Genomic DNA, 118,926 nt, shown 5'->3' with positions numbered 1-118,926 from the left:
TTTTTTCTAATATGGCATTTATTCTCTCTATTCAAACAATCAGTCTTTCAACTACTAAACGGAATTTCACCACAGACTCAGGGTTCAGATAAAGTACAAGAGTAAAGAAAAGTGTAAATAAAAAGAGAATAATAAACATATGCAAAAGCACAATAACAAAACATATTTTTAACCTTTTAATGACTAGAGTGCTTTAGTTTGTGTTTCAGACACATGTGAATCACAAGAATTTCCCTCTCAAATGCAGCCTGATGCATGCATTTGACTGTTACACTTCACCCTAAGCTTTGACAAGGGTTAGTATTACACTTGATCCATGTGATATAGCTTAGGTTGCATTTCAACACGGTATACACACACTGTAAGACCGGATAAGTTGAGTTTACTTTAAAAATCTCAGGTAACTCGTTGCCTTAAAAAAATGAAGTAATGAGTAATGAAAACTTGAGTGTATTAAACTTAAATGCTTGATTTGAATGGAATTGCTGTTTTAAGTACAACACACTAAATGCCAAGTTAATTTAACTTAAAATTTGTTGCAGTGTCAGTTGCTTTGTACAATTATTAGACTTAATATCATCAGTTCATTTTACTGATTTCCAAGTTGATTTGACTTAAAATGTTTTGCAATGTAAACAGCTTTATTCAGCTTTATATTTTTTTAAGCATGGTTGAAAGATGGGCAGGTAGTTAGCTCAATATAATTTACCAGTACAAGAAATACTTTTAACATGGCACAACATAAAAATTTACATCATACAAAAACAATTTGAGATGAACTGGAAACCTATTGTTGGTCCTCTGGCTCTGACTCATGGTGCAGCTCTACAAAAATACAAAAACAAACACAAAAAAGCCAATAAACACTGCCATACACACATTCAGTCCAAATTAACACTAACACCAACAACCCCGCTGAACCCCTGCACAGAAAAAGAACACATTTACAACAATATGCCCAATACCCACAATGCAATGCAGAGATAAAAAGGTGTGGTCATGACTAAAACTGAGTGATTTAAATCTATTCAGCTGAAACTTTTTCATACTTTCAACTATGTCTACAAATTAGTAGAATATACTGAACATTTTATAGTAATGGAATAAAACTGAAATCATTTAAGTACATTTTAATTAAATACAAAAATACAAATTACAGTGCACACCGTCTTATACTTTTTCAAACCCTAATAATAAAATGTGCCAATTATTTTAAAGAATATAAACCAACATTCTACAAAAACACCATAACAGTACCTCCAAAACAGCAGTAAACATTATACTCAACAAGAGACTTTAAACTGACAAATACACTGATACATGGAATTTATTAGAACAGCAATATTGCTTAACAATATTAAACTGTCTGTCTGTATTATATGTCAGATAATATAATTGCATCACAGCTTAAGACGTCCAGTGTAAGAGCAGGTATAAATCCACCACTGCTGAATCAGGACTCTGTATTAACTGATGGCTTTGTGGTTCCATTCTATGACCGTCACGTAATCTGTTCACACTCAGCATTTCTTAAAGTGCTGCTTCAGAGAAAGAGGGTAGCGGAGAAGGGAGGAAGTCACCTCCCGCCAGCTTGTCTGTGGTCTGTTTGTCAGTTGATTTGAAGCTGCAACATGCTCTGACAGGAAAGGAATTAACTCAGAGAGGAGACCAAATTAAAAAACAAAAAAACAAAAAAATCCACAAAAGGGAGACGACATTAAAAACAAAACAAAAAACAACCAAAAAAACCAACAACTATTAAACCTGTGTTGCACTGATGCATGAATTTAACTCTAGTACACACTTTTGTAACAAGACTCACAAGCTGGGAGAACATGTGACATGCCCTGGAAGTGTTTCGAACGGATGAGGTGTCATTATAATTTGAGCTTTTGTTTCCTTCTGAATAGAATAGACTTTATTTGCCATTTGCACAGACACAGAGCAGTACAGGTACACTGGAATTCTTGTGCGTTTCCCTGAGTCAGAAAAGGAGTTAGAAAAAAGGTAAAGATATGACAAAAAATGACAGATACAAAACATAAACACAGCTAAAACATGTAAGAAACAGTTATTGCACATACACGCTCAAATAGAGTATTATAAAAAGAGTAATAATAATATAATAATAAGAGTACTGAGAGGTAACAAGTTATTGCACATTTGAATTAAAAGTACTGGGATGTGGAGCAGGTTATTGCACATTCAATTAAAGTACTGGACACTGTTTCTTTGAGGGGTTTTTTAGATGGTTTGATGGGCAGAAATGGTGAATATAGCATTAGAAGATTTTCCACTGAGGCATTTTTAAAAAGTAAAAGCAAAAAAATAACATTTCTAATTCAATTGTTACCATGTTAAGTCATGATATCTGTCGTAAGTTATGGAACTATGACATTTTTGTATGCTTTTCAGCTTTAGATGTAGTAGTTTTCATTTATTTGGCTTTAAATAAATGTTGTAATCATTAAATAATGAGTAAATATTGTAGTGTATTGAACTGTACTGTTTTGCAGTGTATTGCACTGTACTGCACTTATTGCACTGTTTTGTTTTGTTTTGTTTTTTGTTTTGCACGGATCTCTGTTATTTATTAAGTGGGGACTGCGGATGAAAATTAGCATTGGCGCTAACTCCAGCATATTTACATGTTTATACTGAAATAGAGTGTATAAATGTGTTCCTTAATGTGCACTGTCCCGCCTAAATAAAGATACATACGAGTAAATGCTGTTAAGGAAGATTATTGTAGAAAACTAATTCTACACACACACGCACACGCACACGCACACACACTCCCATCCACTAATCTTTCACACAGTGTGATGTTTGTGCAGGATTTGATAAACTTTTCACGTCAAATATAAGGAGTCTAAAGTATGTACACATATATTTTGGGGCCGATTGTGATCTTTTTTTTATGCATCTGTGCCTGAAGCCGTCAGCGCTCACTGTAAAATGACTTCAGCAGATCAGGAAATAGTTTGTGTGCGTGTTTTGAAATGAACAATATTTGCAAATTCAGAAATATTGTTGAAATAACTTTAGTGAAGTCACTGAATTAAGTTCTTTATGTATCTATTTGTTTGTTTATTACGTTTGGATAAAAAATATATTTGAGTTATTTCAGAACCCCTGTGCTGAGTCAAATATGCAACCTAGGTTATTATGAACCAGCAGGTTTGGTTTTGTTTCCTACCTTAAAAAAGTATAAACCATAAAGCATTCTTTACACCAGAATTTGAGTTATTCAACAACTCAGCATTTTTTTTATGTGTACATCTAAAATGACTGGGTTGCTAAGGTAGTGAGAAATATGAAATTACATCCAGCAAATTGAGCATAATTAACCCTTTCATGCATGAATTATGAGAACCTTAATGGGTCAAAAAACATTAATAACCTGTCAGAGAGTGAAATTTAATTGATTGCCATTCCAACATTTATTTCAATATAAAGTAGTTCCTTGTTTTGGATAATCCCTTATGGACCAACTAAAGCAAAAATGATTTTAAAAGTAAAAATGTGGGTCAAATTGTCTCTAAAATGTCCCTTCAGAGAGATTTTGAACACCATTTTTTGACCCTAATCAAGATATTTTTCCTGAGTGTTTTTATTCCTCTTTAGGCATGAAAAAAACAATGCAATTGAAAAAAATTTATGAACCTTTTTTTCATGGAGTTGCAAAAATATTCACTCAGCTGGACATCATGCATTTGAAAGTATGTGGAAAGTATGAAATACATTTTTTAATGCTGCTAATCTGATGTTTTGTCACATTTTAACATACTCTAATATTAGTTATTATTCACTTTATGGAGATAATATGCAAAAAAAAACACCTTTCTGTTTAACCCTTTCATGCACAGTGGTCGCTCCAGTGAACAGTTCTTCTGCAGCTGTTCTCTTGTATATTCATGGGTTTTGTTGTTTTAGTTCCATATCAGCCAACACAGTGGACACTAATGCATCATCCCATACACTGACATTCAGACCAGTACTGTAACTTTGCTGTTCTTGATAAACCTGATCTGCACTAACATGTTTTAGTGTAAATCAGTTGGTAATTGTTATTAGACTGTAATTAACAGTTTTCTGGAACAAAAAGGTTTTTTTTTTTTGCTTTTTGGGATATCCTCCTGAGACCCAGCAATGCATTTTGTCCTCTATAGGGGACAAAAGTTTGACAGTTTAACTAAAATGCTGTCCATTGCAAAGAACATTCCATTAAAAAAAAATCAATCAATCAATAAAAATTATTTTAAAAATGTATCTGAAAAAACTTGCGTTATGCAGTTTCCAATCAAAAATTTTTTTAGTGTACAAACATTAAAATTGTTAATTTCCTGGGTCTTGTCGGATATTATCTCCATGAAATGAGTAATAACTAGTGTTTGAGTAGAATAAAATGAGAGAAAACATCAGATTAGTGGCATTAAAAATGTTTTTATTTCATAGTTTTCACACGGTACATCACTTTCTGATGATGAGTTTTAAATACATGTTTCTTTGCTTCAAAAATTAAACGCATGGTGCCCAGCTGAGTGGACATTTTTGTAACTCCACGAAAAATAGGTTCATTAAAAAAATGTTCATTGTTTTGCATTGTTTTTTTCACGTCTATAGAGGAATAAAAACACTCAAGAAAAAAATATTGACTAAGGTTCTCATAATTCATGCATGAAAGGGTAAAAAAAAATGCTTAATTACAGTCTATTGACAATAACAAGCAATTGATTGACACTCAAACATGTTAGTGCAGATCAGGTTTATCAAGAACAGCAAAGTTACAGTAATGGTCTGAATGTCAGTGTATGGGATGGTGCATAGGCGTCCACTGTGTTGGCTGATATGGAACTAAAACAACAAAATCCATGAATATATAAGAGAACAGCTGGAGAATAACTGTCTACTGTAGTGACCACTATGCATGAAAGGGTTAAATATATTTTATATACATCTGGAAAACTGTTGAGGTCAAGATATAATTGGTTTAACAGAAGTGGACCGAGCAAACATGACGTCTCCCACTGGTTTTTGAAGAACAGTGTTGAAGCCAGGAGTTTGTGTTGAGTTTGGATTCCGAAGTGACCATATTTGAATAAAATCATGGGTACGTAGTGGTCATTTCCATCTCTTCCATGTGTCAGGCGGCAGTATAAGGCATGAATCCCACTCATGTTACTCACTAAGACAAAAACAGAAATTCAAACTAAACATCCAACATATTTTTTTCAAATGTGATTCATAACTCCGGCTCTTATACACACACACGTGCCTTACACAACAAATATTAAAGCCTCTACTAACCTGAGATGTAATTAATGGAGCAATCATTTAGATCAGGGGTGTCGAACTCATTTTAGTTCAGTTCCACATTCACCCCAGTTTGATCTGCAGTGGGCCCGACCAGTAAAAAAAACAACAGTGAAAAAAGTGAAATTATATTACGATCAGGTTTACATCTACAAAGTTTCCTTAAAAATCTGAATAACATGAACAACTTGAATCGTCTTAAGAAAAACAAATGCAATTTTAACAATATTACGCCTTGGTTGTATCAGTTTATCATTGACACATGTGCATTACAATCGTACAAAACATTTAATAACAGGCAGAATATTAATATTAATATAAAATTGCATTTACTTTTCTTAAGACATTTCCGTTTATTCATATTTGTTCAGGTTTTTCACATTTTTTGTAAAAGTTTTGTTTGGTAATGTAAACATTTTCATGTAATTTTACTTTTTTTACACCAAAAAAAACAAAGAGAAAATTTGGGGTTGTCATTATTTAAAGGTTATAATGATAATATTTTACTGGTTCTGACCCACTTGAAATCTAATTGGACTGTATGTGTCTGTATGTGGAACCTGAATTAAAATTATTTTGACACCATAGATTGTTAATATCTTCAGTGTAATTTTTGCATTTCACAAATTCATCCCACGGGCCAGATTGGACCCTTTGGTGCAAGGTTATTATCGTTAACGACAACTAACGAAAGGATGAAAACTAGAATTGAAAAAACATTTTTGTTAACTGAAATAAATAAAAACTGTAATTAAAAGAAAAAAAACGATAACTAACCAAAACTGTACAGTATTGTGTGCTTACAAAACTAACTAAAACGTCTAAAAATTATTGATAAAATTCCCTTTGTTTTCATCTTTGTCAACGTCGGATTGATAAGAAAACGATTTATTTCGCCCTAGCAGTTTTAGCTAGCGGCACCATACAGTACTTCACGGTCCGTCACTTGTCGTCACTTGTGGTTTCCAGTCGTCTTCTGGTCCCCACTCTACCTGGAAACATGGAGACTAAAGTTGGGAGAAAGCAGCAGAGTCCTGTCTGGGATTTATTTGAATACGACGACAGAGAAGAAGAGAAAAGATATGAAAGAAACTAAAACTAAACTAAAACTAAGCGTTTAGAAAATAACGAAAACTACTGGGATTTATTTGAATATGACGGCAAAGAAGATAAAAGATACAAACAAACTAAAATTAATACTAAAACTAAACTAAAACTAAGCATTTAGAAAAAAATAAACAAAAACTAATAAAAACTAGCAAACCTGCTCTAAAAATGACTTAAAACTAACTCAATTAGAGAGAAAAAAAAAAGCTAAAACTAAATAAAACTAAACTAGAATGAAAAATCCAAAACTATTATATCCTTGCTTGGTGGGCCAGATTTGGCCCCTGGGCCACATGTTGGACACCTGTGATGTAGATGGACCGGATTACAAACACTGGGTTACAAAAAAATGTTTTTTGCAAGTTGTCTAGGTTTTTTCAACTGAATTCGGACCATTTTGCACCGCTAAATCCAAAAATGACATCTGTTTTTCTCAATCAGGTCAGGTTTTTTTGCTAATTTGATTTTGAAAAATTTGATCTTCTCACAAAATATAATAATTAATACCAAAATAAGATTGGTAAGCACACTTTATGAAACTTGTGACTTGATTCCTGTGAGGTACAATGGTGTATTCACTGCAGATGTAGCAGAATACGTCAGGCTTATTTTTGCAAGATCTTCTAGTCGAAGCCATTTCATTCACCTGTAATATTAAAAAAAAACATTCATCATAAATTGGCAAAAGTAAAATCTTCAGAACTCGTTTATTGCAAGAAATATGAAAGAATTTTGTATCATATGATGTGAAAATGCCCATAAATGTAAGCAAAAATGTTCAAAAGCCAATATGTAGCATAGTTCAGAAAGTTGACCTGATTGAGCAAAATTAATGTGATTTTTGGATTCAGCACACCAACATTATCCTAAATCAGCAAAAAAAACTTAAACAATAAATGTGTTGTTGACCAGTGTAGTTAGAGGTTCCAAATAAAATGGTTGAGACTAGAATGACTCCTGGAAAAAAAAGGATGGACATTTTAGAGAGTATTTTTACAGAGGTTTACAGGGGTCTATGGCAGACCACTGCAGTGACTGTCAGTGGAATCACTGTTTTAAGACACTTATGCTTTGGCTTAATTATGGAGCCAAGGTCCTTCCACCCTGAATAGATTTCACGGTTCAAATAATCATCGTTCTACGCAGTGTGTTTTAAATAAGTCAATTAATTGCAGTCCTGAATACAACAGAAGGAAACCAGTCAGATGGCTGCTGGTGCACATGGCGTCCCTGTTGTCTCTATTATACAGTCAGTAATGCAATGTGAGTGGGACTGTAAGAAAATATCAGGTCTGCAACGTATCGCGATATTTCATTTCACAATACTGTATCGATATTAAAAAGTACTGTATTGATATTTTTAGGTATTTATTCAAATGCAGATATTGTGGAGGTTCATTTTTGTTTTTCTTTTTTGTTTATATTTTATTTATTATTATTTAACACTCTTTTATTAAATAATGTTAGTTCCTTTGTTGGGATTGCACAAAAATACTGTTCTGATGTTAGTTCTGAACTAATAGAATATGAACATTTCAGCAGGATCTTAAACTGTAATGTCTGAAAAACAGAATTTCAGTTTAAACACAGGAACATTTTGTGATATAGCATTAGATCCTGCTCTGATTAAATAAAAATGTGTTTAGTATTTGTGCAGATTTCTGGTGTAATTCAATTCTTCAAGGAAATAATCATTTAAAATTAAAAAAAAGAAACAAACAAAAAATTGCCCTTTTAACAGTATCATGATATATCATATCGCGATCCTAGTATTGTGATTTGTATCGTCTCACCAGATTCTTGCCGATACACACCCCTAAATGTGAGTGCAGGATATCAGCTGCATTTTAACAGGAAACTCTGTCGTCTTTTATACAGTCAGGGGGGTAAACTGACAGACTGAGTATTTGCATAAACACACAACATGACATATCACAGTTATTATTATAGTATTACATATTACTATCAGAACTGTGCTTGTATCAGCATTTTATAAATGTTCATAATCTGTAAATTCATGATGTATTTTTGTCTGGGTCCCAGGAAGCTAAAAAAAAAAACTCCAAAAACCCATTACTACTACTACTACTACTACTACTATTACTATTACTACTATTACTATTACTACTATTACTTTTACTTTCGGCTGCTCCCTTTAGGGCAGTGGTTCCCAACCTTTTTTGGCTCATGACCCCATTTTAACATCACAAATTTCTGGTGACCCCAGACATTCAAAACAGAGACTTTTTTTTTTTGCTGAAATTAATTTGTTTTTGATCATGTAATTGTTTGCTATACTAATTTACAAATAAACGTTAATTTTAGAGGACATTTAGTCTATATAATGTATATTATTGTGGACAGAGGCAGTAAATCCAGGTGTAGATTACTGCACAAAGGGAGAATTGGATTTTCCTTGGTCAGGATATGTACAGTCAGTCCAGCTTTTATTTACAAGGAGGACAATTAATACTGAACAAACAAGAACTGAAACTATGAATTATGAAAGAGCTGCAGCATCTGAAACTGACCACAATGAACATCTGACAGATAAACAGAACCGCAGTGCTGCAGTTTCACAGTTTGTCATGTTTTTTAGATATTGTGATTGTCTCTCTCAATTCACCATATATTTATTATGAGTAACTAATTTTTATTTTATTTTTTTATTTTTATCAATTGCTAGAAATTTCAGGTGACCCCATTTGCATTCCAGGCGACCCCATGTGGGGTCCCGACCCCAAGGTTGAATAACACTGCTTTAGGGGTTGCCACCGCAAATCATCTGCATCTATCTGTCTCTCTCTCTTCAACCAACAGTAGGTCAACATTTGACACCTCATCAAAAACAGAAGTCATGTTTGTGATTTGCATGGTTAGTCTGGCAGACGTTTTACACTGGGTGTCCTTTCCTGACACAACCCCCTGTATTTATCTGGGCTTGGGACTGGCACTAGAAAGCAGAACCAGGACTAAGGCCTAAAAATCTGAAAACTCGCTCTTTACATAAAAACATTTGTAAAAGTATCTACTGATTCATAAAAAAAAAATCAATCAATAAATTGTTTAAAGCTCAAAAATTCCTGGAGGACAACCCCTCCTGACCCTCCAACAGGCCTACACACAGAAAACCTATGAGCCTATGGGGGGAACAACAACCAGAAACATCAGCCTTCAGAAACATGACAAATGCTTTAGTGCAAACTCATTTTCTTTCAGGTTCCACATTCAGCCTGATTTAATCTCAAGTGGACCAGACCAGTAAAACACTAGCATAATAACCTATAAATAATGACAACTCCAAATTTTTGTCTTTGTTTTATTGCAAAAAACCCATTAAATTATGAAAATACTTACTTTTAAAAACTATCCAAACAAAAAAGATGTGAATAACCTGAAAAAAATGAAATTTCTTTAGAAAAATAAGTGCAATTTTAACACTATTCTGCCTCAACTTATCATTTCTACATGTGCATTATGGATTGGATCTACAAAGACACTAAACACTGAGGAACAGGCAGAAAAGAGTTAAAACTGTGCTTAATTTTCTTTAGACATTTCAGGTTGTTCATTTTTGTTCAGGTTATTCACATTTTATTGTTTCAGGGTAGTTTGTAAATTTAAATAGTTTCATAATTTAATGTTATTTTTTGCACTAAAACAAAGACAAAAAATTGAAATTGTCAATATTTATAGGCATAGTGTAATATTATTTTTTTCACATCAAATCGAGAAGAAAATCTGGAGTCATTCTTTTTTGTGGGTTCTTCTGCTGTTATTATTTGACTGTAGATCATATTGGTCTGTATGTGGAACCACAACTAAAATGAGTTCCACAGCCTTGACTGTGGAATTTTTGCACTTTGCAAATTCATCCCACAGGCCAGATCGGAACCTTTGGCGGGACGCATTTGGCCCCCGGGCCACATGTTTGAGACCCCTGCTTTTGTGGGACCTGTGGAGATCCTGCAGACCACACTTTGTGCACTGCTGCAGAATTCAACTGCAACGACTAGCACTAATGGACGAAGAGTCGACGGCAAAATTAATCAACGACTAATTTAGTAGTCAACAGGTCATTAGTGACGTCAGGCACTTTTTTCTGGTAAATAATGTTTCTTTGATCGAGCTGAGAGCAACTCTTACTGTTGAATATGTAAGTGTTTGTTTGGCTGTGGAATTTTATTATAATAACTGCTGAAAACTGAACTGAATATTAGTTTTACAAACCCTGTTATGCATTGGTTTCCAACCTTTTTTGGCTCGTGACCCCATTTTAACATCGCAAATTTCTGGTGACCCCAGACATTCAAAACGGAGACTTTTTTTTTTTGCTGAAATTAATTTGTTTTTGATCATGTAATAGTTTGCTATACTATGTTGCAAATAAACATTAATTTTAGACACATTTAGTCTATATAATGTATATTATTATGGACGGAGGCAGTAAATCCAGGTGTAGATTACTGCACAAAGGGAGAATTTTATTTTCCTTGGTCAGGATATGTACAGTCAGTCCAGCTGTGATTTACAAGGAGGACAATTAATACTGAACAAACAAGAACTCAAACTATGAATTATGAAAGAGCTGCAGCATCTGAAACTGACCACAACGAACATTTGACAGATAAACAGAACCACAGTGCTGCAGTTTCACACTCATAGTTTGTCATGTCTTTTATGGATTGGGATTGTCTCTGTAAACTCACCATAATTTTGTATAAGTAAGTTTTTTTTAATTTTTATCAATTACCAGAAATTTCAGGTGACCCCCACGTGGGGTCCCGACCCCAAGGTTGAAAAACACTGCTTCAGTGGGACCTGTGGAGATCCTGCAGACCACACTTTGTGCACTGCTGCAAAATTCAACTACAATGACTAGTACTAGTTGACGAATAGTCAACGGCAATATTAGTCAACGACTAATTTTTATTTTTTTTTAACAACTTTATTAACAACATTTGAGCATACAGTACAAAATTTTAAACAAACATCAAGATGTCAAAACAGAAAAAGCATTTGAACATGTAAGTTTAAGAAAATAATGCATAGATTTAAAAATACAAAGCATAAAATACAAATTATATATATAAAAAAAAAGTAAATAAGTAAATAATAAATCTGACAAATATAAATAAATAAATGCAACAGAGAGTTCAGTCAGTATTGAAAAATTGTTTATAAATAGCCAACGTGTTAGTGCTTTTTTTATTATTATTATTATTATTATTATGTATGAATTCTAAAGATTTAATATAATTTTCAAATTCTTTTTTTTTTTAACAAAATTTTATTCATATTTATATTTCAAGCTTTACAATATGTACAATCTTTACATATTGTTAATGTAGAAAGCTACATATCTTTTATAACATAAAAAGAACAAAATAAATAAACAAATAAACATAACTTCTCGGCAAACTGGTACCTCAAATCAGTGTACTGTTACAAGGTCTTATTTGCATACCTAATATATCTGCCTACAATTATTTTAATAATTACATAAAAATACAAATAATATCCCCCCAGCGTCAGACTCTCAAATGCTACAATATCAAATCCAAATGGATTATCAGAGGATTCCACCTCTTCTTGAACAAATCAGTGGTAAGGTTTAGGTTTGCTGTTATTTTTTTCCATTGTATAGACCCTCACAATTCTTTCCTTCCACTGATTTACTGTTGGAGGAAGTGGTTTATACCAGGATATAGTTATAATTTTTTTTTGCTACCAAGACAAGAATTTTCAAAAGATATTCTTTATCCTTATTTTAAAAAACTAGAAGCACTCGGAGAGCGCAGACCTCCGCCAAGGCTGATCAGTGCCCCCACCCCCGTGGGCCCCCCCACGCCAAGGAGGTTATGTTTTTGCCAGGGTTTGTTTGTTTGTTTGTTTGTCTGTCTGTCTGTCTGTTTGTCTGTCCGTTAGTGTGCAACATAACTCAAAAAGTTATGGACAGATTGTGATGAAATTTTCAGGGTTTGTTGGAAATGGGCCCCCCCGTGGGCCCCCCCACCCCTGATCACCACCAAAATTTAATCATTTCTTCCTTATCCCATTTCCAACAAACCCTGAAAATTTCATCCAAATCTGTCCATAACTTTTTGAGTTATGTTGCACACTAACGGACAGACAAACAGACAAACAAACGAACAAACAAACAAACAGAAAAACAAACCCTGGCAAAAACATAACCTCCTTGGCGGAGGTAATTAGCAGGGAGCACTCCAAAGATAAAAATCAGTGGGTCAAATTCAATGTAAGTGTGTAGTATTTTAGAAAGTTTCCCCCTAATTCCCTCCCAGAAAGATTCAAGTTTTGGACAATCCCAAAAAATGTGTGTGTGATCTCCAATTTGTCCACAATGTCTCCAGCATAAATTTGTTTTAGTTTTGATAATTTTCAAATTCTAATAGGAAGATTTTAAAATTTGGGTGTGTTTTAGTATATTTGTTTTTATGTATATGAAATTTTCCAATTAATATGAATAAATTTACAATAAATTCTAGACTGTTAGTATCATGTTTAAAATAAGTAAGTACATTTTGGGATGTTATATTTATTTTATTGTTACTTTTAGATATGATGTATAGTCAGCGACTAATTTAATAGTGGACAGGTCATTAGTGACGTCAGGCACTTTTTTTTCTGGGAAATAAGGTTTCTTTGATGTAGCTGAGAGCAACTCTTACTGCTGAATATGTAACTGTTTGTTAGGCTGTGGAATTTATTCTAATAACCGCTGAAAACTGAACTGAATATTAGTTACAAACCCTGTTGTGCATACTAACCACAGCCCCCCCCCCCACGGTCGGGAAGGGCCCATAGGTGGGGGGCGGAGCTTAGAGTAGCTCAAGACGCACAGCCATCCCACAGTTTGTCAGTGCAGTGAACGTGAACGCAGCTTACCTGTCCGAAGACACGCACAGGTCAGCTCACCTGGAAGAGTCTGACATGGAGACAGTCTGATGAAACAGAGGATGAGGACTTTATTTTTCTGTGCGCGTTTTTCGACGAACGGAAGAGTTGAGAGTTTGTCCAAACCAGGTGCATTTATTACACAAACAAACTCCCATCAACAGCTGCTCTGAGGACAAACAGGTAACTGAGGAATTTAAAGAGCCATGGTCTGCTGTGTGTGTCCTTAACTCAAATGAATTATGGATCCAACAGGATTATGTGAAATATGAAACAAATGACTGGGTTTGGGCTGAGACAGGGAGGAGTGGACGGAAAATAAACACAACAACATAGAAATAATATCAGTGAGTGTCATAGGGAAACTACTGGTACAAGAATAGGCCTAAATGTTTGTTAAAATCATCTGAATATTTACATCTGGCACTGATAGGTAAGCCTGCTGAAATTCACATGATTTACTGACACAACACATAACCTTTCCACCACAGAGAGCATAGAAGTGGAGTTCAGAAATATAGCAACTAAAGAATGTTCATTTATATAGATAAGATGAGATAAGATATGTGAGTTTATCAGGTAGAATATGATCAAAGTTTGCATTTTAAAATTTTCTCTTAATGTGTAAAATTTAAGTTTAAAAAATAACTCATAGCTCTATCTGGAATTTCCCTCGGGGTCAATAAAGTATCTATCTATCTATCTATCTATCTATCTATCTATCTATCTATCTATCTATCTATCTATCTATCTATCTATCATAAAATGCCTACATGATGAAATATTGTTAGTTTTTTTACAACATAATTTTAAATGGCCTTTCAAACAGAGGCAAATAATTAACAAGTAATTTTGTGTAGTTCACTGTTTGAAAATGTAAAAGATTCAGAAGATTGTTTTTTTTTTTTGCATACTATGATAGTCTAAGTTTTTTTGTACCTGCTTTTAACTTAAAGCTCACTAATATATTATGGATTTAACCCTTTCATGCATAGTGGTCACTCCAGTGGACAGCTATTCTAAAGCTGTTCTCTTGTATATTCATGGGTTTTGTTGTTTTAGTTCATATCAGCCAACACAGTGGACGCTTATACATCATCCCATTACTGTAACTTTGCTGTTCTTGATAAACCTGATCTGCACTAACATGTTTTAGTGTAAATCAATTGTTATTTGTTAGACAGAAAGTTTATTTATTTATTTTGCATATTACCTCCATGAAGTGAGTAATAACTAGCAGTAGAATATGTTAAAATATGAGAAAACATCAGATTAGTAGGATTAAAATCTTTTCATTTGTTTTTATCTCACTTTCTGATATTGGGTTTTAAACACAATTCTTTACTTCAAAAATTAAACGCATGGACATTTTTGTAACTTCCTTAAAAAAAACTCAGTTGCTTTTTTTCATGTCTAAGGGGGGATAAAAACAAGAAGAAAGAAAAAAATCTTGACTATGGTTGTCATAATTCGTGCATGAAAGGGTTAAACTGCTGCATAAATGTAATGCATTATTCAATAAAAGCTGAAAAATCAAGTTAAATACTCTGTAAAAGGTTGGAAATTACATTTGCAAATAGCAGTTGGTTATTTCTGTTGTATACATTTAAAAATTAAAATCTACACAAAGGGAAATAATAACGCTTAAATTCGTGTTTATTATTCTGCACTGTATGCAATCATGTATTATTAAATTAGATGTTAATAGATTTATGCCAAACAGCTTAATATCAGCTGATCAACATTTTAAATTTAAGGCTTAATATATGTTGACAATCTGATATTTATTGAAATGATCTGTATGAAACTAGTGGAGCAGATTGTCAATAGATACGTTCCAAATCAAATCCTTGTAACAGATGTAACACTGGGCAAAAACATAAAATCCCATAAACTGTATCCACAGAAATGACATTACATTAAGAAAAAATTAAATTGCCATTTTCGACGGGTTTTACTTTGAAGTCAAATAGAAGTGGCAGAGGATTCAGCTTTTAGACTGGATGGTGTTGACTTACTGAAGAGGTAGAAACATGAATATTAATATTGCATTTAAATGTCACAGAAAATACATTTTACACATTTCAGCACATTTTCCTATCAATCAGACAGAGACTTTGTTGAATCAGTAAGGATGTAAAGATCATATCTAAACGACCTGCGCTCCATTCTAGAGTTTCAGATCTCTAAATGAGTGCATATCCTAACCTCCACTTACTGGAGGAGATAAAACTGTTGCTTAACACACAGTACTTTTCAAACTAAAGTGTACATTATATGACCGTCCACAGTTTCAGGTTTTGGACTCAGTTGTCATTAAAATGGATTTTGGGTGCGTGTGTTTTCAACGTTTCTGTTTGTCTGTTTAAACATTTGACATTTTCATTGGAAAGTGACTGCAGTGATTTCTTGTATACTGATTAGATTTAAGGGTTTTGACATTTCTGCTGTATTCCAACTGTGAATACTGAAAATGATAAAGGAATCACATGCAGCAAAGAGGTACAAGCCCAGGAGTTGAGCTTGGGCCGTGGAAGATCTAAAATGGAGAGTAAAATAAAGACTAGGTGTGTGTATTGGCAAGAATCCGATGATATGATACAAATCCCAACACTAGGATCACAATACCATATATCACAATATATCATGATACAGTTAAAAAGGCAATTTTTTTGTTTTTTTTCTTTTATTTTTTAAAGATTATCTCCTGGAAAGATTGAATTACACCAGAAATATGTACAAATACTAAACATATTTTTATTTCAGAACAGGATCTAATGCTATATCACAACATTTTTCTAATTCTCCTAGTTTCCAAAGAAACTACCATCTGCCTCTCAGACAGTAAAAAGTGCTTTTAGGATGCTTCAAATAACCATTATTTAATAGAATAGTGTTAAATAATAATAAATGAGATTAGAAACAATAAAGAAAACCCAAAAACAAAAATAAACCTCCGCCATATCTGCATTTGAATAAATCCCTAAAAAATATCGGTACAGTATGTTTTGATATCGATACAGTACTGTGAAATGAAATATCCTGATATATAGCAGAACTGATATTTTCTAACACCACTAATAAAGACGCCCCAAATCCTTCATTGAGAAGTCTCTAACGACTGTTGAATTCCAACTTGGCCGAAAACAAAGTACAATTTCTTGTAAATGCCATTTGAGCCAAACTGATATGATCATGGACTCATAAAACTGTTTTTCTGCTTAAATGGGTGAAATTAAATGAATGACTAATTGACTGTTAACGTGTTGATTATTTATCAAAAATCTGGCTCCAAAAAGTTCCCAGATCAGAAAAACGGATGTACTGCTGCAAAGGCGAACAACAGTTTAAAACTTGGTTCTGTGGCTGGCTTCTGTGTGTCTGGTTTTTCACTTTTAAAATGACAGTGCCTTTTCTCCATGCAGACTTGTAAACCAGAGGCTGTGCTGGGTCTTGGTCGGGCAGGTTTTATGACCACAGCTTTGTCATTGCTCTGTACCATCCTCCTCCTCCTCCTCTTCTTCCTCCTCCTCTCGGGCTGCCGTACCCCCCCTCAGGGGCCCCCCATGCCAGCTGTTTCCCTCAGGAGCTTGGAGTGCTCCTAGTACTTTGGTGAATAAAAGAGGATGCTGCTGTCTTGGTTTGTTTACGGTTGTGTCAGTAAGAGCTGAGTCTGAGGAGCATTCCCTAAAAATTACAGAGCAGTAGCTGTGGCTCCAGGCCGCCATGAAATAAATCAGCTTGACCTTTAACATCACACCTTTCATTAGGGAATTCCAAACTAATTGCTTTACGATTTCATTGCAACTAAAAAGCATCTCTGAGTGGGTTTGACTGAGCCTCTAAAAGGACATGTAATGCATCACTTGTAATCCTCGCGGTCTGGCCATATTGACTCAACAAATTGAGATCTACACAGAAGATCCTTCACTGTCAGTCTGAGCAACACAGCCATATGCATGGAACTAGGGATGGAACCATTACCGGTATAACGATCAACCGCGGTAAAATTGCAGACGGTTAGTATTACCGTTTAAATTCTAATTATCATGATAACCGTGTTTGATTACCGCACTTTTAGGGGAAAAAACCCTGTGTAAAGCTATGCTTTTATGTCAAATATTTGAGTATAGTTTTAATTTATTACAATTTTGATTTTCTATACCTAATATTTGGAACCAATATTCACTTTTAAAGTCTTTTAAAAGGTTCTTTAAGCATCTGTGTTATTTATGCAATAAAGTAAATACATTTTTCAAACCGGATTATATATTTTTTTTGTGTTTTCTGGCCTTTTATGTTTTTATAGTAGGTTAAAGTGAAAAAAAATAATAGACAGATGATGTAGATGAAGTTGGGCTAAAAAAGACACCAAACATGGGTATAGTAAACATTTCTGTATATAGTATATAAAGGCAAAATCAAAAATACTGAAAAAACGGCCAAAATAGACTCAGACCACTAAGGGTTAATATTTAAATGTTTCTGCAACAGAAAGTACATTGTGCCAATTATTTTATTTTATTTTATTTTTTTTTTCAAAAATACAACTTGGTTACATTATTTCAGTGTGTGTATAAGTACTTTTTGAACATTTTCTTCCTTGTGTCAGTATCAACATTTCCTGAAAATTTCATGAAAATCCCTCCATAACTTTTTGAGTTATCTTGCTGACAAACAAACAAACAAACACGTACGCACCCACGCACACAAAGCAAAGTGATCACAATACCTCCTGGCAGAGGTAATAATACCACGATAATAATGATAACCGTAATAATTTTGATCACAGTAACCGTGATATGAAATTTTCATATCGTTACTTCCCTACATGGAACCATGTGCAAGACCTGCTTTCCCTTGACTAAACTTAGACATTTTCCAGGACACATAGGGTGTCTTCCACAGCCAACTTTGAGATGAGCTTAATTTTTCATAAGAGCATTAAATGTGGTACACTCTTACAGCGCAGAGCCCACAAAAAATTGCATTGTGATGACCATTTTACTTTCTTCTATAAGTGAATTCTGTGTTTTGTGTCTTATCTCCTGAACCTTACACGATAAGACAGAAAATGCAGCGTCTATCCCCTGGTTTTCATGGTCATGGATAACAATGGTACCATATACAATATCACAAACTCTTCAGGTGAACAGTTAAGGGTGAGTACTGTGACAGTGTGAGACTGCTAAATCATTAGCCGTGTTTCCATGAAATGTCGAGTGAATTTTTGAAAAGTCCAAAAACATTTGGATTAAGTTTCCAGTGGCTTTCATGTGAGTAAATCGGGTTATGCAGTGTTGCCAGAAGGTGGCACTATAACAAACAGAGTAGAAAAAGCTGAGTCTTCTGTTGTTGTTTTAGATCTAAGATGATTGTAATGGCTTTTTTTGGTCTCCTCATTAGTAACTGTTCCTGTTGCGTCTTTGCTACTACCAACCATATTTGATGCTTTATGGGAATATCAGAATATCCAGGCTGTTGGGATCAGTCAGCTGAATTGTCATGTGAGTTAAATATTTGTTACATCAGAACATATTCCATCTATGCACTCTTTTTCAAAAAAGTAAAAAAAAAAAAAAGGCCTTTTATTTGTACAATTGAGGTTTCACAAATTTATATTTCCATAAACCAGATACTCAGATATTGTGATTTTACTTCTTATGTCACTGAATGAATCATTAATGATTCACCAGATCAGTTTATGAAGAAATCACTGATCATTAAAATAGAGACATCACCTGTTATGTGTCGTCAGGTTTGACTCAGGAGATATGATGCAAAACATATCATCCTGTTACGGAGAGGAAATCCAATACCCTCCATGATGCATCTTGTGATGGCTCTGCTACTAAAACAACATAAAAAAATGGGAAACCGTGAACATGATTTTGGCGTTTCACCTGGACTACCGCTGGACACTTTCTTCCTGGGCGGCCTCCTGCAGTTTGTTTTGTCAGATATCATATCACACCAAGTCATCTCAAAATCAGCACACAAGCTTCAGACGAGTTTACTGTTTCCTGCCGTAAAGATAATTGTAGATGTTGGGGAATGGGCGTGTGGTGGAAGTCAACAGGATTGTTTGGGGCTCAGACATGTTTGGAGCCAAGCACAAGTCGTGCAGGCTGGTAACTTGTCATAAATTTCCACAGAACTTTAACAAGCTCTGTGTCACCATTGAAAATCAAGCTCCTCCTGCTGCGGAGGAAGGCTGAGTGACAGTGTGGAGGTGTTGAGAACTATACATACCTGGAGTGTGTTAGGAACAGGATGCCGTTTCAAAACGTGTGCCTGTAATTATATACATAAAGTAATTGTTCTTGTGTTATTGTTGGACTTCCATTCTCAGGCTTCTGAATGCCGTCAGTCTGCAACTGTTGATGCTTTCTGCCGCCAGTGTGTAAGAGGCGGGGCATTTTATGGGCCTCCTTTTGTAACTTGCCTGGAGGGCTGTTGTTGTAAATCATGTGTGATTCATAAAAAACAGGTTCTCCTGTCTTCCAGATTTCATTTCTACAAACCTCAGAGACGTACAAATAGACTTTGGCCTACAGCCATACCTCCCTGGAACTTCTTCTTTACCAAACTGCTCTGCTGTCAACACTCCCCTTCGCTCTCCTCTCTCCCCCCATCTTCCTTTGCCTCTGCACAGGGCCGATGATGTTGTTTTCTTTGCTCTTGTCTTTGACTGTCCTCCATGGGAAGTACCTGGCAGCGGATGCATGTGGCAGGCCTCTGTCTGGACACGTCTGTCTCCCCCTCTCTTCTCTCTCCATGGCCACTCAGCGTGAGAACTGCAGTATCCATGGCAATGAAGGGGCTGTGCTTGGGGTTGGTTATTTAAATGTTGTAGACAGAAGGATTTAGGCTGGATGTCTGCACATGTGAAGTTCAGAGAAATGGGGAGAATTATGTAACTGAATGTGATACAACTGTAACTGAGGTCTTTACAGTCTGCAGAGAAGGTAGCCTTCCACTGGGCCAGAACAGAGCTTTCTGGACAGATATAATATATATATAATATAATGAGATTGTTAATGTGCATGGTGTGTTTCTCCCTGTGAACACATATTTGAAGTGTGTGGAAATGTAAGTTTTCACTTTTTGTGATAAGTTCTGCTTGCATACCACTGAATGTAGCAAATGAAAAACCTTAATCCTTGATCTTTGAACAAGTAAATTTTCACTGTGAATGATTTTTAGTGGATGCGCCATATGTTACATTCTGACTATGCATGGTATTATAATAACATATTGGTTGTGATACATATATATATATATATAATAGAGAAATGGATGCTGCATCATATGATGTATGGTTTTGACCACATCACAAATCACACTCTTAACAGTGTTGTTTTTTTATCATTCTTTTCACTTTGCATAGCACATACTGTTTGTGGGCAGAAAATTTTCAGCAACACTAAATATGACACACACATGGTAATTCTGGACAGGAAAATAAAATGAATAAATGACCAAACCGGATGAAATACTTGAGAGATGTTTGAACCTTTTCCTACCTGGATGTTTGGAACATTTACTGTATTGTGATGCATAATGTTACTGTCATGTAAAATGACAAATATTGTACAAGTAGATTTTGACCCTGTCACCCACACCTATTGGCAAATAAGTGGAAAAGACTGTAGCTGTAGATGGTGGCTCAAACTAGTCCATTAACGCTGAACCCTGAGTTTTGAGTCTATTTTCAGTCACGTCTTCACCATACTTCTGACCTTGTGTTTTACAGTATTAAGCTGAGTTGATGCCAGTTGTTAAGACAGTTTTTATTTTCTCTCCTTCTGCAGGTTTTTAATTCATCTCTGTCCCATCATGTGGTAGTCTTTTTGGTCTTAGCCAAAAGACTGAGATCAACACTTTGAGCCACTGACCTCATTACCGACCCCTCACGTACACAGCTCTCATGGCTCACCCATATGAGCCCTGGTTACGGACAGCACCACCTAGTGGCAGCTCAGAAGACATGAACATCCCTTCCTGGTGGGACCTGCACAGGGATGTCCAACCAGGGAGCTGGATAGATCTGCAGACAGGCCAGGGTGTTGGCTTGCCCTCAGTGAGTCCAGGAGGTTCCATGGGGTTGCAGTCTTCTGTAGGACCTTACGGCTCAGACCCACAGCTGTGTGTCCTCCCTCCTGCACAGCATGTCGCCCCCTCACATTCATCCCACCTCTTCCCCCAGGACGGTTTCAAAATGGAACCCCTGGCCCCTGAAATGCTGCCACAGGAACCATTCTCTTTGGAGGAACCGCAGGAGAGCTCTGTCTCAGCCCGGCCCAAGCCCCAGCGACGCTCATCTTCCAGAGGCGCGGGTCAGGCCGTGTGTCGCTGCCCCAACTGCGTCCACGCTGAACAGCTGGGCCAGAGCGCTGACGACAGCAGGAGGAAGCACATGCACAACTGCCACATCCCAGGCTGTGGCAAAGCTTACGCCAAAACGTCTCATCTGAAGGCTCATCTACGGTGGCACAGCGGTGACCGTCCTTTTGTCTGCAACTGGCTCTTCTGCGGCAAGAGATTCACACGGTCAGATGAACTGCAGCGCCACCTACAGACGCACACTGGCGCCAAGAAGTTCAGCTGCGCATTATGTCCTAGAGTGTTTATGCGTAATGACCACCTGGCCAAGCACATGCGCACGCACGAATCCCCATCAGGACACGGCGAGGAGAGGGTAAACGGAGATACTAGGATGGAGAAGGGTTTTGATGCACCGACACCACCTCAGTCATCCTCAAATGTGTCTGCGTCGGAGGCCACAGAGCCTTCTCTGAAGCTGAAATGTGAGACAGATCCCTCCGTCTCCAGTGTAACAGGGCAGTCTGGCTAACTTCCCAGAAGAGCAAAAGTTTGCATTTGCAAGGTTAAGCATCTGCTCCTCTTTCAGTCTTAGAGATGCCATATTTTTCAGATAGAATAGAGAATAGAAAATAGAAGAGTGGTTTGAACAAAAGGTTTTCTGATCAGTGCTGGATGAAACACAAAGTGTTTTCCTGTGGTCCTTTGAAACTGTCAGCGGGGCTAATAATGTGATCATCTGCATGTTCTAACACAGAGGGACAGAGGATTTTTTTCTGGTTTGGTGCATACATTTTCTGCGTTTGCTACAAGTGCAGAGTAGCAGAGGAGGTAACCAAAGTTGAAGCTGCAGCTTATTGCAGGACTTCCATCGCTGCTAGAGGTACTATTATTATTGAGACTGGGAAGCGCTCAACTGAAGGTGGCTTGCCAACTTGTTTACAGTGAATATCAATCAGAAAAACTCAGGGAGGTGTTCATCTCCAAAGCAGTTTTCATGTTCCATGAAAGTGAACTTTCAAAGGCAACACCACACCTTTGAAGAGAGAAAGAAGAAAGTGATTACTTTGTTTTATGTGTGTAGTTTATTGCAAGTTGTATAAGACACTGGAATATAAAGCAACATTTCTTAATTTTAAAAGCCCAGAAGCCATTTGGATGGTGCATACCACAAAGATGGGTGTGCATAGGGTTGTATGTGAGTAATTTAAATGAAACATACATGATGTACAAGAGATGCTGCATAATGCACTCTACTTTGATAATATAATATGACATAACATAATATAATATAAAAAATAGTGTTACAAAAACACACAGGAAACAAGTTTCATGATCTCTGAAACTGAGCATGCAGAGAAACTTGTGCTTGGTCAAATGAGCCATGGTTTCTGTTGAAACTCACTGATGACAGGGATCTGGCGCATGAACAGCCTGCAGATCCACACTGTCAACACTTAAGTCTGCTCGTGCTGAAATGAAGCAGTTCAGCCTTTCTTAAGCACATCATAATGCTATTGTACTCCAGTCTACTGCTGAGTCTACTTGCTTTGTCATCAAGCAAAATGTTTAGATCATTGATCATTTTGAAATGTGTATTTTTTCCAACTGGAATATACAAAAATTTAACTCCAAAATTGTAGCAACTTTGATTTTGCATGTTTTAACACCAATATTGTATCCAAAATATCACCAGCCTTTTGCAATTAGAGTTGCACAGACTGACATTTTGACTGGATTAATTGTGCATCTTTACCATAAATTGATGGGAATTGAAACTGAAATTCTTACCAATGCCTGCAGTTCCCCTCAGCTTTACAGAATGTTTACACCTAGTGTTTGACTTTGCTGTTTGGGTCTGTCTCTCTGCAGTCCATGTAGCCTCAGTTCCAGGTGTTTTCAGAAGAATACCTCTGATGAGTGCTACCTGCCCAAACAACACCGAGACAAAGTTACAAACTGGCTGGAATTTATGTTGCATGTAAAGAAGCAGACATTTAGCTTGTGTTTGCTGCATGTCTTACTTTGTAACAGTTGATGTCCGGCCTGGGGATATTGTACAGTAACGTTAATGTTGTGTTTTTCACTTGTTCACTGCCACCAAGTGGCCAAAAAGACTACTAGCAAGATGTAATAAGGTAAAGCGTGATATTTACAATGTTAAAGGTCTAGTGTGTAAGATTTAGGGAGATTTAAGAGGATCACATAAATTGAATATAATATTCATATTTATACATGTCATGTATATATGCACTGTTTATATTACAGTGGGAGTCATGTTGCACCACCTTTTTTCTACAATAGTTCTGAACTGACTTCTTGGTTTTTTCATTTTAAAATAAATGGCACCCAGTGTCAAGGTGCACTATTGTCACCTGCTATATATAAATGTTACATATAACACTGACTCCAAGGAGGGACTTGTGTATTTTTTTACAGCCATTGTAGGTGAGGGCTGGGGCGTGGGGGATCATTTGGTTGTAATCTGAAATTTCACCACTAGATATCCCTAAATATCACACACTGAAACTTTAATGTGTAACAATGAACAGACTTTACAGTCGTGCCTCAGGATGTTCAGACTGTTACAGTCTAGTGTAGACTGTGTGTCTATACTATGCAGGGTGCACTTGATGACTATATTACACCAAACCCATATGCAAGTTAGATCAAGCAAGTCCCATTCATCAGCAAAGAATGTGTACGGGGCTGATGTGTCTCTCAACACATTTTATTAAAAGCTTTTGGTTCATCTGGTTTCCTCAAGACACATCATCAAATCATTCAGACGAGTCATTCAGAACAACTTGTGGAAATGGGACGACAGTTATCAACTTTTCTAGAGTTAGCATTCTCAGAGATATTGTGTTGGCAGTTTAGTAAATATGATGCAGTGCATAATAGAACATGCTCATTGTAGACATGCACAACACTAGCAACACTAGTTTCAGATCAATTATAAACTTCCATAATCAACACTGTGTGATCTATAGTTCAGTAGAGAGCAATATAAACAGTTAAAACACTACCAGGATTTCAGTAGGATGTAAATCATCAGAAACATTAGATTTTCATATACTAGAGAGCTTACATTGTTGCAGGCTCATAAGTTACTCTACTGGTGTAAAGATACATGGAAGACCATCAATTATTGTATATTGACTTATTAGGGACCGAGCCCGCAGGATGAGGACCTCTCACTCACTCAGAGTGAGAGGGCCTTGCCTGCAGGGCAAAAGCCCTATTATTATTTTACTATTGTTGTTATAGATAGGCTCATGATGTTTTCTTTTTTGTTGGTCAGTAGAGTGAGATGGAGAATGTTTTCATTGTAATCAATATTTGTGTTGTGGAAACTATAACAAAATCGTTCCTGAAATTAAATAAATTAAGTATCATGGTGTAATAACATGTATTTAATCTATGTTCTGTATCTATTATGTTGTTCTGTATTAAATAAAAAGCTATATTCTATGTCTCTGTCAAACCTTTATTTAGTGGAAATATTATTATTACATCTGTTAATATTAGTAGTAGGACGAAGTTAAGGGATGGTTAACATCTGGTCAAAAAAATTAAATTAGAATAATCTACACCAAACTTATATTTTTGGGTTGGCAATTACTTATATTTTCATGAAAATGTATTTTGAAATGAGAAAAAAATCTCTGAAAAAAAAAATTTGAGGAGTTTTATGAGTGTGAATGTTTGGAAAGTGACAGTTTCCTGCCATCATTCTGGGTTCATTTTATAAACTCTCATAAATAAACTGCATTTTTTCCAAATACATTGATATTTGACTATTATATTATGTACGTCATATTCTAAACACACTGTTAAAAATTTTTGAAAAAATTTCTTTTAATGTGGTTTTTGATCATCCAAATATGTTGCAGACTGCTTGAAATGCTGTCCATTCGTGTTGCTCAAAAGAGTGATTTTTTTTAGTTGACAGATATAAATATGCAACATAAAATCTTCAAATATTGAGAAAGAAAGCCTAATACATCATATTTTTATGTTGTAACTTAATTTTTTTTTTTTTTACTTTAAATTGAAGAATAGACTTTAATCTGAGATTAAAGTTTGTCCACCCATGACATTCGGCACTGATGACAGTGCACAGCCCAGTCTATGTTTCAGCTAAATGACAACTTTTTCTTTTCTAATAATACATATTGTTCAATATAAATTTATATTGTTATTGGATATAAATGAAAAATTAAGTCTTATATATTTATCTTATCTTTTAAGTTATAAAAAACATGGATCAAAGCTATAAATCAAAGCTTTGAAGTTCTTATTAGCTGTCAACACTTCAGTGGTGTAAACTCCGATGTCTGATCCCATGGTACTGTAGTTTACACCTATCATGATATGGACGGTGACGAGTAGAGATTCAACTTCCTGAAACAGTCCGGCAGGAGCAACCGCTTCCATGTAGTTGAGGATATGGAGTCCATTCCATGTGACTGCATCCTGTATGAGGTTGAAGCACCGGTACCCACCTCATCTACCAGGTTTATCATTGTCAAACTAAACTCCAGAGACTTGAGGCCATCCCAACCTTGTACAGCAACAGGCGATGAAGATAACAACTGCATCAAAGACTTTATTATGCTTAATCAATGCATATATGCAAAATACATTTGAATATAATGTTGATATTATTTGTATGTTGCAAATATTGTACCAAAAAACAATAAAATAATGTATGTAATATTGATAATTGAAATAAAAAATGTTTGATATTTACTTTTGTTGTCCATCCGTGACGCTGCCATTTGTCAAAACTCTTGCTATTTAGGTATGATAAAATATATTTTTCCTCTAACCAGTTATTAGGTTGTACAATAGAGTGTTTAAGGTATACACTGAATACATTTGAGGATGAGAATGTCAGAGGAACTTCACTTTTGAGAACTTTGTAATTCTTGTAAAAAATAGATGTTAATTTTTTGTCCGTCTGTGATGCAGTCGATTTTGATATTTTTCATTTAAAAATATTTGAAACTAAATTTTGCCCTTTGAGTATTTTTAAGATGGCATTTAGACCTTTCCAATTATGTGAAATATTTGCCTCAAACTTGTCTGGTTCAAAAGTTATCAATCAAAAAGTAATGGGCTGTCCATCTGTGACGCCCTTGACCTCGCCCCTAGTAGTAGTAGTAGTTATCAGTAAATCACACCAGGTAAGACCAGCCTGGTACAGTGTTTTTTTCTCCCCTCAAATATCAGTGTTTCAGAGATATTTTGTTGCAGAAGTGCACAGGCGTGAACTGTAGTTACCCAGTTTGACAGCTAAACAGTTCACAAACTGTTGCCTTCACGGACAAAAGTATTGCTTTTAGTTTTTGTTGGAATTATATTGGATGGCAAAATTATAAAGGACTAATGGATGAAAATGATGTAGGCTACAACAGACCAAAGTACAACAGACTAAACAGTAAAAGCCTTATCCATGGTGAAACCTCATGGCATTATTCAGGGGTGGGAGCTAAATAAAACCACATTTTATTTTAGTACGTGAAGGCATCACCGGGGGAACCGGAAATTATTTACACATAACAGGAAGTACGTAAACACATCCATAATGTTCCCGGCTCCATTTTCTAGCTAACGTTAGAACTTTCGTTGTATTAATTCTGTATAGAAAAAGGACTTTTTTCTTCATTTTCCGGTTCAGTTGGAGTGAAACGACAAATCATTCAAGATGGGGGGCGGAGACCTGGTAAATATGAGCTTCTTTAAACAACTGACGTCTTTTCCAATGTGAAGAGACTGCTAATGGGCTATTTCCATGTCGAAATATTGAACAGTTTGTGCTTATACCTCTACCATTACCTCTACGGTTGGCACAGCACAGGTTATAACATTCTGGGAGTTTCACAAGCCAGTTTTTAGTTCAGTTGAGCTATGGTGATATCGGTAACTCCCCTATTTTTGACATTTTAATTACTACATTTACGGTTGACTGAGACAGCTAAATTCTATTACATATTGCTTATGATGGCTAATGCCTGTAAGGATTATTAGTAATGTTCTATTGTAAATTAATATCAATTTTAAGTATTTTCGTCATAGCTTAAGCACACTAATATGAAATTGTTCTACGATAATGTACTGTTATTGATATAGCATAATAGAGCTGAGCGCTATGGCTGGAATTTCCTATAACGGTGCAGGTCATTTCATATAAATATAACACTACATTTCACGGTAGAACACGTTTTGTCAAAACGCAATGAATAAATAGTTTACAGAAAATGACGACACTGGAAGGCGTGTTTCTTACATGCTATATACAGTATCTCACAAAAGCGAGTACACCCCTCACATTTCTGCAAATATGTAATTATATCTTTTCATGGGACAACACTGAAGTGACATTTTGATGCAATGTAGAGTAGAGCTTGTACAGCTTGTATAACAGTGCAAATTTACTGTTCCCTCAAAATAACAACACACAGCCATTAATGTCTAAACCACTGGCAACAAAAGTGAGTACACCACTAAGTGTAAATGTCCAAATTGGGCCCAAAGTGTCAATATTTTGTGTGGCCACCATTATTTTCCAGCACTCTCTTAACCCTCTCGGGCATGGAGTTAAACAGAGGTTCACAGGTTGCCACTGGAATCCTCCTCCACTCCTCCATAATGACATCACGGAGCTGGTGGATGTTTAAGACCTTGTGTGCCTCCACCTTCCATTTGAGGACGCCCCACAGATGCTCAGTAGGGTTTAGGTCTGGAGACAGGCTTGGCCACTCCATCACCTTTACCCTCAGCATCTTTAGCAAGAAAGTGGTCCTCTTGAAGGTGTGTTTGGGGTCGTTCTCATGTTGGAATACTGCTCTAGGGCTCAGTTTCCAAAGAGAGGGGCTCATGCTCTGCTTCAGTATGTCACAGTACATGTTGGCGTTCATGGGTCCCTCAGTGAACTGTAGTTCCCTAGTGCTGGCAGAACTCATTCAGCCCCAGACCATGACACCCCCACCACCGTGCTTGACTGTAGGCAAGACACACTTGTCCTTGGACTCCTCACCTGGTTGCCGCCATACACGCTTGACACCATCTGAACCAAATAAGTTTATTTTGGACACATCAGACCACAGGACATGGTTCCAGTAATCCATGTCCTTAGTCTGCTTGACTTTAGAAAACTGGTTGGCTTTCTTGTGCATCATCTTTGGTTCAGATGGTGTCAAGCTTACAAATCAAGGTTACAAATCAGATGTAAAGAGTCTGAAATGTAACCTGATCAAACATACAGAAACCATGTGCTCTCACCAGTGCCTGAGAAGTCATTTTTGTGTTGGTAGTATTTATAGTTTAGTCAATGTGAATATAAAACTAAACAACATTTACCTAATGGAAAAGGATACTGGGTGATCTTATAATAATTAACCCCTCAGTTAATACTACTAACTAATGTGCACTTGGAAAGTATATCATTGACCCTTGTAGAGTCATGGGAAAGTTTCTTAATTTTTCTGTATAATTTCTATTGTTAATTATATTACAATTTTTCATGTTCATTATTAATGTATATAATTCCTTCATTTGTCTACTATATATTCTTGACAAATTTTTAAAAAAAATTGTGTACAAAGACAGTTGCAACACAGTTTTTTTTTCTATAGTCACACAATGTCTATCATCGTATGACAGCTCCATTGCCTCAATATACATTAATCTGATCACTTGGTTTGAGCAGTCAGTTGAGTTGAGCAGTGTTGTTAAACTTGTTCTTATATGTCATGAATTTCAGCTCTAAAAGTTGTCTCCGATAGATTGTAGTTATGAGTAACTTCATGTCATTTTTTCCCTTCGGCAGAACTTGAAGAAGAGCTGGCATCCCCAGACTATGAAAAACATTGAACGTGTTTGGAAAGCTGAGCAGAAATATGAGGCTGAACGCAAGAAGATTGAGGAACTGCAGAAAGAGCTGAAAGATGAAAGAGCTCGAGAAGAAATGACTCGATACGCAGAGGAAACGGGTGCCATAAAGTGAGTACTGTCACATTTTATCTACAAAAATATTTGTGTAAAGGAAAAGAAAATGTGTTTAAGTAACATTTAGAAAATAGAGCTTGTTGGTGTCGGCAGGAAGAAGGATGATCGTTTGGACTGGATGTACCAGGGCCCTGCTGGCCAGGTGTCCAGAGACGAGTACCTGCTGGGTCGTCCCATTGACAAACAGATCACTGACCAGTACGAGGAGCCTGAGAGTGGACCATCAGCTGAGACTGGTCTCCTGCCTGGCTCCATCTTTAACCCTGCCACCCCAGCTTCTGGCCTGGACCTCGCTGCTAAAATCAGGGAAGACCCCCTGTTTGAGATCAGGTTGATACTTTTACTCAGACTTACGTTTTCTCTTTTCTCTTCATAAGTTGGAAGGCATTTCATTCCTGTGTTTCTTGTCTTCATAAGAAAACGGGAAGAGGAAAAGAAGAGAGAGGTCCTGACAAATCCAGTGAAGATGAAGAAAATCAAAGAAATGGTAAAATATAATGCATTTTATCACGTTTAATAGATAAGATAAGCATAAGCAGTGTTTACAGCAGCAAAGTGCAAAAGACAGGCAGAACATATAAGAGTGAAATGGGAAAATCTGCAATTAAAATTAATTACTTTTACTTTTAAGGCTTTTATTTACAGAAAAGTAATTTATTTTAATAGCAGATAGTCTTTTATATTTACATATATTTAATGTGTTTTGACTTAAGTCACCGTCTCCATTATATCTGACATGAATTGCCATTTTCAGAATCTTGGGCTAATGTTTCCATTTCCGTCCTATTATGGAAAAACATATGTGATCTTCATAGAAAAGTGTTGTCATTAGAGTGATTTTGGTTTTGACTTTGGCTGAAGACCTTAGACATGGTCAGTATTTTTCAACCTGACTGAAATTGTTATGATTAGATGCTTAGACACACTGATATGATAGCACAAGGTGATGGAACGACAGAGGCTGTGGGTCTCAGCTTGCTGCAAAACTCTCAAATGATGCTAGAATAATGTCAGCATATCCCATGTTTTGACAGGAAAATGCTTCTTTCAGACGATCTCATTCAGAATATCCAAACACATTATATTGTTTAGAAGACAGAATATTGCCTAATTGTCGACACATAGTGGACTGGTAATGTGAAAGTAAATTCACTCTATTTTTGGAGCCTTTGGACCATTAACATGTTCAGTAATCCTTAAGTCTTTTAAAGTCACTAGCAAAAGAGTTGTAAACCACAGTTTTACTTTTCTACCACCATGTGTCTGTCCCTCCCAGAGCCTCTACATGGCATCCAGTGTTGGGCATAACATGTTCTAATATTTTTTCTCTTTATATTTGCTTAAAAACTCCACAGCTGGCAGTGGCATTTTTAAATCTGATTGTTAAAATGGGTTATCTGCCTTCTAGCTGCGTCAGAATCTGGACAAGAAGAAGAAGAGGAAGAAGGAAAAGAAGGAGAAGAGAGATAAAAACCGAAGAAAAGAGAAGAAGCATAAAAGAAGAAGCACAAGTTCAAGTTCTGAGGAAGACTATGAGAAAAAGCACAGGTAAGGAATGAGCTCACATGATGGTAAATATTGTTTGTATGATGGAATTTACACAAAGGATGTTTATTCAAAGACTTAAATTCAGTGAAATACCTAGTGTTGTTTTTTTTTAGGTCACATTCACGAGATGAATCCTCTTCAGATAGAAAGTCTCATTCCCATCATCTTCCAGGCTATGGCCTCCAGGTCAGAAGTACAACACTTACTGTATCTATGCAGTTTCAGCTGCTCATCTCCCACCTTTTACTGGACCAGGAGCCATATGAGTCTCAACAGTTGTCTTGTCCCTCTCAGCTTCCTGCTAACAGACATCAGCAGTCCTCCGCCGCCTCCGGTCACTCAGGACACCACGAGAGGAGCCGCTCCCGGTCACCTCACAGGAACAACAGGGATCATCACTCGTCATCATCACACAGGACGGATAGGAAGGTCCAGCCCAGAGCTCCCAGTCCTCCAAAAGAGCGATACCAGAGACAGAGGAACCATGTCTCCAAGTAAGATGCAACAGGGCTTCACAAAGTACTGCCAGTCAATATTTGTACTAATTAAACAGGGGGGGCTGACAGTGATAAGTATAAGGAAAACCCTTATACTTATCATTGTCTATCTGGATCAAACCGACCACGATAGCCCAATAGAGACCTTAAAATAGCAGTCTGGAGACAGTAACTTTTAATTGTTAAACCTGCAGGAGACTTTCGTGACCAATTTTTCATCAAATCTGTAAAACTCCAGTCGTAGCCTAAGTATCATGAATCTGTAAGTCTTTCTGTGATTCCTCACCTGAATCTCTTGCATTACGGTGAACAGTTTCTTAGTGCCATCCACCAGAAACAAACCATGTGTTTACAATCAGAGCCGGGAGGTAACTCGGGCATCTTTGGAATTTTGTCGCAACGTGCATTGTGGGAAGTGAAGGCTCGCGCAGCTGCCTGGCAGCAGCAGCTGGAACAGACACGACGCGGAAACGACAGGAGCTCCCTTTCCTCTATGCATATCCCTCCAGCTGTTTCCGCGTTTCAGCCGTTTCCGCGTTGTGTTTGTTTCATCCATATAATATCATATGGTTGCGCTGCTGCTGTCAGGCGGCTGCGCGAACCTCCCTTTCCCACAATGCACACGTAGCGACAAAATTCCAAAGATGGACGAGTTACCTCCTGGCTTTGTTTGTAAACACATGGTTTGTTTCTGGTGGATGGCACTAAGAAATTGTTCACTGTAATGCAAGAGATTCAGGTGAGGAGTCACAGAAAGACTTACAGATTCATGATACTGAGAATATGACTGAGGTTTTACAAATCTGATGAAAAATTGGTCACGAAAGTCTCCCGCACCTTTAAGAAACGAAGAAGAAAAGAAAAAAGAAGAGAAGAAAAAAGAGAGAGAGCTCCGCCCTATCTATCGCTGAAAAAGAAATTAAAACAACTCAAACTTGATGTGGAAAATGGTCAAACAATGGCCGTAAGGTGACATGTTTAATGCACGTTTGTATGTTTGATGTTTACATGTTAATATGTGAATGTTTCTGCCAACAGAAAGACATTGGGCCTATTATTATTATTATTTTTTCCAAAATACAACTTTGTTAACTTGTTTCAGTGTGTGTAGAAGTACTTTTTGGACATTTTGAACACAGTTTCAACAATACTGCGATAACAATGATAACCATGATAATTTTGGTCACAATAACCGTGATATGAAATTTTCATATCTTTACATCCCTACTAGTGACTGGTGACAGTGGCAAGGACATGGATTGCACTCCTTCCTGCGCTGATTTCTGAGTTTTGTTTTCTGTCTGATGTAGGAAGCTTTCTGCAGAAGAGCTGGAGCGTAAGAGGAGGGAGATGATGGACGATGCCAAACAGAGAGAGGAGGATCGGGAGAATAATATTAAAAGATACAAAAGGCAAGACGAGAGGGATAAGCAGCAGGAACAAAATGCCAAGCAAGAGCGCCGGGCTGGCTTTATCCAGTAAGTGCTTTTTTGAGAACATGCACTTTGGTTTAAAATAACATCTACTATCACACACTTCATTTTCTGTTCCATTTACCTTGATCCTGTTGCAGCAACATGAAGCTGGAGAGTGCTGCCAGCTCTTCTTTAGAAGACAGAGTGAAGAGGAATATCCACTCCATCCAAAGAACACCTGCCTCCCTGGACAACTTCATGAAGAGATAAAGATGAAAAGGATGAAGTCTTAGCCCTGACTCACTTTGCAAGAATCATGCCATCCGCCCTTCAATGTGTCCAGTTTATCTACTACGACAAAAGGATGGATGGTGTGTTGGAACAGTGAATCATGTGGCTCAATCTCCACACAAGGCTTTTATTCTGAAAAGCAGATTTAATACTGGAAATAATTAGTTTCCAATGGATTCAAAAGGATTTGCATGGTCTGTCTGTAATTTTAGGAAATCATTTATGGTTTAAAGTTTATATGACCGAACTCTGTACATAACATTGTTTTTTGTTTTTATACTGTGTACAGGACCTACTTTTATGTAATTGTTTTGGCTATGTTTGTGTCTGGACTGGATGTTCTTCTACAAGAAAACTTCTATAAAAAAGTCTCCAGTATATTTTCAGTAACAGCATATTTATATGCGACTCGGTGCTTGTTTTTTTTTTTTCTTTTTCTATGACAAAGTAATCAATGAATAGATAAAAATTTACAAAGTTAAAATTAATGGAAAAGAAAAGACATAGGGCAAAAATACATGAATTTGAAACTACAAGCCTGAAGATTGAGCAACTGAAACAAACTGAGATGAAGACAGTATTGCATAATTTTGCAAATATTAGTCCAAAAGAAAAATTTTGAGTGCGTGATACACAGATGAAATTAATGTTAAAAGCTGAGATGGGAGAACAAAGCCTATATCCAATGAAAAAAGCATGGAGGTAAAGAGATAAACTCAAGCTCCTTTTGTTTCCCCTCAACTTTATTGAAAATATTCAGGTTATACAAAACATAAATTTTGAACAAACATCAAGATGTCAAAAAGAAAAAAGCATTTGAACAAAGAAAAAAAAATGCATAGATTTTAAGACACAAGGCAGAATAGACAAATAATAGTATAATATTCATTTATTTATATATCCAACAAATGCATCAGAGTTCAGTCTATTTTAAAGAATTCTTTATAAATTGTCAAGGTGCTAGTGCGTTTTTTGTTAAAGATAAATTCTAAAGATTTAATATTTTCAAATTCCATCAGGAAGATTTTAGAATTTGGGTGTGTTTTGGTATATTTTTATTTTTGTGTATATGAAATTTTCCAAATAAAATGATCAAATTTACAACAAATTCTAAATTACGAATGTCATATTCAAAATAAGTAATTACATTTTGAGAGGTTATAGTTATTTTTTCATTACTTTTAGATATGATATATTTTTTCAGTTTTAGACCAGAAGTTAGAAGAGTGTTCACACAGAAAGAATAAATGTATAGTAGTTTCAGGACAAGAATGACAAAAATTCCACATTTCTTCCACGTCAGAAAATCGAGACAAAATAGCATTGGAGGGATATACGTTGTGTAAAATCTTGAGATGTATAATTCTAATTTTGTTTGTAATACTGTATTTATATGGTAATGTCCATGCTTTTGGCCACTCAGTTTCAGAGAAAGTTGAGTTCCAGAATGCTTTACCTCTTTTTTTCTCTTTCCATGCAGTGCATTGCGTACATGCATGTTATTACAGCTCGAGCTAAAAATATTAATGCCATTAATCAATAAATAAGGCTTTTCTGTCTGTAATGTTTGATAATTTAGATGACTTTTCACAAGTAAGAAAATATCAAGTTCCTTTTTTAACCAAAGCATTTTGTAAAACATGACGGAGTTGTATCTTTGCCTGTGCTGCTCCTTTGGACCCAAACAAGTGAATGTACAGTGAATTTACTTTATAGCCATAGAGTCCAGTCAGTTTCTGTGGATTTGATGCTGCTACTGTTGTGCCGAATTCTACTCCCTGCAGAAAACTGCTCCCCCTTCCTAAGTCAGCCGTGAAGAGGTCAACGTCCACCAAATTCACTTAAGTTAATTTTCGCAGTTAATTTTTCTCTTTTTTGACCGTAGGGTTTGAAATTAATCGTGAATTATTCATCCACTGAACACCATCGTAGCTGTGTAGCAATTAATTAATTATATTGTAAGACACTACAGTAATGTTTTTTTATCTGTTTAATATTAAATAATGTGCAAACTGTAAGGTATATAAAACTTTAAAACGTTAAATCTTAAATAGAAAACACTCAAAATATATAACAATAAAAACCAGATACTGCCGAAAACTACATCACCCTGGGCTGATGATGCAGTTTTCGGCAGGGAGCAGAATTCGGCACAACAGCGACCAGTTTTAATTTCGGTTTAACACGCGTCGATCGAACTATACAGTCGAGATTTCGTCATTGTTCATTTCCTCCAATCACAATAAATCATGGTGGCGGTGTCCTTACAGCCGACCAATCGTATTCCGCTAAAACGATGACGTAGAAAGAAGGTTTGTCTGATTTTTGTGTTTCTAAATCGTGTAGTCACTGTGGGATGCTAGTCATTCATATCAGAAGGAAGAAGCTAAGTTAACAAGTTTTAGTAGTTTTGAATACACCACAACGCCTTCATAATGGTAAGAACATCACATTCTACGGCTAATGGGCGATAGTTATTGTCATTTGAAGAAATGTGTTAAGAAAGTTAACAGTTAGGAGAGCTTGTTCGTCGTTAGCTCTCAGGGTCTCTGAGTTAGCAGAGTAACTAGCATGTCTCTTAAAATGAGCACTGTTAGTATCGGTGAGTTTTATAAATTATTGTAGCTTCCGCTGATTAATTTGTATTCAGTGAAACGTCTCATCCAATAATTTAGGAAAACAGAGTAGGAAACTTGTTGGCCACATCCCTAGCTTGGTTAACATTAGTTATTACACACCTTAGCTCACTTAGCTTAACACGAGCTAGCAACCAGATTGTTTTGCACACAATTACTGTATTTTGTCAAAACTTACTTGAATAGTATGTGTTTGGTAGCGTGTTTAGAAGTGTAAATGCAACAGTAAAACATCTCTATTCTGGATTGTGTAAGGCTACTCTGAGCAGCATTTTTAGTCTTACCTCTATCCATCTTACTTCATATATTATAATTTTTTGTAGAGGTATCAAATAAGGATGTCATTTACTTTGATGCTTCAGATATTAAAACAAAAAAAAAAAAATCGCCGGTGACAGCAAAACGCAAACTGTTTTAAAATATATTGTTAATTGGTTACGTGTTTAACACAACCGTAAAAAAGTTGCTTGATTATCAGGAACTGGATTTTTAAGGTTACTTGTAGAATCAAACTTTTAAAAGCTTAGTTTTAACCTTTCAGTATTTTCATTCATGAAGTGAAGGTTTTTCTTTATTTTAAAGACAAGTCTCTGTCATGTCAAAGTCTTTGTTAAGGGATGAAACTTGCATATGTGATTACTGAATTTTCCTTATTCATTATATGTAAACAAACTCTTCGCAGTTGTTTAATTATGGGAAGTTGTGAATTAAATAAATTCCCGTTGGATGTGGTCAGTAAGTTATCAGATAAATTACATTTTGCTTGTTGATCATCATCATGTTTGCTGTCAGGAATGATTTGACAGGTAAAATGTAATATGGTGGTTGATAACACGTGATGATGCTGTTATTGGTGTGAGCATGTGTGACATGTCTGTCCGTCTCCTCCTTTCAGTCTATTATGTCATATAATGGAGGGGCTGTCATGGCCATGCGGGGGAAGAACTGTGTTGCCATAGCATCAGATCGAAGGTTTGGCATCCAGGCTCAGATGGTCACCACAGACTTCCAGAAGATCTTTCCCATGGGAGAAAGACTGTACATTGGTCTGGCTGGACTAGCCACAGACGTACAGACAGTGTGAGTATGCATTTTTCTGACATAAGAAAGATCGTAAAGGGCATTATATATTCTTTTTAAAGGTCTGGGAAATAACTAGACCTTGTCAAGTCATAAGTTTGGGTACTTACTTAGTTTTGTTTTTTTTTAATTTAATTTAAATGTCGTAGACCACTTGGTGGTATCCCACAGTGTTGTAGTAGATAGGCTTTGTTGGAGAGAATGTAGTGTCACAGTTTGCCCATATACCACAAAGTAACTGGAATTCTGTTATTTAGAGTTTGAAAAAAGGTTAAAATTGACACTGGTAACAATGAGAGTAACAGACTGACTCTGCTTTGTCCACAGAGCCCAGAGGCTTAAATTTAGACTGAACCTGTACGAGCTGAAAGAGGGTCGCCAGATTAAGCCTAAGACCTTCATGAGTATGGTGTCCAACCTGCTGTATGAGAGAAGGTGAGTAAGTGAACTGTTGGGGTGTTTGATGGTTTTACCTTTAATGGACTTAATTGGGTATAGAAATATTCTTTTTTTGAAGAAACTGTGAGACACAGCAAACATTTAACTCGCATTATTGATTGTCTGACTGATCCCTGGTTGTACAACAGTTCAAGTTAGCCAATTAAAACTTAAGACTGAGGTACTCCACAGTTCCATGTATAGGAAAAAAAATCTATGACTAATTTAGATAGAAAACAGTAGTAGGATGCTCTACTTCTTCTACGCTGCAATTTGACTTTCATTTCATATTCGTAGCGTAACAAAATCAGGGTCTATGATAGTGATTAGTTCACAGCAATGCTTTCGTACTTTCCTCATAAAGAATATTAATTGTATATTAATTACACAGGCCTATGTTACAAATGAGAAACTATATTCACAATTTTAACTGTAATCCTAACCTAAAAAAGAACCAATTAGAATACTTAAAGCATCGGAGTGCTAAGCAGTATCGATTAAAATCTTAACAGTACCCATCCCTGCTCCCAACAGGTTTGGACCGTACTACATTGAGCCTGTGATTGCAGGACTAGACCCCAAAACCTTTGAGCCTTTCATCTGCTCTCTGGATTTGATCGGCTGCCCGATGGTGACGGAGGACTTTGTTGTGAGCGGTACCTGCTCAGAGCAGATGTACGGCATGTGTGAGTCACTGTGGGAGCCAGACATGGTAAGCAGCATGTGGAATCTTATCCTTTTACCTCCGTAGGATGGTTGTTTATAAGGTAGAATACAACTTCATTTACATTCATTCATTTAAACTAGGGCTTCCCAAACCTTTTCGGTCACACACTATCTCCTATGTTCTGATCAAGCTGATGCTCTAGTTTTTAGACACGTGGTCTAGGGCTGCATTGACTAGTTGACAAATAGTCATAAACGACTAATTTAGTAGTTGACGAGTTGTTATTGACATCATGCACTGTTGTTTAAGGAAAAATGTTTACTTTATTACTGATTGCAACTCATGAGTATTTACTTGTTTAACAAACTTTGTTAGGCACTGGAATTGTTGTGCACAAAATGCACTTCTGCTTAAAGGGAAAAAGTATGTTATTGCTGCTGCAATATTTGTTGAATATTGAATTGAATATTTGTTTAACAAATTTTGTTATGCATTCTAATTTTTGTGCACCAAATATTCTTGTTAAAAGACGAACATTTTATTGCTGCAGTAAGTAGAAATAGGAGCCTTTTTTTTTTTTTTTTTGCAGTTCATAATCTGACTTTGTCGACTATTGAAATAGTCAGTGGTTGTGGCCCTAATGTACTCTTGAAGAACAGGAACAGCAGTCACTAGGGATGCAACGGTACTCGGGAAAACCGTGTAGCATTTGGTCTGCCCTGCACAGGACAATCTGCCCTTAGGGACCGCGGGATTTTGGTTCGATTGATTTCTCGCTCTTGCTTGTTCAACATCCATGTGAGCACACAGCACGGGGAAGCCCCGCCCCTCTGTGAGAGACAGTGGACAGAGACGTGGCCTTAGACTCAACACACATCTGAGTCCTGCATGGGTCCGGCACTTTTCCAAAACCAGCACCCACCTGTACCCGCATACATTAGACCCGCAACCTGACCTGACCTGCGATTAAACACATTGTCTACACAGTAACTCACTTTTAAGTTTTCGTGGGTTCCCAGTAACTTACAGGTTACAATACCATGACACGCTATTACAAGGAAATGCGTATGGTAGCTAACCGTGGCGTTTTTATACCACGGTTTTCTTTTCCATCCCTATGCAGAACAGGGATTTATTTAAAGAAAGCTCCCTTTGGGCCTTATGTGTGCGCGTCTGTTTTATACGACTGTTTACTAGTAGTCAAGGGATAAGAAAGGATTCTGTTGTTCAGTACAGAAGGTGTTTTTTTTTTTTGTTTTTTTTTTTATTCAGTACAGTGATAGAATTTGTTCCCACTGTGAAATTCAGTTTTTGCTGACAAGCAAAATAAAAAATATAATTTTGGGAGAAAAAAATCTGTGCTCTTTACGCACAAAACACATACCAAAACCGAACCGAAATCGTGGCCGAAAAACTGAGGTACAGACCAAACCGTGGGCCACCTGTACTGTTGCACCCCTAGCATTCACATTAACTGTCAAAGCAGTAACTTTAGAGAGAAGGCGAGGTTAAGAAAGGCAAAGATTTGACTTAAATTGTAAGAAAGCCTTTTCTGTTCTTAAATGTCATGTTATTGTTACTTGACTTGCCGATAAGTTTAATCTAAAAATATTAGTGTTATGTAGCCAATAACAATAAAGAAAAATACTTGTCCTAATGAACAAGTTGGAATGTCCTGACTTAAACATTCTGTTGGAAATGTGTGTCTGAGTATTCCATACTTTGGCCTCAGTGGTATACTTCATTGGTGCCATGATTTTTCTGCAGCCTTTGTTTAAAATCCAACTGTTTGACTGTGCAGGAGCCAGAGGATCTGTTCGAGACCATCTCCCAGGCCATGCTGAATGCAGTGGACAGGGACGCAGTGTCTGGCATGGGAGTCGTTGTACATGTCATGTAAGCGCAGTCAGAGTGAGTTCACTATGCACAGCACAGTTCACCTGAATAAGACACTCAGCATTTTCATCTTCTTTTGCAGTGAGAAAGATAAGATCACAACCAGAACCCTGAAGGCCAGGATGGATTAGAGGACCTGCTTCCCACACACTTCACCAACACACGTTTTGTATAGAGATAATAAACAATACTTGTACTGTCCTTTTTTTCTTATTGATATTCTTCAATAAATGAACGTCTCAACAGTGAACTTGATTTGCATTATTTACTTTTCAGATTTCTTCTCAAATTATCAGCGGCTAAAATTTACTTAAGGCATCAAATGAGTGGCCATTTGTCAAAAAAAAAAAGTTGTAAGAAATGCATAGAACTGTGTTGAAATAATGCTAATCCATTTGTGCACAGACTACAGATATTATTTGACAGTGGAAGCTCTATTTTCAGAAATATTGGATTTGGAATAGCACGTGTATGTGAAAACTTTTGTTGGTGGACGGACGTGACATTACCCATGATGCTCTGGTCAGTACCAGTACTTTATTAGGAATAAACTTATAGACTTACTATTGCTAATTCTCCTCTTCTTCATAAATGTTAGTATTGTGGATCTAAAACAATCCCAGCTGACACAAAAACACTAAATGTGTCAGTGGACGGATGTGACATGGTTGTTGTGGATCCCATCATACTGATGCTCTGCAGCCATGTCAGCGTTTACAATAATGACCCCTGTGCAAAAACTAGGAGCACTATTATTTATTGGATAGTTTATCATCAGACTAAAGAGTAAATAACAATATAGAATTATTACCTCCGCCAAGGAGGTTATGTTTTTGCCAGGGTTTGTTTGTCTGTTTGTTTGTTTGTCTGTCCGTTAGTGTGCAACATAACTCAAAAAGTTATGGACAGATTTGGATGAAATTTTCAGGGTTTGTTGGAAATGGGATAAGGAAGAAATGATTAAATTTTGGTGGTGATTGGGGGGGGGGGCACTGATCAGCCTTGGCGGAGGTCTGCGCTCTCCGAGTGCTTCTAGTTTCTTTATAAAAATGCTGATTTAAAAAGTGACCGTGCCATTCTTCATGTATGTATTGGTGGAACATAAGCAGGATGGATCAGCACCATACTCCAGATTGAACCTGTACAAATAAAACATATGTAGGAGAGAATCTGGGAAGAAAAACTGGGGAATCTAAAAGAATAGAATATTTGTTTTTCAGGTAAATTCAGTTCAAATATAACTTGGCCATTTGTGACATGAAAATATAGCTTTAATTGTGATGAAATTGGACATTTTTGAGCTGAAAACATAGTTCATATGAGCATCAACATGTTGAACAGAACTGAAATCCTGTCCATTTGCAGAACTGTCATTTACCAACACAAAGTTCCTTTAGGGATTCACTTAGATTGATTTCTTATGAACAAAGACAGAAACAAGACCTCTAAGCAAATTTTAGCCGTCAGAGAAAATAAACCCCAGGGTGATTCACAACTTTACAGCCTTTTTGTGGGACAGTGGGCAGACCGGTGGGTTTACGTTTGCCCCTAATCTGCCTGAAAAACTGTTCAAAGATCTAATGTGGAAAGAGTAGAGCTCAGCCCTTCCATCTGTCAGCTTTAACTTAAACCGTATGAGAACACCTACACTGTACCAGAGAATTAAGACACTAAACACTGAACTGAACATAAACAACTTCAGATGCAGTAAAATAAGTTCAGACCAACAACAAAGACAAGATAAAACTCCCTTTAATATGCAATGAATCATTTTCAAGTAACCTTTTTTTCTAATGTCTGTTGGTAACAAAACAATACTGTATACAAACACAAAATTGCTACATTAATGTAAACAAGATATAAAAATGATCCTTATGGTAATAAAACAAGTATTTGCTGCAGAATTCCCCTTCTTATGTGAAGTTTTTTTTTTTTCCTTAGACTGACCTCCACCAAGCTCACGGTTAAAATTTCAAAAATATTCAAAAACAATATGGCAACGTAACATTCAAACACCAATTTTTTCAGTTGTTTTTTTCATTTTTTTTTTGATTTTTTTTGTTTTGTTTTAATCATAACACTCAGATGCTATGTTCAGTGGTTTGATGTTTCAACTTACTGGTGGAGTCTCATGTACACATCATTGCCATGCATTTTTGATATTGCATTCATTTACTTAATACATATATTCATGTGTTGAACCCCTGTTGTTCCAATTAGACAGCAGTTTGTTTTTTTGTCACTGAGAGAGTGAGTGAGAGAAAGAGGAGTCTGATGGCGACCGTTGAAGGAGTTTGTCATGCAATCGGACCGTTCTGCACCTGTGCGATGTGTTTACATCCGTGTTTGTATTTAATAGAAACTGTGAGAAGAACAACAACAACATGAACAGAAACAGAAGAAAACTGTACTAACGGACTGTTAACTGCTGAAGCTGACACACTCGTTCAAGGCATTAGTGACACAGTTCCTGTGCTGGCGTGAGGAGGAACGAGGACGACCGGGGGGGGGGGGGGGGGGGGGGGGGTCTGGGGATGCTGCTCTGAATTAGGCGACAGGTAGGGAGGAAATCACGAGTTCTTCCTTATGAGGCATGAAGGGCTGAGGAGGAGGTGGATTTGTGAGTGTGTTTCTGTGCGGAACAGTGTAACAGCTTCGGTGTATCTTTCCTGTGGGAGGATGGATGGGAGTTGTTTTTGTTTTTTTTTTCCTTTAAAGGGTGGGGGTGGGGGGGTGGACCTACCATTGAGAAGAAGGAAATAAGTGCATGACATTAGACAGATCAATGACAGGATGTGACTGGCTGGACTGGCAGACATGAGTCTATGAGAGGATGTTGGACATGAACTCGTAGAATCGTTTGGAGTACTGCTCCGGGTTCACCGTCGAGATCTCAGCCCCCGCCTGAGGAAGGAAAAGGACCAAGTAAGCCAGTGTTTTTCAACCTTGGGGTCGGGACCCCATGTGGGGTCACCTGGAATTCAAATGGGGTCGCCTGAAATTTCTAATAATTGATTAAAAAAAAAAAATTTTACCGCTAAAAAATATATGGTGAGTTGAGAAGAGACAATCCCAATCCATAAAAGACACGACAAACTGAAGCTGAAACTGAAGCACTGTGGTTCTGTTTATCTGTCAAATGTTCATTGTGGTCGGTTTCAGATGCTGCAGCTCTTTCATAATTCATACTTTGAGTTCTTGTTTGTTCAGTATTAATTTGCAGTCTTGTAAATACAAGCTTAATAATAATAAAATTCTCACTTTGTGCAGTAATCTACTCCTGGCTTTTCTGCCTCCGTCCATAATAATAAACATTATATAGACTAAATGTCCTCTAAAATTAACCTTTATTTGCAACTTAGTATAGCAAACTATTACATGATCAAAAACAAATTAATTTTAGTAAAAAAAAGTCTCCGTTTTGAATGTTTGGGGTCGCCAGAAATTTGTGATGTTAAAATGGGGTCATGAACCAAAAAAGGTTGGGAACCACTGAAGTAAGCACTTTTTTTGTACTTTTCCATGGTTTCACTTAATTGTAGTTCGTCCTGCCACAGTTATTACGTGATCACAATTATTTGAGGTAACTGTGATAATCATCCCAGTCACTTATATAAGGAAATAACCTATTTTATCATCATTTCCACCTTCTGGCTGTTACTAATGCCATCATTTTGTTGTGGCCTATTCTTTTTGGGCTATGAGTAAAATGGAGAACAAGCATCGCTTTGGTTTATTTTGATGTGGCACATTAGTCAATATCATGTCACCATGCTTTATTTTTATTAATAAAAACAATGACTAACTATATATGTGCCAAAGTTTTATGCCTTCTTTATAAGTTGTATGGGGATAAATGATGTCTTATACTAGAGCAGTTGAATGAAGTTAGAAGAATAAACAATAACATCAGTATTTGCAATTATCTGCATGATAATTAATCATCAAATTTCAATAAGGTGAGAGCCTTAAATATAAATAAATGTATATATGAACACCGTTTTACCATAAAATTGTAACAGTTTCTACTAGGCCTGTAACGGTACACATACCGAACCAAACCGTTTCGGTACATACCTGTTCGATTCGGTACACAGCTGTACTGAAACGGCACAGTATGATGAGAAAAAGAAAAAGGAACGAAAGATGTCATTCGACGTGGAACTTTAAATTCGCGCAAGTTTCACACGGACATATGGAAGGACGCACACATTGACCCAAACTATGAAATAGCAGCTGATATAAGGTTAAAAAAAAACAACAAATATGATGTGAACCTAGAAGGAAGAGACTGAAGACCCTCCACCATCAGTCCAGTCCAGTTTGGATCAGTTCAGGTTCAGGTGAAAGACAACGACGAGGAAAGAGATGTTAATAATACGGACGTTGTTTGGCCCCTAGGAACTACGGTAGTTCTACAACACTGACACTAGCTCTGTCTGTCTGTCTGTCTGTCTGTCACACACGCTGTATAACAGAGGAATAAATAGAACATTGAAATTATGTTAAGTTTCACTTTCGTTTCACGACAGCGTTAGTTATGGACCGCACCCCCAGGTATATAACTACGTGCCCCCCCTACCCCTCAAAACTACCTTTCAGGGAAAAGTGCAATACTAATGTTTAAAATACATTTAGTAATATTAATAATTTATTTTATTTTCTATTTGATTTGTAGCAGCAGAATTATATTATTCCTGTTTTTCTATATTCTATTGTCTCCAAAAATTGGGGGAAAAATGTAAAAAAATTCATAAATGCATTAATAGACATTTTGAGGGGTTTTCTTTCTTCCCGTACCGAACTGAAAAAAAAAACGAACCGTGGCTTTGAAAACCGAAAACGTACCGAACCAAAAATTTTGTGTACCGTTACAGGCCTAGTTTCTACAAACACTTTGTGCACAATGCAATAGGAAATACATCACTCCTAGGGATGTAACGACTACTGGTATAACGATAAACCGCGGTAAAACTGCAGACAGTATTACCGTTTAAATTCTAATTATCATGATAACTGTGTTTAATTACGGCACTTTTAGGGGAAAAAACGCCTATGTAAAGATCTGCTTTTATGTCAAATATTTGAGTATAGTTTTAATTTATTACAATTTTGAATTTATATTCCTAATATTTGGAACCAATATTCACTTTTAAAGTCTTTTAAAAGGCTCATTAAGCATCTGTGTGTTATTTATGCAATAAAGTATATACATTTTTCAGATCGGATTTATATATATTTTTAGTTTTCTGGCCTGTTATGTTGATATAGTAGGTTCAAGTGAAAAAATAATAGGCAGATGATATAGATGAAGTTGTGCTGAAAAAAAAAGATCCCAAACATGGGTATAGTAAACATTTGTTTATATAGTATATAAAGGCAAAATCAAAAGTACTGAAAAACAGACAAAATAGGCTCAGACCACTAAGGTTTAATATTTGAATGTTTCTGCAACAGAAGGGACATTGTGCCTATTATTTTATTTTACCATTATTTTTTTTCAAAATACAACTTTATTAAATTATTTCAGTGTGTGTATTAGTACTTTTTGAACATTTTGAGCACAATTTCAACAATACCGCGATAATAATGATAACCGTGATATGAAATTTTCATATCATTACATCCCTAATCACTCCAAAATGTGGGACTTTAATGATATACGGCCTCAAACTGCATAAAATGTATCTTGTAATTGCAGTATGTACATGTAATTACATTCAGAAGTGACAATTTTTTACATTTTGTTGAGCTCTTACATACTGTAGTGCTTTTACATAAAGTGTTGTTACAGAGCTGGTACTTGTGTGGTAAAAAAAAAACAAACAAACAAACATTTAAATGTATTTGTGCATTCTTCACACTCACCCCATGTTTCACAGTTTTGGCAGCATGTGCAGCTTTTTTCTTAGCGTCATAGTGCGTGAGGATGTCGATGATCGCCATGAAGTATACCTCCTTCTTCACAGCACCTGAAACGACGACAGTGACAACAACACATGAGGAGAGCTCCTTCTCAGAGGAGGCGTCTCTGAATAATGTGAAGCCGACTGGGCTCAGACAACGAGCGCCTCTCACTGTCGTGGCTCTTGATTGCGTAAACGTCCACAGATGGGTCGAACTCCCCAGGGCCGAAGAACCCGCCACAGTTCAGAGGGTTCCCGGGGCTGTCTGGAGGTGTCCCGAAGGAGCCGGTGAGGGCGCCGCCTCCCATCCCGTCATTCTCGTACTCCTCCTCGTCTCCGCCGCCCTCCACGTCCATCTCCTCCTGCTCGGCCCGGTCCACGTCATGGATGCCCACCAGCAGACTGTAGTCCATGATCTTCAGGGTGGCCAAGAACTGAACACACACAAAAACAACATTATCTACAAATTCCATAAAACACAGGGGTGGTAAAACTATTGAGAGCCTCTGGTTTAATATTTCAGTGATCAGTGAGGCAGTTAAAAAACATATTTACATGGAATTCATACTCCTGGACTTTCTGACCTGGCTCATGCACCACAAGAACAGTACCTTTGAGAGAATATGGAAACCATTCCTTGACTATATTAACCCTTTGATGCATGAATTATGAGAACCTTAATCAAGATTTTTTTCCTGAGTGTTTTTATTCCTCTTTAGGCATGAAAAAAACAGTGTGATTGATTTTTTTTTTCTTTTTTTGTAATGAACCTATTTTTCATGCTGTTACAAAAATTTCCACTCAGCTGGACACCGTGCGTTTAATTTTTGAAGCAAAGAAACATGCATTTACTGTCATACTGTGTGAAAACTATGAAATAAATGTTGTTTTTTTAAATGTTGCTAATCTCACGTTTTCTCACATTTTAACACACTATAACAGTAGTTATTACTCACTCAAATAATATGCAAAAAACAACAAAACACAACAACTTAAAAAAAAAAAAACCAAAACTGTTAATTACAGTCTAATAACAATTAGCAATTGATTTACACTCAAATATGTTGCTGCAGATCAGGTTTATCAAGAACAGGAATGTTACAGTAAGCAGTGTATTATGGGATGATGCATAAGTATCCACTGTGTTGGTTGATATGCAAGTAAACCAACAACAAAATCCATGAATATACAAGAGAACAGCTGTAGAATAACTGTCCACTGTAGTGACCAGTATGCATGAAAGGGTTAATGTGAATATATCTGCTATAATGACGAGAGCATTTGTATAAAAAAGGTTTTCTTTTTTCCAACCCAGCTTCCATGGTATTGAATACTGTACTCTACCTTTCATATGTATAGCCTGGAGGGTATGTGCATGTGCATATGTATATGTATGTGTACATTTATGTGTGTATGTGCATTTATATATAAATTTATTGATTTATTTATTTTCTAACCACTCCCAGCCTGTGTTTTGTGTTTAGTTTTATTATTTTGTTTTATGTGTGTGTGCTTCAAAAAAACAAAACCCAATAAACACGTTTATAAAAAAACAAAAAAAACCAAAACACCAACAGCTTACAAAGTCGCACATATGAACAAATATTTAACATCTACAGCAGGCAAATGAATCAGAAACATGAGATATAATAATGAAACACCAGTGGGGATCATTTAAAAATAAATAAATAAATACATATTTACAGTGACCCGAATATCAGATTGAGTTCCACAGGGCTGTTGAGGATGTAATATTAGTTTGGGCCACTTGGGGGCAGTGCAACAAGCTGGTACTGTCTACAGATGGCTGTTGGCTGGTCTACATATTAACTAAAGAAGAGTTTTTTGTCAAAATAACTGGTGCTTAGAGACAATAACCTGTTTCCCGCTTTCCATCTATCAGGAAATGAGCTCTCTATTGTTGACAAAGTTAAATAATCTGGTCACATCAAAAGGAGTGATCTTTGTGACCAAGGTTCTAATAGTCTTGGATTTTTCATCATAGTTTAGTTTTTAGTTTTGACTTTTTTTTTTCTCTACTTCAGTTCATTTTAATTAGTTTCGAGAGCAGGTTTGCTAGTTTTTTATTAGTTTTCGTTATTTTCTAAATGCTCAGTTTTAGTTTAGTTTTAGTTTCTTTATATCTTTCATCTTCTTCTCCGTCGTATTCAAATAAATCCCAGACAGGACTCTGCTACTTTCTCCCACCTTTAGTCTCCATGTTTCCAGGTAGAGTGGGGATGAAAAGACAACGCTAAACCACAAGTGACAGAACATTAAATATCATATGGTGCCAGCAGCTAAAATTGCTTGAGGGAAATAAAATTGAATGAATGAATGAAGGTTTATTTCAGTTAAATACAAAATACAAAACACATACATATTAAAAAAAACAACAAAACAAAACACCTACATATTAAAAAAACAAACAAACATAAAATTAACACATTTTGTAACTGAAAAAAGGAAGAAGCTGAAGCCGGAGGCTTATTTCTGCTTCTCCTATTTACATCCTTGGTCCATGTCCACACCTTAAGTTGCAGAAGATAAATACTTAAACTTGAATTATACTACATTCAGTGTAATAAGTTATTTTGTAATCATATTACTTTCATAGCCCTTCATAATTTGACAAATTAAAGTCTTTTTGAAACTCAACAGTGAGCTACACAATTTCACTTCATCCTTCAGTTCGTTCCATAGCTTGACACCAATAACTGAAACACTGTGATATTTAACATTTGTTCCTTACATTTTTCAAACACAAACATCCCTCTTAAATTATAATGTCCTTCTCTTAACTTAAAAATTTTCTGAATACAAAAAGGAAGGTGTTTACTTTTAATGCGAAACATAAATTCCATTGTTTTTAAATATACAATGTCAAGAAATTTTAGTAAACCAGATTCTACAAAAGTGTATTACTTGATTGGAGATAACCAGCTTTGTTTATGACTCTAATAGCTTTTTTTTGGAGTTTAATTATTGGGTCTAAATTAGTCTTATACACATTGCCCCATATGAAATTGATTTCATATGAGTCCGACATTGACAAAGACGAAAACAAAGGGAATTTTATCCATAATTTTTATACATTTTAGTAAGTTTTGTAAGCACACAATACAGTTTCAGTTAGTTACGTTTTTTTTCTTTTAATTATAGTTTTTATTTATCTCAGTTAACGAAAATGTTTTAACAATTCTAGTTTTCGTCCTTTTGTTAGTTTTTGTTAAAGATAATAACCTTGTTTGTGACGATGATATTCAAAGGCAATATTATGAATTGTACGCCCAAGCAAATATGCTGGCACGCAAATTTAGCATGTGTACGAAGTAAAACTAACTTCGTTCAAAGCTTACTGTACCCCACTTGTGGTGGAACAACAGCAGAGTTAAATTCAAGAAGCTGCAGGTTACATACAATGAAGCGCTGCGCCTACTATTGAAAGTCCCACTTTGGGTGAGTGCCAGTCAGCTGTTTGTGCAAAATAATGTTCCCACTCTTAATGCTGTGATCAGAAACTTGACGTATAAATTCATAGGCAGACAGGAGCTGTCACAGAATAAAATTATAAAGGCAGTTTTCAGACCTGGGCAGCGCAGTATCAGGTACACATCTGGACTTTGGAGGCAATGGAGACAGTATATGTACTGAAAGGTTAAATTTTACTGTATGTATGTGGTTGTTTTATTGTTATGTTTTTTATACGGACCTTTGAGTCTGAAATAAAAATTGAGTGACTGATTGAATAATATGATCGAGGGTTTTCCCTACTGTTATGAGGCTTTGGTACTGCGCCTAAACCAAAAAGGAAAATCAGTGTCTTGGATGTAGTTCATCATCTGCTCAAGCTTTTTTCAAAAATATAATAATAATGGTCAGAGAAATTCTAAACTGTGTATTTAGTATTTGAGCTGAAAAAATCAACTCAAATCAATTTTAAAAAATCCTTCAATTATAATTTTCCGGAATCAAAGCTTTGTTTCTGTAATTTGCTGCTACTTAACATCCGTTCTGCTGTTGTGTTTCACATGGACTTTTGTTGCGACGCACATGATGCCAGGATCAACAGAAAAAACATGGAGGAAAGCTCAGAAGAGATGAGGAGAAAAAGGCAGAAATTGTCTATATGGTCACTTTTTTACAATGGAACCATCACTTATTCCTTTAAACCTTTAAGCTTTAACACAAACATTAACATATTTGTCTATTTTTTCAGTTATATGTTAATTCCATCTTAAGTTGTTGGTATGTTGGATTCAAATGTGTTGAAGACTGCAGTGCACATATTGTTTGTAGATGTCATTTGTCTATTTATAAATGTTTTTATATATACTTGTATACTGTTATTTCTTTATAGATATTTTTATCCTTTTACTTTCAGGCTTTTTGGTAGTTGTTTATGATGTTGTTTATGGGTGTTATTTCAGCTGGTTCTGGAATAACAGACAAGTTATGTGTCATTTTCAGACAAGTCTTTTTCACATTATTACTTTTTTTTTAAGTGGCTATTGCCACAGTGCTGTGGGGCTAACTTTGTCATTTGTCTATGACGACAGAGCCCATCAGTGCCCTTATTATATCATGTGTAGACTGGTAACCTGTCCCCCTGCTGACACAGTACTGTGGACAGAACCATCACACATGCCATGGGCCTATCCGGTTACAGGAAAAGGCTAGGGGATCAGATACCGGCTATGTCCAGGCGGCAATGCTCGTGGTACTTTTCTTTTGCGGATTCTAAAAGTTTCGTGTCCATACACGTATCGTTTCAACAAATATCTGCGTCCAGGTGAAAACAGGAAAACTGGTTTAAAACGGTGTAATATGTGTGCCACACCTATATGTGGCGCTGTACAACAACACAGACAGAGCCACAGGATACACTGAAATCACAGAGCAATGCACTGAGCACGTGCATGAGGTTACGTCCAGGGTTTTCTTCCTCTGGTCACATGGTACTATGATGTTATTGTTTCCATTAAGTGGTGTTGTGCCTATTCATATGCCAATGCCAGGGTGGCATTGTGAGATTTTTCTTCTCTGGGACCCAACAACACCAGTGTCATGTGGACGAAAAGCTGAAACAATTTTTAACTTTTGTGGATTTACATAATTTCATTATTGTGTGTACGGCCATGCATCACCACAGTTCTGTGGCAACAAGACAACAATGAGCTCATGGAACAGTATCCATGATTGGCTCTGGGGAAACAAAATGTCATTACTGCTTATTGTCACAGTACAAATGCTAACATTTGACTGGCTCTGGCAATAGACAAATCGATATATCATGCCGCAGTACTGTGGCAGTAGCCATTGCCTTTTTTTTTTGCCAATTCTAATTATCATTTAATCAAAGAAAATAATCGATAGATTAATCAATTACAAAAATCTTTTTTGTTTGGAGTTTCTTGTCATTTACAGACATGTACACATTTTTACTATTTTTCTTCACTGAGCCACACAATCATTTAATTGAATTGAAGAAAATAATCAATAGAGTAATCGATCAATTTTCAGAATTGTTGATATTAACTGTACAAATTAGATGCAACTGTTACAATTTGATTGTGTAGGTCCAGTACAGCGGTTTTCAATCATACATTTGATATGCAGTGTACCAGCTTCAGTCCTCAGACGTGCTCTTCTGCAGCCTCCTGTGTATCAAGATGCACGATAATCAAATGGATGTATTAACTTAAATCTTTCTGCCATGACTGCTGCTGCTTCCACATGTCAAGTAGCAGTAGATGTTTTCTTCAGCTCTCCATCTGAGCTGGTGCTTCCCAAGGGGGAGGGAGGCACACCACATGCCATATACAGCCACATTTTCTATTACTATGTCTCTCGGCTGGCCTGGGAACGCCTCGGGATCCCCCCGGAAGAGCTGGAGGAGGTGTCTGGGGAGAGGGAAGTCTGGGCATCCCTGCTTAGACTGTTACCCCCGCGACCCGGCCCCGGATAAGCGGAAGACAATGGATGGATGGACAATTTGCAAGAGACATCCAAATGGGAAACAAGAATGACTAGTGGTCGTTATTTTCTCCACAATGATTTTACATTAATGTAAACCACAAAACTAGAGAAATCCCTGACTTTCTGCGCTTACAATGTCAAAAAACATGACAATCTTTTTAGATTGTTAAATGTATGTGTGCAGATCTGGTGACACATGTATGCATGGCCTTTTCTTTTCATGTATGTTAGCTTGCTAACATTACCTGTCAATGTTAGAGGTGGTGCTGTTACAATTGCTTCCTAGGCTGCACATGCAAAAACATACACATGCAATAAGGGCTAATCTTTAAACCCCAAACTCATCTTTACATTCTGTCACCGAATCACAGGCTTGTCCATCATATGGATTAGACAGTCAAATGCATTTAGTCGACAATATTATTATAGTGGAAGGGTCAGTAAAAAATCTGTATGTTACAGTGATTCAAAATCTATTTTCTTCAAGTCCTGAGGCAGCACCAGATCTCTCATTTAGGTCTAGAGCTAGGCAACTCTGGGAACCCTTGTTATCTAGTTGCTATGGTGACTGGCTCCTATGGCTGTTTGTGGCAGGGTTTCCCTCATCATTATAAGGTTTATGCACAGTGTCTAAACTGAAGCGATACATAAAACTCTACCAGTCTGGAAAAAAAGTATACCATTTCCTGGAGTGAGTGGAATAAAAACGGCGGTTGTTGCATGTGGATGGGTCATAGCTGTTGTCATGATATTGCAACTACACTATTCAGATAACAGCTATATAGGCCATCACAGTACTTAGCCCCCAACAAACACAGAAAAAACCCTGGATTTGCTCCAGTTTTTTCAGCTGTATATGGCAAAACTAAATTCTATGATGAAGGTTTAAACTGTTAAGGTTATTATAGCTTATTTGGTGACACTTGATTCCAATGGGACTCCATAGGACTGTCATGAACAGAAATATTTATGTCTGTCATCATCAAGCATCATGCATGCCATCAGTGACATTGTTTGGATATGTTACATAGATACACCTTAACAGTAACCACAACAGAACCGGTCAAAAACATGACATGGCACTTCATTAGACTACATACTATTTAGTTTTCTGTGTCATTACATTAAACTAATAGATGTGGTTGGTTTTGACACTGACTGCCATGAGGCCATTATAATTGTGTCAAAAATAATTCCCGACCTCAACCACAGTGGTACAATTTGCACTTGTTATGAAGTGTTATTAAACTGTCAAGTGATTTTAGAGCAGAATCATGAATAATTAGCCCTGATATGTCTCGTTTATTACCCTTCATTTAGTGTTACCAAGTATTTTCTAGGGAGGGTCATGATTGACTGTTAAATTATTTGGAGGTTACATTGAAAGATACCATGCAGTTTGACTCACTAAAATGGAAATGTAATAATTCTACCTCAGGGCTGAACTGTTCTACAGCTACAGCGTGTCTGTTACCTCAACATCCCGTTTTAGCTTCTCCAAAAAGTACTTCTTGTTGTCGTCTCCTATCTGCAGCTTCTGGCCTTCATTAAGGAAGTCATTGTCTTTGAAGGTAGGGAGTTCTTTAGCCTGAACACAGAACATTTTGTGAACATTTTTATGTAACAACATAATTTTAAAAATTACATCAAGCTGATACAAATAATTCTTATGTAAAAATCATTCTGCTATTTGCACACAATATGTCTGAACAAGGACAGAGCAAAAAGGACTGAAAGAACAGAAGGTAGCCTGGTGGAACCCAGATAATAAAAAAAACCCCTCTGAACTGTAAAGTGGAGTGTTTTTACTAAGGACAATAAAAGGAGCTGAAAGAGCTGCTGGACTGGAGAGGATGGAAGACAAACTGGATGAATCAAAGCCTGAGGCTGTTACATTCCAGTCTTACATGTCCCTTATTATTCAGGAGAAGAGGAATCCATTTGGAGAGAAAGAACAATATCTAAAGGATTACACTGTCATCCTATAATGGAGACTTTTAAAGGATGCCACTTTACAGTAAGAGTACCTTTAAAAGCTTAAGTATATATAAAAGGCTTAGATTTAACTAATTAATCAGGTAGCAAACACTTGATAAATCACTGAAATCTGTTACAACTATTTAAAAAACAAGTATTTTAGAGACATGTTTGCCAAATTGTGAGCCCACATTACATTTACTATTAAGCATCAGCTCTCACTGTTTACTGAGCTTCATTTAGCGCCATCATCTCCATTTAGACCTATCAGTGAAGTTCCCTTTTGCAAGTTGTAAATGGTACAAACTAGATAGTAAAAGTTTGATGTGTTGACTTGTAAGTGGACAAAGTTACTAAACTAAGAACTAAGCACCAATCAGAGATTTAACAGCATCAACCTTGCCAAATAGTGAACCTAAGTCAATGTATAAAAACTTTAACTTCCTTAAAAAACAGTAAATCAATACTTAAAAAGTGTTAACATCCCAATAAACAACCTAATCTTAAACCATTATTCTTAAGTGTCCAAGTGGAGTAAAGACAGTCAACAGGAGGATACAACTAAGGTGTAAGTTAACATACAGCAGGATCATGTGGCTCTGCTACATCATTAACAGAAGCAGAGGAATAATAAAAGATTCAGTCATGTTTTTAATCACTGTGTGAAGTCATACAGATCAATTTAAACTTTATCTCTCCCATGAACTTGAGGATTTTCTCAAGCAGGTATAAGAGAAGTTTGCGTTCATGAAGGCTTTCATTTTTATAAATCAATGTGCTCATTTCTATTTGGTAGTTAAGTTCCTTAGCGGCTGCAGCACACCTGAATAACCTGCTGCAGAATTTTACAGGCAGTATTCACACAATGTTTCCACAGAGCCAGACATCTTTTATTATACTTAATAGAGCAGTGTGCATTAAGATCCAGTCAGCGGTTGTTGTGTTTCCTGGAATCATTTTCCACATACAGAACTCTAAAGTGCACAAGATCATAACACAACAGATGTACCGACTGGCAGCGTAAGGCCGGTGCTCTACTAGAATACATCTGCAGACTTACAGCTGCTTAATTTAGCTGTCATTTGACAAGTTTGTTTCTAGGTGAGCTAAGGGCGTTTATTTCTGTCCCGCCACGCCAGCAGCTGTCATCACTCAGAAATAAAATGTACCTTCTCCTTGTCGCTGGCTTCCCTTGAGACTGTAGACCCCTATAAATGAGGGAAAAAACATAAAAATAGAATTAAGTGGCTTAATATACATCAGAGCAATTCTTTGCATATTACTTCTCCTGACTTCTTCAACTGTTGGTAAAAAATAAAATACAAATAAAAAAAATAAATCAATGCTTGCCTTTCTGCAAGCCAAAGAGTAAAGTGGCACATAGTATTACAAACAAATGACACATTACTATCGTATGGCAATCCTGGCACATGGCTTGAAGAAAAACTGAATCATTAAGCTGGTGCTAGTTATGCAATGTAAGCAAAACAAGCAAAACACCTCACACACACACACACACACACACACACACACACACACACACACACACACACACACACAGGTGTGTTTGCATCCAGCTGTTTTCAGTTTGCACATCACAAAACCCCAATGGAAACACAGACAATTACTTATAACACCTCAAAAATATTGCTAAAAAGCTATTGGAACTTGAGAGAGGTGGAAAGTTGGTGCATCATTAAAGGTACATGCCAGTTGGAAACTAGAAGTCAACCACTGGTGGACTGTCAATATGACAGATTAGAACAGGCAGAAGCCAAAAGCTGATTAACGGAATGATGTGATCATAACCCCGATACAAAATTATTTAAGGTGACTCAGTCCCTCTGTAACAGAAACAGAGATAGAGTGCATGCACACGAGGAATAGTAGCTTACTAATACCCCTGCCAGGTCGCACACCATTTTGCACCTCCTGCTCACTGATACCCTGCCTACCCAGGGACTCATTTTGAGTTTTAACTTAAATTTTTGTTAAAAAAAAAGAAAAAAAAGAGAAGAAAACATTGTCTAAGTTGAAATGTAAAAATAAATAAACAAATAAATTGAAATTTAGCCATCAAACTGTGCACTGCCCCTCTCCAAGTGGTAAATAATATGTGTCAAATTAGAAAAGAATCGGGTAAATAGTGTCCGAGAAATCGGCTGGACGAAACTCTCGAACAGATGGATAAACGGACAGACAGGTGGACTGAAGGATGGAAAGAATTCCTGGTATATAGATCAGCGGTGGGCAATTAATTTTCTTATGGGGCCAGATGAGAAACTTTGACAGTTGTTAAGGGCTGGATCAATACACCTGCAGCTTTGCTCAATATATATCCCTATAAATGCAATGAAAATGTGGAGTACTGAACACAAATATTTAATGAATATTCACAAAAATATTTTCAAAAATTTGCAAAACTAGTTCGACATTAACTTCACCTAAAAAACAATAAATGCACCCAGCTTTGTTTGTTCGCATGTGTCAGTTGCTTTTCTTTTTCTTTGCCTCTGACTTCAGTGAAGAAATACTTAGAAGTCTTTGTCTTGTTAAAAACTGTGCATTTTGAATCAATGTCTTTTTATCTGGTGTTAGCTGACATCTTCCTGGGCTGAAAATAACCAACAAACCAATCAGTGCTAAGTACGGAAAGTACGGGTGAAAAGACGTTAATTTAGCAGCTCCTTCAAAATAAAAGCTGTACTGTTGTACTGGTTGCATCTAGTACGACGACATATATTTGCACTGATTTTTAATTTGCCACTGTCCTCATGTGGGCCAGTCAGGGTCAGCTATCGGCCCGCATGTGGCCCATGGGCCTTACATTGCCCAGGTCTGATATAGATGCATAAAAACATCCCCATCTATGAAGAACTGCAGAGACAAGTATTTGACAAAGCCTTTGACAAACTGTGCAACTTTGACAAACTGAGACCAAGAGTTCAGTAGTGATAGAACCAACTTTTCTGATAGTTTAATCAAAATATCAGTTCCTCAATCTGCAGCTCAGGTAGTATGTTATTGTATGAAATACTAAATTTAACTTGCCAAGTCCGAAACCATGAGGATGATGAGGTGTACAGTACTGGATGGAAACACACAGAAATGTTCATTTTCTTTTGCAGATTTTCTAAAAACCCAGCAATACACTTAATGTAGACTTGAGTCCCATGTGAGACAGTTACACCTGTTCATTTCTAACCTTTTTTCACAAGTGGATTAGAAGTGCAGGTGGGATGTGTGTGTGGATAATGAAACCTTTACAGAAGCAGGCTGACTTTAGAGAGTTTTTTTTTTTTTTTTTTTTTTTTTTTTAAATCGCTGTCGTACCTTCAGGTCATATTTGCGGTGCACGGTGAGGCGATGACTGAAGACGTTCCTGGTTACCACCATGTACGTTTCCACTCCGTCCACTGTTAACCGGTACATGCCCAGGAACTGAGGGAGCAGTGTGTTGCCATGACACTCCACTATAAACTGAATCATGAAAGGAGGAGACACAGAGGAATGGGAAGTGTGGGAGTGAACAATCAAATATACAGCATGAAAACTAGACTAAAAGGCTGAATGTTCAATCATCTCTGTAGCACTGTATTTTTCCAGCAAGTATAAATTTAAATTAAACAAATAATTTGTTGTCTTCATCCTCTGTTATCTGTGTGAACATAATTTACTGTCACATTAGATATAGACTTGATTGGCTGCTCTTGCTAATTGCTTGTGTGTTCAATAATTACATGTTTCTGACAATTAAACACAAGGATAAATTAAACAGTTCCCAGTCAAAATGTCTGATGATAATACTCACTTCGACAATTAATGTGAGGACTAAACCTGCAGCAGCCAAACTTATGATCACGTTTGCAAAAGCTTGTAAAGTTTTGAAGTTTAGCGAGCTCTACATACTGTTAAGAACTACCTGTGTTCTGCCCGTGTCAAGTGTGCAGCACAGAATTGATTCCTCTGCAGAATCAAATTAAGGGCTGGCATTTGGTCCAAAGCAAAAGAACCAGCCTCAGTCCAGACCAAAGTGAACCGCTGTTTGATTCATTCATGGTGTGATAATTGTTCTTGGTGGTTTCTTTCAGACTTTAGAACAATTATAGGAAAATAGGTAAGGCTAACATTGCCAAAAAACTGGAATGAGTAGAAAAAAATTTAAAATGTTCAAAATGAGTTGGATGAACATGCGGACATTGGTCACAATATCATGATCATCAAACACAGGGAGATGCAGCACATGTAGATGATGACAGCATGACGTTGGCATTATATCATAGAAGTGTTTTGTTTGTTCTTAGAATCACAGAGTGAAAGCAAATTAAGCTAGATTAAATTTACACAATGGAAAAAAAAGGTTGATTTTATGCCAGAAAACGAGGTTAGGGTATCTGACCATTTATACTCTAGTTAAAGCCATGGGAGTGTTGCGATTTTCAAAACTGGTAATGGACACCGACGGTTATTGTGACGCACATGACACCAGAATCAACACAAACATGGAGCGTAGCTCAGAACAGACGAAGACAAAAAGGCAGAAAATGTCTATTTATCTTCACTTTTCTACATTGGAACCCTCACATACTCCTTTAAAGTTTTAAGCTTTCACACAAACATTACAAATATTGTCTTCATTTTTTTAAGTTGTATGTTAGTTTCATCTTAAGTTGTTAGAAAGTTTGTAAGTTGGATCCAAATGTGTTGAAGACTGCAGTACACATATTGTTTGTAAATGTCACTGGAACGTGTTTATTGTTGTTTATATCTAGAGATATTTTAAATATTCTTTTACACCGCTGTTATTGTTATTTCTATATAGATATTTTTAATGTATAATTTTTCTTTTATACTTTTTGTGGCTGTTGTTTCAGCTGGTTCTGGAATACAGCACAAGTAGTTTGTCATTTTCAGACATGTCTTTTTCACATTTTTTTCCTTTTTTTGCCAATTCAAATAATGGTTTAATTGAATCGAAGAAAATATTTGATAGATTAATTGATAACAAAAACAATCAACAGCTGCAGCTCTAATTAAATTTGCATTTGTAACAGACTGTCATGCTTTAATTTGCAGAGATTTCCTACAGACACTGACAGGACAGAAACTAAAACTAGAATTTTAGTCCCCCCTATGGACGAGTCTCTACCTGGTGGTATTTCTTTAGGATGTTGTGCATTTCTGCGATGTCCTCACTAGACACGGTTTTGATTACAAAGCGGTGGTCATAGCTGGACAGGAAGCGGTTACCGAAGCGACCCTGGGAGTCACTGTTGAGCGGGGCGCTCCTCGTCAGAGAGTTCTGCCAAAGAAAACAAGAGCAGATCCACAAAGTAAATCCTCAAAGAGCTCTTCAGCGTGGAGTTGATGTGATTTCCAAATGTTTGCTCAGGTTCTCGTCTCAGCTGCCTCACCTGGTAGTCCTGGTCGTCAATGCAGAACCTCTCCCTCAGGTTTCGGAACACCATGGGACAGTACTCTTTGAACTTAAAGCGACTAGGCAGGTTTTCTCTGAAGGGGAGAGAGAGTCACAGAGTCAGCACAGCAAACAGGAACACAACGGCTTATTAGTGAAAATGAGGAAAAGGATTCATTGATCTGCACTGATAACTTGATTTGTGTCCACTATTGTTGACATCTGTCTATATTCAGTGACATTTACAGCTATCCATTTTGACAAGAGATAAGAAGTTAAATGTCCTGCCTTTTGGATGAGCACATGATTCAGGACTGTGCACAAGTCTTTCTTCCTGATTTATCATTAGATTTGTTGTTTTTTTTTTATTCAAGGACGCAAATTTATGTCTTAGTGTCATTATACAAATAAATAAGAAATCACACAAAAATCTGATAAATGGCAAAGTCAGTATTTAGTGATATTTGTGTTCAAATGACAAAAAGTAACTCGAACATCTGACACACTGAATAAAATCTGGTGTAAAACAGCATCAGTGCCGTAAATAGCAACACAGCACTGTAGAAACTAGGTCTGGTTGATGAAATATTTCAGGTAGAGATGCACTGATTACAAAATTCTGGGCTGATACGATATTTAAAAAGAAATTTTGGCAGCCAGCCGATGCCAATACTGATTTTATATTCAGCTTTTGTTATTTATCCTACATTCAACAAAGAAGTCTTCATTATAAACATAAAAACTGTTACTATTAAGTCTTTAAGCCCTTGTTTTTCAGAGAGTTTAGATGTTATTTAGCTTCTAGTATTCTTAGATGGTTTTGGGGTCATGGAGGTCCTCACCAAAGAAAATGTTCAGTAAAAAATATATAATTTAAGACCATGATAAATCATTATGTTCAACTATCTTTATATCATGATAATTATCAAGGTTTTTTTTATTACACTCTGTATTAAAAGCTTGCAACATATTTCAGTGCTTTGTCTCATTCGATGTGATGAACACTTTTTATTACCAGCCTCATGAAGGGGAGGTAAGGGGTATTGTTTTTGGTTCCGTTTGTTTGCTTGTTTCTTTGTTTGTTAACACTTTAGCAGCAAAACTATTGGTTCAATTCAACCAAACTGGGTTTACAGAATGCCAGTGACCTAGAATAGATGTGATTACATTTTGGGCAAGGTAGGTCAAAGTTCAAATTTTTACGATTTTTAAAAATCTTCCCATTTACTTATAATGGGTGAAATATGTAGGAGGGGTGGGGTTTGTTGTGCCTGGCACCATTTGTTAGAATTGCTTTGACTGTTTTAAAGAAGGTTTCAAACCAAATATAACATTTTAAGAACATTAATTGTCTTTATTTTCTTTATTCTTTTCAATGTTGTGAAAAACAACCTAAAGAAAACGAACAAAAAAATAGTTTGGTCATATTACCTGACCTTGGTATCAACTGAGTTTTTTTTTTAAGCCATTTCCATATCTCCTGTATATTCCAGCTGTATAACATAGGGGCTGAGAAATGCAAATGTATGGTCACTCTAATCCTGATAAAACAACAAACCTAATGGTGATCTCAGACTTTTACATTATGATCAACAGGAAAGGAAAATCAGACTTATCCTTGTTCATTTGTGATAACTACATTTTATTCAAGCTGTGCAAACCTCAAATAGTACAAGAATCCTCTCTGAAATGTACAGTCGTGTCTTTACTTGACAATCCTGTGATTCAAGCTGCAGATAGAATATGTAAATAACTTGAACTGAAAAAACCCAAGAAAGGTCGGGTCAACTTCCACCACCAATTTGCCTCAAAGGCCTTTTTTGCACTGCAACTCCCTGCATCCTCAGGTCATCACTACGACGAATAACGGCTCAGACATGAAATGCAAAGAAACATGATTTGCATGCAAAGTGATCGCAATCATTCTGTGGCTTTTGGATGCAGGTCTGGAAATCGAGAGCTACTGGGAACCGGTTCTATACAAGAATTGAGCTGTTCAATAGGGCTGAAATGACTAATTAAGTAGTCAACTGGTCGTTAATGTTGTCATCGTGTGTATCCCACCGCATGCAGTTCCATGCTAAACAATTCAGTGTAGTCAGCTGAACTAGCTCAGAGTGTGACATATCACTTTTCCCAAATCTTTGATGCACTGACAGCACATCTGCACTAATGACCGGGAACAGAAGGGGCACTGGTAGAAGCCGGCTGAAGCCAGGCTATGAGAAACAAACGGTCCAAAGTTTGGGAACCTTTTATATGGGACACAACCAAGAAAACTGTCCTGTGCCAGATCTGTAAGCTGATCCTGTCGTAGCATGGATGAAACAACGTTTTGGAGGATTCAGGCGCACTTCGAAAGGTTATTAGCTCCCATGCTAGTAGCGAGCCTATGTGCGCATGTGAAGAAGAATCATGACACTTTAAAGAGTAATGTTGCCATTTTGTCTGACAATTTCATGATAAAATTTCTGCAGCATTAAGAGGAGTACAGGAACAATGGGTTTTTGCAGAAAAAGCAGGAGTGTACTCTGCAACATGCTATTGCTCTGACCAAGTCAATTTTAAACATGAAATATGAAATGAACTGTAGTGACCCTGCAGTAACTGTTCTGTTAAAGGTGGGGTCTGAGATGTTTTTCTGGAGCATTTGTTACTATATTCCTTAAAATCCCCTTCACACCCCAATTACAAGTAATTAATTAAATGCTCTAACACAAAAATGTAAAAAAAATCAGTCACCTGTGGAACGGACAGGACTGAAAAACCACCATCCAATCATTTTGAGCGCCTACTCAAAATGACTGAACGATGGTATGTCTCTCAAACTCAACTGCCATTCGCCCCTACCCCCTCTGCGCGTACCCCTCTTCGAGCATGAATCACACGTTCCCAGGAAGCGCACTTGTGCAGGAAGCGAAGCCAGAACCATGGCTATATTAGTTATATTAGGATGGAAAGTTCAGCGGCAAACTGTTTTGTCACTAACATAAATCACTAGGAAATGTAACATTAGCTAGACAGGTATGAACTGGGGCTGTTCTGGAAGAGTGGAGGTGTTGAAGGAAACTGAATGAGGTATGCATGGATACATGAGCTGGAGGCTCAGTAAGGGCCGTAGTCGGTGTCAGAGGCTCAGCCGGGGCCGTAGCCTGCGACAGAGCCTCAGCCCGTGTAGGGAACGGAGCTGTGGCCAGGCCCGGTCTGGACCGCATACAGCGTCAGAGCCCAACCCAGGTCCGGAGCAGCAGCCGGCATATTGCTGCTGTGCAGCGCTCGTGAACCCTCGGGAACAAGCATTGCGCGTGCCACTACTCTGGAGGCGTGGCTTCGGGGGGATGTCTGAAGAAAGGGGTTTGGACATTTGAACTGAGTATTTTCAAAATGTAGCTTGCTCAAACCGTTTTTCTAAGATCTCAAACCCCACCTTCAATGAGACTGAACGTTCAGCAGTTATTGACTGTCTGTTATCCATTGAGTGTGTATGGGGCTGTGATGGATAGGTGAGTGGATAAGAAAGGTATGGGGGCGGAACCAGTGAGTTGGTGTATGAGAGAGAAGTGAGAGCAGGAAAAGAGATAGAGCTAATGAGTGAGACAGAGCCAGCAGTTATGTTTCCCATTCATTTTTCTTTCTGTTATTTCAGCGTGGTTACAGCCAACACTAACCAATACTGTTCTTCCAATAAAGTGACCAGTGTGGAATAAACCCTTGTCTGTCATCCTGATGTCCTGTTGGACACTACAGCATTCTATCACTGCAACGACTATAAATCAGCCCTGTGATGAACTGGCGACATGTCCAGGGTGTACCCCGCTTTCGCCCATAAAGTAGCTGGGGTAGGCTCCAGAGACCCCCATGACCCTAGTGAGGATAACGCGGGTTCAGAAAATGAATGAATGAATGAATGGAAATAAGAGTCATTGTCTTTTTTTTCTTATTGGCACTTTGTAATCTGATCATTACAGTAGTCGATGACTAGTTGACTGCCGTGATGGTCATTAGTTGCAGCCCTACTGCTCAGTTCCTTGGAATCATTAGTCTGTTTGCATAATGATTCTACTTATCGATTCCACAACATCATCGCATCAAAGGCGTCACATGTGATTTCCTTATTTTGGTTGAGAAACCTCTTAAGTCTGGTTGTATTTCACCAGTAAAGACAAGACTGGGGCCATTTGCAGCAGTTGCAGAGCTTCCATTACAACAAAGGGTTAAATACCTCCAACATGCAGAAACATTTAACCACAGTATCCAATCAAACTGCACTAATGTAACATCTTTGATTGGCTGCTTAGCAAAGGGAGTGGTGACTGGAGATAGAGCCTACAGCAAAATGTCCTCTGTTGCAGTCACTACCATTGAACTCCTCCGGGTTCTATCGATAGTGTTAATGTTAGCACCATTTCACTGTCAACCTGCTTTCACTATTGTTTATGAATAATTTCCATGTCCTAGAATTACATTTAGATGATGACCCGGCTCAGGGGCTACAGCAGGTAGATCTCACACTTCTTTAACTACACCTTTAGAACCCTTTAGGAAGTTTGTTCCAGTCAAATGCAAATCATTAGTGCATATTTGACATTAAAGAGTTAATGCAAACAAAGTAATTTTTATTCTAGTTTAATCCCTAATCCAATGAAAATCCATATGGAATTGAATTGATATCTGATATTGACAATGGAACTGGAATTGCTAAATTCTAATCAATTTCCATTCCTTGTTACTGTTGGTTGGTTTGCTATAGAACAGTCTTTGATGCTTTGTTCCACATTAATGGTTGGGAAAATGGATCAGCAGTTAGGTCTTTGACATTCAAGTTTCTGAGGAGATGGGAGACAGATGGAGCACAGATCAGATACCTCACTGAAAGTAACAGGACTGATCATGGCAACATACACAGACAAAAGGCATCAGTAAACAGGAGCATGAATCCTACTGCACTGAGTGGGATGGACCAGATAAGGGGCAAGGTTATTATCATTAATGAAAACTAACGAAATGACGACAACTAGAACTGTAAAAACATTTTCGTTAACTGAAATAAAAACTATAATTAAACGAAAAAAACGATAACTAACTGAAACTGTATTGTGTGTTTACAAAACTAACTAAAACGTATAAAAATTATGGATAAAATTCCCTTAGTTTTCTTCTTTATCAATGTCGTATTGATATGAAATTGATTTATTTCCCTCAAGCAATTTTAGCTGGTGGCACCATATGATATTTAACAGTCAGTCACTTCTCATCACTTGTGGTTTACAGTTGTCTTCTGGTCCCCACTCTACGTGGAAACATGGAGACTAAAGTTGGGAGAAAGCATCAGAGTCTTGTCTGGGATTTATGTGAATTCGATGGCAAAGAAGATAAAAGACATAAAAAAAAAACTAAAAGTAAACTAAAACTAAGCATTTAGAAAAAAAATGAAAACTAATAAAAACTGGCAAACCTGCTCTAAAAATGAATTAAAACTAACTGAATTAGAGAAAAAAAGTCAAAACTAAATAAAACTAGACTATAAAGAAAAATCCAAAACTATTATAACCTTGATAAGGAGGCAGGGTCATTACAGTTAACAAAATAAAAAACTTTAATAACATGACAACTTCATGGAAAAAGTCCAACTACAATGCATCACCACTCAAGCCAAGCTACACAATGTAGAGAATCAAAACTACATAGTTATGTACCAATATATTGACAAGACATTGTTATTGACCAACATTTACTAATAACAATGCCAGATATAGGATATACTTAAAGATTTCACTGATGATAGTGGCATATTTTTATCTCTTATGTTATTTATTTACTTACGAAGATAAAGATTCCTTTATTTCTCTGTCACAGAAAGGGGAATAAACACCAATAAGATCAAAAGGAACAAACAGTACATTGCATTAGCTTTCAGACAAATCATGATTTTCAATACCGGTATAGAGTCAAAATTTTGCAATCAGTGCATCTAAATGACATTTTTCCAATCTAATGATTTCCTCAGTGAGTTGTGTTTTAATATATTTATTATTTTTTATCTGATTGAAGCTTTTCCACATATTTGTACACTGATTTGGTAATAATGATCACATCCATGTTTCATGTAGCTCATTTGTGAGGGACAAGTGAAAACTGTTAGGGTTTTTTTTATTGTAATTTACTGATATTATCCTTGAACTAGTGCACTGACCCATGGAGATCCACAGGTTCTAGATGTGGTAGTTTTTATGCTGTTGTATATTCGTGCATGCTGTAACACATTTGTCCAGCAGTCACAGCCAAAGCGTTCTGGGCATATCAACGTGATTGTAAGGCTCCCAAAATATTGGTCTTGTCAACTTGCCATTTTTGCTACAGTCTTCCTTGACCAAAAATACATAAGTATACCAAACTGCAGCGGTCAGCTCTATGCGGATTTTGTGTGATTCCTGAGATACACGCATGCACACGCACACAGAGGCCACTTGGCTTTTATAATATAGATCTGAAGTCAAAGCTCCACTTACAGAGAACTGTAGAGTTTGGTGAAAGATGTTTCTTAGTATATATTGACATTCATGTATCTGTCTCATCTTTCACATTTTGCTGAATTGTTCTTCAATTTAACTTTGCTTCTTCAATGTATTTCCATACAGTATTATGACATGAACCTCTTAAATTTGCATGTGAAACATTTTAATAACTTTCATTTATAATCACCGGCACATCCTCCATAGCTTTCCACCAGGCTACAGACAAGAGAATTAAACTGTTGATGAAACAAAAAGTCTTCTAATATATGAAGAACTAATAAAAGTGACACCAAGTCTAAATAAAAACCTAAACTAAACTGGTCAATTCTGCAAAATAAAAGAAAAATTCAACTAAAACTAAGCTGAAATCAAAAATGAAAGACTAACAAATTTAAATGAATGTAAATTTAAAACATGAAAACGAATGACATTTTCCTATGTAGTGTATAATAACTGTCAAACATTTTGTACTGGACAGGTGTTGAGTAAACAGTTGTATGCTGCTACTCTGCCATGATGATGATTTGACTTGCAAAAGCATTCAGTTAAGTTGTGTTGAGCACTAGTGGATGCCTGCAGCTTTGTGTCATCACATCATGCATGGTGACATTCAGACATACAGGACAGGATACAGCATGCTGAGCTATTTTAGTGTTGGAACAAGAAAATTAAAAACATAAACTTTTAGATTTTAAACATTTGTGGCCATGAGCTTGACGAGACAACACGCAACAAGGAAGTTTATCAGCAACTCTCTGAGCAGACGATACGGAAAAAACGCACCGCATCGCTATGAAGTCCAGGTACTCTAAAGTCGGTATTATCCTGTAATGGAAACAGTCTCCAGGAATAGTACCTGGTACCTGGGTCAAGTCGAGCTGAGTAGAGTTGAGCCAGTTCCACATAGTGGAAACGTGACATTAGGAGTCTGCAACCAGTCATGTTAAAACATGAACATTTTTAACCATAACATTTTTAATTTTCAGTCTACATTAATAATCTAAATGGACCAAAAAGAAACAATAGAGAAGATGGTCAATGTCAATGGGAGTGATTTATATTCAGTGCAGTGATTTGTTTCAGACAAAGAACAATATGTGCTTTCACATCAGAGTCTCCAAAAGTTTCCAATAACACCAGATAAAAGTTGATAGATTACTAGTCACTAGTGGCTTTTATGATAAAGAGTCACTAGAGGGGTCTGTAAAATCACTAAATATACCAACAAAGCGTCTAAGTTGTCAACACTGACTTTAACAGCGAAGTAGGCAGACTAGGGCTGTGCAATTAATCGAAATTCAATTACGATTTCGATTATTAGACGCAACGATTACAAAAATTATGTAATCGAGAAAAAATGATTATTAATTTTGAGTTGTTTTAATTCACGCGCACGCAAGCTACCATGAGCTGCTCTGCCCCGCCCCCCTCTAAGCTACAGCTGCCTGCTAGCCGGCAGGTCCACCCCAAGAGGAAAGTTGTACCTAGCGGTCTGGAAAAATGGCAGGAGAATCCCAGCAGAAGTGCTTGGTAAACAAAAAAGGCAAGTCAAATTCAATTGTATGGAATCACTTTGGGTTTGATGAAGAAGACGAAGAGCAAAAACACATCACGTGCAAAAAGTGTTTCGTAGTTGTGTCCACACCGACCGCTAACACAACAAACCTTTTTAACCATCTAAAGTTTAACCACTGCCACCTTTATCATAATCTTATGAAAAACTAAAACACATAAAAACAACTTTGTCCGCAATGCAATCTTCAGTTTCCGAATCTCTTTACGCTGCAACTCCCGTATTAACCTAACCCTAACCCGTATAACCCTAACATACGTATTCCAGATGGCTGATGTATACAGAAGGCCTGAACTGAAACCTCACGGCACGCCACTGAATTTACTATGTTTCATACTACATTGAACATACTTGAATTTATAATTTGCACTTTACGTGAGTTTTTTTTTTTTTTTTTAATAGCTACAGTTCTATGGCAAGTCTATAGCAGTTTAATTACAGTGCACTATTTATTTACAAAAGGAAACATACTTGAATTTACAGTACACTTATTTGCATTCAAAGATTTTTTTGTTTTGTACAAAAGTGAACATACTTTGCTTTAGTGGTTAAAAGCTTTATTTATGTTTAAAGAGTATATTTTACATTGTTTTGCCAGAAAAAAATAAACAACTTTAAGGTTAACAAATAATCGTTTTTAATAATCGTGATTTCAATTATTGCTAAAATAATCGTGATTTTTTTTTTTTTCTATAATCGAGCAGCCCTAAGACAGACTGTGTGTTTTTCTGTGTGACAGAGAAAATTATTTCGTGTCATTTAGAGGGAAAATGTGTGTTTTAGGAGTCACTTTTTAAAAGTTGCTAGAAGTTTCCATATAAAACTAACAGTAGATAAAATAGTTGCCAAGTGCTTTTTGAAATTTTTTTTTGCTAGGGTAGTCTGTCTCAGCTTCTTTCCAACTTTGTAGCCTTTTCTAGACTCATGCAGTGGATGGAGTTAAGAGTCGGAATGGGGGTGAAGTTACACGTAAAAGGTCAGATCTGTATACTTTGCCATATTCATTTATGTATCTATATGTGAAGCCTTTACCTAAAATCCAAATTTTATTCAAACATTGGTTATAATATTGAGTGAGTGCTGGTGTTCCAAAGCCCAGTGTATGGTTGACCTTTGGGTTTACACTTGGATTAGAGATGTTAACACAAGCTGTGATGACAGTTGTTGTACCTACTTGTTAAATAGGTGGTTGTCCACTTTGATCTTACTGTAGGCTTTAAAGTCATCTGGCATCAGCATTACTGGTACAGGCACATTACTTAACTCATTAATCTGAAAGAGAAAAAGTGAGAAAAGAGACAACATAATCAGTCAGGGAACAGTCAGGTCTGAAGGTACTCAAATATTCAGGAATATTAAAAAATATGTAAATTAATTTTTGCATTCTAAAATATGCTGCTGTGCTGTCAGGCAAACAAATCCATGGTTTACTCTAAATGCTGTACCTTATTTGGGTAAATGTGAGTCCAAGTGGTACACTTAAGGTTTCATTGTTTTCATGCACACCAAACAATCTCTGCGAGTGTTTACCAGCACCAATCATTAACTCTGCGACCACAGAACAGGCTTGCAGTTCTTTCTATGTCTAGAATGCCCCCCTCGGGCACAGATCATATCCATCTGCTGAAACAAGTCTAGTGCAAAAGCCTAAACACTAACAGAGTCCAGAAAAATCCCCATGTAGATTATCAAGAAAACAGTCAACAGGGGATAATTTTGGGGAAAGACAGAGGAGACAATGAGCGCAACATTTGGGAAACCACACAATAAAAAAAAACAAAAAAAACACAGAGAAATACTATGAAGAGAGATATCTGCTAGTGCTGGTTATCAGTTTAAAACAGTGCTGTGTTCAGAAAAGAAATAGAACTACAGAATTCTGTGACTTTAATTGAATTAGTGCCAACAGGCAGTCGCAAAACATTCACATACATGTTCATTTTAGTAAAGCACATTCAGGGGAACTGGGACTTATTTTCCATCACATGATTTACTTCCAGATCCATAAATAACAAAAAAAGTCTTAGTTTGGGTAGTGAAAGACAAGAAAACATATCATGTCATACGCAGTTTTGCACGTGACACCAGAGACCAATTCCATCCAGAGCTCTAGGAAAACCTGAGATTAAAGTCCAACACCTGACTGGAGTGAACCCAACTAATCAGTCAAGGCTAAAGCAGCTACAAAAAGACCCATTCTAATTCACATAATCACAAAGTTATATCTGTGCGTTATACTTTAGCTTGTATACTTCATTTTGTCATTTACCTTAATGTTCAATAGGGTGCAACAGTACAGGTAGCCCACAGTACAGTTCATACTTTGATTTGTGGGCCACGGTTCAGTTTTGGTACGTGTTTTACTTGAAAAAAGAACTGCCCCCCCCCCCCCCCCCCCCAAAAAAAAAAAAAAAATTATATATTTTTTATTTTGCTTATAGCAAAACCTGAATTTCACAAGTAGGAACAAATTATATCACTGTACTGAATAAAATAACACTTTCTGTACAGAACAATATTAAACCCTCTTATTCCTTGACTACTTCAGGGTTCTCACTCTTTTCCTGAAATTATTTTCCAAGAATTTTCCGGACATTTTCAGCCACTATAGAGACAAGTTATCACATCATGCACTAATATATTCCCATCCCCCTCAATTTTTGGTAGTTTTTTTAATCAGACATTTGATGTGCAGTCTATGAAAAATAACTATGACAAATAGAATAATGCAAACACACCCACAGATTACAGCGGAGCACTTCATTAGCCTGATAAACTAGTTACAATGTTCAACTGGGCAATTCCCATCTCAACTTTCTCTTCTCTCTTACTTTCTCTCCTGCACTTCCTCTAAAAATATTTGTACACTAGTATGTGACCCATGGGGAACCACGGGTTCTAGATGTGGTAGTTTTTACGCTGGGGACAGTTGACTTTTGGGAAAAGACGTGAGTCTATATTTTATAAGTAGTAAATAAAAATTATTAGGTAAGTCATTCTTTAAAATGTAAATGGCAATTAACATACAGTATTAATACCCAGGCGTGCCTGCAGAGTGAAACTGTGAGGTCCACAGGATGCGCACAGACGGGGGTGGGGAGGGTGAATAGTTTGTAAGACCGGGGTGGCGGGAGTTCTCTGTAAGTAACAGGACATACCTTACCTATCTCTCTCAGGATTTTTTGAAATGGTGGGGGAGGGCATTAGTGACTTGTGTGCAGCCTATATTGCTTTGGGTTAAATACAGATCTTTGAGAATTGAGTCTTTTGTGTTTATCCGATGAATTGATTAGTAATTAAAATAACCTACAGATTAATCAACTATTAAAATCATTGTTAGCTGCAGCCCTACTTGGCAGGCACACACACTAAGTGGGCTATAAAGCAGTATACAAAGTGCCAACGCAAAATCAATCACAAAACCGAAAAACTGCGGTCCATAAGGGCGGATTGTCCCATGGGGGGACCAAACAGCTTGGTATTTTCCCTGAGTACCGTTGCATCCCTCATGTTCAAGTATCAATCCTCAACACCACAAGTAAAGTAGGTTAGTGGGTTTAAAATGATCCCCCAATGACTGCACATGCAGAAGATGATGCTCTGCTTGGAGAATGAACTGTGCATCGCTGTGAGAAAGGTGATCCAATACTTTAAATACAAAAATATACCAAATGCTTTGTGAAACACTCTACACACAATGACAGCTCCTTCTCCACATCAATCAAAAACATGGGCTAAAAACCTTTACTTAACCCTCAAAGACCCAAAACCATCTACTGATGTAAAATACTTCATAACCTTTTATCCATTAATCCTATAAATACAGTGAAATATTGCAGGTAAAATGCAGTTTGTCAGCTTTTCAGCCGTGTTAGATGTCTTTTTTGGATGCATCCATGGTGGAAATGGTGTCATGTTCTGCAACACTGATTCACCACTAAAAGCCATGTCGTCTGATAAATGACAGGTAATGATATATTTAGCAAAAAATGTTGAATTTTCTTACATTTTCTCTATTTTAAAATAACAACATTTGAATTTATCAAGTTTTATTAACCTCTTCATGGTCAGTAAATGAAATACAGGAAAACACCTTTTTCTTCCACTCCAAACATGCAAAGGATAACATTATAATAGCTGCATGGCAATAAATCACTTGGTAAGGGTTTAATGTAGAGAAAATTTCATTTAGAAGTCACAAAAATTCTAGATCATTAACAGGTTGTGATATAAAGTGGAAAAAAAAGAAGAGGAAGTCCAGTTAAAGCTAATCTATAAACATGGCCAACTCCTGTACATACGATTAATTTCATTACTTGTTTTCATTACATTCTCCTCATGACAGTGGTTGTAGATGCTGATGTCTATGTTCAATTGATGATATATTTTGCTGAAAACACAATATATTGCTGTTTTTATATAATAACCTTTGGATTTACTCGCTTTTATGAACATCTACATTAGCAATAATTTAAATGTAGAAAATACCAGATTTTTGTTAAGAAATGCTAAATGTGATGGCTAAATGTAGATGAATATCTGAATATCTGGGTCTTTATGGATTAATTCAATCAAATAACCATGCCACTACTAAATATCTACAATTCTGATAGGATTTTAAGTCTATTAAACTATACATTTTCAACATTGAAACCTATAGAAAAATAAAGAAATACGCACACCCTCCTGAGACCCATGAAAGTAAAAGTGTGGGCTTTTTTTTTTTAAACCATAAATAATTGTCTTGATTGGAAACATAATGCAGCAGTTTTTTCAGATAAATCTTTTTTTTTTTTTTTTTTTTTTTTTTTTTTTATGTCCTTTGCAGAGGACAGCATCTATTTATATATTTTTAAGTTAAGCTGTGAAACTCTTGTCCCCTACAGAGGACAAAAATGCATTACTGGGTCTCAAGAGGATATGGTTCAAGATACATGTCACTTTATCTGGAAATATCACTGTATAGTTTATTAAGTATTTAACATTCTGTGAATTGTAAACTTTGGAGTCATATGATAAACACTGTAGCATTTAAGCAGAGTCACTTACAAAATCATCTTTCCCATTCAGAGTTCAGTGTTACTAGTCTGACAGTTAGCTTGAGAATTAGCGTGGCTCGAGCAGCACTAATATGGAAGTCTAGATTTATGCAACAGATTCCGGATGTGTTTTGTTTAAATATTACACAAGTAACAGTTATCAGTCTGACAGTTAAAAACCAATGAGGATAAGTTAACCTGACAGTCAGTTTGATAATTAGCTTGATATATACCCTGACAATTATGCTCATAGATAGACCGAGTTAGCCTGATAGTCTGAAAGTCAGTTTGATAGTCTGTCTAAATCTGGGTGAATTTGGAAATCTTGCTTCATGGAACAGGTCCCAGGGTTGTTTACCATTGAAACAACAAAAAAAAAAAAATCACTTGAAAATTATCAGCCTGGTAAATGTAAGAATTAGAGCCCAACCAATATGGGATTTTTGGGGCCGATACCGATATTGGGGGTTTAAAAAAAGCCAATATCCATTATATCGGCCGATATCCAATATTGGCTGATAACCAACATATTGGCTGATATATGAAATATGAACATTGAGCTACACAGGATATAATAATCTTATATTAGATAATTGTGAACAGGTGGATTACCAGTTGTATAAATCTTTGTTTATCTCACAAAGATAATTTACACAACTTTAAACCACTGTATAATAGTCTGATATTAGACTAGTCTGTGACCTGTGGGAACCACGAGTTGTAGATGTGGTCGTTTTTATGCTGGGCAGAGCAGACTTTTGAAAAAGATGTGAGTCCATATTTTAAAAGTAGTGACATGATAATTGTTTGGTAAATCATACTTTAAAATGTAAGCGACACCTAACTTTAATGAGTCCAACTACAAAGCAAGCTATGCAATCACATGATTGTGTGTGTGTGTGTGTGTGTGTGTGTGTGTGTGTGTGTGTGTGTGTGTGTGTGTGTGGTGGTGGTGGTGGTGGTGGTGGGGGGGTGATAGCTGATTGTCCGAGCAGAAGTGAAAGTGAAACTAACAGGCTTGACTATTCCTCTACCTCTCCGGGCAGCACACACACACATACATAGGAGCAGCGAGCGACAGAATCTCCAAAGCAAAAAAGTTAATAAATCATATTGGCCGATGTTGATTAATCGGTGATAAGCTATAATCAGCCCAATTAATCTGCCAGCCAATTAATCGGTCGGGCTCTAGTTAGAATACAGAATAATTAGCCATAAGATAGCCTGTTCATCAGTATGATACTTCAGTATGACAATTGGTTTGCCCTGGACATGGAAGGTTTTTACTTTAAGTTACCAGTAAAACATGAGCATCAACTATGATGACTCACACAAACCAGATAAGCCCTGCTATTTCAGTGATCTACCTTCACTGAGCGGGCCCCAGGTGATTTCAACTAAAATATCACTTAAGAGTTATTATTTGTGTGGCATTTAATATCAAACCATGCAAACTGTGAGGAAAAGTATCAAACAGGTGGTGTAAGACATCAGCCAAACACCTAGTGACATGGTGTGGAAGTGAAGTCCTCCACCATCACAGCCAGGAAACTATTAAATATGCATTTAACTTCTGACTAGAAAAAGAAGGCTTTGATGAGAAGTCTGTTTGATATCTTGGATCGACTTCCCACCCACACTTCAAATCACCAAGCCTATACACGGCACCCACACACCCACTGCCAAAGTTAGAGGATCCTGGAGATGCTGCAGTGGGAATCATATCATTAACTGGCTCCTTAATCCTTTAGATGAATGCATCAGATAAACTATGCTATTTTGTTAAAAGGACATGCTAGTATTCGTGGGCCAAATCTTGCAGGGAGTTCTATACACCTGTCACATACACTTTTCAAACTTTCAAAGTCATAGTGTCAAATCAGCGGCTGCACAAATCTAACAACCATTCTTGCAGCAACTCCTTTACTGTTTTTAACTACATTTGTCGCATTTTTGTAGGAGGTTTGTGACTCACTACTTAAACAGCACTCAAGGAGATCCCTCAATTCAGCTCAGTCCTTCACGACTCATTCAATCAAGAGAACAAAAGCATTCTTCTTTGTTGACTTTTAACAAACAAATCAAAAACTTCGGTTTTCTGTCAAACCCAACTCACTGTGTACTCACTAATCTGTTTCACTCCTCTTTCATTTAAACACATCAAAACTGTTTCCACACTGTCATCCCACTCCTCACTACACAGATGATCTAATCAGGAGGAAAGATCTGCAGCATCACCAACAAATTAAAACATAGAAAAATAACATTAAAGGCATTAGGAAGTAGAGTGGGTCATCCAATAACCGAAGGGTTGGGGGTTCGAATCCCACTCTGTTTTAGTCATGTGCTGTTGCGTCCTTGGGCAAGACACATCACGGACCTGTTTTAGTACACGCGGTGACAGGTCTTTTAAAGCTGTGGCACCACGTCTATGGAATGACCTGCCTCTACACCTACGGTCCATGGACTCTGTAGAGAACTTTAAGAAACACCTCAAAACCCTCCTGTTCAAAAAGGCTTTTTAGTCTCCCACCTGACCCAGGACCACCACAGACTGATTACACTCTATGTATTCATCATAACGTACTCCATGTGTCATCCCCCCCCCCAGTCTCTCTATATCTCTATCGCTCTCTCTTTTCTCCTCCTTTACTCTCTCTCTCTCTCTTTAACCCCAACTGGTCAAGGCAGACAGCCATCCTTCAGGAGTCTGGGTCTGCTCGAGGTTTCTGCCCGTTAAAGGGAAGTTTTTCCTCGCCACTGTCACCAATCACAAGTGTTTGCTCCTGAAGGATTCTGTTGGGTCTCTGTAAACTTAATTTGATTCTGATTTGAATTGATAAAGCACTTTGTGACTCTGTCTGTGAAAAGTGCTCTATAAATAAAATTTACTTTACTTTACTTTACATCACCCACCTTGTGTCCAGTGCTGCTACTCACACTGGTATATGAATATGTGTGAATATTTGGTGGTGGTTGGAGGGGCCCTTAGCGCAAATTGGCAGCCATGCTTCCGTCAGCCTTCCCCAGGGCGGAGTGTTAATGTGTGAGTGAATGGATAATGGCTCCATTTCAAGCACTTTGAGTATGCATTAATAGAAAAGCCATATATAAATCTAATCCATTATTATTACTATCTTGCCCATCAAATGACTATTAACACTTCAGCAACAGTCTGGTCCAACTCCAAGTAAAAATTCAAGTACAAAGTACAATCAGGTTCTAATCCTTACATTACACTGGCTGGAAAACAATGACCTAGACAGGGGTCAGCCACCTTAAAGGTGTGTTTGATTTTCGTTACCAATTTTTCATCAAATCTGTAAAACCCGAGTCATAGCCTAAGTATCAGGAATCTGTAAGTCTTTCCGCGATTATGCATCTGAATCTCTTCCCTCACGGTGAACAATTTTGAAGTGTACTCCACCATAAACAATCCATTTGTTTACAAACAGAGCTGGTAGGTCACTTGGGCATTTTCGGAAATTTGTTGCGACATGCATCGTGGGAAGCTGAGCTCCATGCAGCATGAACATGAACAACTTGAATTATCTTAAGAAAAACAAGTATAATTTTAACAATATTATGCCTCGGTTTATCAGTATATCATTTACACATGTGCATTACAATCACACAAAACATTTAGTAACAGGCAGAATATTGATAAAATTGCATTTACTTTTCTTAAGACATTTCGGTTTGTTCATATTTGTTCAGGTTATTCACACTTTTTGTAAAAGTACAGTTTGGTAATGTAAACATTTTCATGTAATTTTACTTTTTTACACCAAAAAAAACACAGAGAAAATTTGGGGTTGTCATTATTTATGGGTTATTATGACAATATTTTACTGTTCTGACCCACTTGAAATCTGTGTAACTGTAATCGGACTGTATGTGTCTGTATGTGGAACCTGAATTAAAATTATTTTGACACCATTGATTGTTAATATTTTCAGTGTAATTTTTGCATTTCACAAATTCATCCCGCGGGCCAGATTGGACCCTTTGGCGGGGCAGATTTGGCCCCCGGGCCGCATGTTTTACACCAGTGCATAATACTAACTTTTCCATCCGGTAGCTTACATTATAGCCCATTGTTAAGCACCTGCGAGTACTAAGTCGCTGCTCCGTCAGTCAGGCATGGTCAGCCACGTTCCCTCCTTCACGGGCTGTTCCAGCACCACTAGTGCCACACATTCATTGTATTGTCCGATTACCTGGGCTGAGATGAACTGGTCACTGACCCCATGCAGCAGACACCAGTCTAAGATGACACATTATCAGCCAGTGCCAGATCGTGTCTCTGCGACAATGGCAGAATGCAAAGATTACAGCTGCACAAACAACCACCAACACATGCTTTCCACTCAATCTCCTCACTGACTGCTGCTTGTTTACTCGCAGTCCATCATCCACAAACAACAAGGGTATGTCACTTCCAGCCGGCAATGGCTGCTCCCTGAAGGAAGGAAGGGAGGATGGATGGCTGAATGGATAGATAGATGGATGGATAGATGGATTTTATTGATCCCAATCTGGGAAACTGCAGTGCAGCAACAGCTCTGACATAGTAAAAAAAACATGTTTAGAAGTAACTACAATCAGAAATAGGTAAAAAAAAATGTGGATAATTTAACAGTAAAGTGCAAGTGAAATGTAACTTTCTGCCTCCGCACATAATTCACCTAATAAAAAGGTCCAGTGTGGTGCATTTATGATAATTTTTTACTGATTTGCACCTCTTTTGCTTATAAGTAATACACAAAGCACAAATAATGTCGTAAGCATGACCAGCACAGGTGCACTTTAAGACTGGATTGCACCAAGAGAGATTACATTTAATCTAGGATTAACAGGGGTTTCCTTTGGTGTTTACATGGGTTAGGTGCTACCTGAGTTCCACTGCTCTCCCTCATTTTTCGCTCATTTCATTTTTCAGTCAGTTGTATCATTTTGGACAGTCATTGTTTTATTTGGAAAAACTAGAGGCGATAATAACATCCGTAAATCCACTACAGACCATCAGATCTGATCATTTTACAGCAGGGGTGTCAAACTCATTTTAGTTCAAGGGGCACACTGAGCCCAATATGATCCCAACTGGGCTGGACCAGTATAAAAAACAATAAATAATGTTAAGTCCAAACTTTCTTCTATGTTTCACAATGAAAAAAGTAAAATTACCTTATGAAATACAAAAACATCAACAAACTATCCAAACTAACAACATTAATAGCCATGAACAAACTAAAATTTCTTAAGAAAATTAGGTCCAATTATAACAATATTACGCCTCATCTTATTATTAACACAATTTACAGATTGCAGTGGATCAAAGCATTTAGTAACGGGCAGAATATTGCTAAAATTGCACTTACTTCTCTTAGGATATTTCCTATTGTTCACATTCGTTCAGGTTATTCACATTTTTTGTGAAAGAGCAGTTTGTAAATGTAGACATTTTCATGTAATTTTACTGTTTTACACAAAAACAAAGAGAAAAATTCATTATTTATAGGTTATAATAGTAATATTTTACTGGTCTGACACCCTTGAGATAGACTTCGTTTGTATGTGTGACCTAAATTAAAATGATTTTCATATCCTTGACTCTTAATATCTTCAGTGTAATTATTGCATTTCACAAATTCATCCTATGGGCCGGACTAGAACCACTGGCAGGCCGGTTTCGGCCCACGGGCTGCATGTTTGACACCCCTGGTTTTGGGGGGGAGGGGGCATCTAAAACTGGAAAGACTGCTGCACATACAGCTGATAATAATTGAGGAACCCTGGACTAGTCCTGATGCACAATCAAACCTAATCTCATATTAGCAAACTGAAATGATGTCAACTAAAACAGAACAGGTCCCCATCAATCCTCTGGAAACACCCAGCAGCAGAATTTGCTGGTCTAATCATCCTGTTCAGCTCCATAACACTTTCCTTGCTGAACCGGTCTCTGGAGAGAAATTCAGCTGCATCAGAAAACTCTACCGGCTCGAATCTATGCTTTAACTTTTTTTAACTACTTCGCTCAGCCCTGCTTGTTACAAAGAAGCACATATCACACCCAAAAAAGGACTGCCATTTTATAGGATGAATCTCCTCTAGGGTAAATCTGTTTGGAATAATGCAACATAAAATAATTTTAATCTATTTTTGGAGTGAAATTTTAACACCATAAACTGCAATCTTTCTTCATTTTAACCCATAAAGACCCAAACCTCTACCACTGACCAAAGCATCTACTGATCTAAAATGTTAAATAACTGTTCATCTACTAACCCTACCAATACATGTAAATTATTGCTGTAAAATGCAGTTTGTCATCTTTTCATGGTCATCAGATATGACCCATTTGGATGACCAGAGGATCCACAATGAACGTGAAAACATCGTCATCTTCTACAACATCGATTCACCAGTAAAACCCATGGAGTTTTGAAGTAAATGGGGGTTTGGACACACTTATTTTATGTTTAGTAAATGATATATTTTTCCTGAAATAGTCACTTTTTCCAATTTTTTTTCTGATTGATATAATAACCTTTGAATTTACTGTGAGCTTTTATAAACATCGACATCATCAGTAAATTAAATATAGGAAAATACCTGATTTTCACTGAAAAATGAATAATGCAGAGTATGATATAATAAATCACATAAGACAAAAAAAATAATTTGAAAGTTGTGACAAAAATAATTACGGGTCTTTAAAGGTTAAGCTTAAGTTTGGTGCAACGTACAATATTGTAAAGCACAACCTGTTAAATACTGAAAATATGTGTATCTAAACATACACACAGACACACACACAGACACACATCAGAGCAGCTACTACAGATAAAAGTCAGTATTTAGTGTGGCATCTATTTACACATATTTGACTTGTCTCCTTTAAAGTCATCTTGATGTATAATATAAAAGGGTTTGTTTAAATCCTTCTCCACACAGTCCTGTTCTGTTAAAATGATCCCCTCACAACTTGAGTTTTTTCCCCGAAATAGTTTTTACTTACTGTAAAGTAAGTGAATGAGTTAAATACACAAGTTAAATCTTAAAACATCCAAAAGTATTTATTCATTTAAAATGTTTAATATCTGTTGATCCCCTAATCCTAACAATACATGTATATAATACAGGTAAAATGCAGTTTGTCAGCTTTTTAGAAGTATCAGATGACTTTTTTGGATGCATCCATAGTCTTTGTAGTGAACATGGAAACACCACTGTCTTCTGCAACATTGATTCGCCAGTAAAATCCATGGAGTTTGATAAATGACAGTGGTTGGAGACCGGTGTTAGAGACCTTGTTTTTATGCAGAATTAATGATATAGTTTGCTTAAGAAGTCACGTTTTCTTCACTTTTCTCTGTTTTGATATAATAACCTTTGAATTTAAAGCACTTTTATTAACAATCAATACATTAAATGTAGGTCAAAAACTGATTTTCTCTTGCAAAACAAATTGAGAGAAAACAGGGAGAAATTCATTTGGCGCGTCACCACAAAAATAGTTCCGGGTCTTTATGGGTTAAATGCATATGAAAGGCCAATGTAACACACGCCAATGTAAAACAACAAACCTAGTGGTGGCCTAAGACTTCTGCACAGCGTTATAATTCAAAGGTAAACCATCATTTAATCGGCTTTAAAAATTAATCCTTGTGGTGCAAACCAGCCTAAGAGGCGGGTTCTTAAGCATCAATCCAACCGAGCTTAGGTGTCTACTGTTAAATCTTTGCTAAAGTGTATTGCAGACTACGCCAGTCCAAACTGCTGGTGCAAAACCACTCCATCCATCAGCACCGACCAGTCCGTCCTTCACTGTGCTTTTCATAGCCATAGGCTGCACCAGCCAAAAGGGAATGGGATATGTTTACTGCTCTATTAATAGGGAAATGATGTGATGGAATAAACGGTAGCAAACATGAGCAGGCACACAGCACAGGGGCTGCAAATGAAAACCTCGGAGCAGGCTTATTTATACTGGGGCTGTCTGCAGCTGTGGACATCCTGAAAATCCGTGCAAGTTGCCGCTCCGGCTGCCTGTCACACCCCTCCCACTCCACGCCTGCACCACAACAGCCGCAGCTCACGACTTGGCTCCCAATCACTCCATCCGTGATTCATGACGGTAGATTCTTATCGTTTCTCCTCGGAGTGAGAATGCCCAATCTTGCAAGTGTGCTCACAGTGTTTCCTACAGTTGCAGAGCTTTACAAATCCATGCAAGACGCATGCTGAAAGTACAGCGAATCCCAGCTAACACCAAGGCAGCAGCAGTTAGCAACAAACTACGACAAACACTTGCTCAACATGCAGCAGGTTTGAGTCCATACAAAGACATGGGTACTTGACAAGAATCTATATACATATTAAAGTAAATTACATAGATCCGAAGCATTAGAATCTGACAAATGAGGGCTGCTAGCTAACAGACTGGCTAGCTAGCAAAATCAAAACAGCAGCATAAACAAACCGCTCTTTAGCCAAGCACGAGACATTTAAGAGGAACTTACCGTATGGTTGACACCCCACATTAAAACGCTGAGAATGGGCTCGCTTGCACGGAATAATTTCACTTTCTGTCCTATAAAATGCTTCTTTTTTGTCTTGGTTTTGCTAGCGCTGACAGGCGCTGCGCTGGTGCAGTTGGATGACATGTCTCAGGCTGGAATTCAGGGCAAGACGGCGCTCACTGTGGTTCAGAGCCTCTACACACAACAAAAAAATCGGAAAGTTAAGAGCGTTAAAAAAATCTATAAGTGCATCTTGCCTATCGTCCAACCCGCTGCGAGTCTCTGGATAGGATAAGAGTCTTGTTGGGAGTCAGCGGTAGAGCATTTTGCGCCGTCACCACCCTTCCTCCTCCCGAGCAGGCCGCGGTGGAGTCCACAGAGCAGTTAGCCGGCCATCAGGCTACACAAGCGCACTTTTAGCGAATAAACAAGCCGGAGCAGCTGGGGAAATGTCGCCGGGCAGCCCCTTTCTTTCTCCTTGAACAAAACCCAAAAAAGGACGAGATGCTGTTTTACTTGGATACGAGTAATCCCATCCTGATGCGCTTCAGATTGTTGTCAGTCACCACCAACCAGCGCTGCGTTCAGGGTCTCCTCAAGATGGCGTCCGTGCTGCGCTTCACAGTCAACAGTGCCCCCTGCAGGCCGACGGTGAAATGACAGGGGTTCCCACACTGAGACGTCAAGGACCACCCACTGGGAGACAAGGAGCCAGGACCCCCCAGTCCACTAAACTGTTATATATAGTCTTCATATTCTATGGATTTAACCCTTTCATGCATAGGGGTCTCTACAGTGGGCAGGTATCCTACAGCTGTTCTCTTGTATATGCATGGGTTTTATTGTTTTAGTTCAGGGCTGTCAAACTCAGGTTAGTTCAGGGGCCACATACAGCCTAATATGATCTAAAGTGGGCCAGTAAAATAATATAAAAGATAGGATAAAAACTTATAAATAATGTCAACTCCAAAGTCTTTTTTCTCCGTTTTTGAGTGAAAAAAAGTCAAATTCTATAATGAAAATGTTTACATCTACGAACCGAACTTGAACATATCATGAACAAATATGAACCTGAAAATTCTTAAGAAAAATAAGTGCAAATTTAACAATATAAATCCTCAGTTTATCATTTATACACATTCATCACAACTTACAGATCACAGTGGATCTACAAATACACAAAACATTAAATAAGAGGCAGAATATTGGTACAATTCCACATACTTCTCATGTGAATCACAACTTAGAGATCACAGTGGATCTAAAAATCCACAAAACATTTAATAACAGGGAGAATATTATTAAAATTCCCCATACTTCTCTTAAGAAATTTCAGGTTACTCACATTTTTTTTGTAAAAGGCTAGTCTGTAAATGTAAACATTTTTGTGTAATTTTACTTTTTTTTTTTTTTTTACTTTTTTTACACAACAAAGAGAAAAAATTGTAGTTTTCATCATTATTTATAGGTTATTATGATAGTATTTTACTGCTCTGACCCACTTTAGACTGAAATGACCTCAAATAATTTTAACATCCTTGATTGTTAATATCATTAGTGTAATTTCTGCATTTCACAAATTCATCTCAGGGGCTGGATTGGACCCTTTGGCAGGCCAGTTTTGGCCCTCGCGCCAAATGTTTGACACCTGTGTTTTAGATCCATGTAAGCCAACACAGTGGACGCCTATGCATCATCCCAAACACTGACAATCAGACCATTACTGTAACTTTGCTGTTCTTGATAAATCTGATCTACAGTAACATGTTTGAGTGTAAATCAGTTGCTTGTTATTGTTAATAGACAGTAATTAACCATTTTTCTTAAACAAAAAGTTTTGGGGTTTTTTTTGCATATTGTTCCATAAAGTGAATAATAACTAATATTAGAGTATGTTAAAAGTGACAAAACACCAGATTAGCAGCATTTTTAAAAAAAAATTTCATACTTTTCACACAGTGTATTAGTAAATACATGTTTCTTTGCTTCAAAAATTAAATGCATGATGTCCAGCTGACTGAATATTTTTGCATCTCCATGTAAAATAGGTTCATAAAAAAAATTTTCAATTGCATTGTTTTTTTCATGCCTAAAGAGGATTAAAAACACTCAGGAAAAATATCTTGATTAGGGTAAAAAAAAAAAAAGGTATTCAAAATCTCTCTGAAGGGACATTTTAAAGACAATTTTACCCACATCTTTACTTTTAAATTCATTTTTGCTTTAGTTGGACCATAAGGGATTATCCGAAACATGGAGCTACTTTACATTGAAATAAATGTTAGAAAGGCAATCAATTAAATTTTGCTCTCTGATGGGACATTACTGATGGGATATGTTGATCCATTAAGGTTCTCATAATTCATGCATGAAAGGGTTAATCACCCATTATTTATATATGTAATACTATCACACATTAGAGCACAGGTGTCAAACATGCGGCCCGAGGGCCAAATCTGGCCCACCGAAGGGTTCAATCCGGCCCCTGGGAGGAATTTGTGAAATGCAAAACTTACACTGAAGATATTAGCAATCAAAGATGTTAAAATTTTTTTTTAGGTCAATTCAATCTAAAGTGGATCACACAGTAAAATACTATTATAACAACCTATAACTAATTCATTTCATTTTTCATATATTTATTTCTATCAGACATGTAAATAGTTACACTCCATAGAGTATAACGAACATTAAAAAAATAATAATGATAAAAAGGGTTATAAATATAAAAACAACACGCATGCACACACCCTATTTTCAATAACAATATAAAGATGCTGGTGCCAGTATTTAACAAGTGTAGAATCAGCATAAAAGTCAGAGTTAACAATCACAACATTTCTAGAGTGACTTAAAACACAGTATAAAATTCAAAATTGCTTTCCATAACATCTCATAATAAGAGCAAACATTATTAAAACAGAACATACCACTAGCGCTACAGCTACGATAAAAACCACGTATAATATGGAATGCATTGTTAAAAGCAACCCTGACTGAGTGAGCAGCACAACGTTTAAAATTAACCCATAAGTAACAGAGATAAATATTTGAGCAAAAGGATATGAACAATTTTTTCTTAATAGTAGTGGAACAAAAATAAAACCTGTGAGAGGTAAAATGACTCCTGCCATAAAGACTCCCAACCTTAGTTTGAATGTCATTATCATCACTAAGATTATCAGATACAATATGTCCAAGGTACTTGTAGGTTTGGACATATTCTAATGGAAGGTTATTCAACTCAAGTTTAGTTTGTACGTTGTAATATTGTATGAAAACTGTAAATTTCCCTCTTTGTTTTAGTGTAAAAAATGTCACATTACACAAGGATATTTACATTTACAGACTAGCCTTTTAAAAAAATGTGAATAACCTAAAATCTCTTAAGAGAAGTATGGGGAATTTTAATAATATTCTCCCTGTTATTAAATGTTTTGTGGATTTTTAGATCCACTGTGATCTCTAAGTTGTGATTCACATGTATAAATGGTAAACTAAGGTGTAATATTGTTAACATTGCACTTATTTTTCTTAAGAATTTAAGGGTTGTTCATATTTGTTCGAGTACAATTCATAGATGTAAACATTTTCCTTACTGAATTTAAATTTTTTCACTCAAAAGTTATTCTTATCCTTGTTTACTCCCATCACAGGGAAAAAAAAAAAAAAAAAAAAACTGGACATGTTGTTGCCAAGCACCTTTTCTGTCATTTTTAATTAAAAAAAAAAAAAAAGTTATTCTTATCCTATTATTTATATTATTTTACTGAGCTAGCCCACTTTATGCCATATTAGGCTGTATGTGGCCCCTGAATTCAAATGAGTTTGACACCCCTGTGTTAGAGTCTTACTGTTTTATATAAGAGTCACCTACTTTTACTCAGGTGCTGTACAGCTTTACCAGAACAGAGGAGAATATTTTCACTGACATTGCACATATACAGTACAATTCAATTACAGTTATATACAGTCTATGGAGGCAAAGAAAACAAGATACACTACCTGAATACTACTACCTAATTAAACAAAAATAAAGATTAAAAACTCACACAAACACCCATACCCATACAATTCATTCAGTATTAACACTAAATACACTATGTGTGTACAGTTTAAGGCACTTATATTGTACTTGAGTATTTACGTTTTGCACAGCTTTATTCTTCTACTCTACTACATTTCAGACATAAAGGCAGAACAAAGCACCTTTATTTAATTCTGCATTTCTTACACAAAGCTAATTGTGTGAAAGCTAAATGTGCTTTCCATAAACAAGGAACATTCAGGGGGAAATAAACATGAAGTAAAAATGAAGTGTTTTATTTTTTTAAAAGGGTTAGAAATATAAAAATAATACAATTAAAAGAAAGTACAGAGTGCATAAAATAGTGCCAAAAGAGAAAAATACGACTAAAAACAAAATGAATAAAAGTACTTTACACCATAGCTCTAAGAATACAGTATAAGTTTTAGTGCTCAGCCATTTGCACATGGAAAGAGAAATGTTTTTAACCTAGATTTCAATCTCCACATTAGTGTTTGCTTACTTTGCAGATTACAAGTTTTCATCCCCTTCTTGTCAAGTGAAAACAACACATCTCTAAATGTGCTGATGTGTTTTGAGCGTTCGTGATAAAATAAAATGGTCTTCATCAGTTAAATAAACGTCAGAAACTCTCAACTCTTGGATCAACAGTAAAATGCAGTGTCACAAACTTTTGAGCTCATGAAAAGACTTATGACTTTTAAGAGATACGTAGTTCTCACAGGACATTAATGCTGATGGTCTAATAGAATATGGTGTGTTGCTGCATATTAAATTACCAACAAATGCAGTGTACAGTTGTTCAAACAACATGTATTAACATTAACAAAATGCAACAGGAAAATGAACCAAAAACACAACTGTGAATTACATTTAGTTGACAGTGCTTCCACGCTTGGTCTAAGAGTCTGGTTTCAACCAGCGCTATATGTAAAGTGTCATGAGAAAATTTTTGTTATGATTTGGTGCTATATAAATAAAGATTGATTGATTGATTGATTGATACTCTCCAGAGCTTTCACATACCAATAAAATATATGCAAGGTTAGGGTGATCCAACAATCCTGGTAAAAAATAAAGTTTCAGATAACCTCAGTTAGAACCCTGCATTAGGTTTTGGCATTCAAAAGATGATTTAGGAAAAATCTGGAAGAAAAAGGAGATGTTTTAGAGGTTGCACAAGTTGCTGGAAGTTTCCTGGAAATTGACTAATTGTGCATTTTCAGCATAGACGAGCTGACCTGCTAAGAGAAGCAGCAGTACTATCAAAACCAAAGTTTGAGTGATTCAGCTAGCATTATATGCATTAAGTAGCCGCCGACATCTGTGGTACTGGAGTGAAGAACTGGTTGTCCTGGCATTCTTGGACTCCAGTGTGACACAAGAGCAGAGGCAGCTGATGGTTCACAATAGGATGGAAAATGAAGGTTCTTTGGGTTCCACTAAAGCGTTGGGATGTCCTTAATCCATCAGATTCTGAAGGGAAGCAGACCAGGGATTTTGTCCCCACCAGCACCATGTGTTTGTTTGAAACTTTGGATCTGCCACAAACATTCTACAGAATTCCTCCAGAAGACTGGGCTGGTGATGAAGACTTTCAGAAGGAGGAGAAAACTGTGCGTTCCAGAAAAGTTGTCATGTCAAAAGTTGTTGATGTTGTTGAGAGAGGGGTGGAGCTTATTCCAGACTTCAACTGTAGCCGAACAAATAAATGCAGATCACAAACAGTACTGGCAACAAGTTGTCAAAGAACACAGGAACAATTTTTTGTAATTTCAATAAAGCAGCAGTGGTTGCTGGACTTTCTAAGTAACATTTTTATGTAAGTTGCAGTTTGATTTTGAGAATAAAATTACAAATTATTCTAATATGCCTTATTCATTTGGCTAGTTATGTTATAGTATATAGAGCAGGGGTGTCAAACTCATTTTAGTTCAGTTCCACATTCAGCCCAGTTTAATCTCCAGTGGGCCAGACCAGTAAAACAATAACAGTGAAAAAAGTAAAATTATATTATGATCAGGTTCACATCTACAAAGTTTCCTTAAAAATCTGAATAACATGAGCAACTTGAATCGTCTAAAGAAAAACAAGTGCAATTTTAACAATATTATGCCTCATTTTTATCAGTTTATCATTTACACATGTGCATTACAGTCGCACAAAACATTTAGTAACAGGCAGAATATTGGTAAAGTTGCATTTACTTTTCTTAAGACATTTCCGTTTCTTCATATTTGTTCAGGTTATTTATGTTTTTTGTAAAAGTATAGTTTGGTAATGTAAACATTTTCATGTAATTTACACCAAAAAAGAAAGAGAACATTTGGGGTTGTCATTATTTATAGGTTACAATGATAATATTTTACTGGTCTGACCCACTTGAAATCTAATTGGACTGTATGTGTCTTTATGTGGAACCTGAATTAAAATGATTTTGACACCATTGGTTGTTAATATCTTCAGTGTAATTTTTGCATTTCACAAATTCATCCCGCGATGATTGGACCCTTTGGCGGGCCGGATTTGGCCCCCGGGCCGCATGTTTGACACATGTGATATAGAGCAATCTGCACGTGTCTTGTGCAACCTCTAAATATTAATTAATTTGCATAAAATTTGGACCGAAGTAATTTGGCCAGATATGGAACCAAATGCAGGGTTATAATCCAGAGAATCTTAAAAAACTTTTTTTTTGGACCACCCTAATGCAAGGTGTAACATCAGCCACAGCTAAGGGCCCAGAAAACCCCTGTTTCTCTGACAGACAGCTTTCTAAGTGGGAATTCTTCAAGGCTACAGCAGGTTCTGGTCTGACAACATTATTCAGAGGCCGTGGCATGCAATTCATTATGCACTGCTTTTAAACACAAGATGTTGCAGAATATTTCTTATTTCCTGTATCTAGATATTTTTAGCATGGCAGTATTTGGTCTAACCTTTACAATACAGAAAAGAAAAGATTGGAATGAATGCAAAGTGTAAATAGAATGTGCATTCACATCACTTCCTTTCCCAATTGAAGTATGCTTATTTTAAGTAATTATTTCTCCTAAATTGCTCCTATTCAAACTTGAAGTTGAGTTTACTTTAAAAATCTGAGGTAACTCTTTGCCTTAAGAATTTTAAGTAATGAAAACTTGAGTGTATTCAACTTAAATATTTGATTTGAATGGAATTGCTATTTTTAGTCCAACACACTAAATGCCAAGTTTATATAACTTAAAATTTGTTGCAGTGTCAATTGCTCTGTATGATCATTAACTAAATATCATCAGTTCATTGTACTTATTTCCTAATTAATTTAAAATAAACATACTGCTAAACCAACAGGTATGTAAAATTAATTTACTTGATATAGTATGTGTACTTGGATGTTATGACAAAGTTAGCTCAATGTGACCTGATGATTTTATATACTTTGTTCATTTAAATATTCCTTAATATCTTCAAATACTGTAACATGGCTGGAGGAACAGTTAAGCTATTGTTGGGCCTATAGTTTTCACTCATGGTGCAGCTCTAAAAAATACAAAAACAAACACAAAAAGGCCAATAAACATTGCCATATACACATTCAGTCCAAATTAACACTAACACCATAACCCCGCTGAACCCCTGCACAGAAAAAGAACACATTTTCAACAACATGCCCAATACCCACAATGCAATGCAGAGATAAAAAGGTGTGGTCATGACTAAAACTTAGGGATTTAAATCCATTCAACTTAAACTGTTTTGTACATTCGACTATGTCTACAAATTAGTAGAATATACTAACCTTTTGATAGTAATGTAATAAAACTTAAATCATTTAAGTACAATGTAATTAAAACATTTTAGTAAATACAAAGTCCGGGCTTACAGTGTATGTTTGCTTACTAATGAAATGAAGTTGACCAAGCAAAACATTCGATCTACAATGAAATACAAGTACAAGTCAAGATTCAACATCATTGTTTTCCTTTGTAATTTGCATTTTCCTTTGCTATTGCTGGTAAATGCGAATTGAGACAAGAAATGAGCATGAACTCTGCATATCAATGGGAAGAATGGGTTGCTGTTCACACCGTTTACTATGATGTGCCACTATGTGTCTGCAGTAGTTCAGATCTCACTTCCTCTTCTTTTTTTTTTTTTTTTTTTTTTTTATAGCAGGTGGCCTCAAGTGTTAAAGTGGTAATCTTGGAGATCTGTTTGGATCACTTTTGTGACATCTGTTGGCAATAAGTGGTAATTCCAGGTCTGGTTTTGAACTGTATTTCCCAGAGATCCTCACAGTTTCAGTCTGCTGACAGGTGTTGCCTGCGGTTCACAACCCCGTTGTAATCAACATAATATCTGAACCATGCAGTAACTTCAAGGACAGAAGAGTGAAGCCACCATGGAAGTGTCCAAAAGTGCAGATCCTTGAATGTCCACTAGAGGCTGACGACAAAGCTGAGTCAATTCCCAAACTGAAGAACTGTTATTTGGAGCAAAATCAAAATCATCTCCATCAACCACAAAGGTTCATTTTCTTTGCCCGATGTGTGCCAATATTAACAGAAAAACGACTAATGTGTCTGAATATCTGCTGTATTTGAATTTCTAATCATGTTGGTTGAAACATCTTTTTTCCTACAATTTTTAATCACACCAATTAACTTATTTCAGGAAGCATTACTATAATTTTACAACAACTGATAATGAAAAGCACTTTGGCAATTTCATAATTTATGTAAGTCTGTTTTTGTATGTTTATAACTTTTCCTCTTTTTACTTATTATGTACCTAATGAATTCCCTTTAGGCCTATTTTTGTTTTTTGTTTCTAAGCCTTTTCCAAACTATTTGTTAACCATGGTTTTTGGGATTTTTTTTTTTTAAATACATTTTTAAAAAATGTATAATATTGGAATAAAGTATCCAGAATCTGTCTAAGAATGCATGATATGAGTCATTAGCATCTTTTACATAACCTGCCTGCTAATCATGAATTATTTGTTCTCAAGTTCCACAGCTACTTTTGGTGATTTTACTCTAACCAAAATGTGAATCTGCAATTTTTTTTTCTTTCACTATTAACTTAGTATTAATTTCTAACACAGCTCACTAACAGTCCACCTTCTCTCATCCCGTCAATGACATTTACACAAATATCATCAATCACAATTGATTTTACAATTATTTGAAGGAAAAAAAATTACAAATTCAGCGGTTGTTGCATTGTCACAAAACATCAACAAATCCATATTATCACCTTATCACTGCGTTTGTGTCATTAAACTCACATTTTCACTAAATTGATAAATGCAGGACCCTGGTGTTATGTGAATACAATTGATATGCTCCAAATGTCTTTGTATATTCTGATATTATTCAGCAGTTACACATTTCATCACATTGAATCAGAATTTATATACTGTCATTCAAACATGTTTAAAAAAAAAAAAAAAAAGAAAGAAAGAAATATGGCGGAATAAAAAGTGTCTCCCAGGACCACTGTAGTAAAAAAAATAAATAAATAAAAAAACTAAACATAGTAAATAATCTAATCTAAAGTCAGTACCAAAAAAATATATTACGTAAAAATCAATAAAACAAGTTAATAAAAACAAGTTAAAGTGCAACTTGAAAATTAAAGTTTTTCAAATTCATCATTATATTCTAAAATATTTATGCTTCTCCCTTTATCATGTACCCACAGCCACAAAAAGCCCTTAGACCATTTTGATTAAAATGCAGTCAGACCCAAATACTGAATGTATTGGTAATTTGGGACATATACTCTGACTGATGATGGATGCCCAAAAATGTTAGAGAGGTACTTCCTGGACTCAGAAAAGTGCAGCATTCAGGTGTTGAAGTATGTTTTGATGCTAAGATTTTGTAGTTTACATTGTAGTATTGCAACTGTTACTTAAAGGAGTGATGTTTAGCTGTTTTTAAATGGAATTATGCATGTCAAAAGCCCTGTGGTCTACATAAAGTGTAAATGTTCTGCTTGGGTCTGAATTCTTCATTCATTCAACTCCACGGGTCCATCTTCAACCCTATTTCTGAGGAATGACACCAGAAAGGTGGTTTGGAGCGCTGGCCCTTTAAACGCACATGAGCCACTCCAGGCCCCGCCCCCTCCAGGTTGTTGGCTGTGCTGCTCTGTCCCGTTCAACCAACAAATGAACATTTTAGTTAATGGGCACCAAGTTTGGACCTATTTTCAGTCTGAACTACAACCGCTGCTGCTGACAAACAATTATGTCGTACTCGGAGAAATGTTCGTCTGAAGTCTGGACCTTATATGTGCAAATGTCGGGACGGAACTAGTTATAAAACGTAATAAATTAAGCAGGAATTAAAACAGGTTGTAGAAATCCACTGGATTTTTGCCCAAATGAATATAAAGACAGCTTTGCAGCAGCTGGAGGGTTCAAATTCAAACTTTTTAAACTATTAGGGTCCAAATATACAAATAAATGAACCAAAAATTAATAAAAGTGGGTTTAGAGAAATATGACCCCTTTAAAGTTCTTTTACCACAATATGATAAAATATTATTGAGTCTTTATTAGGGCTGTCAAAATTAACGTGTTAACGCAAATTAATCCATCATCATGATTAAGCTGATTAAAAATTTTCATGCAATTAATCCATCTGTGGTGCAGAATGACTCTGAATGTCTCTGCCAACGCATTTCAGGCAGATTGTCCAAGTAGAGTTACCATCATGCATGCACAAATGGGCAGTTAATCTGGTAGTGACGGGCAGCAGAACCAACCGATAAAGATGGAAGACCCTAAACCAGTGTTTTTTAACCTTGGGGTCAGGACCCCACGTGGGGTCGCCTGGAATTCAAATGGGGCGCCTGAAATTTCTAGTAATTGATAAAAATAAAAATAAAAATAAAAATATACTAAAAAATATATGGTAAGTTGACAGAGGCAATCACAACCAAGGTTTTAATAATTTTGAATTTTTCATTATAGTTTAGTTTTTAGTTTTGACTTTTTTTTCTCTAATTCAGTTAGTTTTAATTCATTTTTAGAGCAGGTTTGCTAGTTTTTATTAGTGTTAATTTTTTTCTAAAGGCTTAGTTTTAGTTTAGTTTTAGTTTTTTTCATATCTTTTCTCTTCTTCTCCGTCGTATTCAAATAAATCCCAGACAGGACTCTGCTGCTTTCTCCCAACTTTAGTCTCCATGTTTCCAGGTAGAGTGGGGACCAGAAGACGACTGGAAACCACAACTGAACACAAGTGACGGACCGTGAAGTGTCACATGGTACCACTAGCTAAAACTGTTAGAGCGAAATAAAATGATTTCGTATCAATCCGACATTGACAAAGACGAAAACGTTGGGAATTTGATCCATCATTTTTATACGTTTTAGCTAGTTTTGTAAGCACACAATACAGTTTCAGTTAGCTGTCGTTTTTTTTCTTTTAATTACAGTTTTTATTCATTTCAGTTAACGAAAATGTTTTGGCAAATTCTAGTTTTCGTCATTTTGTTAGTTTTCGTTAACGATAATAACCTTGATCACAGCACATGAAAGACATGACAAACTCTGAAGCTGAAACTGAAGCACTGTGGTTCTGTTTGTCTGTCAAATGTTCATTGTGGTCAGTTTCAGATGCTGCAGCTCTTTCATAATTCATACTTTGAGTTCTTGTTTGTTCAGTATTAATTGTCAGCCTTGTAAATCCAAGCTGGACTGACTGTACATATCCTGACCAAGGAAAATAACATCCGCACTTTGTGCAGTAATCTACACCTGGATTTACTGCTTCTGTCCATAATAATATACATTATATAGACTAAATGTCATCTAAAATTAATGTTTATTTGCAACATAGTATAGCAAACTATTACATGATCAAAAACAAATGAATTTTGGCAACAACAAAAAAAAAAAAATGTCCGTTTTGAATGTCTGGGGTTGCCAGAAATTTGTGATGTTAAAATGGGGTCACAAGCCATAAAAGGTTGGGAACCACTGCCCTAAACAGCACGTTGGCCCTTTGGATGGGAAATTTGAATTAAAAAAAAACAAAAACAAGACAGAACAGCTGCTTTGTTTCAAACTGTTTTGCTGAAACTGTTGAAGGCGTTTAATAAACACGTTAAGTGCTTATACAGTATGTTCTCTTTGTCTTGAGTATTTGCTCATGCAAAATGAAATGCAATTAATATAAATTAAAAATGAATGATATTTAATTGTGATTAATTTAAATTAATCCACAGCAACCCTGTGATTAATGTGATCAAACATTTTAATCGTTTGACAGCACCACAATATATATTTAATAGTGATTGTTTTTTAATTGTGTAAATATTCTATGAGGATTTTGATTTCTTTTGATTATTTTCTTTGTAAATACGTGCATGTAGATCACACCTGAGTAGAATTAATGTTTCCAGGCCCTGGGGTTGGAGGCCTGCAGGGCCTCAGTCATGCAGACTGAATAAATGATGATTTCATGCCAATACACACTCATTAAAAACTGGGCACAGTAATCTGTCAGTATCAATAATGCAATGACATGTATTATTCTGAAAAGCAGCATTCAGGTGTTGAAGTGTGTTTTGATGCTAAGCTTTTTGTAGTTTACATTGTAGTATTGCTACTGTTACTTAAAGGAGTGATATGTAGCTGTTTTTAAATGGAATTATGCATTTCAAAAGCCCTGTGGTCTACATAAAGTGTAAATGCTCTGCTTGGGTCTGAATTCTTCATTCACTCAACTCCACAGGTCCATCTTCAACCCTATTTCTGAGTAATGACAACCCCGTGATTAATGTGATTAAACATTTTAATCGTTTGACAGCTCCACAAGATACATTTATTAGTGATTGTTTTTAACCCTTTCATGCATACTGGTCACTACAGTGGACAGCTGTTCTACAGCTGTTCTCTTGTATATTCATGGGTTTTGTTGTTTTAGTTTCGTATCATCCAACACAGCACCATCACATACACTGCAATTCATACCATTACTGTAACTTTGTTGTTCTTTACAAACCTGATCTGCAGAAATATGTTTTAGTGTAAATCAATAGCTAGTTGTTATTAGACTGTAATCAAAAACTGTTTTTTTTTTTTTGCATATTATCTCCATGAAGTGAGTAATAACTAGTATCAGAGTATGTTAAAATGTGAGAAAACATCAGATTAGCTGCATGAAAAATGGTTTTATTTTATACTTTTCACTTTCTGATTATGGGTTTTAAATACACTTTTTTTTTTGGCCTCAAAAATTAAATGCATGGTGTCCAGCTGAGTGGACATTTTTGTGACTCCATGAAAAATAGGTTAAAAAAAAAAAAAAAATTCAGTTGCATTGTTTTTTTCATGCCTGAAGAGGAATAAAAGCACTCAGGGAAAAAAAACTTAACTGAGGTTCTCATAATTCATGCATGAAAGGGTTACATTGTGTAAATATTCTCTTAGTATTTGGATTTCTTTTGATTATGTTCTTTGTAAACAGGTTCCTGTAGCTCACACCTGAGCAGAGCTGGTGCCCCCAGGCCCTGGGCTGGAGGCCTGCAGGGCCTCAGTCCTGCACACTGAACACATGACAGGCAGACTGACAGGCAGAGGGCGGGGCCGCGCCGCCTCCTCTGCAACTTAATGCACGAAATTCATTCAACCAAAGCGGAATAAAAATGTAGTTGAGGCCTGGGCCGTGCAGGAGGAGTGGATGTGGAAGACAGTGTGCAGGGGCCTGTCTGTACACACTCCGTGGACACCCCCGCGTGCCCCGTGAACGAGGCGACAAAATAATATCACGTGATCCAAAATGGGCAGTCCTCTGACGGTGCTGAAAAAAGCCATTTTCTGGCGCTGCTGCAAAATCTGTCCAAGTCCAAATAATTTACCTGGATCCTGGTTGGGAGGAGAAGGAAACTTTGATGTCTAATCAGGTAGGAGCGAAGCATCGGTTGTGGGTGTTTATCCGGGCCTTTGTGCCGCTGTTTGCAGAGGAAAGCCCAAGTGCACGGTGTCACATTTGGAGTCTGTTGTTGGAGCTGTGCTCATACAGCCTGTCAGTGAATTTAAGATGGCTGCTTTGTGTACCAGGGTGCTTGTCTGTGCCTGTGCACCCCCTCCGTGTTTGGTGTTTGCCGCGGATGTGTGTGTGTTTCGGTGCTCGGTGGGACGGAGGAGCCCCGGAGACACGGAAAGCTCCTTTGTTGGTCCGCGGGTGGAGGAGCGGAGCTGCTGCAGCAGATGAGGCCACACAGGGGCGGTTCAATAGTCGGCTACTGTGGACCCACACACAGGCTGCCTGCCTCCAGCCGCTCTGCTCCTGCTCACAGCGGCTTATTTCTGAGCACAGCTGCCCCGTACATGCCTTTACAGAGCCGGTGTCGGCCACCGGCTCTCTTTGTTGTGCTTTTCCCAACCTGCTGTCCCAAGGACGAGCTGCAGACATTGTGTGTGGAGCAGCCGCTCATGGACCGTATGGGAAATAGTCCCGACAAGGGATAGCCACTGTTTTACTGTGTAATAAGAACCTTTCATGTCGTGTGCTTCCTCTGCAGATCTGTCCAGATGGATAAAATGCAACCTAACCGGATTAAAATCACAGATCTGAACCCACACCTCACATGCCCACTGTGCGCCGGTTACTTAGTGGATGCTACGACCATCGTTGAGTGTCTGCACTCCTGTAAGTTTGTCCCATCAGAGCATGACCTCACATTCACCAACTGTCCTCATGAACCCCTGGAGCTAAGTAACACACATAGGGATGTAACAATATGAACATTTAATATCACGGTTATTGTGACCAGAATTATTATAGTTGCAGTCTAGCTACAAAAAATGCCATTTGGGGGATTTTGAAGACATTTCTAACTCGTGATGGTGTGTAAAAGCAAGGTCCACCATGGATGTGCATTTAATATTTTATTTACGCTCACAGTCAATGAAAACTTTGAGACCATATTTTTCGACATCATTTTTATTTTGAACCCATAAACTGGAATTTTTCCATATGAATCATTTGTTTAGGATATTGGCATACAGAAACAAAAATCAATCAATCAAATTTTATTTATATAGTGCCAAATCATAACAAAAGTTATCTCATGACACTTTACATATAGACTTGGTCAAAACCAGACTCTAAGCCAATTTACAGAAACCCAACAGAATCCTCCAGGAGCAAAGACTAGTGACAGGTGACAGTGGTGAGGAAAAACTTCCCTTTAACAGCAGAAACCTCGAGCAGACCCAGACTTCTGGAGGATGGCCATCTGCCTTGACCAGTTGGGGTAAAAGAGAGAGAGTAAAAGAGGAGAAAAGAGAGAGCGATAGAGAGAGAGACTGGGGGAGAAGGGGGGATGTAGGGGGAGGCACAGTTGATGCGCAGATAACTGAACTAGGACATCTATGGAACTATATAATAAACACTATCATAACTATATGGATAAGTGAGTGATGATGATGAAGGAGGAGAGAGGCAGGACCACAGCAGCAGGTCCAGAGAGGATCCAGGGAAAACCTGTGAAATCTAAAGTTTCAAGAATAATTTCAAAACAAAAAATCTTAACAAAAGAAAATGGCACCTGCCAAACACAAAGTCACAACAGTCAATACTGGGTATGGCCTGGTTGTCACTCTCTCTCGCTCGGGATGCGGTCTATTGTCAACAGATTCTGTGGTGTTGTGGCGTTCAACCAGGTTTCTGATTGTGTTATTGGGAACAGCCCATACATAGGCCTGGCCATATCACTGTAGCTCAAACCAGCCTCCACCATGCCCAGTGCTCGGAAACGTTGTTCACGAGATAGACGTGACATCATGCCGTTCACTGGACTAACAATGGTGGCCTTTTTTGGGCCTTTATATAGGCCTTCAAAACCAATCCTCAAATTGTGCAGATACCCACTGAGTATTGCTCAATGTGTATTTGGTCCACTTCTGCAAAGAGACCAACCCATGTGCAATGAACCGTGACAACATGACAACTCATCATTATCTCAACTGCCCGAGCACTAAGTCATCAATAAATCCACAATGAATTATTACAACCCCCCTACCAGTAGAAATATGCATACATTTCTACCTCAAAGTTTCTATTGACTGTCAGTATACTTGCATATCTTAAAAAAAACACCTACAAAAGGACTGAATAACTTAAAAATGAGCTCATGTACAAAAAGACAAAAAAATACTAACACTCATTCACACACACACAGGCAGGGTTGGAAAAACTGTGTGGCTTCCCATGGCTCAAAATCCCTCTCTGATCGCTTGTGTCTCCCTTATATAACCTCTGCCTGGCTGATTGCTACCTATGCCCACAGGTGTGCAGGTGACCCTAGCAACCAAGTGCCTCACCACAAATACACGCCCACTTTCACACAAACAAACACACACACGCAGCACAAATCTAAATTGGCTACAACAATCATGGTTATCATTATTATCGCGGTATTGTTGAAATGTGCTCAAAATGTTCAAAAAAATACTTATACACACACTGAAATAATGTAACCAAGTTATAGTTTGCAAAAAACAAATGAAATAGCCGGCACAATCTACTTTCTTTTGGCAGAAACATTGAAATATTAACATGTACAAACATACAAATGTGCATTAAAGATGTCACCTTATGACCAGAAGAGATATCTGCACTAGTGGTGGAAATTAATAGGATTTTATCAATATCACTGCCATTGTCGATTCTGCTCCCCAGTCCAATTCCTTATCAATTCTCCTATCGATCCCTGAGTGGGTTTTTTGAGTGGGGAAAAAAAGTAGTTGGACAGGTCAGAGTGGAGCTGGTTTGACCATTTTTCATATCAAATCATTCACAATGTCACACATATACACCGTTGTAGACACACAAACAGAAAGTGAAACACAATCATATTAGAGCTTCAACCGATTAATCGACTCAAAGTGATCCAAAAAAATCATTCAGCCACAATTCTCCTGATTCAAAGCTTTGTTTCCTTCATTTCTCTGCTGTTAAACATTGGTCACACTGTTGTGTTTCACACGGATGCTTATTGTGACGCACAAAGAAGCCTCAGTTCAGGAAAACAGCAATAGAATATCTCCCTTCAATCAATTCGAGTCGATTAATTGAATCGGGACTTTTTGCATTGACTTCAAGCACCTAGTCGATTAATCGGTTGTAGCTCTAAATCATATTTTCCTGAAGTGTTTAATGAACAAATGTAAATATGCTGAAAGAATGAGGATTTTAAAACATGTTAGGGTGATCTGCATCTCCAGGAAATGAGCAGTATCTTCTTGATTTTCAAAGTGCGGTAATTGAACACGGTTATCATGATAATTAGAATTTAAACAGCAATACTAACCATTGGAAATTTTACCGCAGTTTATCGCCATAGAGGTAATCGTTACATCCCTAAACACACACCTTAGATGTGTATGTGCTGCAGAGACCTGGATCAGCACATCTAGAGCTGCAGTTATCAATTATTTTTGCAATCAGTTATTTTCTTTGATTAAATGATTATTAGAATAGGCAAAACAATAGTAAAAATGTGAAAAAGACATGTCAGAAAATGACAAACAACTTGTCTTTTATTCCAGAACCCGCTGAAACAACAACCATAAAAACTATAAAATTAAAAGGATAAAAATATCTATATAGAAATAACAACAGAATAAAAGTATATATATAAAAATATCTGTAGATATAAAGGCAAGGCAAGTTTATTTATATAGCACATTTCAGCAACAAGGCAATTCAAGGTGCTTCACACAGGACATTGAAATACAATGACAAGGGAAAAAGAAACGCATTTAAAACATTATGAAAGAAACATGTGAAAGGTGATTAAAAACAGCAAGTAAGAAAACAACACATAAACCCCAAAAATATACACATATTAAAGTAAGAGTTTCAGTGCAGAGTTTCCAAGGAGAATATAAAATTTAAAAAGTAAAAAGCCTTTTAGTCAAAGGCAGCAGTGAACAGGTGAGTCTTTAACCTTGACTTAAAAGAACTCAGACTCTCAGCAGACCTGATATTTTCTGGTAGTTTGTTCCAGATATACGGAGCATAGAAACTGAATGCTGATTCTCCACGTTTAGTTCTGACAAAGAACAACAAACAAGTCCAAAGACATCTACAAACTATATGTGCGCTGCAGTCTTCAACACATTTGTATCCAGCTTTGTAACAAGATGGAACTAATGCCACGTTTCCACTACGTGGTACCAGCTCGACTCAGCCTTTTTGTGTTTCCATTACATTAAAGAACCTGGAATCTGGCACCCGGTATGATTTTGTTAGTACTTGCTCAGCTGAGGTTCCAAGACAGGTGAAGAGATACTCAAATGTGACGTGTAAACTCTGCAGACCATTGATTGGTCGGAGAGTTGTCTCTACGTCGTTGCGTCATCAATGCGCAACCCGCCATTTAAAAAAAAAAAAAAAAACAGATTCAGAAGTTGACAGTAAATATAGCGGTAGGCTAATCCATAATGTCAGCCCACAAAACGACACCGTGGTCGGTCGAGGAGGTCCAGACATTTCTGACCTTGGTGACTGATGAAAAGATTCCACATGAGTTTGACGTGGCAACACACAATGAGCGATTTTATCAGCAACTCTCTGAGCAGACGTCATGGAAGTGACGCGCAGTGTCGCTATAACAACCACGTACTCTAAAGTCGGTAGTATCCTGTAATGGAAACAATCTCCAGGAATAGTACCTGGTACCTGAGTTGAGTTGAGTTGAGTCGAGTCGAGCTGGTACCATGTAGTGGAAACATGGCTTAACATACAACTTTAAAAAAATTAAAGACAAATATTTTTAATGTTTGAGGGAAAGTTTGAAGGAGTAAGTGATATAAGCATAAAGTAAATATGAAAGGAAGCATATAGACATTTTCTGCCTGTTTGTCCTCGTCTCTTCTGAGCTATGCTCTACGTTGTCTGTGTTGATTCTGGCATCATGTGCGTCACATTAAGTGTCCGTGTGAAACACAGCAGTGGAACCAATGTTTAGTGGCAGCAAAATGAAAGAAACAAAGTTTAGATTCAGGAAAATTATAAATGAATAATTTTTGTAATTGATTTGAGTCAATTAATCATTTCAGCTCTAAATACATTACACACATCAGGTAGAAATACTTTATTCTTTACAATAATTGCTTTAGTATATTTAGTTATTTCAGTAGGAACAGTGTGAGAGGGAGACTGATTATTCAGTTTGGCCCATAAAAACTCTCAGTATCAACAAAAGTTGAAACTCATAGTTAATATCGCACTTCTCAACAAGAAATACTTACTTTTAAGGAAAATGATAGATCCAAAGAAAAACATTCTCATATAGATTTTTATTATTACACTTAATCTGAGGTGTGTTTAGTGACTAATTATTTGAGTATGACCATCAGAAATTGAGATTTATTTATTTAGCAAATTCATTACTTTGACTTAAACATTCGGTGCAACACTTACCTAATTTCAGTCATGTATTCTATGTTTTCATTGTCAAAATGTTTAGGAATAAGGGTGGAGATGAAATCAGCAAATATGTTTTTTTTTCTTCTGTTAGCATTCAGAATTCAGAATCAGATTTGGAAATCTGCTCTCAGTTTATTTTAATTGCATATGACTCATCTTTGTGTTCTCCTTGAGCCATAAATGGGCTGAAATGGTGCCAAACAGGGTATTTTACAAACTATTAGTATCTGCAGGCCAAGAGCTAATATTAGTCTAATGAACTGTAATCATTGACTTTTAGGGACAAATAATACCTAAGGAAAGAAATTCACATCTAGAGTTGTGCAGATTTTCTGCAGTTTAATGTTTAGTTCCAGATTGATTAGCTAATGCATTACGTTGACTTTGATTTTCAGTGATTCACATTAATATAGGCATGTATTACTTTGATGTAGATCTGGTCCAGTTCAAGAACTTTATAATAGTCAGAGTCCCTAGCTTCAAATTATTTTTTATTATATCAGCTTTTAATAATCCTCTGTTGCTGGACCTCTTCTGTGAACAGCATAAGTCACATGGGATCGGATTTTCTCGCCTCTGGTTTGGATCACCTTGGCTTTGTTCAGACTGTAGAGAAATCAGGTTTCTTTCTCAAATCTTTCTTTTGAGACAGACAGTCGGCACCATTATTTGTACAAGCTCATGCTGGATTTGTGCATCCAGACTACCGGATCACCAACCTAATCATCATAAGTCGCTTTGGTAACCCATGATGTCAGACTGCTGTAGTGTCTGGACTGAGATGCATCTGTTGAAATCCAACTGAATTAGCATTTCAGACAACCTCCAAATATGGTTTGGAGATTAGAGTTAATTTTTGTCCATTTATGACACTAATATAAATATAAGCCTACAGCAGTTTCTTCACATATACCTTTGCATCTACAGCAGAATAGAAGCCATTTGTAAGCATTGAACACATTAGTAGAAACAATGGCATCTCTGCTTTGTGAAGAAAAACAGCACAGTTTTGACAAATAATATTTACCAACACAGGGTGTCCCTAAAGTCTGGACACATAGGCAAAAATGCATGTTTTCAAGAAATAGTTTTCAACATTTTGTTCAGTTGGAATATTAACCCTTTCATGCATAGTGGTCGCTCTAGTGGACAGCTATTCTACAGCTGTTCTAGTGCATATTCATGGGTTTTTGTTGTTTTAGTTCCATATCAGCCAACATAGTGGATACTTATGCACCATCCCGTACACTGTAATTCATACAATTACTGTAACTTTATGTTCTTGATAAACCTGATCTGCAGTAACATGACTGAGAATAAATCGATTGCTAATTGTTATTAGACTGTACTTAAGTTTTCTTAAACAAAAAGGTTTTTTTATATTATCTCCATGAAGTAAGAACTAGTATTAGAGGATGATAAAAGGTGAGAAAACATCAGATTATCTGCATCAAAAATGCTTTTGTTTCATAGTTTCCATACAGTATATCACTTTCTGATATTGCATTTTAAATACATGTTTCTTTGCTTCAAAAATTAAACGCATCGTGTCCAGCTGAGAGGACATTTGAGTGGTTTTTTTTCATACCTAAAGAGGAATAAAAACACTCAGGAAAAAAATCTTGACTAAGGTTCTCATAATTCATGCATCAAAGAGTTAACAAATGACATCTTAAATATGATTTTCATCATTTGGGATGCAAAGGTTGATGCACTTTGCAAGATTCACATTAACTCGATGCAATAACTCTACATCACTGTCGATTTAATGAGATTTCCCATGTGTCCAGAGTCAGACTGTAGGGACACCCTGTAGAAGTAAAGAGCCAGCTGAGGAGCACCAAGGAGGAGTACCAGTCAAACCTGAAATGGAAGAAACAGTGATGAAATTTGACATGTGTTTCTATATCAGCTAAACAAAGACAACAGGGACAGAGCTTTTTCTATTGCTGCCCCAACCCTCTGGAACTCCCTCCCACCTTCTATCCAACACTGCTCCAACCTCAACACCTTTAAATCTCTTTTAAAAACTCATTTATTTAAGACTGCTTCTATGTTTAATTGTTTTATATTCGTATACCTGCCTTTTGCACCTGCTTTTATCTGTTTTAATTGTGTTTGGTTTCTGTTTTTATCTGCTGTATGTAAAGTGTCTGAGTTCTATGAAAAGCTCTATACAAATAAAATTTATTATTATTATTATTATTATTATTATTATTATTATTACAGTTATCACAGTTATGCAAAATAATTGCAGTTAACTTAAATAATTGTGGTAAATTATGTAAGTGTATATAATAATTGTGTGACAAGCCTGGTAGCACACGAACATGAAATATAAACCGAGTTGTGATGGCTGTTGGCAGTGCAGGGTAAGTGAGGCGTTAGTAGTCAGGAGTATTCTCATTAACGTCTGCCTACCACCGTACATCAACTCAAATGAAACTGTAAATGTCAACTGTCATTTAAAAATATTAACAGCCCAAAAAAAAACAAACCAAAAAACCAACCCGGGATTGCAGCAGTAGTTTGAAGCCATAGCTAATTCATATCCTCTTTCCATATTCAGACTGAAACACATACAACAGTGTTGTTCAACCTTGGGGTCGGGACCCTATGTGGGGTTGCCTGGAATTCAAATGTGGTCGCCTGAAATTTCTAGTAATTGATAAAAAATTAAAACTTACTAATAAAAATTTACATTATATAGCCTAAATGTTGCCTGAAATAAACATTTATTTGCAACATATTATAGCAAACTATTACACGATCAAAAACAAATTAATTTTAGCAAATAAAATGTCTCTGTTTTGAATGTCTGGGGTTGCCTGAAATTTCTAATAATTTATACAAAAAAAAATGAAAACTTAGTAATAAAAATTTACATTATATAGTCTAAATGTTGTCTAAAATGAACATTTATTTGCAACATAGTATAGCAAACTATTACATGATCAAAAACAAATTAATTTTAGCCAAAAAAAAGTCTCAGTTTGGAATGTCTGGGTTCACCAGAAATTTGTGACGTTAAAATGGGGTCACAAGGCAAAAAAAGGTTGGCAACCACTGACATACAACATAAAAGACAGGAATCTCTTGCATAAAAACACAGCACAACCAGCATATGTGTACAGTGAAATAGATGCAAGAACATCCGTAGTACATTGTGGCAGTAATGGCTATAGCAGTGGTTCATTGGGTGTTAAATTAAAAGCATTAGATCAGATGAATGTTTATGACACTGAGGATGTGTTGGACATGCACTACTGACATACTGATTCTGACAAACCCTGACAAATCATGCCAAAGATACCTGGATGAACTGCATCCCACAATGCATGGCCAACCTCTACTATTTTTACAGTAATAGGTCTCATTTAGCATAATTCATGCAGTACGTCTACCTGCTCTGCTGTAGTTTGGGCCGGAGTTCATCGTTCAGACCAAGGTTATTATCGTTAACGAAAACTAACGAAATGACGAAAACTAGAATTGTAAAAACATTTTTGTTAACTGAATAAATAAAAACTATAATTAAAAGAAAAAAAAACGATAACTAACTGAAACTGTATTGTGTGCTTATAAAACTAACTAAAACGTATTAAAATTATGGATAAAATTCCCTTCGTTTTCGTCTTTGTAAATGTCAGATTGATATGAAAGCGATTTATTTCCCTCAAGCAATCTTAGCTGCTGGCACCAGATGATATTTAACGGTCCGTCACTTCTCGTCACTTGTCGTTTAGGCATCTTCTGATCCCCACTCTACCTGGAAACATGGAGACTAAAGTTGGGAGAAAGCAGCAGAGTCCTGTCTGGGATTTATTTGAATACGACGGTGAAAAAGATATAAAATAAAACTGAAGTATTTAAGTATTTAAAAAAATAATGAAAACTAATAAAGACTAGCAAACCTGCTCTAAAAAGTCAGTAAAACTAACTGAATTAGAGAAAAAAAAACAGTCAAAACTAAATAAAACTAAACTATAATGAAAAATCCCAAACAATTATAACCTTGGTCCAAGCGCACAGAGAGAGAGACTATGTATCTATCTCTGAAAAAGAAACTAAAACAACTCAAACTTGATATGGATAATGGTCAAACAATTTAATGCACATTTGTATGTTTGATGTTTACATGTTAATATTTGAATGTTTCTGCCAAGAGTGAGCACATTGTGCCTATTATTTTATTTATTTATTCATTTTTTCCAAAATACAACTTAGTTAAATTATTTCAGTGCGTGTGTAAGTACTTTTTGAACATTTTGAGCACATTTCAACAATACCGTGATAATAATGATAACTAGAAGCACTCGGAGAGCGCAGACCTCCGCCAAGGCTGATCAGTGCCCCCCCCCCCCCCCCCCCCCGTGGGCCCCCCCACACCAAGGAGGTCATGTTTTTGCCAGGGTTTGTTTGTCTGTCTGTCTGTCTGTCTGTTTGTCTGTCCGTTAGTGTGCAACATAACTCAAAAAGTTATGGACAGATTTTGATGAAATTTTCAGGGTTTGTTGGAAATGGGCCCCCCCGTGGGCCCCCCCACCCCCGATCACCACCAAAATTTAATCATTTCTTCCTTGTCCCATTTCCAACAAACCCTGAAAATTTCATCAAAATCTGTCCATAACTTTTTGAGTTATGTTGCACACTAACGGACAGACAAACAAACAAACAGACAGACAGACAAACAAACAAACCCTGGCAAAAACATAACCTCCTTGGCGGAGGTAATCGTCATAATTTTGGTCACAATAACTGTGATATGAAATTTTCATATCGTTACATCCCTAGTTACGGACCACTATTCCATAACAAAGTTCTTCTGATGCTGATATCATGCACAATGTCCTGTTGGTGGCGAATTATAGGTTTGTCTCTATTAGCAACCGACAATTAATATTAATCATCTCCCTTATATAAACTGATTCCATTTATAGTATATCTGAATGGAAATCTAACACAACAGACATCCATCAACAGCTGCTCAGTTATTGTATCCATGGTAATGAGCCAGAGGGTCATGTGACTTTATAATACACAGCATAATGTTTGCCCCCACTAACACTGTGTTTTCTGTTTGACAGTTTGTAAAACATGCATCGTTGCCTTTCTGGAGACTAATAAGTTCTGTCCACGATGTGACGTCCAGGTTCACAAGACGTGTCCACAGCTCAGCATCAGGTAACCAACAAAGCGTTGTGTCAGGGTGCACTTATAATTGCTATGTACATCGTCCTTTATATCACTACATTTTTGCTTTTCCTAGAGCGGACAAAACTCTACAAGATATCGTTTATAAGCTTGTTCCGGGGTTATTCAAAGGTAAGATTATGTTTTTTGGAGTTTGTATGTGCTGTTCAGTCCCCCCAGGATTTCGTGGGCTTTTTTTTTTTTTTTATTGTTGCGGCCGAAAATGCCTGATTTTGCGGCAGCTTTTCCAAAAAATTGCGGTGAAAGTTGCAATGATTTGAGGCGTCTTTTATTAAAGTCACAGGAACATGGGCATTTGCAAATTACCTAGAGCATTCTTTTTTTTTTTTTTTTTTTTTAGCCTTAAAAAGCACCAGGAAGCAATGATTTTAAACAAAACAGGCTTTTTTTCATTCATTCATTTATTTGTTTTGAGCAGAAGAAAAAAATGAAACATTTTTTGTGAACAAGGAACTAATATCAGAGCAAATACATTAATAAAGATGATCGAGACAAAATAACAATTGCCATGTACACTAGTAATAACAAAATAAATTCAATATGTACTGCTCAAAAAGGAGTGGGAAGAAGAAAACTTTTTAAATCCCACCCCCATCTCACATTTATACAACACAACACATGACTTTTGCTTCCTTATTGATATAAACTGAACATCAAAAGAAACTTATCACATATTCTGTGTGATGCCATTTCACACCATTTTATTAAATATGAAAACAAATTCTTTCTTCTTCTTAAAAAAACATTTAATTTACAAACAAAATACAACAAACAACAGAACAGTGGATGAGTATCCAGAGGAGAATGCAAAATATGACAAAGGGTAGTTCAACAAAGTTCACATTTAGCAACAAGCAACATTATTAATCCACAGCAAGTCAAAGATTGACCAAATGGTCCAGATCAGTGTCCTCAGTCCTGGGTGTGTCCCCCTGAGCCCTAACACAGGCTGTGCACCTTCTGCACATACTCTGGATTCACCTCCTGACCCTGTCTGGGGGGATGTTGTCCCACTCTTCCTGAAGGGTCTGTATGAGCATCTGGTGGTTGCCAGGTGCTGGATGCCGAGCATACACGGATCTACCAAGAATATCCCACAGATGTTCAATGGGATTGAGATCAGGAGAGTAGGATTCCCATGGCAACACTTGAATATCCTGGTGATAAGTTTCTTTTGATGTTCAGTTTAGTAGTATATTTAGGATTAGGGTTAGATGCATTACGTGGTTAGATGGGTTACATGCACACACAGACTGACATGCACATAGAGATTTGGTTGAATTTGCGTTAATAGTTGTGATCGCAACATCACAAATTCCTGGAGGGACTGGTTGTTGTGTTCCAAGATTAAGCCTTGGGAGTAAATATGTTTCTCCACTGATCTCAGATGAGATGAAACGGAGGCGGGACTTTTACGCAGAGAACCGTGTACTGGAACCAGGGGAAGTGGTGGAGACATTTAACATAGCGGAGGATGAAATCATCAGTCTCTCCATACAGTTCTATGAGAGGAACAAGTGAGTCATTTGTTTCTCATATTTACAGGAAATAGTTATGAAGATCTTTACTGTTTGGATCTGTTCAGTCAAAAGTCACAATGAGACGTCTTCCTTTAACCGTTTGCTCTTTGTATTTGATATTTCCCACATAGAAACAATGAGAGGCAGCGCTCAGAGATGGATGGAGACAAGGTAAAGACTAAAACAGAAGCTGCAGCCCTTTCCGATCCTAAACCTGGATTCATCTTCTCCCTCTCTGCTCTTTTCTTTTCCCAGGCCAATGGTAAACGTTTCCTGCAGTGCCCTGCAGCCATGTCTGTCATGCATTTAGCAAAGTTCCTCAGGAGCAAGATGGATATACCCAACAACTACCGGGTAATCACACACTTGGCCACTCACACACAGTGGCACTGATTCTACTCATTTGCAGCAACTGACAGGATTTCAACATAATAACAAATACTGTGTGTAAATGCCGGTGGCTTATTTGTTTGTCCAGAGGTGGGAGAAGCATTTAGATCCTGTACTGAAGTAAAAGTACAAATAGCACACTCCACTACGAGTAAAATTTCTGCTTTCAAAACTCTTTAATGAATCTATGTTAAGTATCATCAGAAAAATAGACTCTAGGAATCTACATTTGCAGTAGTAGTTCTGTCAGTGTTTTACTACTATGTGTGATGTGTTTGTATGTTTACGGTTCAGCCCATTCGAACTACTTCATGTACTACTATCAAGTTTAGAACTACAGTAGTGCATCATTCTATAAGGTGATTACATGCTTGTAAAACCACAGTCTTGTGATGATGCATTTTCCAGCAAATTCAAGAGGGAATGGAAGAATATTCTCAAACCATGAAGAAAAGAGTTTATCCTTCACTGAAGCACAAAGCATTAAAATGAACATACTTGGAGGTGCATGGTTTTCCCTTTAAAAATTAGTCTTTAACAAAGTTAGTTGTCAGACTAGGTATGTAGCGATATGAAAATTTCATATCACGGTTATTGTGACCAGAAATATCATGGTTATCATTATTATCGCAGTATTGTTGAAATTGTGCTCAAAATGTTCTGTTTTGGCAGTACTTTTGATTTTGCCTTTATATACTATATACAGAAATGTTTACTACACCCATGTTTGGTATCTTTTCTTTCAGCACAACTTTATATCATCTGTCTATTATTTTTTCACTTTAACCTACTATATCAACACAAAAGGCCAGAAAACACACCAAAAATATAACATCCGATTTGAACAATGTATAGAATTTATTGCATAAATAACACAAAGATGCTTAATGAACCATTTCAAAGACTTTAAAAGTGAATATTGGTTCCAAATAGTAGATATATACAATTACACACACACACACACACACACGTATATATATATATATATATATATATACACACAATCAAACACGGTTATCATGATAATTACAATTTAAACGGTAATACTAACAGTTGGCAATTTTACTGTGGTTTATTGTTATACCGGTAATCGTTACATCCCTATGTCAGACAAACATAGTGGAATAGGAACATAAAGCATCATAAAATAGAAATTTACATGTAAAGTACAAGTTCCTAAAATGTGTGCTTGATTAAATGTATTTTACTTACCATACCTGCTGTTCTCCAGTAAACCATTAAAGTTGCATAAATCAATACTTTATTCATAACCATGGACATGGTGGGTGCAAACTGTGAAATGGACCACTTTTAGTAATAGGCCAAAGTGAATTGACCCTCAACTTTGTAGAGCATTTTAGTGCTTTTTCAGCTCATTGTTTTAGTTTTACTGACATGGCTTCACAGTTTAAGTTCGGTCTGTGTTCTGAGTAGAGGCCTATGGTTTCTAATGAAACAGTCATCTGATCATTTCACTGCACTCTACCTGCTTGGCTTCAAAACAAAGACAACTAATTTTCAAAAAGATGAAAAAGGAGTATTTCTGTCATATTATTATGTTTTTTTGCCACCTTGCGCTGTGGAATGCGTTTAAAGTTGCAAATGGGAACACTTAAACAGAGAAACATAGCTTTAGCAACAGATGGTGAAACTGACTCACCTAAATGTAGTGTTGTTTTTGGTTTTTATACCCTTGTAATACTCTTACTATCTTGATATAATATTCCACACATTTTCTGATTTGTGACATTCACACATACGTTTTGAATATTATTCTTTTAAATGTTTTTGTTTAATTCGAACAACTTTTTTACTGTTATTGTGAAATGAATGGCTCCAACAGCAGCAGCTCCTCATTTCATTGTGTGTAGATGCTAGCTTAGCTAATGGCAGATAGGTTTTGTTAGCGTTGAACAGCCACTCTTCTCTTGAATAAAATTGTTACATTCTTTTTTTTTTTTTTTTTTTTTTTTTGAGCATTCATACTTTATCAAATTAGTTAGCACCATTGGTAGCTAGAAGTCCAACCAGATAACCAGGTAATAATGCATTCAGTGGTTGTGTGTAGGGATGCAACAGTATGAAAATTTCATATCACGGTTATTGTGACCAAAATTATCACGGTTATTATTATTATTGCGGTATTGTTGAAATTGTGCTCAGAATGTTCAAAAAGTACTTATACACACACTGAAATAATTTAACCAAGTGTTATTTTGAAAAAAAAAAACAAGCAAAATATTTGGCACAATGTACTTTCTGTTGCAGAAACATTCAAATATTAACCCTTAGTGGTCTGAGCCTATTTTGTCTGTTTTTCAGTACTTTTGATTTTGCCCTTATATACTATATAAACAAAGGTTTATGATTGGTATCTTTTTTTCTATCTCATCTATTATTTTTTCACTTTAACCTGCTATATCAACACAAAAGGACAAAAAACACACAAAATATATAAAATCCGATTTGAAAAATGTATATAATTTATTGCATAAATAACACAAAGATGCTTAACAATCCTTTTCAAAGACTTTAAAAGTGAATATTGGTTCCAAATATTAGGTATAGAAAATCAAAATTGTAATAAATTAAAACTATACTCAAATATTTGACATAAAAGCATAGCTTTGCATAGGCGTTTTTTCCCCGAAAAGTGAGGCAATCAAACACAGTTATCATGATAATTAGAATTTAAACAGTAATACTAACCGTCTGCAATTTTACCACGGTTTATCGTTATACTGGTAATCGTTACATCCCTAATTACACAGTTGGAGGCCTCTTCTCAACCACCGAGTCTCATGGGTGTTGTAGTATTTAGAGTTAATGAATAATTTAGAATGACACTTCCGTGATGTGACCCGAGTTCTTTTGTATTTATTAATCTTTTAGTTTGGGTTTTCATTTTGGGAACGCATCCCATGTGTTGGTGAGTTTTTGTATATTTCAGAGTGAAAGGAGATGTGATTTTTGAATTTTGTGTTCCAGGTGGAGGTGTTGTATGGAGATGAGCCCCTGAAGGACTACTACACACTAATGGATATTGCCTACTTCTATGAGTGGAGACGAGTGAGTAAACTCACTGAAAGCTTTGCGTAGTTTTACATTCACATTCACTTGTATTTGGGTGATGAATGTCCACACTGGAAAATAAAACGATAAATCACTGAAATCTGACAAGGTTTCATAAAACAGACACAGCAACAAAAAAGCAATAATTGATAACTAATATTTTTTCTATCAAATAATATACAATTGATGCAATGGAAAACATGCTTAGAGACAGACTGTTGTGATTATTAACATTTGTATCAGCAGTAAGTGTGCAGCTCTTAAAGTAAGGTTCATTTATGTTAGCGCTCCTCTGCGTTATACAGAGCTGTTGAATTTCACAGCACAACCTACACCCTTTCCTGAGTCCTCTGCCTAAGTCTAAATCGGTGAGTTTTTGTGCAGAGGTGCCTCAAAAAAAAATACATAGCATCTGACTAGGGATGTGCGATTAATCGACTTTAAATCGAAAGCGGCTTTTTAATAAGGACGATTTTTAAAAAAGGGAAATCGTCAAATCGATTTCATCTCATGTCTCCAGGCTACCATAGGCTCCTCCTCCTAACTGTGAGAGCGGTCTTTCACAGAAGTTCATGTAATGACCACGGACCTTAAATCTGTGATGGGTCCGCAGTCGTGATAAGCTGTGGTCCAAGCATGGATCCACTAATTCAAATTTAACTGCATGGGGATCACTCATCTTACTTTGTCCATGCATGGACCTGTACGAGGGCATTAGTGACTTCAGATTTTTTCAGATCGACCTATTTGTCAGTAAAGTCGAAGTCGAGTCGACTTGTCGTATGATGATGTCATCACACTGACAGCGAAGGAACAACACAGACACAGCTGTTCAGCAATGAGCAACTTGTACTAACGTTCACTGGAACATTAATAATGTACAGTAAAGAGCAGAATAAAAAAACTAAGACACAAGCATCAACAGTCCTTCACAGACATTTAACCAAAACAAAACATAGGTTAACACTTTATATTTTCTTTTAAATTTAAGTGGACAACATCAAGTGGGAAAAGGTTAAGACAGCGGCAGAAAAGATGCACAGCATGTTAAAGAAAAGAGCACATTGTCTTCATGGAATAAATGAACAGAATAATCCAAACACTGGCTGTCCAAATTATTATTCCATATTGGTGATGCTTCCATGGTTCACAGAACATTACTGAGACCAGAGTTTTTCTAGATCACAGTCAGTTTAGGTCCTACTCTGAGTCGTCTTCTTCCTTCAGTCTTGGCCTTGCGCTAGTGATGCGTGGGTGTTTTGTTTTTTTTTTTTTTGTTTAAGCCACTTTGTGACATTTTTTTGACCCACCCCGCAAATAAAGTGACATTTATTGGACCCGCACCAGCCTGAGCCGGGTCCACTGTTCTGCGCATTACTACCACTCACTGCGCTCCATGTTTTCATGTAGAAAGATGGGAGTATCAACATGCGCTGAATGAAGGCTCGTGCTATCGGGTGATGGAAGGGAGAGAGAGAATAACACACGACTGGTCGACTCCTCCAAAGTAATGTTGACTTGTACCACAGACGTCGACGTGTCGACAAACTGACTTTTCAGTTAATGCCCTAATCCGTACCGTACCGTCTTCCTCTGACCTGGGTCGTGGGGGCAGCAGCCTCAGCAGAGTAGCCCAGACAGCCCTCTCCCCAGCCACATCCACCAGCTCCGGGGGGATTCTGAGGCGTTCCCAGGCCAGCCCAGAGATAAAATCCCTCCAGCGTGTCCTGGGTCGGTTGGTCTCCACGTACAGATCCCCCATTTGAAATATAACTGCATTGGGATCTCTCATCTTACATGGTCCACACACGTATGACTGTTGCCTGTCACTGACTTACATTGGTATCACTTCTGTGGGCCCATCACAGAATTTTCGGGGATTCCGTGATACCATCACAGATTTGAGGTTAGGAGCAGTGCCTTGCATCGCAGGCTGCTCACGAAAACAACATGCTAACCTCTGTCATCTTTTGTAGTTTTACCCAAAAATCAAAATTGAGTTTATAGAGGAAAAAAATCAGGATTTAAGTTTTGGCCAAAATCATGCAGCCCTACATCTGACAGTGAAAATAATTGTTCTTTGGAGTAGTACTGATGTGGTGTGGTCACAGTTTCTATTTTGTGTGGATTCTTAGTAAAGTTGAAGTAGTTGTATCATTTCTTTCTGTAAAAGGTTTTATTTGAGAATCCCTGAATTAGCTGCACAATGGGGGGGGGGGGGGGGGGTAGGAAAATGCACTGTCTACAATGAGAACTAAAGCTAAACAAAAAATTAACGCCGTGAACATCCACCTCAGCTGAGGTCAGAGCCCCAGCATGAAGTGGTTTCAGACAAAACTTGTGTAAAAGCGTGAAAACTGGTGGCGCACCCCCCCCCCCCCCGTTTTTTTTTTTCTTTAACCTTTATCTACAAAGTTCTCTCTAGAAAATAAAAAAATCTGGATCATTGATCCACTTCCCCTCATCCAAAAGTAAAAATGTTTCATTTCAACACAAAATGTTCACACAAACCAGGGGTGTCAAACTCATTTTAGTTCAGGGGCCAAGGGGCCACATCCAGCCTAATATGATCTAAAGGGAGCCAGACCAGTAACATAATATGAATAATAGGATAAGAACTTTTAAATAATGTCAACTCCAAAGTTTTTTTCTCTGTTTTTGAGTGAAAAAAGTCAAATTCTGTAATGAAAATGTCACGTCTATTGACCGTACTTGGAACATAACATGAACAAATATGAACCTGAAAATTCTTCAGAAAATCAGTGCAATTTTAACAATATTATGTCTTAGTTTATCATTTATGCATGTGCATCACAGCTTACAGATCACAGTGGATCTACAAATAAAAACGTTTAGCAAGAGGCAGAATATTGGTACAATTCCACATACTTCTCATAAGAAATTTCAGGTTATTCACATTTTTTGTAAAAGGCTAGTCTGTAAATGTAAACATTTTTGTGTAATTTTACTTTTTTTTTTACACTACAACAAAGAGAAAAATTTGTAGTTTTCATTATTTATAGGTTATTCTGATAGTATTTTACTGCTCTGACCCACTTGAGATTGAATTGACCTAAAATGATTCTAACATCCTTGATTGTTAATATCGCAGTGTAATTTCTGCATTTCACAAATTCATCCCAGGGGCCAAATTGGACCCTTTGGTGGGCCGGTCTTGGCCCCCGGGCCGCATGTTTGACACCTGTGACACAAACGATTTCCTAGAAAGTCCAGTGTAATCCACAGCGTGGTTAGAAAACTGATGCTGGATTCATAACGGCCACTGGCTCTGTTTCAGTCCAGCTGTTTATGCGTTTTCAATTTGGCCATCAAGAGGTAGAAACAAAAAGTATCTGTCAAAGATATTTTTCATTTTGTGAAAGATGGAAAAGCTGGTGTATTGAAGGTCAGTGTAGAACGTTTTCAGTGGTCTTGTTGTCAGGTTGTGGTGGTCAGCCTTAATGCTCTGTGTATCCTCTACAGACTGGACCCATCCCGTTGCAGTATTTGGTCAAACCCACTCGGAAGCGTCGAAGGCCATCCCAGTCGGCCGCCCAGGGCCACTCGGACGGCGTCAACACCAGCCCTACATCAGAGAGCGACTCACAGAGCGACAAAGTCCACAGTCCTGCCTCAGCAGCCCAGCCGCCCCGGGCCTCGTCACAGTCCAGCCCCGCGTCCCACAACCTCCCCCCCGCCACCCAAAGCTCCAACTGTACCACTGTGCCCAACAATACTCAGCGACACACTCTGCCCTCCAAACAGGGCGCCAATGCTCGCAAGGTGACTGTCAATGGTACGAGCAGCGGGGGCGGGAAAGAGGAAGTGAGGGGCGGCGACAAAAGCGGTTTACCCCCTACGACCTAACACGTGATCCCATCCGACAGGGAGGACAGTGTTCATATCGCTCCCTCATTTCTACGGAGCAAAAAGACAAGCTCGAGCCTTCGGAGGACGAACAGGAGGCAGATCTGTTCTCATCTTTCAGCAGGAGAGACTGAAAAGTGCAGCCAAATAGACACTTGCGTATGTGTGTGTGTGCGTGTGTGTGTGTTTACGTGCGTTAGACTAGAACAGTGCACACATACAAACTGTATAGTATGTATCAAATGTGAGCATGTGTGCATACATATGTATAAACTTATCTTTTATACAAGATATTGTAATTGTTTTGTATTGTATATGCAGTGGGTCTGTTTCATTTCTGTAGTTCCATCTACATTAATTTGACTTCTATAAAACTTGAGACAAAATGCTGAATGGCATTGCAGTGCAAACCACTGCGCAAGTTGGATGTAAAGAAGAAAAAAAAAAAGCTGCCCTTTGCCTTTGAACAGTCATGTTAATAACTGCTGTATAAGTGTCCCAGTATAAGCAAACATTCATCAGGTTTCGCACGTACATTGAACTGTCCATGCACTTTCCTACGGTCACATTACACATGCCAAACCAACGAGTATTTTCCTCCAGAAGAAGCATTTATATTTCCATACTTCCAAGCACTACCACGCTGAAAGCGGACGTTTGATGTTTGTCAGCAGACCATGAACCTTTGTCTCATGGCAGTCGAGGAACTCAAAAGGGATTTGAATATTTGGCCATGTACGTATGTTGTAGTTCCATAAAGTTCAACATTCCTTTTGCTTTCTTTTGAAACATACAATGATACTTTTTTATCAGCCATATGTGCATGTTTTAGGTCAATAAAATGTTTACTTACTAGTTTTTTTCTGACTCAAGTGTCCTGTTTATTATTCTGATGCATGAAAATTAAGATCGAATAAAAACATAACCTGCTGCACACTTTTAAGACCCCTCAGCCAAACATAGTGTAAGATTCTGCTGAAAGTTACTGCCCTATAATTACACCCCCCCCCCCCCCACCCAAAAGGGGAGCCAAGGGGTATTGTTCTTGGTCTGGTTTGTTTGTTTCTTTGTTAACGCTCTAGCAGCAAAACTATTAGTTGAATTCATACCAAACTGGGTTTATAGATGGTCAGTGACCCAGAATAGATCTGATTACATTTTGGGAACAGTAGGTCAAAGTTCACATTTTTATACCTCCACCAGGAGGTAGTGTGATCACTTTGTTTTGTGTGTTTGTTTGTTTGTTTGTTTGTTTGCAACTTTATGGGAAAACTATTCCAACCATCTTTGCCAAATCTCCCCCACAGATAGGCCTAGGCCCTGGGACCAACCCATTACATTTTGGGCCAAGTAGGCCAAAGTTCAAGGTCACAGCAAGGTCACAACATCTACAATTTTCCTATCTGTCATCATTGAGCAATATTCAAAAATTCATAAAAAATTCAAAATGACTCCGATTAGCCTCCAATTTGATCCACCTGTAGCTGAGAACAGTATCTTGTATCTGGCACAAAATTGTCCACATCCACTGTGGAATGTGGACTCTGTGGACATTTACATTTAACACTGAAAATCCCATTTCACACACATTTTTCATTAGAACTCAACAAATACTGATTGGAACTGAATATAATTTGACAGACACATGACTGGTACCAAGCTTCAACTGTGTACAAAATGTCATTCCGCTCCATTTCTCTTCCGTTACGCTCTGTTGACTTTTGTTATTTTTTATGCACCATTTTCAAAAAATCATAAAAAATGCAATTCATGAAATATCATTATGAAATTTGTTTTGCACATCCATAGTTTAAGAAGAAATAGTCGATCCACACATGCACACCGTTCAGGGTGCTTGGCGAAGGTTTGTGTTCTCTGAACACTTGTTTTTAAATGAATTCCTAAAATTGTTTTCTCTACTTACTGTGGGTGACATTTCAAATGTCTGTAGCAGCAAAACTATTAGTTGAATTCATATCATATTGAGTTTATAGATATCCAGTGACCCAGAATAGATGAATAGATGTCATTACATTTTGGGAAAAGTAGGTCAGAGTTTATAGTTTATTTTTTCTTATTTTTTCAACCCCCCCCCCATTTACTTATAATGGGCAAAATTTCTAATTTCTATAAAAAACATAAATTTCCCTTCAATTTACTTCAAACTTGGCACATACAGTTATATATATATATATATATATATATATATATATATATATATATATATATATATATATATATATATATATATATATGTATATACACACACAGTTATAATAACCTATAAATAATGACAACTGCAGATTTTATCTTTGTTTTAGTGTAAAAAAAAAAAAAAAATTACATGAAAATGTTTACATTAACAAACTATCCTTTTACAAAAAATGTGAATAACCTGAAGAAAAATGAACAACCTGAAATGTCTTGAGAAAACTAAATACAATTTTATCATTATACCTGTTATTAAATGTTTTGTGTATTTGTAATTGTAATCTAAGTCATAATGCACATGTGTAAATGATAAACTGATGCAGAATATTGTTAAAACTGCACTTGTTTTTCTTAAGACATTTCAAGTTGTTCATGTTATTCAGATTTTTAAGGAAACGATGTAAATGTAAACATTATCATAATGTAATTTTACTTTTTTCACCTTTATTATTATTATTATTATTATTATGATATTGATATTCATATAAAATAATAATTGCTGTATAGTGATCATAAGGAACAGAGATTGGGGGTGGGAGTATATAAGCTTTTACTTCTTCCTACTCCTTTTCGGGCATGTATAATTTAATTTAATTTATTTTATTTTGTTTTTTTTCCTTTTGTTTACTTATCAACCTTTTATGGACCAGTATTTCAGTTCAGTATTTAGTTGGTTTATTTTTGTTTTGATTTCACTGTCTACATGTTCGAAATAAAGATTTCAATTAAAATAAATAAAATAAAAATCCAGCCCACTTGAGACCATATTAGAGTGAATGTGACCCCTGAACTAAAATGAGGTTGACACCCCGCCTTAGATCAAGTCATGTGTTTATACAGAGGAAATAATTAGCTGTTCAGAGTCCACAGTGCAGCTCCATCTGTACCTCAGGTGTTCTGTTTGTCTTTTTATAGGTTTTAAATTTGTGGTATCCAGTCTTAATTTGCAGAAGTGTAATCTACAAGTTCTTACTGTGGACTAGAGTTAATGTCCCCTCAAATGCACAGAACTCACAAAACAAACCCTGCCTTTAACCCTTTCATGCGTGAATTATGAGAACCTTAATCAAGATTTTTTTCCTGAGTGTTTTCATTCCTCTTTAGGCATGAAAAAAAACCAATATGATTGAAAAATTTTTTTTATGAACCTACTTTTCATGGAGTTACAAAAATGTCCACTCAGCTGGACACTATGTGTTTAATTTTTGAAGCAAAGAACCCTGCATTTACTGTCATACTGTGTGAAAACTATGAAATAAATGTTTTTTTAATGTTGCTAATCTGATGTTTTCTCACATTTTAACATACTATAATAGTAGTTATTACGCACTCAAATAATATGCAAAAAACAACAAAACACAACCTCTTGTTTAAAAAAAAAACTGCTAATTACAGTTTAATGACAATTAGCAATTGATTTACACTCAAATATGTTGCTACAGATCAAGTTTCTCAAGAACTGCAAAGTTACAGTAATGGTATGAACTGCAGTGTATTATGGGATGGTGCATAAGTATCCACTGTGTTGGTTGATATGCGACTAAAACAACAAAATCCATGAATATACAAGAGAACAGCTGTAGAATAACTGTCCTCTGCAGTGACCGCTAGTTAATTAGGATCATGACTTTAATTTCACTTTATTTCATCCACTGTAAATCCGAGTAAGCTGAAGCCAGAGTGGTGCAATCAGAAATTTCACCTGCAGGTGTCATTAACACACTTGAAAGTTCTCTTACAGTTTTTCTCTTTAGTATACACACATTTTCTGAAAACATGCCTCATACTCTCAGAACTGTACACACAAATAAAAACACACACACACACACACACACACACACACACACACACACACACACACACACACACACACACACACAATGGGCAAAACCCTTCAATTCTCCTGCAAAATGAATCTTGACATTGGACAGTGGACCACATCAGTCCAGTTCTGAGCTCTCTACACTGGCTCCCTGTCTCTCAGAGAATAGACTTTAAAATTCTCCTGCTAGCATATAAAGCACTGGATGGTTTAGGCCCAAAATCCATCAGAGACCTTCTAGTCCAGTCTGAACCATCCA

General features: G+C 36.8%; 5 protein-coding genes across 8 annotated transcripts; 4 read left to right on the top strand and 1 right to left on the bottom strand.

Annotated features, from left to right (window-relative positions):
• Nucleotides 1–13,322: 13,322 nt before the first annotated feature.
• sp6 (Sp6 transcription factor) lies at nucleotides 13,323–25,134 on the top strand. 2 transcript variants are annotated; one of them, XM_030144625.1, is made up of 2 exons: nucleotides 13,323–13,524; nucleotides 21,156–25,134. In XM_030144625.1, exon 2 carries the CDS (start codon nucleotides 21,272–21,274, stop codon nucleotides 22,196–22,198), a length of 927 nt encoding a protein of 308 aa, XP_030000485.1. In that variant the 5' UTR covers nucleotides 13,323–13,524; nucleotides 21,156–21,271; the 3' UTR covers nucleotides 22,199–25,134. The 2 variants fall into 2 exon arrangements, with proteins under 2 accessions (XP_030000485.1, XP_030000493.1); XM_030144633.1 differs by lacking the exon at nucleotides 13,323–13,524 and adding an exon at nucleotides 19,676–20,175.
• Nucleotides 25,135–27,249: 2,115 nt separating this feature from the next.
• cwc25 (CWC25 spliceosome associated protein) lies at nucleotides 27,250–33,820 on the top strand. 3 transcript variants are annotated; one of them, XM_030144600.1, is made up of 9 exons: nucleotides 27,250–27,397; nucleotides 29,504–29,676; nucleotides 29,776–30,012; nucleotides 30,100–30,169; nucleotides 31,091–31,230; nucleotides 31,344–31,416; nucleotides 31,525–31,724; nucleotides 33,038–33,205; nucleotides 33,301–33,820. In XM_030144600.1, exons 1-9 carry the CDS (start codon nucleotides 27,380–27,382, stop codon nucleotides 33,410–33,412), a joined length of 1,191 nt encoding a protein of 396 aa, XP_030000460.1. In that variant the 5' UTR covers nucleotides 27,250–27,379; the 3' UTR covers nucleotides 33,413–33,820. The 3 variants fall into 3 exon arrangements, with proteins under 3 accessions (XP_030000460.1, XP_030000467.1, XP_030000476.1); XM_030144607.1 differs by lacking the exon at nucleotides 27,250–27,397 and having other exon boundaries at nucleotides 29,539–29,676; nucleotides 29,757–30,012; nucleotides 33,301–33,413; XM_030144616.1 differs by lacking the exon at nucleotides 27,250–27,397 and having other exon boundaries at nucleotides 29,575–29,676; nucleotides 29,750–30,012; nucleotides 33,301–33,413.
• Nucleotides 33,821–35,733: 1,913 nt separating this feature from the next.
• psmb3 (proteasome 20S subunit beta 3) lies at nucleotides 35,734–40,400 on the top strand. The gene is made up of 6 exons (XM_030146973.1): nucleotides 35,734–35,871; nucleotides 36,965–37,149; nucleotides 37,477–37,584; nucleotides 38,122–38,299; nucleotides 40,056–40,150; nucleotides 40,233–40,400. Exons 1-6 carry the CDS (start codon nucleotides 35,869–35,871, stop codon nucleotides 40,279–40,281), a joined length of 618 nt encoding a protein of 205 aa, XP_030002833.1. The 5' UTR covers nucleotides 35,734–35,868; the 3' UTR covers nucleotides 40,282–40,400.
• A 1,486-nt stretch (nucleotides 40,401–41,886) lies between these two features.
• Nucleotides 41,887–81,695, bottom strand: LOC115425294 (phosphatidylinositol 5-phosphate 4-kinase type-2 beta). The gene is made up of 10 exons (XM_030142731.1): nucleotides 81,084–81,695; nucleotides 68,691–68,788; nucleotides 59,427–59,523; nucleotides 59,162–59,314; nucleotides 57,346–57,492; nucleotides 55,182–55,220; nucleotides 53,510–53,623; nucleotides 46,229–46,490; nucleotides 46,019–46,122; nucleotides 41,887–43,054 (listed from the first exon to the last, which is right to left on the bottom strand). Exons 1-10 carry the CDS (start codon nucleotides 81,225–81,227, stop codon nucleotides 42,974–42,976), a joined length of 1,239 nt encoding a protein of 412 aa, XP_029998591.1. The 5' UTR covers nucleotides 81,228–81,695; the 3' UTR covers nucleotides 41,887–42,973.
• Nucleotides 81,696–94,826: 13,131 nt separating this feature from the next.
• On the top strand, nucleotides 94,827–115,501 carry LOC115427102 (polycomb group RING finger protein 2). Its single transcript, XM_030145505.1, has 9 exons — nucleotides 94,827–95,034; nucleotides 95,656–95,783; nucleotides 105,659–105,755; nucleotides 105,841–105,896; nucleotides 107,173–107,302; nucleotides 107,437–107,476; nucleotides 107,561–107,659; nucleotides 110,684–110,764; nucleotides 114,251–115,501. The coding sequence occupies exons 2-9, from the start codon at nucleotides 95,666–95,668 to the stop codon at nucleotides 114,632–114,634; spliced, it is 1,005 nt and encodes a 334-aa protein (XP_030001365.1). The 5' UTR covers nucleotides 94,827–95,034; nucleotides 95,656–95,665; the 3' UTR covers nucleotides 114,635–115,501.
• The last annotated feature ends 3,425 nt before the right edge of the window (nucleotides 115,502–118,926 follow it).

This window comes from Sphaeramia orbicularis, chromosome 1 (assembly GCF_902148855.1).
Source record: "Sphaeramia orbicularis chromosome 1, fSphaOr1.1, whole genome shotgun sequence".
Lineage (NCBI taxonomy): Eukaryota > Metazoa > Chordata > Actinopteri > Kurtiformes > Apogonidae > Sphaeramia > Sphaeramia orbicularis.
The sequence above is the reverse complement of the archived record's forward strand: the minus strand, read 5'-3'. Positions and strand labels throughout refer to the sequence as shown.

Bases quoted from the DNA above. Each gene is read 5' to 3' on its own strand.
- psmb3 (XM_030146973.1), top strand. The intron at 37,150-37,476 runs GTGAGTATGCAT...CTTTGTCCACAG, and splicing joins GCCACAGACGTACAGACAGT to AGCCCAGAGGCTTAAATTTA. The intron at 37,585-38,121 runs GTGAGTAAGTGA...TGCTCCCAACAG, and splicing joins AACCTGCTGTATGAGAGAAG to GTTTGGACCGTACTACATTG.
- LOC115427102 (XM_030145505.1), top strand. From the start codon at position 95,666: ATGGATAAAATGCAACCTAACCGGATTAAAATCACAGATCTGAACCCA. The intron at 105,756-105,840 runs GTAACCAACAAA...TGCTTTTCCTAG, and splicing joins TGTCCACAGCTCAGCATCAG to AGCGGACAAAACTCTACAAG. The intron at 107,660-110,683 runs GTAATCACACAC...TTTGTGTTCCAG, and splicing joins ATATACCCAACAACTACCGG to GTGGAGGTGTTGTATGGAGA.
- LOC115425294 (XM_030142731.1), bottom strand. From the start codon at position 81,227: ATGTCATCCAACTGCACCAGCGCAGCGCCTGTCAGCGCTAGCAAAACC. The intron at 59,524-68,690 runs GTAGGTACAACA...TCTCCCCTTCAG, and splicing joins GACAACCACCTATTTAACAA to AGAAAACCTGCCTAGTCGCT. The intron at 53,624-55,181 runs GTACATTTTATT...TTCTGTGTTCAG, and splicing joins AAGCCAGCGACAAGGAGAAG to GCTAAAGAACTCCCTACCTT.
- cwc25 (XM_030144600.1), top strand. The intron at 31,231-31,343 runs GTAAGGAATGAG...GTTTTTTTTTAG, and splicing joins GACTATGAGAAAAAGCACAG to GTCACATTCACGAGATGAAT. The intron at 31,417-31,524 runs GTCAGAAGTACA...TGTCCCTCTCAG, and splicing joins TTCCAGGCTATGGCCTCCAG to CTTCCTGCTAACAGACATCA.
- sp6 (XM_030144625.1), top strand. From the start codon at position 21,272: ATGGCTCACCCATATGAGCCCTGGTTACGGACAGCACCACCTAGTGGC.